Below are 144,179 nucleotides of genomic sequence, written 5' to 3'. Positions count from 1 at the left end.
AAACTCCACTTGAGTGGTAAACCAAACAATGGGACAGATTCTTTAACGTCATCTATCAACATGGTGGAGCTATGGAAAAGTTGATTCTAATTCCTTAGATATTTTCTTTTTGTACTGGGGACTGAACTCAGGAGCCCTCAACTACTGAGCCACATCCCCAGCCCTATTTTGTATTTTATTTAGAGACAGGGTCTCACTTAGTTGCTTAGTGCCTCACCATTGCTGAGGCTGGCCTCAAACTTGTGACCTTCCTGCCTCAGCCTCCTGAGCCTCTGGGATTACAGGTGTGCACCACCATGCCCGGCTTCCAGGTATTTTCTTAATCTGTCAAACGGGGACCATGCCTTTGCTGGTCTACTTCAAAAGACAGCTATGCAGAATAAAATTAGGGGAATGGCAGGTATGAAAAAGCCAACAAATCATATGGATATTCTTCAGATGAGCATTTTCTTTGTTCAGAAAAGGGATTTATATGATCTACAGGCTACATAAGGCCAATTCTTTGCTTAAAAAAAAAAACTGGTTCTCCTTCAAAGACGCCCATGTCAGCCTGTATCTCTACTCATATCTCTGCCAACACCTACACTTGGTTTTGACTTAGGTCTCTGTCTCAATCACTACCCACGCCCCAACCTCCCATGGCTCGCTCCCACTCTCTGTTCTCACTGGGCCTCCAGTGTGCCTGCTCCTCAGGTCGTGTGGTTAACCACAAACCACTCGACCTTCCAGGAGGTCCATCTGTGAGCTCTTCCTCTTGGAATTTGCACCTGTTTCTCCTTCAGCCTGGAGTGTGTGTGGATTCTGGTATTGAAGGCCCTCTAAGGGCCTTGTGGCTGGGCCTTTGGGTGCTGCCTTAACAAGCAGGTGCAATAGAACTGGAGATTGAGGTGAGGAGCCCTGGCATGTCCCACTGTTGCCAAAAGCTTGCCCAGCCCAAGGGGTGGAGTCACAGGGAGTGGGCAGTTGACAACACTCTCTATGCTCCTTCAGAGGCCTCATATTTGCTGGGTCACGAATGTTCTGACAATAGGAAGCACAGTTACTATGAACACATTGCCCCTTCTCTCAATTTTTAAAAAAGAAGTAATATAAACTCAATGTGAAAAATTTGAAAATATTGATGAGCCTCATGAAAATAAAATCCACCTGTGATCACTTTACCCAGAGATAAACACTATTAAACATTTTAGAATATATCCTTTAAAAAAAAAAAAAGAATATATCCTTTGAGTCATTTTATATTTTTCTAAACATATAGCACCACACTGCAGTGCTATTTGGTCACCTGTTGTGTTTTTATTTAATGCATCATGAGCACATTCTCATGGCAGTAATTTTGAAATGTATGATTTTTTTTATTGCTGTTATGGGTTTCATAATAGATGTGGAATATGTCTACATAGTGTCCCATATTTAATAAAAACTGGTTTTTGGATATTTAGTTTGTTTCTGTTTTTTCATACTAAGACGAACATCCTTGAATATAAATGCTTTTATGCGTATCTTTCTGTTTCCTTAGGATATATTTTTAGAAGTGAAATTAATTAGGTCAAAGGCTTTGCACATTTTTTTAAAGGTCAGATTGCCTCAAGAGATGATCCAGTTTTGTTTCTACCGATAGTGCAAAAAAGTCCCTGTTGCCCAACCCTTACCAACGTATTATTAGATATTTAATAACTCTTAATTTGATTGGTAAAACATTAGTGTTTGAAAGCTGGTGAGGCTAAATTTTTCTACGTGTTTTTAACCATTTGTATTTCTTTTGTGCTTTACCCTTTGTGAACATGAATAGTTTCTGGCTCATTTCTTCCTCAGATGTATTCACTAAGTAGCTTTTAGGTTCAAGTTAGAGCCAAGTTTCTTGAGAAGGGTTCTTAGGAGAGTCATGTGTGTGGTATGAGGCCAGGGTGGCAGACAGGAAGTGAAAGGGGCAGCTAAGGTGACCCAAGCCCAAAGAGATGTGTGCTAGAGGCCAGAGGAGTAAGGCTGAAAAGGGTGGATGCTGCAACACATGGGAAGGTGGGGAGAAGAACCAGATTTCCAGGCATCAAGAAGACAGACACCACCATGAAGCACCGAGGAACCCTACACACCCATGTGTGTCCACTCCAGTGTTCCCACCTGGGTAGCAGTTGTGGCAGGCATCTTGTGCTCACAGAACCACTTTCAAGTAGGGAGAAAAAATATCTTTTCTCTTAGACCTCTCTTTCTCTCCTTCTTTTTTTTTTTTATTTTTGGTACCAGGGGTTGAACCCAGGAGCACTTAACCACAAGTTGTTGGGATTATAGGAGTGCACACCACACCCAGCTCTAGACCTCTCTCTTAACAGAGGAAGAACTTTCCCAGAAGTCTTGGGCAGATTTCTCTCTACTTCTCATTGGCCCAAAGTGAGTCACATACCTATTGCTAGACCAGTCACTCATAGAGGGGAATAGAATTATCCTGACTGGCTTAGACCAATCACCATTAAACCCCAAGGGCCAGCCTGTGGTCACTTAAAACCTACTTCTGTTAGCAAGGCAGAAGAGATGAATGGCTATGGGGTGGGCAGTTGCCAGTTTCTGCTACAGATCTGTTTTCCCTCCTTGCTTGATGCAGTGGATTGAGAGCTGATAAAGGGAGGAACAAGGACACCGATAGAGTTATAAAGTAAGTGAAGCACACAGCCCCTTCAGGAAACTTATACCAGGGAATATGAGACCAAAAAGGAAACATACATGAGGATATAGAATGAGAAGAATAGGAAAGCAAACACAAGAAATAGAGGAAGGCAGTGGAGTGTAATAGACTGAGTGTAGGCTGTGAGTTTGAATACTTTATGTTTTTATTTTTGCAGTGTTGGGAATTGAACCCAGGGCCTTGCACATGCTAGACAAGCAAGTGCTCTATCAGTGAGCTAAATCCCATCCCTTGAGAACCTAACTTGAGGGGCTGGGGATGTGGCTCAAGCGGTAGCACGCTGGCCTGGCATGCGTGGGGTGCTGGGTTCGATCCTCAGCACCACATAAAATAAAATAAAGATGTTGTGTCCACCAAAAACTAAAAAAAAGAAAAGAAAAAAAAAGAGAACCTAATTTGATATGTGCTTTCAGCAAGTATGTTAATCTTGGAGTCCATCTTATCCTATGGAATGAGACTATAAGAATCACCATTAGAAATTAATAGGAAAGATAGATACAGTGGTGCAGAAGTTCAAGGGCAGTCTCAGCAACTTAGTGAGGTCCTAATCAACTTAGTGAAACCCTGTCTCAAAGTAAAAAAGGAAAAGGGCTGGGGATGTGATTCAGTGGTAATACACCCCTGGACTAAATCCCCAGTACCAAACAAACAGACAAACAAACAAAAGAAAGAAATTAATGGAAAAATAGTTTAGCAGTTCCTGAAATGGTTACATAGAGAGTTACCATATAATCCAACAATTCCACCCGTAGGTATCTACCCATGATAAATTAAAATATATGTCCACATAAATCTTGCATACAAATGCCCATAGCAGTGTTTTTCATAATAGCTCCCAAATGGGAACAATTCAAAGTCCATCAACTGATGAATGGATGAATAAAATGTTGTATCCACACCATGAATTCTTATTTGTCAATAAAATAAACACAATACTGTTATATGCAATAATGTGAATGAACCTTGAAAATTTAATGCTAAATGAAAGAAGAAAGTCAAAAAGGACTGCATATTGTATGATTCCATTCATGCAAAATATCCAGAATAGGCAAGTGGTTGGCTAGGGCTGGAAGAAACAGGGAAAGAGGGAGATGATGGTTAAAGGATGGAGGGCATCTTTTTGGAGTGCTGAAAATGTTCTAAAATTGATTGTGGTGGTAGTTGCACAATCCAGAATATATTAGAAATCATTGACTTGCACACTTCAGATGAATACATTCTGTGGAACGTGACTCACTATAAATCTATCAGAAAAGAAAAATAAGTGCATGTTGGAGCAAAACAGAGTAAGAGGGTGTTTGGCCAGGACACCTGAGTCTATCTATGAGCTGGACATTTGTCATACTTTGGCAATGGTTCAGCATTTGAGGAGTGTCCCACACATCTTTGAGGATTCTTTTCCCATGAGAGAAGGTGGATACTTGTTTTCCCAGCCTCCCTTGCTACCAGGGAGCCTGCATGACACAGGCTCAGTCAGACACACCTTCCAGGCTCTGGAGTTGGTTCCATAGGGAGTAGGCACCATGTGAGTCCATGTAACTGGGAATGGCATCAGCCATGTTCACGTTCTTAGTCAGTGGGGATGAGGCTCATGGGAGCATCCAGTTCCCCACACTGGGCTGATGATGGGGTGAGCTGGAGCATCTGAATCTAGTAGTGGTGGACCAGCTGTCTCTACGGGGCCATATTTGTGGTGTGATTTGAGGTGTTATTCTTACTACCTCACCTCTATGTCTGTTTCTCTGGCCCTCCCAGAGATTCTGTTAACTACCTACATTCTTGAATAAATCTCTCCTCTACTTAAATGAGCCAGATTGGGCTTCTCCGGTCCAACTAAGAACCATGGCTGATAGAACTGGACCGTTTCTGCCTTGAGTCGCCTCTCCCTGTGAAAATAAGAAAGGGGAGTGACCAGGCTGTTTCCCAGGGAGACCAAGCTTCAGGCCAAGACTGATTTCTTTTTGCAGATTTCTTGACACAAGCGAGCCCCATCGTGGTGGGGTGGGGAAAGATGGAGAAGGAAGAGAACAGGAGCCAATTTGGACTCAAGAAAGAAACAGAAAAAAAAAAAAAAAAACAAAAAACCAACAGCACATATTCTGAGATTTTCAACTGGGTAGAGTGACTACACCGATGGCACAGTAGCCATTTAACACTCTCCAGAGAGCAGAGCTCCCCATGGGGCAGAGAGTGGCCTGCTTTATTCCTGAGGGGACACTCAGGCTCCCTCAGAGGCCAACATTAACTTTCATGGGTGGCTTGGAGGGTGTCCTCCATGCAAGGAATTGGCATTGATTTAAAAATATCTTGATTTGATACTTACTAGGTGCCACACACTCTTCTGGGTGCTGAGACACAGCCTGGTCTGGTGGAAGGATATGGTAAACATACAAATATAAAATAAATTATGTCAAAGGTGATCTCTGGAGAAAAATAAAGCAGGGTCAGGAGATGGGAGTCCTGGGATGGGTGGCCACAGTATACTTTCCAAGAAGGCCTTTCTGAGAAGGTAGGTACAGAGAAGATGAGGGACTTGGTAAAGGGGTTGGTCATCATCACAGAGATGTTTTCTATGGCTGTTCTTTCCAACCCTCCTCCTCCTCCTCCTTCCCACTGAAAACACTTGTCAAACACAAACATGATTGTGGGGACAACAGGGGAAATATTTGGAGGGAAACTCTGGATCATGTGGTTGTCTCACATTCTGGTGAGTGGGGATTAAGAGCTCCCTGGGTGACCTGGGCCAGTAAACTCGATGGGGCCAGCTGGGCAGGGCTACCCAGAGGAAGGAACTCTTAAAGACGGGTAGAGTGACCAGCCGGCCATGCTCACTGAGCAGGCAAAACGTCCTTTACAGCCTTAGGGACTTACTGAAGGCAGACACCCTCCTGGGTGTGAGAGGAAGTCTCATCGCTGTGTCTGAGTCTTCCCCTCCCCTGCAGTAAGTCTGCAGATGGCACTGAGGACTTTTTCCTGGTCTCAGTGCTCTGTTAAAACAAACACAGACAAATCCCCACTCTGGCTTCTCTGTCTGGGATCCTGATTCCCTCAGAGCCATTATGAGCCAGGCTGGCCCTTTGTTTCCTTTTCAGGCCAACTCTGCTTTTAAATCCAGCCAGTCTGGACTCCAGCATCTACCACCTGCTGCCCCGCGCTCTCATTATCCCCATGACTCCTAAGAGATCCGAAGAGAGACGCATGGGAGACATCCCCTGGAATGCTGATGAAAGCCGGAAAAGACGACGCCTGGGTTATTTGCAGATTTTTATTACTGAGGGACTCTGTGCCTTTGAAACACTATATTATATGGTTTTATTGTTATCAGGAGCAATGCCTTGTACACACCACTGTACCTGGGGACATGATCTGACCCATAGTATAACTGAATCCAAAGTACCCAGTAGTGACTTGTAACCAGATTTTAATATATCTTCTCTCATTATCCAAGAGGAACCTTCCATCTGAGGGCTTGTTCAAGTCAGAAAGAAATTCAGGGGAAGGATGTCCCTTTGGAGTAGGTCTTTTACTCCATCCCAGAGACTCATTTAAGATCTTCCCAGCTAATGTCTTAATTTCTTTGCCTTACACATGGTTATTGCTGGGGGACTCTGTCACTTGAAGGCCTTTTGAGAGGAACAGGAATTGAGAGGCAAATTGGTGTGATGTATCTTTTTTGCTTTGCAAAATTCTCATATGCAATCTAACTCAGTCATGCAAAATAGCAAGATCTAAAGGCTTTGGATTTAATATCTCAAGAGGACCAGGTGTCAGGTAAGGGAAAATGTTAGTAAATATTCAATTCCTGTCTACCAGCCTTGGACTAAATACCCATCAACATCAGAACTCATATTCAACTAATCAGCTGAAAAAATATCCATGCTTCCATCTACTGATATTTATTGACTATATATTATGTAGAAAGGCTGCTGACCTTGCTTTTTATTTTTTTTATTTTTTATTTTTTGCTTTTGTTTTTGTTTTGGTACCAGATTGAACTCAGAGGGGATTTACCACTGACATCCCCAGCCCATTTTTATTTTTTATTTTGAGATAGGGTCTTGTTAAGTTGTTGAGGCTAGCCTCAAACTTGTGATACTCCTGCCTCCACCTCCTGAGTTGATAAGTTTCCAGGTGTGCACCACCATGCCCAGCTTCCTTGGGATCTTAATCCACGTCCTCAGTGAGTTTTACATTTTGGCAAGAGAAGCAGGCAGACAACCAAGAAATAATGAAGTAAATACTAAACAAAGAGGAAAGAGATGGGATTTCAATGGGTTGAATTGCTGCCTTCCCAGTCTTCCTGGTCAATAGAGAATTGCTGTCAAAGAGATGTGACCCACCTCCCACTCCAGACCAACAACACATTGGTGGACAATTTGTTGAGCACTGATTATGGACCACACATTGTGCTACACATAATCATCTCTCTAATTTAATCAACATGTCAGTTTTACAAATAGGTACTATTATTAACTTCATTTTACAGATGAGGAAACTGAGACTTAGAAAAATTACTTGCTCAAGATCACATTGCAAGTAGTTGCAGAAGTGGGATTTATATCAAAGTTCAATACCAAGTTCTTAGGATTAGTATTCCATGGCCTAGCTCTTCACTACTGCAAACCCAATTCCAGTAAAGAGCAGTGCAGAACAAGTGTAATTTGTACACTTCTTCTGGATGACTATTGTTGGTCTCTGGAACTGAGTAGAACTCTTCCCCATGCCAGGGGGCCAGGGACTGAGGACCTGAGAAATAGTAACAATTTTAAAGAGAATGAAAATGTTTATTTGCTATCCTTGCTCTGAATATAAGACTCCGTAAGACTGATGTTTGCTCCAACATTTCTGTGCTCCCATGTGGAGAGGGAAGGTGAGCTGTTTTGCAATAATTCTTTCATGTCTTTTGACTCTGACAACATGAGAAAAATATAAAGAAGCAGGACCACACCTTCCCCCTACCGAGCTCAGCAGAAGATGAGCTCAGCAGCCTGCATTATTTTCTTAAAGGTACAGCTGCAGGATAGCCTCAGCTGCATTGGTTTAGAAACCCTGAAATGTGGGTCAAGACTCTCGGGCTGGTTTTGGCACAGTTGTTATTCCTGATCCCCTTCCACAGGGAGAAGGCAGGTTGTAAAGACTGCAGGTGCAGGCTTTGGAGAGATAAGTACAATAACAGAGGATGGCACTGCCAAATTGCAGGCAGAATGCATGGGTGGCTCAGCTTCCTTGCTGCCTGTGTTCTCCTTTTGTACACCTCCCTCTCCCAGGCTCAGGAGGTGCCAGGAGGAAAGCTGCAACAGAGTTTTTAGCTCAGCTGTCATTGGGGCAACACCCAGAAGGTCAATTGCGGTGAAGGCAGGAAGTGAGACTGGATAATGTGAGGATGTAGACATCTTGAGAGCTTTCAATAAACCCTATCTCTAAGGGCCAATGTCATACTTTATGGTCAATCTTCCACTGCCAGCAGAGAAAAGGACCATGGGGCTTGCTGTTTCCTGTCTCTGGTCTTGCTGGTTTTATATTCTCAATGCCTAGCAAGGTGCCAGGCACATAATGGGTGCTTACTTAGTGCTTGCCAAATCTACTGAGGAGGAGGTACTTAGTGGAAGTTTTGAGGCCATTTGGATAATGGCCTTTTTGTTTTAAGGATTATGCTCTAGCAAAGGGAGGAGTTTCTAGATAGACTTGGGATCTACCACAAACCCTAGTCTGGGCCAGGTGTGGTGGTACATGTCCATAATCACAGTGGCTCCAAAAGCTAAGGCAGGAGGATTGCAAGTTCAGAGCCAGCCTCAGTGACTTAGCAAGGCCTTAAGTAACTTAGTGAGACCCTGTCTTAAAATTTAAAGAGAATTTTTAAAAATGGCTAGGGATGTGGCTCAGTGGTGAAGTGCCTCTGGGTTCAATCCCTGGTACCAAAAGAAAGAAACCCCAAAACACTACTCTGGGTACTATCTCCATGGGAGATTTTAGATGAATACAGAATGTGCTGGGGCTTGAATCTGTAAGGACTTTGTGTCAAGATATGGAAATTCTACAGTGAGATCTGGATGGAGGAAAGACTATCCTTATCAAACCCTAGTACCATCTGGAGACTCAGTGATGTTTTCCCCTGAAAACTCAAATGATCTATATTGAGGCTCCAGTCCATTCATTCTGCCAGTCAAACTTAAGGACTAAAGCACAAAGAGCTGGCCTTAAAGAATAGAATCAGAGCAGGAAGGCTGTTGGAGAAAAAATTCTGGAGGCTTCCCAGCCTTGTTCTGGAGAGAACACATCTGCCCAGCTGAGCAGCAGGTGTTATAAAAACACTCCAGATGCTGAGGTTGTGTTCTCCCTTCTGTGTGACTTCTTTTAAGCTTGCCGACAGCATGATTTCTTTGTATCCTTTCTTCACAAGTACCTTAAAGGTGCAAGCTGAGTCTCCACCCCAGAATTCTAGGTGATTTAAGACAGGTCTCCCAGGAAGAGTAGCTTTCTTGTTTGAAGATTCCTATCAGGCCTCTGACAGTCCTGAAGTCTGATCTTGCCAGAGAGACAACTGGGTGAGCCCAACCTGTGCTGCCTTGCACCACCTTGCACATGCCTTGGAGAGGACTGGCCTGGAACTTGCAGTGGAGCTGAGGCCTCTGAAGGAACTTCACTGTGGGGTTGTGCTGTTCAGTTTCCTGGAGAGAAATGCAGCCTGTTTGGAAGGTGCTCACTGTACTGCTTCCAGCAGAGCACCTGGTAAAATTCTGACATGCATCTGTGTTCAGGAAGGGCTTCTTCCTTCCTTCTTCTTTCTTATTCTCTCCACCTGTCTCCTGCCCTTCTCTTAGCCCCAAGTACACCTAGCTTTAACTTTGAACAGCATAACTGCCCCAGGGAAAGAAGAAAGTGCAGAGTAATCGCTCCAGGGACAGGTATCCCATTTAGTTTCACGCTTCTGACTTCAAGCAGATTCTGACTGATTCCAGGTCTTGCTTTTAGTTGTCTCGTTTAGACTTAAGATCTGGACTTCTCCTAAGTTCTTCCTGGCAGGGGAGCCAGTCTTGAGATCTAAATGTTTCCCTTTAATAGTACCTGAAGTTCCTAGGAATCTTGCAGCATTTTGAAAGGATAAAATCCTGGGAGGATTAAGACCACAATCACTAGTATATTAACTCATCTGAATCTTACCCAAGGTTCTCAAAGGAAGAGGGGCTCTGGAGGATACTAGTTACCTGAGAGAGGGCCTAGCCCTAGGGAGAATTGCTCAGATGACAGTGACAAGCCTCCTTTTTCCTGGAAAGGTAGGCTCATTTCTACCTTTCACTCCCTGTCCTGCTTAAAGGCTCCTCTGAGAGAATGCCCCAGAAGCAGGCTGGTCCAGATTGCTTGGGTGTGGTTCCTCAGTATAATATTCTACCCTTGTGCTGGTGAGGGTGGTGTTGGACAGTTGAATCTGAGGTGCTCTGATGTAGAGGAGAGACTGCAGCATCCTGTAAGCATTGCCATCGTCATTATGACACATTTCCCTGGAATTCATGGATTTGGCCTTCAGCATTCATTCATTCAACGGATCTTTTAAAAATCAAATATCTCTTCTGTGCATTATTTTAGGATAGGAGACAGAATAAGACAATGCCTCAATCTTTGAAAATATCTTGGAAGACTAAAATGGCCCCTTGTGGTTACTGTCTTAATCCCTGCAGGATTTTACCCTTCTAAAGGGCTGGAGGATTAATGGAAATTTCAAAAGGGCTTACCTACAAGGGTGGGGGACATCTATAAAGCAATACTGACCACATAGGACAATTCTCTAAATTCTGACAGAGAAATCCAAAAGTGTTCTAGGACTATAGATCCAAGCTCTATAGGTACCAAGGACATTTTCCCAGAGCAGAGTTTTCAAAACTCATCAGAGTTTTGAAAGAATAATAGTTTCCCCAAAGATGAAAAGGAAGACTATTCTCAGGAAGTGGGATGCCTCCTACTCTTGAGAATATGGAGTTTGAATTGGTTGAACTTTACACTTTCCTTCATTTAAAAAATCCTATTTTTAAAGGAAGTAGGGAGTTATTCAGAGTATGTGAAGGGGAGGAGGGAGAAATGAGGTTGAAACCAGACCTTCCCACCCTTTGGCCTGTCAGCCATGTTGTCTATTAATCCAACCTGCCAAATTCAATGACTCAGTGGCAGGTGTCAGAATTTGGGACTTATATCCTCTGCTGTCAGTCCTTGTTGCTACCTGCCTGGCTCCTTCAGCCCAGCTCCTCATCTCTTTGCCCCCGTTTTGTCTTTCTTTGCTTTTTTTTTTTTTTTGGTACTAGGGATTTAACCCAGGGGTACTTTACCACTGAGCCACATCCTCAGCCCTTTTTATTTTTTATTTTGAGACAGGGTTTCTCTAAGTTGCTCAGAGCCTCCCTTAGTTGCTGAGGCTGGCTTTGAACTTATGATCTTCGTGCCTTAGCTTTCCGAGATTCTGGGATTACGGATGTGTACACCATACCTGGCTTTGCCCCCCCCTTTCAACTAACCTCTCTGCCTTTGGCTTCTTCCCTGTCCAGTTCATTATTCATACCATTATTATTAACTTAGAAAAATAAATTTCTTTATTTTAAATTTTAAAATTTAAAAATAAATTTCCTAAATTACAGATCTTGTTTTCTCATCTTTCTGTATAGTGTATCCTAGTGGATTACCATTCAAGATAACCCTTAGAATGGCTTCTATAAAAGGTCCTTTGTGATCCTGCCCTTGCCTACCTCCTGAGTAGCCACCATTCCCACCTGCACCTGCTTTGGACAAACCAAACTACAATGTATCATGTTGTGCCCTGCCTTCAACTCTTTGGCTGTTCCCTCTCCCTGGAACACCTTTCTGCATCTTGTCCTCTCAGGAAATTCCTGTTCATCTTTTAAACATGGACTCAAATATCACCTCCCTCCACCTTTCCATAAAGTCAATCATTGCCATTATTTATTTATGTTTCTATTGTTACTCCAGCTCCGCACGTTATGTTCTTCTGCAGATTCTGAGCAGCTTTAGGGCAAGAAGCAAGCTGATTCATTTTCACAACTCCAGCCCTAGCACAGGGCTGGGCTCATTATGGAGCTAAATGGAACAGAGTGAGTTTTGCTTTGCAGGGTGCAGGCTCCCAGGCCTGCTGCACATGACAATCACCAGAGGAGCTGTAAAAACACCCCAGACCAGTTCAACTGGAATGTCAGGAAGTCAGGCTGGATATAGGTCATTTTTTGGAAGCTCCCCCAAGAGATCCTAATGGGAAGCCAAGATTGAGACTTGTTGGGCATGTAAAGCAGATGGGAGTGAAGATTGAAAGACTTGAAGGCTAAACACTGTCCCTGATTATTTTCACCATGTTGAGCAAATCAGTTATTTTTTTTGGTCTCATTTTCTAATCTGTAAATTACAAGTTCTGAACCAGAAGATTTCTAAGGCCCATTTCACATCACCAAGCCTTCTCCAAGCATCATTAAATGTTCCTGGGTCAGAAGAGAGTAGTGAGTGCCTCCACCAAGGTTTGATTCTAATCTTTACCTCTTCCTGGATGGATGGCTCAACCCTTCCTGCTTTACCCTGGGCTCCTTCTTCTCTCTTCCTTTCCCACAGGTCTGGGGATTTTCTGTAAGCCAATCTTGCCAGGAGCTGGGAGCAGTTCTGGCAGAAGACGACCTCTGAATGATGGTTGGCTCAGGATTTTGCACTGACAAACTGGAAAGGGATCACTGAGGGTCACCAGGTGGATCTCTTTCAGGACCCCGGAGCTGATGCCTTTCAGGAATGAATAGACTGTACCTATTGCGTTTTCTTTTCAAAATGTCATGATGCATTTTTGAGAGCACATGTGGGAGTATATAATTAAAGTGTTAGCAGTAAAAAAATAAATACAAATGGTGCTTCCCTTGGACTTTGTGGTCTTATCTGTAGGAGCAGGATGCTGGTGGGAAACTCTACCGCTGTGAGATCCAGGCTTCCTGGCTGGGCATACGGAGATTCTCCAACACTTAGTCACAGCGAACAGGAGTGGCCTCTTTCAGCCCCTGCAAACAGTTTCTGTCACCCGCCATCCAATCTGTCCTAGTCCTGGGCAAGACTCTGTCTTATGGTAATGAGCAAAGACAGAGCCCATGATGCCTCCATTTCCATTTGTAATAAATCATATCAGCCTGTCCCTGCAGTCAGTAGGAATTTGGTGCTTTGCAAATAAAAGCAGCTCTAACTTGAGCAGACACAATCCGTTATCCTGCCATCTGTTGTCCTGGTTTCCATATAGAGATGATGAAAAGATAGGGTTTTCTTGAAAGCTTGGCACTTTGGGAACAGAAGAAAACACCCTGCTTTGAAAGATATCAAACTGGCTGTCTCAGCTTAAATGCCACAATCTAGCCGTCTGTCCTTAGAGTCCCCACGTTGCTGAGCTTCCCATTTCTGCTATGTTGTGTTCTGCATGATGATTAGGGAAAAGCCACAAATTCCCCTTTGTCCCCTCAATTACCTGCCATTTTTGAGAGTATCCATTCCTCACTCTGATTGCACATTAGAATTCCTGGAAGAGCTTTGAAAATATGCTAGTTCCAGGATTGTTCCTCCTTTCAAGATTCTGATTTTATTGGTGCAGGGTGGGCTCCAAGCTCCTTCACCTTGTAAAGCTGCCTAGGTGATTCTAATGTGCCGCCAGGGTTGAGAAGTACGGGACCCAGCATTGTACGTGTCCTTATTTTACGAAAATTATTCGTTGAAGTTGAATATACTCTTGTGCATCTTCCAGACTCAACATTTATTGCACTTATGTGGACAGACATTATGTGAGATATGAGATGAACATAGCCAAATCCTTGACTTCCAGAAATGTTAATTTAAAATTGGTTTTGTGTCATAATTTGTATATTACTAGCATTGATGTTTGTTCCTTAAAAATACAAATAAGTTGGGATGGGGATGTGGCTCAAGTGGTAGCACGTTCGCCTAGCATGCGTGAAGCACTGGGTTCGATTCTCAGCACCACATAAAAATAAAATAAAGATATTGTGTCCACCTAAAACTAAAAAATAAATATTTTTTAAAAACTCAATAAATAAATAAATAAATATTTAAAAACCCAACCTAAAAAGACTCTACCAAACCAAATAGAAAACAACAGTAACCAAAACCAAACCAAAACAAAACAAAATGAACAGCTCCCTGTGGTTATTTGGCAAAATTGCCTTAAGCATTTGCTATAGTGTGGATCTTACATACTCCCCAAAGGCCCATGTGTTAAAGGCTTGGTTCTTACTTAGCATTTTTGGAAGGTGGTAGAAACTTTAAGAGACAGGGTCTAGTGGGAAGTCCTCAGGTCATTGAGGGCATACTCTAAAATTGGTTATTGGGACCCAGACTCTTCCTCTCTCCTCCTCCTCCTCCACCTCCTCCTACTTCTTGTGGTTGGGCACAATACATTTATTTATTTATTTATTTATTTATTTATTTATTTTTATGTAGTGCTGAAGATCTAACTCAGGGCCTTGCATGTGCTAGGTGAGCGCTCCACCACTGAGCCACAAACCCAGCCCCTCTCTTTTACTTTTTGGCGGTGATATTGAGCAGGGTTTTTCTGTCACGTGCTCCCACCCTGATGTGCTATCCCTCCTCCCAGACCTAAAAGCCATAGATCTGTCCAATCATGTACTGGAAACTCCAAAATGGAGCCAAAATAAATCTTTTTCTTCAGAAGTCAATTATCACAGGTTTTGTTACAGTAGTGGAAAGCTGACTAACAGTATTAAAATGGGCACACTTTCTACTCAAGAAATTCCTCTTTAGGAACTTATACTGAAAACAATAGAAAAGGTGTACATAATGAGGATGGTCATCAGAACATTGTCCTCCTTGAATCCTCCAGGGAAAATGTTGGAAACTAGTAAAATGGTGAGATATTCATATCTTCTAGAACACTGTGTATTTCTTAAAAATATAACGCAAAAGATTTTTAATAGATTTTGGGGGAAGTTCACAGTATACTAAATGGAGAAAATCAGATTCTAACACAATATGTACAGTATCATCCTATTGAAATAAAAGAACCATCATATATTTATAGAGGGGAAAAACACTGAAATTGGAAGTATACCAAAGAGTTAACAGGAAGTATCTTTGCACTGTGAGGCCACAGGTGATTTGACTGGTTTTCTTTTTTCTTTTCGTTCTTTCTTTTTCTTTTCTTTCTTTTTTTTTTTTTTTTAGAAAGATACTATAAAAGTAGACCTTGGAGAACTAATGAAGGCTGGCCAACTTTAGGAGTCCGAGGATTCTCTGAAGAGTGTCAAATTGTCAAATTCCTAAGTGTTGATGTACCACAGTGTGGGAGACCTGGGCTCTTACTCTGAATTTCAACTTTGTTCTTGGAGATGGCTAGTCCCATGTCCCTGCAGTGCCAATGTGCAATCCTGGTCTGGCTTGAAACATGAGGAATGGTTACTTCAAACGGGTGGCTTCAGGATTTCTTCACCGAAGGACTTAAGGATGGAGGGAGGGGCTGGCAGTCTTGGAGGCCTTATCTTGGGACTGAAAACTCCCCATTCCTTAGATTGCATTCTTTAAATAGGCAGAATCTCTTTTTACAGGTGTCCTCATTCACATTTTATGTAAGACCATGAAAATATCAATTTTTTATGTTAAAGATTGTTCCCATTATTACCATAATGTGGATTCCTGGGGAGAATGAAGAGATTGTGTTGGTTAGAGTCCAATCAGCAAATCAGAAATCACTCAGAGCATTTTATTTTATTTTTATATTTTGGATTAAGCCCAGGGATGCTTAACCACTAAGTCACATTACCAGCCCCCCCCCCCTTTTTCCCCCCCACCGGCTGAAGATTGAACCCAGGGGTGTTTAACCACATCCCCAGTCCTATTTTATATTTTATTTAGAGACAGGGACTTGCTGAGTTGCTAAGTGCCCCATTATAGGTATGCACCACCACTTCTGGTATTCATAGCATTTTAAATAGAGGGAATGTAATCTAACAAGTGTTAGATGAGATGGAGAAACCAACCAGAGGACAAAGAGACAACTAAAAGATTAGCAACATCTGGATGCTACTACCATCCTAAGCCTGGAGGGACAATGGAAGGGAGGAGGTGGGTTCCCAAAGCCCAGGGCCAGGAGTTACCTTCAATACAATATCTTTATTTATTTTTATGTGGTGCTGAGTATCAAACCCAGTGCCTCACACATTCGAGGCAGGCACTCTACCACTGAGCTACAGCCCCAGCCCCAAAGAGTTACCTTAAATACAAAGGTGGCCCTGCTGTAAGTGTAGCCCAAGGCAGAGGCAGATAAAAGAGTGGAAAGCACCCCAGCTGCCTTTCTCCTGCCTTCCAATTTTGTGCTAATCTCTCCCATTGTCCACATGACTGTTAGTGAGTGGCACAGGAGTCTTCCTACCAAAGGAGCAGAGAATGGGGAAGGGGGAAGGATGAAGCTGGGGTCACTTAGGCTGGGACTGTGTTACATAATTAGCCCAGGATGGTGTCTGTGAATTGGCCCTTGGGGTTTATTTCTTCACTGCAGGTTGAGACCCTTTGGCACATAAGGGGTGCCAAATTAAAATTTTTACACATACAATTATTTTAAAAATAGCTCAAACAATTTTTAAAGCAATTTAGAGCCTACTTGTTTTGTATGACCTATGAGAGTTCACCTAACATCTGTTAGCCATTGATAAGATAGATATCTATGGTTATATGGCTCTAAGGAGCTATAGCCCTTAAGAGCTCTCTGAGCCAGTGATACCCTGTCCCCAAGCAACTGGACATGTCACCTCCCTGTCTAATGATCCTTTTTCCTGGGAGTTCCTTCTCCTCCTCTGTAAACCTCTGGGAAACAGATTTACCCTCTTGCACAACTCTAAGAGCTGCTCAGTAAAGTTTGTGTGTTGCTGCTTCTGGTAGTTTCCTTGATCAGTGCCCAATCCCTTGAACTCCCTATAGATTGTCATGGAGGCTAAGGAAGAAGAGCTAATGCCCTTGTAGTCTCTCTTTGGAGCCCCCATTATTTGTGAAGAATTAGTGGCATATGACCTCATGATACTACATAGGTAGAATCTAAATGGTGAGGAAAGAGCTTTTATTGATTTCTTTAAATTGAACTGTATGAATTCCCATTCCTATTTGCCAATACAAAAATGGCAATTTCATATGGGTTTATCCAATGGTCTAAAGTTGACCTCCCTTTCCATCCCATGAGTCTTGAGAACTTGATTATATTCCTGTCATTCATTTACACATTCTATGGGTACATATTGTATACTTGCTTTGTGTGACAGGGTCTTTGCTTGCGTGCTTCTTTACTGTATCTCCTCTTCAGCACAGGCCCTGTGATTCCTGTGCCCAGATGATTACAATCTCCCTTTCCTTTCTGCTACCAGAATCCAACTGTTTGCAAACTCTACTGTGCTCCTTAATTACCAAAGAGAGATTAGTTAAAATGCAAATTCTTAGATCTTCCTACTTCATTCAAATTCTATAGGACCAGAGTGAAGTTAAAACATGCTTCTTCATTGTAATAAGCATGAAGGGTGTTCTGATACAGGTGGGATGTTCACTACCCTGCAAGAAAGGCCATTCTGGCTTGTCGTTCCAAGAGCTGCCAGAATGATCTTTCTAGACTGTGTTTCCGTATCACTGTCCAGCTTAGAGTCCCATGATGGTTCCTCATTGACTACAAGATGAAGCCCAAATTCCTCAGCTAACAGAAAAAACCTTCCATGATCAATCCTTGGCCCACTTTCCGGGCTCTCCTCCTGCCACCCCACTTCTCCAAGAATACTTGTTGCTATTCTGTCAAATGCTTCCCTAAGTCACTCTGTGACTTGAAATTTTTATGTTCTGGGCCTGTGATTTTTAAGCCAGACCCACACACAGTGGCTGCTTCTGATAAACTTGAGCCTGTGTCCTCTAGTTCTCCTCTTTGCACCTGTTCTGCCAGCTTCTGACCTGGATTTTGTCCCTATTGACCTCTCAGCTCTCTAAAGATTTGGCTGGTTCCTCTCTGGCTCTCCCCAATCCAGTTTTGCTTGCCTTTGAAGTTCCTGACCAGCTTGCCTGGCACATGCCCTGGAGGGGCCCACTCTGCCTCCTGGTGAGCTCTTGCTTTTCTCTTTCACCTGGAATGCCCTTTCCTCGCTGCTCAGCCAGGGGAGCTTCTCAAGATTTAGCTTAAGAGCCACATCCTCAAAGATATCCTTTCCAATGTCCCCAGGGAGAATTAGCTGCTGCTTTCTCTGGGCTCTCCTGGTCCTCTGTGCACATCTGCAAGGTAACCCTTAGCACATTATTGGTTTACAGATTTGCCTTCCTCTTGGGGACCAGAAACTTATCTTAGGTATTCAGTGAATGCTTCCTAAATGTTCATGCAATGAAGAAAGGATTTCTAATTTCCATCTGCTTCAGATTTACATTCTGGTTTTCGTATGCTGGTTAGCTAGAGGATGCTAACCACCAATTGTACCATTAGTAGCAGAACAAAATTTAGAAATGTGCAAAGCCTAATGAGGTCATGTTTCCCTCTTTCTAGGATAGGTTGTTCAAATGTGTTACAGGTATTTTTTGACCTTGTTGCTAATGGTTGCCTTGTTATTCTATATACTGCCTGCTTTGACATTCCTGTTTGACGTCACCTGACCCTAGGAATTAGTCAACCTTCCTAGAACTATATACTGAGTGGTATTCCCAGAGGATAATTACTAGTCTCTCTGCAACTTGTTAATAATTATAAATAGGAGGAAGCTTAACAATGTTTAGTATATGAATCCTTAAAATCTAATAGATGATCCTTACAGATGAATGATATGGTTCTTATTCTCACAGTTAGTTTTGACTTTTCCTATTTATCATTCACCTTACTAAAGGCTGACCTGTGAAAGCATGGGAATCTGTGTGGTCAGGTTAGATCTTTTTTAAGGCTTGTTTTTTTGCTGGCTGTGCCCGGAAGAGCTCATTATAGGAGTTTTGCCTGTGACCTGGTCCCACAGCATGGCCTCCAAGGACAGTGCTGGGCCACAGTTGGGCTCCAGTGAATACTCCACAAAGTCACAAGGGGCAAAAAATGCATACAAAAGACCCAAGTCCTCATATAAGTTACAATACCCAAATGCCACAAAAATAGAAATCATGACCAGCATTATCTTTTTTTTTTTTTTTTGCGGGGAGAGGGTGTACTAGGGTACCCATGGTACTCTGCCATTGAGCTAGATCCCTAGCCTTTTTAATTTTGAGATAGGGGCTCACTAAGTTACTGAGCCTGTCCTTGAACTTGTGGTCCTCTTGCCTTAGCCTCTTGAGTCTTTTGGGGATTATAGGTGTGGGCCACTGCACCTGGCCAGCATTATTGTTGTTGTTGTTGTTATTATTATTATTTTGGTACCAGGGATTGAACTCAGGGGCATTCGACCATTGAGCCACATCCCCACCCCTATTTTGAATTTTATTTAGAGACAGGCTCTCACTGAGTTGCTTAGCACCTCACTTTTGCTGAGGCTGGCTTTGAAAGTACGATGTTCCTGCCTCAGCCTCCCGAGCCACTAGGATTACAAGCATATGTCACCATGCCCTGCATGTTTTAACAGTGATTTGATATTCAGAAACTAGGACTAACTTTGGCTTAGAGATCAGGATATTGGCTATCTTCTCTCACCAGTAACCATGATGCCCACAAAAGAATTTCAATGATACTTCACATTTTATAGGCATTATTATAAACTCTGTTCATAGGCAAGGAGAACAAGATTAAACATTTTAACCAAGATCACAAGAAGGAACGACTTTGCAGGTAGGCACCCAGATTTAAAATCCAATATTTTATATGAAATGTTAGATTCTGTTTCTTGGGGTACTGGTTGGATTTTTGTGGACAACGTCATGTGTTGTATGCACAACTGATTCACTTAGACATAAGGAGAAAGGCTGTGTCCTTTCGCCCCCACCAGTACACATGGTTTTATCAATGCATGTCATTGGGGTTTTAGGCAATTCAACTTTATTGTAAACATTTCCTATGTTACCAACTTTGTGCTTGGAGCTGGAAATGTAGTCTTGCCCTCAATCAACTCAGAATGTAATAGTAAAATCAAAAACATAAAAATACTGTGATAAGGACTTTGATAGAGGCACACCTGGGCATGAATGGAGCCATATCTCAGAATGGGGGTTGGGGACCAGCAAAAGTTTTCAGGCATCTCCTGATCATACAAGTCTTAACAAGTATTTAGTTAGGGTAATTGGAACTAGCCAGGGGGAAGCACTCTCCAGGAAAAGGAAGGAGGATGTGCAGACACACACTGTGGTAAAAGAGCATGTGATCCAGCATGGGAAGATTTCAGAGAGGTCAGTGAGAGGCAGGAGGGGCAGGCAGAGTCCAAACTGAGAAGGGGTGTGGGACCCACACTGGAGTTCCACTTTATCTTTATAAATTTAATAAGCCATGAAGGACTTTAAATTGGAGTGGGGGTATATGTTTTATAAAGCTCCTTACCTATTCTGATCAATTGCAGCAGTTCCTTCTTTGGGGGGCTGTGCCAGGCTGCACCTCCTCCCACTTCAAGGGGCTGTAGTGGGAGCAACCCTATGACAAAGTGGACCAAGATGCTGCTCCTGAGGATTTAGGAGACCAGAAGAGAGTGGAGGGGAGGTCCTCTTTCCAGTGGATGAAATAGAAACTGCTGGTGGCCAGGGTTGCTGCCACTGGGAGAAAGCTGGACTTCAGGGAAGTAGGAACTTGAGCTCTTGTAGGGAGAAGCAGAGAGTGGCAGAGACGAGGCTCCTAGTTTTAGTTGTTTGTGAGGCTCAAATGAATCCCAGCCTGGCTTAAGACTGGATTCTCTGATTTTTCCTTGAATCCTACAAATGTCACTGGTGTCCATATAGGACAAATCTTTTGTTTGCTTAAGCTAGTTTGAGTTTAGTCCCAATTCATCAATTCCATCATGAATCCTCTAAAGAGTAATTGGCTCCTAGTTACAAAAATAGAATGACTTGGGAGAGATAAAAGGTAGCTACTGGGTGCTAAGCCCACCTCAGTATAAACAACTACACGTAAGGAATCAACAAGAGAAAATGTTTGTGCCAGGTCTGTTTGAGACTGTTTTCCAAAAGGTTTATCTTAGATGACTCATTGGTCTATGTAAACTGATTGGTAAAATGGGTTGACCGCTTCTGGCTCTCTGTGTTGTAGTTAGGTTATTTGGATGAAGTGGAACTTCAGAGAGGGCTTGGTAACCACTCTTTCTTGTTATAACATTGATTTATCTTCTATTTTCATCCAACCCTCCATGTGGGAAATTAGAACTTGTTCATTAGAGGTTGGGGGTTGAGTCTTGCTGGTGCCCTGATATTAGAGTGTGGTCACAAGGCAGCTCCAGAGATAGTACAAGCTCAGTAATGACAGCCATATGTGACAAGGGCCCAGGAACAAGATGCAAAGCCCCAAGAGTCTCAAGCAGACAACAAAAAGGAGCGAGGGATCAGAGCCAGGTAGAAAACAAAGGTATGCTACCTAAAAACATGGCTGCTTATGGGACTGGCAAGCCACTTTTTAAGGCAGCATTGTATTTGTCTGTGACAGGTGAGCATAGATGAGTCTATTTAGATGAAAACATGGGTTACAGGTGGACAATTCCAGCCACCACTCAAAAATTTGGTTACTAAATATTCACTGAACCATGGCCTTGGTACTGGACCTGGTCCATGAAGGCACAGAGGAAGGCAAATAGATCTTTCCACAAATCCCCACTCCCAGGATGTCCTTTCCTTCCCTTTTTTTCTTGGCCGTGGGAGTCACATAGCCATGAAGTAGAATACAACCCATAAGCTTTCCACTTCATGTCAATTTGTGTTAAAGCAACAGACAGGGAATTTCATACAACATCTTTATTTATCCAAACATTTTGGTGAGTGTGGGTAAAGATAACAAGCATTATCTGGGCTCTCTGTGGAGGCTCACCATAACATAAATAGACATAGTTGCCCAAAAGCATGATTTTTGTTCTAATAGCTGTCTGGAACTCATCAGTCAAAGCAGTTGAACAAAGTGCTTCTCTCTGATACTATCAGGCATAGTGTCTGCATGTCTGTCTCTTCCCACAAAGAGCTTTTTCTTTTCTTTTTTCCTAGTGCAGAATTTTCCCCCTGTTTCTTGGCACTATGGAATTGAATCCTCGTCCTCACACATGCTAAACAGATGCGCTCCCATAGAGGTACACCCCTAACCCTCTAGAAATGGTAGTTGAATCAACAAGCCCAGGGGCTCTGCGGTGCTTTCCTATGGAGAACTGAATAGAGAAGGAAGCAGAAAGTGACCCAAACAGTGGTGGGAACCATGCTGGGCTTTGGGAGAAGTGGCCATCAAAGGAAGGTCAAAGCGAGCTGGCCGGAGGTGGAGGAAGAACTCACCCAGTGAGCCCTCACTTCCTATTTGGGAAGCAGACCCCTGCAGTTCAAAGCTTAGCTCCTTTTGTGTTTCCCTTTGCTGTAGACATAGCTATTTTATAAGTTGAATTAGGAGAAGGTTAGATCCTATTTGGAAGACAAGATTTTTGTACTGTCTGTAAATTGAGAAGCATCCCTTTGTTTTATGGGTGTGAACAGTGCAAAGTGCAATAGAGTCCGTGGACAACTCCATCCCTGTCAGCTATGGGAAAAAAGTGGGTATCTGGGGATTCAACAGAAACCTAATACTTTCTTCCCAAAGCAGGATGTGGTAGAGGTGGTGAGGAAAGATTTTTGATCTTTTGAAGGTCACTACTTACCTGGCAACAACGCCACATGAGTATTGCACAGATCCTTCCTCCGTTAGAACACATCTTCTCTGGGGCTCCTCATTTGCTATAAGACAAGGTCTGGGGCTGTGGATGTGGCTCAAGAGGTAGCGCGCTCGCCTAGCATGCGTGCTGCCCGGGGTTCGATCCTCAGCAGCACCACATACCAACAAAGATGTTGTGTCCGCCGAGAACTAAGAAAAAATGAATAAATGTTAAAATTCTCTCTCTCTCTCTCTCTCTCTCTCTCTCTCTCTCTCTCTCTGTCCCTCTCACTCTCTCTTTAAAAAAAAAAAAAAAAGACAAGGTCTATACTTCTAGATGATACTTGCTGCTCTCCCCAGGAAAATACAAAAGGAGCCATCTGCCCTTCCAACTTTGGATTCCAGGTCCAGTGGTAGACAATTCCCAGATCACAGAAGGCTCTTCCCCCACATACTTGAGTGCGAGCTGTCTCCCATAGCTGGGTTGCTTCTTGGTCCACTTGATGGAGATCCATTCATCCTTGTCAGTCTGTTTCTGTGGCTATAACTGAGTGATATAAAGAATAAAGGTTTATACAGCTCATGGTTTTGGAGACTGAGAATGTCTAAGGTCCAACAACCACATCTACTGAGAATCTTTTTTGCTGGGACTCTGTAGAGTTCTGAAGTGGCATAGGACAACATGTGGGTCTTTCTTTTTCTTCTTATTAAGCTACTAATGCAATCATGGGGATCCCATTCTCATGATCTCATTTTCTGATACACCATTATATATCTGTGGGTTTGTCTTTCCTACTAGAATGTGTGCTCCATGAGGGCAGGAACTGGCTTTCAATTAATTTTTTTATATCCCTGAAAGAGCAGTATCAGTAATTGGTAGGTAAGTGGATGAAATGGATGAGTTCCACTCAACAATGACATTAGCTTTGAAAGACACCAGCAAGTGATTTCTGAAGACATGCCAGACCTCTGTGTCTTGGTCCCCTTTCCACCTCCTCCCTGTCAGCTCTGAGACTTCTTGCCCTGGCTCCCTCCTAACCCAGCTCACCACCTCCTTCCACGGGCCAGGAAGGGCTTAGCCCAGTGTTCTGCACCTTTGGCTGCCCATGAGAACCCCTGGGGAGTGTTAAAACATACTAAGGCCTAGACCTCACTCCAGACCAAATCGACCCTGTGTGTGCAGCTAGGGTTGTGAGCCTCCACCCCCAGGCCACAGAAAGCTCCACATCACATACTCTGAGGCAACAGGGTTTTGTGGAAAAGTCCAGAGGAGAGTAATAAAAAGCAGGGAGGGAGTGAAACCTATCTTCACATCCAGGATAAGCGCTGCCCTGTTGTAATACACTGGGCAACTGTATTGGGAATATCTACTGTGAGGTACTAGATGTGCTTCTGCCCTGGGACCTCGGTCTTAAAATCAACTGTTGCCCAATCTCCCATGGACATTTCACCCACATCACTGTCACAGCACTCAGCATGTGACCAGCCTGCCTAGGCTCTACCGGCTCGTGCACTACAATCTACTATTGACTTACAGTTCAATGAAGCCCGGGCTGGCTACCATCCTTGTCAAACCCTGGCGACCTCTAGTTTAATTGGCATTGGCCTTCTCCCAGGAGGTCAAGCTGAGGTTGTGGGCTGATTACCCAAGGGCCTGTACCCACTCCAGAGGTCAGCCGGATAACTGCATAATTGCTGGGACCAATCCATCATGCCCTGAGGCTGGGCCTCTGGCTTCTGAGCACACTGAGCAACCCAATTTTGACTTTTCTGAGGCTGTGAGGATCTGGAGCAATTTCTATTTGAAAATTTACTCATTAGCCCTGTCTTCATTGGCTGTCTTTTCTCCAACTTCCCCTCTGCTAGAAGGCAAGAGACTTCATTAAAGACCCCTTAACCTTCCTTTAAACTTTTGGTCATTTTAATGGAAACACTTGAATTGGGTTCTTCCAGGAGAAACCAAGTCATAAAAGCAGGAACTTTTTATTTCTCAGGATCACAGAGTGTGAAAGAGGGAGTCAGATTTCAGCTATCATAGAGAGTCTTATGCCTAGCAATCTATTAGAAACACATGCAGAAATTTAAAAAGAGCTGATGGCCAGGTGGACTTATTGAGGCCCATCTCAGAGGTGGGCCTCAGATACTGGCATTTTAAAATCCCCCTTGTGAGGCTAATAGTGGTCAGGGTTATGAACCATTTGTTAGTTAAAATTCCTTTATTTTTATGTGAGAAAATTAAGACTGGAGTGTTTGGGATGAATTCTGAGCCATTAGCCAAGCTTGGATATCCAGGTTATCTGAGGAACCAGAACAGTAAATAGTGACAATAATGTTCTGCTCTTTTCTGCTCATCATATCTCTCTGGACTACTTGCATGTTCTCTTACCTTCCTCCCACTCCCTAATTTTCCATTTCTAGGTAAAATCTCAGAGGTTCTAGAATCTTCTTTTCTTTCTAAACCTCTGATTTAACTTTCACTGATTCGTAGATAAGCTAGAGTACAGGACACCTTGCCCTGGGTTACCCAGCAAGTAACTGCGTTCCATTTTTGGTCCATAGTGGCACAGTGGGCTCTCACCAAGAGGCTTCCAGAAGGATTGTTCATATTCAATTCTTTTTCAAAGATGGATGTTGGCTCATAAAAATGTACCAAGTGTAACTGGGGGGAAAGCAGACATTTTGGGATTATCTTGGCTCCTAAACAATTTGCAGGTATTAAATTATTATGATAACATGAGGGTGGAGTGGTGAAGGAGGAACAGGTAATCAGGCCAGGACTTGAGTGAGGCAAGCAATAGATGGAGGTGCCAACATTAAGGAGGCAGGTGCTCACTCTCAAGGTTGTGCAAGAGCCTCCTTCCACACTGCGGTCCTTGGCTTTCACATGCCTCACCCTAAACCTCTCTCTGAGGCAGGAAGAAGTGGGGGAGAGAAAGTGGAAAAATTCTACTTCAGCTGAAAAGTTAAATCTAGAATTTATTCCAAGTTAAATAGAGTTGGAATGCAAGTACACTAGCTTTAACCTTCCTTGGGCAGCAAGTCCTGTGGAGACCAGAGGCCTTACAAAGCAGAGAAAGCCACAACTGGGAGCCGCTTCCCCCCCCCCCCCCCCCCCCCCCGCCCCAGGGTGCCAAGGAAGTCCTGTGGAAACTTCAGTTTTTCTTCTTCCTTGCTGGGACCTGTCTGCTTTACCAGTCTCATGGAGACTGCAGGTGAAGGAGGCCCCTAGAGAAGCAAAGAATAGGCATCCTCATAAGATGAGTTTAAATAGTTAATTTATTTCATTCCTCTTGCTTGAAAATTTGTTTCAGAAATAAGCCAGAGTCCTGAGGCTTTAGGATCGTTCCCACAATGCAGACCTAGTAGTGTGACTCAGGGAAAGGGAGAGGCTGTCTTCTTAAGCATGGAAACTAAACCTACGGGTCTTCTCATACCCAAGAGTCCAAAGTTAGAGCTTTACACCTTTATTTAATGTAAACTGCAAATTCCTAGAGTTAGCACACAAATCAGTCATTCCTGAGAGCTGGAGGGTGCACCCCACCCACACCCCAGCCTGCCAGGAGCTAGCAAGGCACCCCTCCAGGGCCAGCTCAGGTCCCATTCCTTCTGAGATGATGTGCACCTCGGCCTCTGACCCAAGAGGATGCTCTTTTCACTGTCTGAATCTGACAATTCACTGTCCTTGACATCTTCTCTGTTGACATGAAAATCTATGAATGTGGCTTGGAAGGTGGGCTCCTGGCATAAAGAACATTACTGGAAAAATTGGTCAGAAGTCTGAATGGAGTCTGAAGTTTAGTTATTAGTATTCTACCAATGTTAATTTTTCTTGGTTTGGACAAACGTACCCTGGTTGAGTAAGATGTTAACATTAGGAAAAGCTGGTGGGGGGTCTTTTTGGACTTTTCTCTAAGTCCAAAATTATTCCAAAAAACATTTTTTTTAAATGCTTTCATGTTTTGTTCTGTAGTGAAGTTGAAAGACTGAGCTTTAGAGCAAGAATCTTGGCCCAACCACTTACTAGTTGAGAGCTGTTGGGAAAATAAGTGAACACAAGTCAAGTTTATTTGGCTATGAAGGGGCGATAATGCCTATGTGATCAGGACTGGTACTTGTCCACTAAATATTGGTCCTCCCCACCTATCAGTCATAGAACATGGTTGCCCATCTGGGCTATTATGACTATTTTGGTCTGGTGACTCTCTGGAAGCTGGGATGGAGCTGACAAATACTATATATATCACTCTAGACTGGAGAACTCACATCTGTCCAGGTGTGATAGAGTTTGGATTACAGCAGTGGTTCTTTAATCCGTTTTTACTTCATATTAAATTGGCTGCAGAGCTTTAAGAAAATGTAGACCACACCCCTGGTACTAATCAATTAGTATTTATGAAGGTAGGACCCTGGTATAGATTTTTCTTTTCCCAAGTTCCCCAGGTGACTCCACTGTATAGTAGACTGAGAACTAGTGGATTAGATGGTCTTTAAAATTCCTTCCACTCTCAAGCTTCCGGATATTGCAAAATCCATGTTTTGGCCTTGGGAATGGGTTTCTGTGTCAATTAGCAATGGGTGGATTTGGGAATTCAAAACACTGTGCAAAGTCAGAAGGCACATTCTGAAGGACTGATTTAGGAGGATTAGGAAGTTATGTTTCCTCTTTGTGATCCCCTTCCAGCCCTATCTGTCTCTTCTGAGTGGGTGAAGTTAGCATGAATTTTCAAATGAAGAGAATCACCATGCTACAGAACCATCTTGTTCCCAGATTAGGGAAGTAATTAAGTAGACTCCGAGTAATTTAAGGCTATAAAGAGAAAAGAATTAATAGGGTCAAGAAAAATTTGCCAAAACAAATGTGATTAGAAAAGTACACCTGCTAGTTGTAAGCATTTGGTAAATATAGAAAAAAAAAAAAGCAAAGAATAAAACCACTCATTATATGACTTTCAGAGACAGAGATTATTAACATTTTAGTATATTTAGTTCCCTTCTCTTATTTTCATAAAAGTGGGTTGATGGTGGTTTTAGTCAGCTTTTTATCATTGTGGAGAAAATAACTGACAAGAACAACTTAAAGTAGAAAAGTTTTATTTTGGCTTATGATGTCAGAGGTTTTAGTCCACAGTGGCTGGCTCCATTGCTTTGGGCCTGGGTTAGGGCAAAACATCGTGGAGAAGAACATGGTAAAGAGGAGATGCTTGTAACCGTCAAGAGGCAGAGGGAGGGAGGTAGAGAGTGAAAGAGAGCAGGGGGAAGGTGCTTGGGACAAAATATATTCCCCAAGGGCATGCTCCCAAAGATTCACTCTCTGATCCCACCTCCCACAGCCTCCACCACCTCCCATTAGTCCATTCAGTGTTCAATGGATTAATCCACCTAAAAGGCCAGAGCCTACCTGATCCAACCACTTCTCAAAGCCCCACCTGTGAATACTGCTGTATTGGGGAACAAGTGTTCAACCCATGAGCCTGTGGGGGATACTCTAAAGTCAAACCATAGCAATGGTGAATATAAAGTTTTTTATCCTGCTTTACCACTTATTATTAGTTTTACACTAAATATTGTTGAAACTCTGATTTTAATAGCTACATACCATTTTATCACATGATTATTTCATACTTTGATTTTTTTGGATCATTAAATGTTTTTCCTTTTTCAATTCACTTTAACTAATGGATATTTTTGACTCAAATGTTTTTTGTGGTGTGTGCGTGCCCACAAGTATACCTGTCCTTCAGATAACCGAGGGCTTGTTTTCATATGAAGTAAAAATCTGCTCATGCATATTGTTCGGGAAAGTCTTGTTTATTTTCTTAAGGAGGTCTGGAGGCCCTAACAAATACCTATGGCTTCCTTCTATTCATTTCATGTATTTTGTTCCAAAGATTTCATAATTCCATCTCCACCCCTGTTATTCCCTAGGGTTATGAGAGAATAAGAAAAATATTTTTCATAGACCAGGAATTGTATTCTTTTCTTGGCATGTCCCCTCCCACAAAGCACCTTAAGTCTCTATATGAATAAATGACACAAATAAAGATCTTGTCGGGGCAGGGAGCCTGCCTATTGCTTTTCTGAGGCCCAACGCAACAGTGTTGTTCATATGTTTATGAATGGAGGCTGGTTTGTGCTATGAAATAGGACCAAGTAGAGATGTAAACACATGACATACTGATTTTCACACATAACCCTTTCAGGGAATTTGAGGAAGAAACTGAAGAAAGATGAAAGGGAAAAGGACAAATAGTAGATGAGGTAACAAGGGCCCTGAAAAAAACTAGAGCTCTATCTGATGCTCATTTAATTTCCAGCAGATCCTGTCCACATTCAGATTCAAATTCAGTGGGTCTGCAGGAAGGACCTGAGATTCTGCTTTTCTGAAAAGTCTGCTTGTTGGCAATGCTGCTGCTCCACAGACCTCACTTGAGAAGCAAGGGCCTAGCATGGGTTGCACCATTTTAGCAACAGTGCAAAGGCACACCCCCTCATTGCTGCCATTATTTATTTATTTGTTCTGATTCTCTGACACCTGTTAATGCCTGGTTCATTGGTGATGCTTTTTGTGTGTGTGTTCATGTAAACAATGAGGATGCTTTTACAAAACGTCTCTCAATATTGCACAGGACTCATCTTTTCTCCCAAGTTCCCTCCAGTAGCTTCTCCTTCCCTCTACCATGTTTTTGATTTCTTGAGCTCACTTCCAGGCTTTTCTTGTCTTAGATGACTCATTCAATCAATTTTTCTGTCCTTTCTTTACACAAACTGGTTTTATTTTTCTAGAGATTGCAATGCACAATCCTTGCACCAAAACAGCCTTCCACCTTTTCTTTCTGGTTCCACCTAAGAATAAAATTACAAATGAGATCTCCCAACAGTGGATGAGTTTCAACTAGACTCAACTTAATACTTATAATCAGCTCCAAGATTACTTTCTCATGAAAATGGTTCACCACAATATATGGTTTCCAGACAGACTGGAAGGAGCACTGATGTTTTTCCTAGAATGCAATTTCTATGACACTGTGGTAAACAGGAATTTTCAGACTTGCAGTCAATGATGTCTTTCAAATTCTGTTTGGATGAGACTAATCCCCATGGCTGCCCAACCGCTGTATAACTAAGGATCTGTAGCCCAAATGGTTGGTTCTCTGATCTAAAAGCAATGATTTGGGTGTGAATCACTGACCACAAATTGTAATGCCTGACATCATCCCTCCAAACCCACTCAGGTCAGTAAACAGTGATTAAGCCAACAGAGCTGCAACAAACCTTTCTAGCTTATAAACTAAGTATCCATTTAACTCATGCAAACTTTAAGCTATTTTGGTGACAGTCTCATTAGGTTATTCTGTAGTGCACAATTCAAAAATGACACAAAGTGGAAGACTGTTTGCCCAGCATGTACCAGGCCCTGGATTCCATCTCTAGCACCACACACACAGGAAGAAATTCACAAGCGATGTATCTTTAAGAAACTATTTACGTGCCATTCTATTGAATGAAACTTTCTATTAACTGGCATCTGCACAGATTGGTGTGACCGTGAAAGATGATCAGTCACAATGAGCCTGAAGCACCATTCTAGTACCTTCTAAATCATTAAAGACAGCTGTGACTTTCGTTTAATGCTTTTTGGTGTTAGATCTATTTGAAGTTCATTCTTGGGAAACTGATCTTCTGTGCCTTATAATAATTTATATTGGCAGACTGTTTTCTGGATTATCCAGCATTTTCAACAAGAAAACGTTATAATCTACATCTTAAAGCTGAAGTAATTAAGGCTAAATGATTCACCGGAAGTCCACAGGAGGTAGTGAGTAGAAAAGCCAGGACAAGAATCCAAGTCTTGGGCTGAGGTTGTGGCTCAGTGGTAGAGTGCTTGCCTAGCACGTGTGCGGCCCTAGGTTTGATCCTCAGCACACATAAACAAAGTAAATAAATATTGTGTCCATCTAAATTAAAAAATTAAATATTCAAAAAAAAAAAAGAATCCAAGTCTCCTATTTGGCTCACTATGGCTGTTTTATGATAGTTTGTTATTTGATAATTAAAACAATTATGTTACTTCTCTAACAACCAGTGAAGAACAAGGTTGACCCGATGTTATCCTGGGTCTAAAGTATGACTTGTAAACTAAAGAGATAAGCTTGGTACAGCACATAGAGGTATGCACTGATAGAGTCTGCATGTCCAAAATTCACATGGAAGTTCTTCTTTAATTTATCTGGGGATACTAAGCATTATAACTCCATTTTTTTTCAGATATTTTGATGAGTCAACCAAGAAAAAGAAAATGGCTTGCTACCTTAGAATCATAGCCAATTTCAATTCTATTTGATTCAACAAACATTGGTTAAGTATCCTTATGTGCTTGCATACTGCTGGGCACTGGAAATAGAAAGGCTGACAGGACACAGTCATTTATCCTTGGAGAGGTTCACAGACTTATTAAATGGTTACTGAGACTATTGGAGCAGCCCAAGAAGAAAATGGTCAGCTGGAGGAAGCAAGTTGGAGGGGGGTTGTGGGGCAACAGTTGATTCTTAAGGATGAGAATGCAATTCCCAGGCCTATGGCAGGCAGGTATTATTCCAGAGTCAGGAATGCTGAGGAGTAGTCAAGTAGGCCAGCAATCTGGATGCCTGAAGGTGAGAATTGGAGGTCATGTCAAGAGACAGGGTTGAGTCAAACACGGTTTTTCACAATAATGAACAATACTAATTGGAGTTTACCCATTAATAAGTGGAAACCAAAGAAGAATTTTATGTAGGAGAGTAACTGTGGGTATATGTAGCAACTCCAGTTTTTGACCCACACAAGGGTCCTTCTTTCTCTTCTCTTGCTAGTTACCCTTGTCCTCGATGAGAGTACTTTCTGCTTTTTCAAGTTAATAACCAGACAGCTTCAGCAAAGACTCCAAGACCCATCCCAGTCAGGGGCCTCACATGCTCCCACCTCATAGATGGCATGGTTTGGAGTCCTAAATCATATTATGCTTGACGACCTACTTTATTTACATAAATGGTCACTCACATTACTTAATAGTCAAGATAAAGAAAGTGAGGACTTCCCATGAATCAGAACAAAGTGTGAATCTCTGCTACAGGTGGTTAGATAGTCTAAGTTTTGGGCTGTGCTCTTCTAGGTGCTCTAAGAAGAGTGAATTTTAGAGATCAGTAGATGGAATTAAGATTCCAAAAGAAAATCCTTACTTGCTTTCTGATCAGCAAGTAGACCAGCATTAAAAACAGAAATGTCTTCAGTTTCCTCTGCCCGTGGGGTTCTGGTCTTCTTGAATAAGCTCCTAGTGGGGAAGAAACATGGAGTTCCACTTAATGCCTAAATGGCTCCCTTCCTGGTTATGCAAGGCCATAGAGCCTTTATTAAAAGCAACTCCAGGACAATTTCCCATCTCTGTTCCCACATCTGTCTTCCTTCTTGGCTTCCCAAGTGTCCAATCCAAGCCCCTGAAACTGCTGCCCACCACCTGCTACTCCATTTACAATTATCCTAGTTTAGTGCTCGCTTCGGCAGCACATATACAATTATCCTAGTTTGGCATGTGTGTCCCCTCCACCCTGAGCACAATGCATTCAGACAAGGGACACCCCACCTTCCCTCAGACTCTCACAGTCAGCTCCTGCCTGGCACAGCAGGAAAACAATCATGGCATAATTTGCAAACTGTGAGAAAAGTAACAAAAGCATTCTCACTCTGGCTCAATTGCTTAATATTTGCTTTGTGCTTATTTGAGGATAACTCAGTATATTAGTCAGGATTCTTCTAATAAACAGAACCAATAGGGTGCGTGTATTTGTGTGTGTGTGTCTAACAGAGAAAGAGAGAGAGAGAGAGAGAGAGAGAGAGAGAGAGAGAGAGAGAGAGAGAGAGAGACTGATTAAAGGAATTGGCTCAAATGATTATGGAGCCTGACAAGTGCCAAGATCTGAAGGGTGATTCAGCAAGCTGATGACCCAGAAGAGTGGATGGTATAGTTCCAGTTCAGGTCTAAAGGACTGAGAGCCAGGGGAACTGACGGGGTGGTTCAAGTTAAAAGGGTGGTAGGCTTGAGACCCAAGAAGAACCCAAGTTCCCGGTTTCCATTTGAAGGCAGCCAGGCAGGAGGAATTCTCTCTTGCTTGAAGAAGGGCCAGTCTTTTATTCTCTTTAGTCCTTCAACTAATTGGTCGATTCCCACCCACTGTAGGTAGGGACATCTGCTTTATTCAGTCTACCAATTTAAAAGTTAATCTAATACCAAATACTCTTATAGCAATAACCAAAGTAATGGTAGATCTAATACTTTATTATTTAAGGACTGGACTCTATGGTCTAGTCAAATTGACACATAAAATTAACTATACACCCAAAATATCAATAAAGTTTATATACTGTGAAGTCATCCATGATTTGCGCAGTACGTAGAAAGTAGATTTATTTTACATGCACTCAGGATTATGTAAACTTTATCATTTCTATAAGTTAAGTTTGTCAAGTAGACAGGTTTTTTTTTTTTGAGACAGCACGTTTATTTATAATTTAACTAGTATGCAAATACAACTTTTATCTACCAGTACCTTCACTAATATTTTAATTATCTTTGATTCTTTCTTTGAAGGATGAAAATTTTAAAAGTACATGCTTCATATTTCTTTTGAGCCTTTTATCTTATACCTTTCTTGACTTTGTAGATATTTTTAGAGAAATATATTAAAAACTGTCATTCTCAGTTCTAGTGGCTCTTAATGGAAAGGAGGGAGCTAGTTGCAACTGATACTGAATTAGAGGTGGAAGAGAGATAGCTAGAGAGGAATGGCTACAGACCATTCCTCCCCTAGGGAGGAGGGAGACCGTGGTCCAAACCACTAAGCTGGAATAGAGCAGAGTTTGATCCAGGCTGGCCTGGGCTGTGGGGAATTCTATCCAAACTGAACAGGCAGGGCACAAGATGAAATTTCTAAGAAGAGTTCAGATGCCATATTTGTGTTCAACATATTTATTCAAGAACCTATCTGTCTTATGGATAAGATTAGAACAAATGGGGCTCTAGTCAATGTCTCAGAGTTTATGGATAGGCCCTAGATTCAACAGGCAGACGGAAAGGGAACAAAATCAGAAGCCATGGAGAACAGTAAGACAGAGGCCATATTCTGTGGCTTGTGATAGGGGGCTATAGTTCTATGGTCCTATCAGCCAGGTTAATTTTTACCAAGAACACCTGACACTGGGCATGGGGCTTTTCCGGGTTGCCCTCAGCAGGAGAGAAGGCTCCATATACACCATAAGCTTGGCTTCACATCTGCTCAAGAACCAGGAAGAATGAGTATGAGCTTGGAGTTCCTCTCCATAAGCCGTAACTACCCACAGATATTATTGTCTTATATTTACTTTACAGTTTATGTAAGGGAAGTTTCATACATACTGCCTCAAACTGAATCTGATTCTATGCCAAGAAACATGAATAGATGGGGAACTACTGGAGATGAGGAAATGAGGGTCAAGTAACTTGGACCAAGATTACCTACAGTTAATACTGGTATTTTGCTTCCCACTCAAGTGCCACCTTTCCATATTTGGAGATCAGGTCCAAGGCATCTACAGGAAGCTTCTGGATTTAAAAAAAAAAATAAAAATTGATGGTTCTGGATAAAGACACACCTGTAGTTCTGCTCAGGTTTGCACTGGGCCCTGGGAGCCTTATGCAGACAGGTTCCATGGGCCTCTGCTTCTTTGGCTCCCAGTCACCTAACTAGGCTTGCTCCAGATACTGTGATGTGTCTGTCTCCGCTCATCAGACCTACCTGCTCTCCTCCCTTTCCTTGAATGACACGTCTAGATGTCTAGATTGGACTTAGATCCTCACAGTTTACCTGCAAAATCCTTACCTCACTCTTTATGGAAGGAAATGGTGAATTAGTTATCTCAAGATCCCTTAGGGTGAAGGTCTTGGAGAGCAGATACTTATGAAATTCCTCATGAAAGGGAATAAAATGTAGTTCAGGAAGGAAATATGTATTTCCTTCCTGGAAATACGTAATACGTATTTAATAATAAGTATTATTATTAAATAAGTAATAAGTATTTATTAATAAGTATTTTCTTATTCATAAATAATAAGTATTTCCTTCCTGCACTACATTTTATTCCCTTTCATGAGGAATTTCTTGTGTGCCCTTTAGATGATGTAAGAATTATGTCTCTTGTGTGGATGGTGGTCTTGCCCTTACAATGATCCTTGTCAGAAAGTCGTTGCTGTTTGTAAAATGGGGAAGTAAATCTCCACACCTATGCATGGAAGTGCTAAAAGGCGATGATTAATTTATTTAAAGCCATGAACCTAGTTAGAGGCAAGATAGGACAGGGCTCTCAATCTCTTTGCTCTGGGTTTCTCTAAATGACAGGCAACACTGCAAAGCATGGATTCCTCTTCTATTCAACCCGCACAAAGAACTAGTTATAAATCTCCTGTAGGTAGAAAGTGACAAGAAAATGATCAAAAGAGACATGATGGTATTCTTCATTCTTTCCTCATCCTTTGGCATCTTTCTTAACATCCAAAGCAAAATATTTTGAGACAACACAAAGGTGATTGGTTACTGTGTGGGTTTTTATAAAATAGCCAACAATCTCCTCTTTAAACCTTCCAAGTGCCTTACACTTATTCCAAAGATACATATGATTCTTATGTAGTGTGTATTTTTGTAGTGCTGGGGTTCAAATGCAGGGCCTTGCATGTGCTAAGCATGCTCTCTACCATTGCGCTACACCCGCCACCAACTCCACTTATAATCCTTAATCTGTAGACTTTGTCTGGGGCTCAGGATGAGTCTCAGACCAGGTTGCTGGTCATAGGATAAATATACACATCTCTGTAATAGCCTAAGTGTTGGCTTCAGTGGGTCTTGGAGACTCATAACTTTCTGAGTGTCAAAGTGGACCAGACAGGCTTTGGTATAGGAAATAAATGGCACTTTTCTGATAACTCTGTGTCTTAGCTTGGGCACCCTAAAATCTGAGTCCTAGATGGACTCAGATGCACTTCAGAGAGTGAAGCAGGATATGACAGGAAAAGGAATTAAGCAAGGATGTGATCTCAGGTGGAATCTAACTTTGGTATGATCCCAAAGAAGAAGGAATTGTACCACTGAGCTGGTCCCACCTTTTGGAAGGGGTGCAGCTTTTTGTATAGGGGACCACTCCCCATCAATCAGGCAATGTGGACTGTCTTGGAAGAGGGTGGTGTTGTAAACTTCAGAACCAAGGGCTTCTGTGCAGTAAAGGCAACTCTCTAAAGAAGGAGTCAACTGTGAGCCCTTCACAGCCACTCAGGAGGGACACAGACAGGGTCCATCTACAATATGGGCTAAATATCAACACAGGCCATTGGCAAAGCCAAGACAATAGAGACGCCTGTGAAATTCTGGGAAGAAAATGGCTTCCTGGAATTAAGCAGAGCAGGTATTACTAGGAGATAAATCCAGGTTTTCAGGGTCCTAAAGCTTGTTAAAAATTGAGAAACTCTTTCTAAAGAGAAGAACACAGCCTGTGCACATGACGTCCTGAAGCTGAAGCTTGTCAGCTTCATCCATCTGTAGGTATTTTAGTTTCCAACACAGAACAGAAAACTGGGTTCAGAGTTTAAGTGAAATTGACCAAGGACATCAATCAATGAAGTGGCTCTGTTTCTGGCTCATAGTCCAGCATCTGCTTTGTGATAACAGTAGCCATACCCACTGCAGCAGACTTCTGGGAAAGCCAGGAGATAACAAACATGCTTTGTAAGCCCTCCCTGAAATGCCATGTAGCTGTAAGGCATTAGTATTAAATGGACAATTGATCTGTGAGGTGAAATGTTGCCAACTTGAATAATTTGGTCAAAGGGGTTATGTGTGTGTGTGTGTGTGTGTGTGTGTGTGTATTCCCCCCACCCCTCCTGAGTTTGATGCAGTTCTTCCTAGATTTGTGCAATGCTTTTTTTTTCCCCCAGCATCCCTGGCTTGATTCAAAGTTGCAAGTTTCCGAAGTTGGCATAAGTTATACACTGATAAATCTTCCAGGCTCAAGGTTATTTGCCTGAGCATGGAAACAGAGAATGGAGGCTTTATTATAGAAAACAAGAACACACTGCCTCATCATCCTACTGGAATATATAGTTGATGAACATTCAACAGTTCTTAAGAGGCAAGGTTGAGGAGCTGAGAGAAGAAATGGAGGTCTCTTGAATTCTGATAGAGCAATAAATTCCTGAAAACAATTCTTGATTCAAAAACTGTGGCTAATTGGCACAGCTGACTCTAAGTCCTGGATATTACAATTTGTGCCCAATGAGTTTTCCCTCATCCAAATTTTCATCATTGATAGGTTGGAGGGGTCTCTCATCCCCTGAAGGTAAGTGGGAGTCATTTAGTTCACCTTCTTTTCTGTAGATGGAGCAGCTCTGTTGAATTGTGGGACAGGAGCCCACTGAAAGAACTGAACAGCTCTGTTGAAAATAAATAAATAAATAAAAACTTTCTTTTAGAAAGCTCTTATTCTTTCTCTTGAAGATAGGATTTAAGAATGCAGGAGTACAGAATTGGAACTGGCAGAGAGTGCTATGCGGGAAGCTTCTGTGGAATGTTTCTGGCAGGTGGTCAGCCAGCCTCCAATCAAACGGTTCTTGTAACAATGGGGACTCACTTTCTGATGACTCTTGCCTCAAACTGGGAGTTCAAGATGGCTCTTCTTACTCCACCCAGTAATCTGACTTCCTTTTACTTCAAGCCGCTGATATTTTACCCCTCATTCTGTAACCTCAGGAAATAAGACCCCTGACTTTGTCTTGCCTCCTTTCTGTACCTTGCAAGGATTTGTTTCAGATCTGTCTTTCTTGCTACACTGTGCAGACACATTTGACTTTTCTAACACCTATCTCAGTGTCTGGCACATGGTTGGTGTGTGGGATATATTTGTTGGATAAATTAAAGAGTGAATGAATGAAATCCATTTCTTCTACATTATAGATTTTAAAATATTAAAAGATGGTTATTAGGCTGTTCCTCTTGTTTCCTATCTTGTCCTTTTTTTCTAACAGGCTAATTATTCTTCAATAGTTTTTTGCAATTTCAGAACCACCTGGCCTGTCTCCTTCCCTTTCCTTTAATATTCCTATTAAATTGTGGCTTTTACAGGTATTTGGAACACCACAGAAAAAGCCTTAGTAGCGTGCAGTAAAGTGGGATCATCTTGTGGGCACGATGATACTTTATCTGAAAGAAGACTCCATGAGTTCTTTTCAGAGATAATGAGATAGGAGGAGATTCTGTCCCCTAACTCCTACTTAAGCAAAGGAGTATATCTCATTTACAGGATTGGAGTCAGACATATGTAAGTTTGTGCTGGAATTCTACCATTTGCAAATGAATATTCCCCTGGGGTAAATTACTTTTCTATACTTTAGGTTCAACATTATACTGTGTTGAACACTGGAGATAATTGTATAAGTTGTGGAGATAAAATGAAATTATGTATGTAAAGTTCCTGACTCATTTTCTGATCCATATACCGTAGACAAGACATGAGAGCTATAATTATTTTTCATAATCTCTGATTAGGATAATATCATGGGAGTTAGATATAGGCCAGATTTATATTTAATTAGACTACATGGTAGTTAAAGTATGATAATAAGCAGAGACTCTCAGAACTTTGGGTACAAAAAATAAGCAATAACATATTTTTCATTCAAAAAGCAATGTGTATAGCAATTATAAGATCACTTAAAGGCAATATGACAGTAACCTGAAATTTTATATAATCTATGAAGTCCAGGTAAGCATGGATTCATCCAAAGGGACACATGGCAGGATAATATATAAGGTAATGTATACCTACTAGGTTTTTCTACTCCTATGAGCTACGGATGAGATTATAATACTGTCTAATGTAGTTTCAAGTTGACGGGAAGCTCAGGATGCAGCACCAATATCAGAGTCATTGAAAGAACAGACATTATGAACCCTTGGAGAATGCAGAAGTGTGTTTCCTGGAACTGATCTTTTCCTTTACAATTGAACATAGACCCAAATTCATGCTCAGAGAGCTCTGCTGAGTACTTGCAGAGGATACCTAGCCTTGGCACCCTGACCTTTGCTTTTGGAGCACATGGAACAGAAAGAATTGCTCCAAGTTTCAGCAAGACAGTGGATGTTTTTAACTACTCAGATCCTCTGCTCCAAAGTACCTAAACTCAGCCAGCTGAGAGAGGCTAGCTCTTGGTTGGTCTGTTTGATAACAGAGGACATTCTATGTTTACCTCATTTGTCCTGTAAGATAAGTAGAGAAAAAGGGCACAAGGATTTGGAAATCAGTCCTCTTCTATTTATGTCACAGACATTACCATTTTGCATGAATGGAAATTACAATTGGCATGCTATCTATTCATCATCTCTTACCCCTTCTTGGTTTTCATACTGCCTGGCCTTGGAGAAGGCTATTTAGGGCCAGGAGGGGTTGGGAAGGATGAAGAAATGGCTATGAATGTGGGTTCATGGTATGACGAAGCACAGAAGGAGAGAAGAATGCATTTTCACGATCCTGGGATTTTAGAATCTTGTTGGCTTAAAATATGGCTTTCATTGCCATATTTGATCCCTTGAAACAAAAGTGGGTCAGGCACTGAGGCTGAGACATGAACCAAAGAGGGAACCCACTTCTTTGGAGCCTTCCCAACTTTCCTTCTTTTTTGTACATTCCAGGATTCTAGGTCAAGGCCTGCAGTTGACAACCACTTAGATGTTATATTTAATGAGGCACCACACTAAGAATTTTAGAGAATAACCACAAAACTGTTTGCAAGAAATTCCAAGAATAGAATAGTGTTGTTCAGACCTTTGTCCATGGCAGAGGACACTGCTTACTATAGCCAAAAAAATAATAAAGAAAAGCAAATAGATTTTATTATTCTTTTGAAACAATAGAACAATAAAGGATAAGAATTAAAAGGCTTGGAGTTTCTGTCTGTGCCAACTCTCTAACTTTGGCCAAAATACAAACCACTCGTATCAGTAAAATTGAAAGAATAACGAGAGTTACCTTTTCACCTAAATCCGGGGCGAATGTGGGGATTGTGATTAGAACTTACTGAGATGGAAAAGAAAAAAAAAAAAAGGCTACTTAGATTTTTTTTTCCCTATTGGAAACATTAGGATTTGAGGTGATGCACTTAGGCATGGCCTCTAGGGATTGGGAACATTTCTTCTCCCCATATCAACATTTTGAACACTGATCCTATGGAAACAGGGTGAGTAGGGCAAAATTCCCAAACCAAGAGCCCTTCTCCTTGAATAATAATAGAAGTAGCAAGAATCAGTGTTTATTGAGCATGTGCTGTGAGCAGACACCATGGTAAGAGCTTTCTCAGTATTATTGCTTGCTTCTCACTTTAAGCATCTGGGTTATCATAATTTTTTAGACAAGGAAAATGAGATTTGGGTTCTCACAGAGCTAATAGAAACGGAATTTTTTCATTTTCTCTAAAGTCTTATTTCCTCTGATTCATATCTGCAATATTTATGTGTATGTGTATATATATGCAAACATAAATATATACATATATAACATATAATATACAATATATTATTTTACATAGAATTCTACAAATATATCTTATAAATTTATTTATATCACACACACACACACACACACACACACACACATTTTTTGCAGTGCTAAGAATTGAACCCAGGGCCTCACACATGCTAGGCACATACTCTACCACTGAGCTACATCCCCAGAGCTTTATGTTTAATTTTCAAATTGCGCATAATTATATGTATTTATGGAGTACCGTGCAAATTCAATACTTGCATATAGCATGTAATGATCCGATCAGTATAATTGGCATATCCATTACCTCAAACACTTATCATTTCTTGAAAGTGGAGACATTCAAAATCCTCTCTACTAGCTATTTTGAAATATACAATTGTTGTCAAACATAGTTATCCTACTAATGAAATTTCAACTTTAGCTAGCTGCTAATTTCACTAGCATATGTACAAGTTCAAGTGCATACAGTGGGATAAATCCTACTATGTTGCAAACTCTGTTAAGAATGAGGATTTTTTTTTTTTAAAAATTAGCTTACACATACACCAGAAGAAAAAAAAAAGAATGAGGATTTTTACTTGTCGTGCTTACAGCTGTATCTTCCATTGTAATAGGAATTTTATATGTATATGTCATATGAAAGATTTATTATTGAATATGTGATAGGTCCAGAGAAACTCAAATCTAGGGATATGTTTTTGGGCTGGAATCAGGCCTCCCGAAGCTCTAAAGTCTGAGTGGGCCGTCCATGGGAAGTGTCCTTTGGAACTTGGTGGAATGGACAGGCAGTTACCCCCAGGTCAGACCTAATGGACTACAGATGCAGTATCCATCTAGAATAGGTGGCTGGGTTCTGAAGACTAGCAAGAATGCATGAAATCTCCAAGATAGCATAATCGTTCAAGAGAAGTATGTGTACCCTGGATATTAGGACCAGAATAAAACTTTTCCTGAGGCTTCTCATACACACTCTTGCATAATGAATACACTGTATCTTGAATACATCTGTAAGAGAGATTTTATGCTTTTCTGTGGCTGCTCTCAGTAAAGGTGGATGGCAGTTTCTGGACTGCAGTGACATTATCAGGCCCACCCTGGGATGTCACTGAAGAGAGAGCTCCTCCCTGTTTTAACCATTCCTTCTCTTCCATGACTCATTGTATGGGATGCACTTCTGGAGCAGGTGGGCACCGTGGAGACACTTCATTCTTGGATTGGTCCAGAAGCAGCACTAGGAATTTAAACACATCCTCTGCTTATTCACACACACTCTGCGCTTTCTCTGTGGCCCATTACTCACTCCAAAAGACACTAGATTTAAAAGACCATTTCACTTGGAGAAAACTCAAAGGCATGAAAAAGGTTATTTTCTAAATAAGATGATGGAAAAAATGCAAAACAACCCAGCAACAGCCACCCAGTTTGATGCTGGTGCCCTCTATTTCAATGCAAATTTAAGACATCCACAGCCTAACAAAGAGAAAGGGTCCACACAGGACCTGATCCCCCCATCCCCATGCAAAATTTCATTCTCTCTGCCATGTACCACTGGTGTGGCAGAGCATTGAAAAAGCCAGTTACCCAAAACGAGCACTTCTAAAACTTTTGAGCCCACAGGGAGTCTTATAATTTTCTTCAGAGCCACAAAATAAATTTCAGACACATCATTTTGTCACTGAAAGTCACCAAATCTAGGGCCAGAATGATTAGGAATGCTGGCAGAGTTGCAGGAAAAAGCCCTCTCTCCCAAGGCTTTGTTCTGTTGCAGGGAGCCTGCCAGTTCTGCCTGCTGTCCAAGGCCAACAAGAGATTGTGTAATCCCGACGCCCCGGGAGCCTAACAACCCTGAAGGAGCCTGCCTCCTCCTTCAGCCTGGCCGGGCAAGACCTGAAAACAAAGAACCACTTCTTGTCCATAGAACCAGCTTGGACCTCCGTATGCTGGATTTAAAGCTCTAATCTATCACCTACCTGGCACAGGTGACGAAGAAGTAGCCTTTGACTCATCTAAGTCAGGATTTCTGAGTGGTGTTTGGGTTTTCTGTTTTCCATCCCCTTCATTGATAACAAAAGAGAAGACATAAAGGGTATAGAATCATGAGAAATGTAGGCTACATTAAATTAGGAAGAGTCCCTCGCCTGGGCAAGTGGCAGACACTAGAAATGAACGCTGCTCCCTGAGACTGGCATAAGGGAGTGGGGAAGCTCCGATTTCCCCTTTAGGCCACGTCCAGTAGACTGAACTCCCTCAAAGTTAGGATCTCAAGGGGATCAGCCAGATCCTGTCCCCAAGTCTTTATCTTTTATATATTTCCACAGTTTCTATTTTGTTTGTTATTGAAAGCTGTTGGGTCTTAAAGAGTATATTGTTAAAATGTATTTACCTTGTGGGGAGTTTTGCCTGAAGTGTGACCAGTTTTCTAGTAGGGACAATGACTAGCAAGGAAGGAAAAGCTCTGAGGAGGACCACTGTGAGGGTCAAAGCTTAGGTTGGGTGAGGGGAAGAGAGGCTTGAAAGAGAAGGAAATCTTTTGTCTCCAGATGGTCCTGCCCCTAAGGGCTCTAGCAAGACAAAAACCGTAACTGTGCCCCCAGGGTGCTGAGGACACACAGGAGGTTCTGGGAAGGAAAAAGAAAGAAGAGAGAAGAAAGGGGGACATAAAAAGACTTCAAGCACCCGGAGGGCGGGTTTAGCCTCAGCAAGTTGGTTGGAAGGGCCATGCCCACTTGCCCCAGCAAAGGGCTGCTGACCACTGGCTCATGGATGTGTCTTGGGCACAGACAGAGTGGTGAGGTGGAAGCTGCACTGGCCTGGACTGCAGAGGTTTAAGTCCTTGTCCTGTAGCAACTGGCTGTTTGACCTCTGGAGTTTCTTCTTATCTATCACAGAGGGGGTTGGCTCTATGGTCTCAAAGGTTGCTTCCAACTAGTACAGTCCTGGCATTGTGAAATGGTGTGGATTTTGGAAGAGCTCATGGAAGGGAGCCACACCTTACCCAGAGGACATTCCTAATTAACCCAAGGGAGCAGTTCACTCTGGAGGCCTGTTCCCCCTGTTTTCCAGGGCTGTGTCTCCTTGTTGGTACAAAGTTTATAGGAAAAGCTCTTGGAAAGTGCTGCTTTTCTTGATTCCTTTCTTTGCCCTTGAGATAAGAACCCTTTTGTTTGGGTCTCAAGCATGTGAGTTATGTAACTCACTTTTATTAAAACTCTCCCTGACTGCTTTATATTCAGCTTCTTAGCTGCCCTGGTTTTCGGCTTTAATTAAATAGGTGGCCTTGTATTTATGCTAATTTTTTGTCTTTTTCAGATCTTGACAGGATAATCGCATTGGTTTGTTTAGTAAACACTGAGACCAGCTTCTCCATCCAGGGCCTGACAAATGGCCTGTGACTGCTCTGGGAAAGCTTTGCTCCTGATCCAGGAAACATTTTCAAAGGAACAAGCCCCCAACCAACCCAGATCTGCCTCCTTTACAAACCTATTCTCCTTGGAGAGCCAGACAACTACTTTTTTTTTTTTTTGAACCCTAGGGACAAGAGTAAATCATCCATTCTTCAGAGTGGTTGTCTCTGATGTCCTATCTATCCAAAGTAGTTCTCTTCCCCTACCTGTTGTCCTTTTCAACTTGTCTTCATAACACATGCTATTATTTGGAACCAGCTCATTTACTTACTTTTGTCTATAATGACCATTGTGTTCTACTTGCCACCAGAGCATGAGCTCCCCCTGCCCCTGTCTCCAAGAGCAGGGAGCTAACAATGGCCATACCCATGTCTTGCATAGGGTCAGTACATGATCAAGTAGCCGAGGATGACATGTACAGTACTGACCTAGGCATTGGGCTTGCTGGGACAAATGAATCTATAAAACCAAAATGTGTTATATGTTTGGAGTTGTATTGCCAAATCAGAATTTCCTCAAATCCTCATAGTTTCTCCTGCTGAGTAATGGGAGGTCCCCACCCACTGATTCCCACTTGGTGTTGTGCAAGGTGCTGGGGGAAGGGTGAGAAAAGGCAGGGCATCAATGAGTCGGGCTTTTGAGGAATTCACAGATCTGGAGTGGAATGAGCTGCGGGAGGAAGGCGGGCATGTAAGTGAGTAACTGTGAGGTGATGGGATTAGAGCCTATAAAAGGGATGGAACCAACATTAAGGAGCAGTGACCAAAGGGACAGAATGAGAGACTTCACTTTTCAGAGCCCAAGGGTTCAAGAAGAGTTTGACAGGGGAAAACAGGAAGAGCTTGACAGGGGAAAACAGGAAGAGCACTGAAGGCACCAGGAACAGTGTGTGCAAATATGAGAGGATTCGTGCGTTGCCAGAATAAGGGTGCAGGGAGGGCCCTGGAGGTGGAAGAGGGACATGGTGGGGAATGGGGCTGGGAAGGTCAGCTAAGGGGGACTGTGGAAAGTGTGTCTTGATGAGGAAAAGGAAAGTGAGAAGGGCGGCCCATGAAATGCTGATGTCAGACTTCCTGGCTGGGTGGGAGGACTCTGGCTCCTGACTTGCTCAAACATCGATACCTGAAATCTGCGATGTCATTTGGGTACATTGAGAGGTAGGGTCAGGCTTGATTCAAGAGTGCTGGGGTGCCTTCTAGGGTCTCTTACTGGGAGGCTTTATGAAGTTAGTACTTCATTAGCTTTGCAGTGAAGCCACCTCTGGAGGCAGGGTATGGCCTTTGTTAAAAATATTCCAAGTCTGATATAAGATCTGATTTTATGAACTCACAATGATTTCCCTGGGAGAAAAGTCTTTTTCTTGCCAATTCTTCCTTTACTATAAACAGTCTGAGTTTTGTGCCCTCTTTTTCTGTCTATACCCTCCTTCCAGGTGACCCAGCTGCCTAGATGGTTGCAAGCATCCTTTGCAGTCCTGCCTCTGCCTGTCTTTCTGACCATCCTTCTCACCACTCTTTTTCTGCTCCCTCCACACCAGCTTCTGCCTGGTGCTCGGGAGCTTGAACTCTCTCGTATCTCAGCACCTTTGCTTTGGTGGTTCCTTTACCTGGATCTCTCTCTCCCCCAAAATTTCATCCTCACCTTCAGGAAGCAGCTCAAATGCCACCTTCTCAGAGGTTCTCAGAGACCTTCTGTAGTCATTCAACCCAAGGACATCTACTAGTCACTTTCTAGTAGTCTCTTTGCTCTGTTCAATTTTCTCCGTAGTACTTTCCTCTATCCAAAGTCATCTTTGTGTGTGTTTGCCTTCTTACTCTGTCCGCTCCTATCAGACAGCTGTTTGACAGAGGAACTTTGTCCTGTTCCCTTTGCTAGATCCTCCCCACCTGGAATGGTTCACAAGGGCATTCATTTGTAAAGGAACCTATCAGAGCCTACTGACAGCATTCTTGCATAATTATAAAATTTTGCATTTCTACTTTTTCCCCTTCTAGTTTCCAAGACAATTTTACAGACATAATCTCACTTCCACTTCAAAACAACCCAAGGAAGCAATCAGGAGAGGGGCTGTTATGTCCATTTTAAAGATGAGTATATTGTGATGGAGAGATGGAACGACTCTTCTAAATTTTTTCAGCCAATAAATGACAGCATCAGGTTTGCCATCCAGACCAAGCCTTTCCCAATTCTATCTCATATTCTTCAGTCTTGTGATTTCCTCTAGCAACCCAGAAAGAATCCACCCATGTGAGGAATAAGAAATCACTGTGTCTCATTCCTCTAAGAGGAAAGGAAAAGAGAACTTGGCTTTTTTTTTTTTTTGCAAGGTCAGAGTGGAAAATTAGAAGTTTATTAAAGGACAGCAGGAAAGTCTTCTCTCGGAGGAAGAAGGGGACCCAAGAGGTGGAATCCAAGAACTTGGCTTCTACATGAAGATTTATTTCAGTTAGCCCAAACTTCACCTGTGGGTTCCCAGAGCCTTGAGCTAATTTTTACATAATGATAATTAAGTTCAGGACAACAACAATACATTCATTCCCTCAGGGCAGAAGAGTTTTGTAACTTATCAGACAATGGTGAAGGCCTTGAACTTTTATTTTGATTTAATGTCTAAAGTACCTGCCACTTTGCAGGTTCACATATTTCACTTACTTAAAGGCAAATCAGTTTGATTGGGAAAGAAGAGTGAGAGTCAACCTTGCTGTTTTAAAGAGGTTGATAGACCAATGTTTTTCTAAGCTTGCCTAAAGAGTTAGTAACAAAATAGATCAGAGAATTTAGAAGCCTGAAATTTCTGGTTCTATTCAAAGACAGTCAAAAATCAGCTTCTACAATCTCCTGAGCTTCAAATCTCCACTAAAATCTTTAGGAAATTTATAGGACTCAAATGTGACTTGTATCAATTTTTTATTGACAGATAGCATACATAAAAAAGCATGCAAATCTTTTTTTTTAAGAGAGAGTGAGAGAGGAGAAAGAGAGAGAGAGAGAGAGAGAGAATTTTTAATATTTATTTTTTAGTTCTCGGCGGACATAACATCTTTGTTGGTATGTGGTGCTGAGGATCGAACCCAGGCCGCACGCATGCCAGGCGAGCGCGCTACCGCTTGAGCCACATCCCCAGCCCCCCCCCCCCAAAAAAAGCATGCAAATCTTATGGGATCCAATGAATTTTCACAAAGTGAACTTGTAAGGGTCTGGCGAAGCGTCGGAGGAAGAGACCATCAAGAGACTGACTCATGCAATTGCAGAAGGGGATTTATTGGGGATCCATTCCAGCACACTGGGGCTCCGTGCTCACTCAAGAAGGGAGAGCAGCCCAGAGCCCCAGGGAGGGGTCAAGCAGAGCAGTGCTTAAGTACACTTTTGGGGGGGGGCTCTGCATACATCAGAACAAATCAGCATGAGGCGCGGGGAAAATTGAACAACAACTCTCATATATGATTAGCACATTCATTGGCGGGAACAGGTCGGTCGGGGGTGATTGGTCACTCCTAAGCAGGGGGGGGTGTACACATTCAAACTGATTGGTTCGGGCCCTGCATGCCTATGTGACAAGCTGCACAGGGCCCCAGGCTAAATGGCCAGTAAGGCGTTGTCTTAACTGCCTCAGGAATTTCAGGTTCTGGGTGTAGCAGAGGAACTTAACAATACCTGGTCCTTCACTTTTTAACTCAGGCCTTGCAGCTTAGAAAATTTACAATGCCCGGTCTTTTACATTTTAACTCAGGCTTTGCAGCTTAGAAACTTTACCCTTTCAAACTCATTCGTGTAATCAGCTTGGATGCTCAGAGGTAAAATGATTATGAGAGTTGTAACCCCATCAGTTGATTAATCCTTCTGATGATTTAATAATTTAATAATTTGAATTGACTACTGGGTGGTAACTGTAGCCAGGTTGGGTGTGGCTCCTGGAGGAAGTAGTGTTATGCTTGAATTCAGGACCCTCAAAAGACCACCAGAGACCAAGATCGATGTAAGCCCCAAAGAGGTGTTTATTTCGAGCTAGCTTGGTCCTCTGTGTGCACATAGCAACTGGTGACACTGAGAGGCCCCCAAGCCCAGGGTTTGCAGCAGTTTTATACACTCTTTGGGGAAGGCAGGGACTTCACATACATCATAGCATCTCTCAGCAAATCATCACACACCACGGGAAAATCATAAAACAAGTCTAAAACATGATTAGCACATTCACTGGCGGGAACAAGTTGGGTAGGGGTGATTGGTTAGTACAAGAGGGGGATTCGTTTGAACTGATTGGTTTAGGCCACGAGGGGAGTATGTGCTGAACTACATGGTTTCCCAACATGTTATCAACCACCATAAACTACTGGGAGGGTCATCTGGCATCCCAGGTATTTTCCCTGTCTCATGCTGATTGGTGGTTGCTAGGGGGTTGCTATGGGTCCCCACCTAGCCTGACTGAGTCAGGGACACCTGGCTCTGCAGATCTCTCCTGTTATTTGTAGATAAACAACTCAGCAGGGTGGGTATGTGCCCAGGAGTGCTCTGTGGGTCTTTCCAAGGACAAGGGTCACGTCCCTTTCCTTGGACAGACTTTGCTCTGAGGTAGAGGCTGGTTTCTCAGTAGGACTCTTGGGGGGGGGGTATGGCCTTGGACTGTATTTTGTCCATGGTAACTCTTTTTCCCTATCTCTCTGCTTCCTGGCTACCATGACCTGAGTAGCTTCCCTCTACCACACTCTCCTGCCATGATGTTCTACATTACCACAGTCCCAAAGCGATAGAGTCTGCTCATCATAGATCTGAAGCTTTGAAAGCCATGAGCTCCAAATAAACTTTTCCCTCCTCTTAGTTGTTCTTGTCAATTATTTTGATCACTGCAATGAAAAAATAACACAGATAGTTTCAACCCATTCAACAAGATGGCAAAGTTCTTAAGGTTAAGAGTTTTGTTCTATGCATCTTTTATAGTTGATATACCCTTAGTGCAGTGCTGGGCACATAGTGAGTGTCCAGTAATTTCTGATTTAATTGGGCTGAACTAAATGATGGAGGTGAACTGGCCAAAGTCAATGGAATATCTCAATGATCACAGTTCCCTGCCTAATCACTTCCCTTTCAGGTTCTTCTTATGGTGATAAAAGGATCAGGAATGAGGTTTTCTACAAAATGTTCAGTTCCTCTGTGTTCCTCCAGAGCCCACGTCACAAGCTCATTAGGTAGAACGAGCTCTTCTATTTTCACCTGGATTTTCCTGAAGCATGTTCCTTACGCCACCGGAAAGTGGAACAACCAGCAGAGTGTCTTGCTTTAGGTGGCAAGAGAGCATTGTTTGTGTCCTTCCATGGTGTGTGTGTGTGGGGGGTGCTTTGGACTCAAAATGTCTGATCTTATTACACTAACCTGATTTCCCTATTGCTGAGTCCAGTTTGATAGACATTTCTCTAAAGGCCACAAGAATCTTCTAGGATACTAAGTTCTCCATTTTGTTGATTTGAAGCAAATCTGACCTAATTTTTAAATACTATTTCTGTCATCTCATAAGCTAAAGGATCTGTACTCAATTGCCCATTTCAACATGCAGTGAGAAACCAGCCTCTGCCTCAGAGCAAAGCCTGTCCAAGGAAGGGGGCATGACCCTTGTCCTTGGAAAGACCCATAGAGCACTCCTAGGCTCATACCCACCCTGCTGAGTTGTTTATCTACAAATAACAGGAGAGATCTTCAGAACCAGGTGTCCCTGACTCAGGCTAGGTGAGGACCCATAGCAACCTCCTAGCAACCACCTATTAGCATGAGACAGGGAAAATACCTGGGATGCCAGATGACCCTCCCAGTTGTTTATGGTGGTTGATAACATGTTGGGAAACTATGTAGTTCAGCACATACTCCCCTCGTGGCCTAAACCAATCAGTTCAAACGAATCCCCCTCTTGTACTAACCAATCACCCTTACCCAACTTGTTCCCGCCAGTGAATGTGCTAATCATGTTTTAGACTTGTTTTATGATTTTCCCGTGGTATGTGATGATTTGCTGAGAGATGCTATGATGTATGTGAAGTCCCTGCCTTCCCCAAAGAGTGTATAAAACTGGTGCAAACCCTGGGCTCAGGGCCTCTCAGCGTCACTAGTTACTGTGGGCTTGTGGAGGACCAAGCTAGCAATAAACACCTCTTTGCTGCTTAACATCGATCTTGGTCTCTGGTGGTCTTTTAGGGGGTCCCGAATTTGAGCATAACAGCAGCATTGTGTCACATTAAGCACATTTTGCTCATTTTGAATATTGGCTATATATGAATTGAGATCCTGAGATGTTAAGTAAGTACATTTTAGTAGTTTTGATTTTCTTTGGAATTAGACACTAGATGAATCTAATTGGTAGAAATCTCTCTCTTGGCCTTTTCCTGTTTTTCTGTGACACTCAGTAAGAAAGGTGGCTTTTAATGGGCAGAATCATAAACAGGGAATTTAAAAAGGAAGAAAATATTAACTTTGAGAAACATGTAGAAAGTTGATAAAACTAAGTCTATCTGAGGGAGTTTTCAAACTCCAAGTGGGCCACTTGCCATCAAGCTTATCAAATAGGATGAGTGCGTTTGCAAGAAGGGGATGGTAGAATTAAAAAAAAAAATTCCTAAAAAGAAAAATTGTGGTAAGATCCTGAAAGCATATCAGATAGTAATTGTACACTGTCACTAATGGGAACAGGCTTGTTTTGCAAGTAGAAATCATGATCATCAGGTAATCAGATCTAGTGTCCTGGGTCTCTCATGACACAGTGATTGTTGTAGGCTAGACCAAGAAACAATGGGATGATTTATTCTTTCCTATTAGGGTTGGCCAGCTTCCCAAGATTTGTGAGAGGGAGGAGGGCTGTGAGATCCACAATGTTTTTCCTTTGGGAATGGGCCTCAAGTCTCAGATCTTCTGATAGTTTTCTCTCTTCATCTATGTATTTGCTTTTCAATATCAGATTGAACTGGCTATGTTTATTGAGTTTATTAAACTCAGGTCCATTAGGAAACTCTATGGGTATTTTTGATTAGGTGCCAGGTGAGCTTCTAAAATTATGAGATGAAATAAACCTTTTCTCTTTTTAAGTTGATTATCTCAGTTGTTATAGTAACAGAAAGCTGACAAACACAGGTGGCATGTTTTGATATAAGCTACCTATGACTCATATTCATTTCTCTGACAATTGCAGAATTTTTGGTTGTGTCTCAGAGCTTCTTGTGGTAAAAGGATCTTCATTACTTCACACGGGGTGGGGGTGTGTTTTTTGTCATGGCAAGTGGATTACTGGAGTGGAAAAGGAGGAGCTAATAAGTCAAGGGGTGTTTGGAAATTGTGCCCATTGTTCTTATCAATGATAGACCCTGTGGACTACCTCTCCATCAACATTCCTCTCCTCTTTCTTACTGACAATATCTCAGGTATTCAGGTATCAGGCAACTTACATGCTTTTCTAGTGGTGAGTGGATTCACACTGGAGACTGATTATAATACATCCAATTTCTTCTCTTTTGTTGATTCCTGAATTATTATTGCCTAATTTCTCTGTCCTCCCTCTTGACTCACAGTGGGCACTGTTTTTTCTTCCATTGATCTTTTGTCACCTTCCCAATTCCAATATCTTCTTAGTCCCTCTTTTCCATACTCAACTACTCACAGTTATCTCCTTTATCTCATAATATAATATCCCTTTTCCTGTCTTTCCACCAGAGTCCTCCTCAGAGCATCTGGATCTGCAGGGGTTTCCTGGAGCTCTCCCATATTAATTTTAGGAAATAGCCATGTATCAGTTTTTGGCATATAATGCTAAATCTCCTCCATTTCCAACTCCCCATGGGATGGTTACCAGCTCCAAGGTTCTCATATAAACATGATGAAAGATATTAAAGTCACTTGGAGCTGGGCATGGTGGTGCATGCCTATAATCTCAGTGACTTTGGAGGCTGAGGCAAGTGGATCACAAGTTCAAGGCCAGCCTGGATGATTAAGCATGGCCCTGTCACAAAACAAATAATAATAATAATAATAATAATAATAATAATAATAATTTTTTTTTAAAGGCTGAGGATATAGCTCAGTAGTAGAGTGCCTCTGGTTTAATTCCCAGTACCACAATATATTAAAATCACTAGGGAACCTAGGAACTTTGGGCAAAGGGGAGGGAAAAAAGGGGAGGGGGCATGGGGGCAGGAAAGATGGTGGAATGAGATGGATATCATTACCCTAGGTACACGTATGACTGCACATGTGGTACGACTCTACATTATGTACAACCAGAGAAATGAAAAGTTGTACTCCATTTGTATATAATGAATCGAAATGCATTCTGCTATCATAGATAACTAATTAGAACAAATAAAAAAGTCATGTGGGAATAGGTTTCCTTGTCAAAGTATTAGACTGAAAGAATTTGGGTTTTTAAAACTACAGCAAATTTTATGGTGAGAAGTAACCTGCTTCTCTGATGAAGAACAACTACCCTACCTACACTCACAGTGGGTTTCCCATAGCTTTTCTTCATTGACCGAGTCTCAGTCAACTAAGGATGGAATAAAAGAAAACACAAATAATGTATATGAGGAGAGAGCCCCCAAGATGAGATAGAGGGTTTTAATCTTGACCTTTGGATTTAAATCTGTCCACGAATGAGAAGCTAAAAATGCTGATTTCATATGTGGACATGCACATGTTTGATTCTACATACTTAAAATAAGAATAGGAGGGAAATATTTAATCCATATTGAAATTCCTAAGTCTGATTATCTTAGACATTTATTATGGGGAGACTTGGAACTACTGAGTTGGGACCAAAATATATTTAGATGGGACAATATTTATCACTTTTGGCCCCTGCTCCCTCCTCCCGGTATCTATTTGTACCCATTCTGTCACTAATGTACATGGTTTTGTGCTGGTTGATACAATATCCAATGCCCTTGGGAGGAGAGGTAGCATTTATTGAGAGCAGGACCCAAAGGAAAATGGGGAAGGAGGCACAGCCTCTGTTCCTTGTATATCCTCTTGGAAGGGGTTGGAGACTCCTAGTTAGAGGAGAGAGGACATCAACAGAGGAATTGGCTTCTTGAGACTTTGAGGCATTCTCAGCCAGGGAATGAGAGTAATAAACTGCAAAAATATTCATGAGTATGGGAATCCTTTGGCACAAACAGAACTACCTATGAAAAAAGTGTGGCCCTGCAATTCTTCTCAGTGGTGGTACCCAGAGGACCTGAGACACTCAGATCATCAGCATTCTACCCAGTTGGCCCAGACCCAGGCTTTTTCCTGGGGAACTGTCAACATGAGCAAGGATATAACTGTCCTCAAAAGCTCTGAAAAAAATAGATGCTAATGGGAGAAAGGTATTGGAGGGAATAGCAAGACTGGGTAGAGAAGGACATTTAACATCAACACTTGTCAAGAAAAGAAATATAGATAGATCTGACGCTCCTACATAAAAGAGACCTGATAGAGGTTTTCCCAACTTTGGCAATAATCTCAAAAATTTATATGACATTCACAATAAAATGTTATGCACCAACCAGCCTATAAATGATTGCAGTATATTGCACTCCTGTTAGTTTTGCAAAAATAAAAGAATAGAAATGTTAAATATAGTTCAAAGAGTTTATGCACAAATCTGGAAGTGGAATCTGAAGATCTTACTGCTCCAGTTTCTGGATTCTTCATACCAAGTGTGGTTATTTCTAAGGATGACTTTCCATGGATTACAATATGCAACACAGAGTTGTGCTCAGAGTGAACATGCCTTTGAGAGGCTTCTCAATTGGAGCAGGGGATGGGTACAAGGTGGAGGGAATAATTTGGCTGTTTTCAACACAGTCCCAACGTGGTATCCACAGAAGAGTGACAGTAGATGTAAATGCTTCTCCAGTAACAATGTCCTTCCCTTAAGCATTTTGGGCTCTGGTTTGAGAAGCAGACTATACTGAAAACATTGTAGCAGCACTTTATCTCTGAGATCTACCACTGATGTCACAAAAAAGCCCAAAGGTTAATTAGAACAAACAGTGGAAACACTATGGTATTCAACCATGGCCTTGGACTCAAGAGTGGAGAGAATACAGCCCTTAACTTTGGATCTTTTGTTCATCCCGGAAAGGCACAAAACCCTACTGAAGGAAGAGTCTTTTATTGGGGAATGATCTGGCCAACCCATAGAGCTGTTGGTATCATATTCCAGAGTTCTTCAGGTTGCTACAGGCAACAGAACTTAGTAGTTTGAGCGCAAACTCCAAAGTTCTATCTGTGGGGTCAAAGTCCTGGTCCACTATTTTATAAGCTAGGTGACCTTGGGAAAATTATTAAATGTATATTTGCTTCAGTTTTCTCAGTGTAAAATGTAAGAGTACCTTTGTTTTAGAGCTATTGTGAGGCATAATTGAAAAAAAGTACTATATTATTATGGCAATACAAATTGCCTGGCATTTGTAAGTATCTAATAAATATTAGATGCTATTATAAGTATTCCTGGAGGATTTCAGGGAGTTTCCTCTATGACTTGAGAATCTAATTCCAGTATCTTAGCTCCTAGAACAGTACCTAAAGGAACAGGGTTGCAGACAGTTGCAGTGAAGCAGGCCTTGGATGCATGTCTAGATCCCAGTGCTCTTTTGTGGGGCCTCACTGGGCTCTCCTATGAGATTCTTACCTTGCATCTTGCACTCGAGTCTGTGGAGTTAGTTGGAATTGGCTGTCCTGTGCTTTGTTCTTTGACTTGTCCAAGACGTGGTGCTCCTTTCTGCTAAGGTCATATTGATGTAGCATACCCATCTGAATCTCACCTACGACCTCCATCTGATTCCTGGGTTAGATTGGATGACCTATATCACTGCCCTTAAGCCTGGTTCTTTATTCAACTAGCTTTCTAGTCCTCTATGGTATGTGTGGTGACCTCTGGGCAGGCCCCAGCTAAGGGAGGCTCAGAAGGGAAAACTGAGGCCCATTTTAATTTCTATCTAACCATTATGCACCATCATTTTTAATATGCTGCACTATTTCTTAATGGAGTAAGGCTATCCTGTGGAGCATGGGTTTCATTAAGAGTTCTACATGGAGAAGAGGAACATGAAATCCCTCTGCTTTCTGTTTTTGGTCAATCCCTTTAGTACTAACTTCCAGGATGTAACTTCTACAAGGGAAAACCAGGATACACGTGTCCTTGTCTATTTCTATGTTCTTGGGTTCAAAGATGATAGGAAGACGTGTAAGTTCAGAGTCTAAAAGTATTCAACAGGGCTGGGAATGTGGCTCAAGCGGTAGCGCACTCGCCTGGCATGCGTGCGGCCCGGGTTCGATCCTCAGCACCACATACAAACAAAGATGCTATATCCTCTGAAAACTAAAAAAATAAAAATATTAAAAACTCTCTCTCTAAAAAAAAAAAAAAGTATTTAACAGTTCCCAGAACCAGTATATGTATGTGGGGGAAAAAAGACAATATTAAAAAATGTCTGAAGCCAGAAACTAGTCTATGGAAACAATTTTTCCAAAACTGGTTGGGTTTAATTGTAAAAAGAGGATTTTGTCTTCATTAATGATAATTAAAAATGAAATTTCCTCTCATGTTACAAATACAATTATAAAGGCTCCATACATTTTCAAATCAAAGATTATTTGAGGTTGTCATGAAAAGAAAATTTGATATGCCCTGGAACCTGAAGTGCCTACATGAAAAACACTAGATTGAGGTTTTCCCAACAGTTGACAACATTTTCAAAAATTTATATGACAATAACAGTAAAATGTTACGAAGTTGAGAGAGACAGAGAGAGTTTTCTATGAGATCAACAATAAGTACTTTACTGACTATGCCACAGAATGAAATAAATTGTCTTTTAAACCTCTTTTCAGAAAATGATCTCCCCAAATTGGTATAGTGTAAAGAGTCAACCAAAAATTCAACAGTTAAAAAGTCAGAAAAAGTGTTTTAAGAAGATGTAATCAATAAAGAAATTTTTTGTCTGTGAGTTTGTGGTATGTTAGCCTTACAAACTTGATTTTAAGGGGATTCCTTTTTTCTTTTATCCCTAATAAACATTTCATTTCATAATTTATTTTCATATAGAAGCTCCCCCAAATTTGTAGCTAGTTTAGTGTTGTAAAAATCTGGATCTTTTCTTGACAGGATCTATATGGTCCATAATCTAATTTACAATGACCATCAATGGATATTTGGGTATGCCTATGGGAACATGTTCTGTAGGTGAGAGCTACATATAATTTGTATTAGTCAAACAAAACAAATTAAGAATCACTTATTGACAGCAAAAACAAATAGGTAACTTTACCAAAGAGCAATCACCAAGTGTTTATTATTGTTATGTATTTACTTATATGTTTATTACATATATATTTATGTATGGGTATTTCACCATATGTATGTGTTCTGATTATCTATTTTTGTATGAAAAAAATTATACCAAAAAGTACGATGTTAAAACAATAACTACTTCATTATACTTTACTCTATCTCACTTGGAGGGTAATTGGGAAAAGCTTGAAAGATAAATATTTGCCAAGCAGATTAGGTGGCAGTGTCATTACATACCTATATTTTAGCTGGAACAAAGAACTATTATGGGAAATGGAAAGAAGGAACTGATAGTCTGAGTAATTATAATTGAAGACAGACCCAAGAATCTTGGGGAAAGGAAGAAATGGCATGATACTGAGATGAAGTGTCAGAGAGAACTGAGATTCAACTACCAAAATATAATGATGAAACTATTCTAGTGGCAATGAATCCAAGTATGAAAAATAGGTTATAACAAGGACATTGGATTCAAAGTATATTGTCCAGGTGGAGTGTTTCTGTCAACCAGCCAGTGTTTTTAGGAGTTTGGAATCAGGGTTGGGTTGTGAGATGGAAAGAAAGATTTGGCTGTTCTTCAGTTAGAAAAAAGTATGTTGATTGTAATAAGGCCAATGTAGATGTTGTCTTAATCTTAACAGAAGCCAAGATATGCAGTTTCTTCTGTGAAGTCTGGATTTCCCACTGACTTCAAAGGCATTCCTGGGGGCAGGCAAGCCATGGGAAACATGTTAGGTGTTGTCTGGATAGCGGCCTGAGGTGGATACCATTCACTACTCTGTTCCCAGAGGAGTCTAAAGCACATGGCAAGGGTTGCTTCAAGTTACAACCACATTTTCTGTGTCATGGTAGCTACCTTTGCCCCACCTCCAGAATTATTTTTGAAAAAATGCAATAGAATATGATATAGTTCCTAGAGAGATCCTACAAGCATTTTTTTTCTTTTTTTGTATGATGGTTGTACTTTTTTTTTTTTTTTTTTTTTTTTTTTGCAGTGCTTCGGATTGAACCCAGGGTTTTTGCACATGCCAAGCAAGCACTCTATCCCTTCAAAAATAGCCTCTACCTATTCTTCCAAAGGTATTTGAGCTGGTCTAGTTAATAACTTTGGATTTTTATTGATCCTATAACTAAACTATTTTAGTGACTACATGACACCAATGAACTCTACAGGAGTTGTTTGATAAGTAGGTGATCCTACCACGTATCCAGGATAGTGCTCCCCTGGTGCCCAGGGATGCTCTTTTTTTTTTTTTTTTGTGGGGCTGGGAATTGAACCCAGGGCCTTGTGCATGCAAGGTAAGCACTCTACCAACTGAGCTGTATCTCCAGCTCCCCTAGGGGTGCTCTTATCCTTAACCTTGTTAATACCAGCCGTCTGAAACAGTCTATACATCTGGAGTGATGTTTCTAGCTACTTAGTGGCCAGGATAAATGGTTCTGGCATAGAATTTTCAGTGCCTAGCCATAAGGACAGTGAGCTATCTGGAAATACATGCTTAAGAACATGGGCAATTCAGGCAGACAGAACTGGGTTGAAATTTTGGCTCCTCAACTTACTAGCCATGTGGCCTTGAACAAATATGTAATCTTTTAAGCCTCAGTTTCTTCATTTGTAAAAGGCTATTGATGTAGGGACAGATGAAGCAAGACACCAAAGATAGCAGGAAACAGTTATTTGGCTGTAGCCAGGTTCAGAGGGCACAGCTTTTGCTGTAATCAATTAATCCCCTAAACCTCAAGCTCAGGTAGTTTTAGAATTTTATACCAAGCATGTCAGGGGAGGGGCTCAGAAGTTCACATAAAAGCAGCTTTTTCTTTCACTGTTCTGGGCAAGTTAACCCTCCAAGGACAACACCTGAGAAGGGGAGAGCTTCTTTTTCCCTTTCTTTTCTCCCCCTGCCAGCAGTTACCATGGAGCCCAATTGGTAACTTCTCTTATCTTAAAAATGTAGACTTCTCTGTGAAGCTCCAGCTCAAGGCCAGAGGCCTTGTTAAAGGATTTTTTAAAATCATATTTTGCATTTGGAAACACACTTCTACAAACTACTATACGGGATACATGTTTGTGAAAAACAAGTAAAGGGGTGTTCTGCACCTGGAGTGCTGATTTCTTCCCAGCCAGTGGCCAAGTAAAATAGAGCAACAGGAAAATAGGAAGTTTAACTACATTGAACTTTTTTAAAAAAAAAATCTTTATTCTGTTTGTTTATTTATTTTTTTATGTGGTGCTGAGGATCCAACCCAGTGCCTTACATGTGTGAGGCAAGTGCTCTGCCACTGAGCTACAATCCCAGCCCTACATTGAACTTTTTTTATAGATTGTTTTGCTTATAGCTCTAAAATCAATTATGGTGAAGATTTCTGGAGAAGCTTAGTTAAGATGTTTTTTTGGAGGAGGGGGTGCCACTACACTCACAGAGTTATTTTGTAGGTTAGATGAAATTATGAATAGGTATCTTTATTAATTATGCTCCTGCTCTTCAAAGGGAAGATCTTAGACTTGATAGATCTGCTTCATTGGAGCAATAATCATGATGTCTATTATTTATTGACATGTGCCTGTCACTGGGCAAAATATTTACATTCACTGTGATCCTAAGAGAAGAGAATTTTACTTCAAAGCAGAAGAGATCAAGGGTCAGGGAGGGTAATCATCTTTCTCAATGTCATAAAACCAAGTGAAAGAGCTGGTGTGTGAATTCCAAAGCTGGTGTTCTTTTTACCAGCTTGAACTGATGCTCATGTGTAAAGTCATTGTGTCTGAGGTTGAATGTAGATGGGGGAATCATGAGTTTCCTCTTACATTCATGAGACAGTGGGCCCTTGCTGTAGAGAAAAATGGACCCCTAATATTAACCAGCAAGGCCAGATGGAAATCTATGGAAAAACTGCTTTCAAGATGGCCGTGATTCTCAACCAGAGACAAACAGGGTTATGCCAGGGAGGCATGCACCTGTGCTCAGGCTCCTACAATAAGTTTTAGACTCAAGAAAACCTAAATGTTCTTGATTTTATTTATCTTAGTATAAACCAATAACCCTGGCTCACCAGTTTCCTATAAATACAATCTTCCTGCACATCAATAACTGCTATAGTTTGGATCTTAAGTATCTCCCAAAGGTCTATGTGTTATAAGCTTGATTCCCGGGGTAGTGCTTTTGGTAGGTGCTTAGGTCCCTGGGCGCATGCTCTTGAAGAGCAAGTTCAACCCCAGCCCTCCCCTCCCTTCTTTCCTCCTTGGCTTGTTATAAGATCTGTGGTTTTGCTCCACCATATGCTCCCTACCGTTGCCACCATGTACCACCACTGGAGGCCTAAAAGCAATGGGTCCACTGGATCACAGACTGGAATCTCCAAAACTGTGAGCCAAAATAAACTTTTTCTCTTTATAGATTGATTTTTTTAGGTATTTGTTATAATAACAGAAAGTTGACTCACACAATAACCCAGAGACCTTTTTTTTAAATTCACATTTACTCCAGCAGGAACTTTGATTTCCCTCTGTCCCTGCAAAAATTTCCTGCCTGGCTTCTCCAAGATGTTTAATTCCAAAGAAGTCTCTATATAGCAAATCAGTTTATTTACTGTAGCCGTTGTGCAACTTCTGGGTTTAATCAACAGCCACTGGCCCCTGAGGTCAGGGGAAGTTGCCTGAAGAGTCTGTCCTGAGTATGACAGTGACGGGGCCAAATTCACTGCTTTCTGTGCTGTCAGTGTTGTCAGTCCTCAAGGCCAATTCCCCAGCAGTCCCTGCATTTGTTTCCTGGACCTTGGAGCAACAGTGTCCAGATTCCCTCCCCCACCCCACAGTTCAGGCAAACACTTGCTCATCTTAATTAGTCACTTTTGCACATTCTTGCACACATCTTCAGGAACAACAATTTGCAAGAACAGTGTAGCTGAAACAGTACTTTCAGAAAACACATCACTGAAATGATAATACAGCTCTACATGGAAGGCAGTTTACCCTCAACATAAGCATCTCTTCATTGCCAGAGTGTTATGCTCGAATTCGGGACCCCCCAAAAGACCACCAGAGACCAAGATCGATGTAAGCAGCAAAGAGGTGTTTATTGCGAGCTAGCTCGGTCCTCCGCACGCACCCAGCAACTGGTGACCCTGAGAGGCCCCGAGCCCAGGGTTTTTGCAGCAGTTTTATACACTCTTTGGGGAAGGCAGGGACTTCACATACATCATAGCATCTCTCAGCAAATCATCACACACCGCGGGAAAATCAAACAACAACTCTAAAACTTGATTAGCACATTCACTGGCGGCAACAAGTTGGGTAGGGGTGATTGGTTAGTACAAGAGGGGGATTCCTTTAAACTGATTGGTTTTAAGCCAAGAGGGGTGTTTGTGCTGAACTACAAGGTTTTCCAACACGTTATCAACCACCATAAATTACTGGGAGGGTCATTTGGCATCCCAGGTATTTTCCCTGTCCCATGCTGATTGGTGGCTGCTAGGGTGTTGCTATGGGTCCCCACCTAGCCTAATTGAGTCAAGGACAGCAGATCTCTCCTGTTATTTGTAGATAAACAACTCAGCAGGGTGGGTATGTGCCTAGGAGTGCTCTGTGGGTCTTTCCAAGGACAAGGGTCATGCCCCCTTCCTTGGACAGGATTTGTTCTGAGGTAGAGGCTGGTTTTTCAAGAGCAAGCAGTTTATTTCATTTGCGCCACAGTAATTTCTCACACTTTTTCTATTGTGGTCACCACTTCATATTTATTTGTCTACCTGTTTCCCCAGCTTAACCCTGCCTCATCTAGGTGATATACTCCAAATCAAGGGAATGGTTTCCATGAATGGAGATCCAGTTTTCTGCATGTTATAGGGAAGACCATTCCTTCTTTCTTACACCATCTTGGCAGAGGTTAACAAGATGACAGGGTGAGTTCCAGTCAGTTCTCGGACTCTCTATGCCCTATGCTTTCCTTCCCCATAGAAGGCTTGTTAAGAAAATATGTGTCTGACAAATGGCAGTGAAATGTTTTCTTTAACATTCACTGCACCCTTTTCTTTTTTTGGACAGCCAATTTTTTTTTTTTTTTAAATAAGAGTTTGACCTTATCTTGACTCAGGTGTAGTAACCACAGACTGGGGAGAGAGTGGGTTTGGGCTCTAGGATGGGCAGAACACCTAAAGAGAAAAGCACAAAAGAGAAAAAAGATTTGATTGATATCTATGCAGGGATAGTAGGCTAGATAAATAGATTTGGATTCCTTCAAGGCGGAGGGAAGAAAACCATAAAGGGTGCTATTCCACACCAGATGACTGCATCTTCCTCAAGAATGCTTATGCTAAACTGCAGAGGCTTGGATGAATGTTACAAGCCAGCAAGTTTGTTACCTTGGGTATCAAGCCTATAACACATAGACCTTTGGAGGATACTTAAGATCAGATCCAAACTATAGCAGTTATTGAAGATTTTATTTATAGCCCACTGGTGAGGGTCTCATTGAGTTGCTTAGCGCCTTGCTTTTGCTGAGGCTGGCTTTGAACTTGCGATCCTCCTGTCTCAGCCTCCCAAGCTGCTGGATTTACAGGAGTGCGCCACGATGCCCCGCTTGGTCTATGCTTTTTTACATTAGAAATGGTTTCTTAAATATTTTAATTTCTAAACATCTCATTTGTGAACCATTTATTTTTTCTATGTATCTCTGCATTTTTGGTGAGTAAATGACAGAGTATACATCTTTGAAAAATCATCTTTTTAAAGTTTTTTTCTTTCTTTGGTCTTCTCATTTAAAAAAGAAAACACTATGTTCTTGGGGCCAATAACAACACAGAAAATGTCCACACAAAGTAAGCTCTCCAAATTGTACAATCACAAACATACAAGAAGAATGCTGCTTCACAAGTTAACAAAGAGCCTACCAATTCTATGAAGGAGAGGGAAGTGTAATTGTTCTTGGGATGATGGTGGTGATTTAGGTCCCAGATTTAGAACATGAGTTATCATAATATTGTTAAGAACATGCATATGTTAGAAGAACATGCATATGTTAGAAGGCCCAGGTTGTTGTCATCTCCTCCTTCTCCTTCTCCTTCCTCTTTTTTTTTTTGGCAGTGGAGAGTGAATCCAGGAGTGCTCTACCACTGAGTTAAATCCTCAACACTTTTTGTTTTATTTTGAGACAGGGTCTCACTAAGTTGCCCAGTTGGCTTCAAACTTGCAAAACTCCTGCCTTAGCTGAGATTATACACATTTACACATTTTTATGGGATTGAAGCTTTTTCCTCTTTGATATTATGAGTATTTCCTCTATTGACAAATTGTTAATGAAAGTGATTTTTAATAACTGTATTAATGTGTGAAATGTAAGTTTTTACTGATCTTTGATCAAAGGCATTTTGTTTGTAAAAGAAATAATTATTTTATTTTTACATTTTTTTTTGATTGAGAAACCCAAACCTTTCTTGGAAATAATTTCAAATTAAAAAAAAAATTCAAGCATAATACATAGAACATCTGGATAATTATTTATTATCTAGATTCATGCATTATTAATATTTTGCTTAATTTGCTTTATCATTTGTTTTCTCTGTTTCCCCTTCTCTTTCTTTCTCTATATACATTTATATTTTCTGAGTGATTTGAGAAGAAGTGGCATACGTCATAACCTTTACTCCAAATTGTCCCAGATTTGGCCAGTGGGAGCCCCTTCAAGTTAGCTTGTGTTTTGGTGGCATATCTCACTAAATTGTTGAGCAACTGCTTAAATTCTGTCACAGAAACACCAAACCTGACACAGTTCTGGGATCAGCCCTTTCTCCAAGGACTCTTGGCTCCTTTAGAAAATGGCACTAAGGACCAAGACTGGGCACTGTGTGATAATTGCTACTTTTTTGGGGGGGTGTGCTGGGGACTGAACTCAGGGTCACTCGATCACTGAGCCACATCCCCAGCCCCAGCCCTATTTAGTATTTTATTTAGAGACAGGGTCTCACTGAGTTGCTTAGAACCCCACTTTTGCTGAGGCTAGCTTTGAACTCATGATCCTCCTGCCTCAGCTTCTCAAGCCATTGGGATTTCAGGAGTGTGTACCCAGCTCATTGCTACTTTTGAAGTCTTTGCTAATAGGCCTAGGTGAGTTGAGAAATATATATTTCTCATATATATGTACACATGTATATACACACATGTGCGTACACAAATATACAACTGTATGTGTGCACATATTTACATATTTAAACTTTCATATACCTATTATTTACTTTAGAAATCTTGAGTCCATGTCAATACCTGCAACTTAATTCATCCCATTGTGTTCATCTTGCTTTTTTCTTTCATTATCCATATGTCCCATCTTCCCCATTGAGAACACTGGCTCTCAACAGTATCAAGATAGTCACTAATTTGCTCAATACCATAGTACATCTAAAATAAGTTCAGAACTACTTCGCCTGTTATCTCTATGAAAACAAGCCTACTAAAAAGGGGCCTGATTTTTTTTTTCTGTTCTCTCCTGATTCTGCACAAGAGTGAGACATATTTATGATTTAATAGTATATTTTCAAATTACTTGGATTGGTTGTCTTTCTTTTTTCCCCCTCTTTGGAATAGTATGTTATGTCTTTTTGTATAGATAAGTAAATATATGTATACTTTGTTATTTCTTCTCTTCACAAAAATGGTAGCATACCAATATGCCCTTTTGCTTTTTCCACTTAAGAAATTTCATGGAAATTACTTGATATCAATTCATAAAGATCTTCCTTTTTTCCCCTTTATAACAGCTGCAAAGTGGTCCATCATGAGTATTTATCATAGAGTATTTTAAACAACCACTTATGCTTGAACATTTACATAGTTTGCAATGTTTTGCAACAGCAAATAATGTGGCAATGAATAACCTTGTGTAAATGTATTTTTTGGTACTGTTGGATTGTATCTACAGGGTAAATGCTCAGAAGTGAGATTAGTGGGTTGAAGTAAAAGCAAAATAGCTTTGTTGGTTATTGCAAATTCCTTTCTATAGGAGACATATCATTTAGCATTCTCAGTGTATGAGAGTAACTTTTTCCCACACCTTGTCCAACACACTGTAATCATAAGCTTTTGAGTTTTTGCCAAATGGATGAGTGGATTCTTAGTGTTGTTTTTGCGCTACTCTTTTTATGAGAGGAAGTAAACATTTTTTATTTGTTTAAGGACCATTTTAAAAACTTTTCATTGAATTGTCTGTGGATGTCTTCTGCTGATTTTCCCCCTCATGGGATTTTACATATATATATATATTTAATTAATTAATTTACATTAACTGAAGGCAGAAAACCAGAGTCCCTGGTGTGGTTAAGCAATGGATTCTGCTCTCCAGACACTCATAGTTTGTAAACACTATCACAGTGGGAATGAGCACAAGTTCTGTAATCAGATTGCCTGTCTTTGAATGCCACACCTGCCACTTAAGCAGGTTATTTGATCTCCGATGCCTCTGTTTCTCTATCTATGAGACTAGTAATAGAATTTACCCCTTAGGATTATTATAAAGGTTAAATGATAACATATATAAACTATTTTGAACGGTACCTGGAAGAGTGAACATTCCATAAATGTTAGCTGTTTATAGTCAAGAAATGTTCTCAATCAAGAAAATGCTCTCAATCCATTGTTTGATTTGATCCCATAAAAATGCTGTTTATTAGGCTGGGGTTGTAGCTTAGTGGTACAGCACTTGTCTAGCATGTATGAGGCACTGGATTCAATTTTTAGCACCACATAAAATTAAAATAAAGGTACACTGACAACTAAAAAAAATATTTTTTTTAAAAATGCTATTAATTGTAAAAAAAAAAAGGTGGGGATTTTAGAAGTTTAGAAGCATCAGGTCAATCAGTGGTAGAATCATTCATTTATTTACTCATTTGTTCATTCCACGGGTTTTGATTTAGACTCTACTATATACCAGGCATTGTCTATGCACCGGAGATAACCCTGAGCAAGACCAAACTTTGAGCTTCCGAGTTACTCTCTTATCATGGAGGGCTCCGTGTGGGGTTTGGAAAGAGACAAAACCCAAGGAAACCCATTTTGTCTTGTTCATTATTTGTCTCTTCAGAACCTACAACAGAGTCAAGATTTATTTGTTAAATTAACACATGAAAAAATGAATGGTGAAGAAGGAGGCTCAATATATGGTAGAGGCTGAATCAAAAGACTTTGCCAACTATTCTATTTTTTCATCTTTATTTTTATTTTTTTTAGCTACACATGATATTGCAATGATCTTGGCAATTCATACATTTGAATCATTGGGGTATAATTTCTCATTTTTCTAATTGTACAGATTGCAGAATCACATTGGTCATAGAGTCACCTATATACATACAGCAATCATAATGTCTATTCTATTCTACTGCCCTTCCTATCCCCCCTACTCCTCCCCTCCCCTCCCATCATTTCTCTCTATCCCATCTAATGTGACACACTTTTTTTTCTTTTTCTCATCACAACATCATACATATATTCTGTATAATGATGAGGTTCTCCTTCCATCTTCCGTGCAACTCCCCTTCTCCCTCTTTTTCCCTCCCACCTCTCTTCCCTATTTAGTGGTAGTCTTCTTCTCATGCTCTTCCTCCCTATCCCATTTTGAGTCACTCCCCATATATCAGAGAAGACATTCGGCATTTGTTTTTTAGGGATTGGCTGCCAACTATTCTGAAGAACTTGATTTAATTTGCAGCAGATAGACCACATGATCAAATCTGCATGTAAGAAAACTCAAACTGGAGGCTGTGTGGAGGACCCAAAGGAGGACAACCAGTTTTTACAGTATGTCTAGTGGGAGCTGATGAATCAAGAAGGAGATTCAGGGGATAGAGGAGGTGAGCAAAGGAGAAATTCAGAAGTCAGAATTGACTTCACATGGGACTTTTGGGTGTAGAAGAAAGGAGAAAAGGGCTGGGGATGTGGCTCAAGTGGTATTGCGCTGGCCTGGCATGCGTGCGGCCCGGGGTTCGATCCTCAGCACCACATACAAACAAAGATGTTGTGTCTGCTGAAAACTAAAAAATAAATATTAAAAAAGTTCTCTCTCTCTCTCTCTTTTAAAAAAAAAGAAAGGAGAGAAGTCTGGAATAATGTTGAGGTTTCACTGTGATAAGAAATCGAGGAGAGATGACTAATGTGGGAAAAATGGAAGAAAACTCTTAAAACATGAACTTGAGGTGTTGGTGGGACCAATGATCATTCTCTTGCCTGCTTGCATTTGGCTTTTTGGAGTTAGGAGCTGTGAATTTGTTGGGGCACTTAGTAGCAACCTATGAGACTAACAGTGTCTAATAGCAGAGAGGACACTAGTTAGGTGACCAACTGGCCAGCCGTGCAACCTTGGGAGTCACCCTAACTTTCCCAGGATCGTTGATGGGGTATGCTCAGTGCTACGTTAACTGCTAATAGTGAATGGAAGGTAAAAATATTATCTTTGCATCTTCTCTTATGCCCAAGATGATGCCTTGCACAAAGCAGACTGGACAATATTAAATAGATATCACATAGGAGATGGATGAAAGAAAACACTTCATCAGACAAGTAGCTGCTTAGACTTCTCCAGGAATCAGAAGGAGCTCTCAATCTCTTCCCTTAGTGGTAAAGACAGAAAGATGACTAAACAATCCCCAACAGCCCAAGAAAAGTCCCTCTAGAATGGTCCCCTGCAAGCTTCTATGATACCAATGTTTTTCTAAAGATCATGCAGGATGAAAGGCTGTGAGCTTCAGATTATGAGAAGACCTGAACAAGGCATTTATTTGAATACGTGGACACCTATTTTTACCCAGAGAAAAGGAGTTTCTAATGAAGCTGGGGATGTGGTAAAAATCCAAGAGAATAGAGACCATGTTTCGCAGACGCTACCACAGGTTGACAATTATTTCAAAAAGTCACCTGAACTTTCTATAAGATGTCACTGGATCCCCACAAGAAGGTTCATCACAGTTCAGAAAGAACCTACTACAATTCATTATCTGATCAGAGTGCTTTCTGGTTTGCCCCTGCAGAGTGCCAAGAACAGGAGGGTAAGGTTATGGTACGCGCAGTTAAGAAGACAGAGGAGAATCTCCTAAGTAATGGGGAGATGGGAAGCTAGTGCAAACAAACTGTATGATGGTGGTGGGAGAGAAAATAACAGTACGGACTGGCACGGGTGACGAAAAGATAAAAAGAAGAGCACAAGCAACAATTTGCTGGGTGGAGAGGGCGACAAGGGGAACAGCTGCGGAGGCGGTCGTGGGAATGGAAAGGCGAGAAGGAAAGGGGTGTGAACGCAACCTCACGTGCAGAGCACGAACCAACACTAGAGATGTAAATAGAATTGGGGAACTGAATTGGGAAGGAAGAACTTAGTCCTCAGAGATGCCTTATCGGTTTACACAATCCAGCCCAGAGCTAAGGGGGTGTGGTAGGTAGCTCAGAAAGGTGGGCGTGTTAGACCGCGGCGAGGGAGGTGGCGCGCCCCCATTCCTGCCAGAAACGCTGGGCGGAGAAATCCCCGTCGCACGTCTGCGGGGCGGAGGCGGAGTGAGGGAGCGGATGGGCGGGACGGGGGCGGGGGCAGCACAGGGAGGCGCGGGCTGAGGGCGGCGCTAGGACCCGCTGGCCGCCCCGCCGGCTCCCGGGAGGTTGATAAAGCGGCGGCGGCGTTTGACGTCAGTGGGGAGTTAATTTTAAATCGGTACAAGATGGCGGAGAGGGACGAGGCAGCGCGAAGGCAGCAGCCGCACCAGGGGCTGAGGCGCCGGCGGCGGACCAGCGACCCTAGCGCAGGGGTTAACCACGTCTCGTCCACGACCTCCCTAGGTACGGCCCGGCAGGACAGAGCCCGCAGGGCTCGTGTAGAGGGAGGCAGCCGGCTGCTCGGGCTCGCGGGCACCGGCCGCAGGCGGCGGGGTCGGAGTCCTGGGCAGGCTCCGCTCTCCTCCCGCCGCCGCGTCTGCCCGCCGGGCCTAGCCCCAGCCGCGCCCCGTGCTCTGCCGCGCGCGGCCTGAGAGAGCGGCGCGCGGTTCTCGCAGCTCTTGCAGCTGTCGGGTGAACTGGCGGCGCGCGCGTCTGAACCGGGCCCGGCCCCCTGCCCGCTCGCCCGCCGCGTGGCTGCGGCCGTGTCCGCCCCGGCCCGAGGGGGCGGCCTTGAGCCAGGGTTGCGGGCTGGGACTCGGGGAGGTCGGCGGCGCCGCCGCGCAGTCCTTCGATCTCGGGCGCGGCGAGACGACCCGTCATCTGGAGGGCACTCTCTGCCCTCTGTGCTTCGCGCGGACAGAGAACGAGGGGCGGCCGGGGCGTGATGGGCCCCTTCGGGGAGAAGGACGTGGGGAGAGCGGACACCTTGCTGCCAGGTCGGAAGGCTCTCCCGACACTCTTCTGAAGTGAACCGCAGTCTGCAGGCCGGGGTTGTGCTTGGGGCTCGCGTTCCGGGGGGAGGGGGCCCTCAGTCCCTGACCCATTTGAGCGAGTTGTCCTTTGCAAGGGTCCCAAGTCTAGATTTAGGTGTCAAACTGGTGTTTTGAGCCTAGGGTTCCTAGTCACTCGGATCAGACTGAAAGTGTGGTGTTAAGCCACCTGATCCTTCGTTCCCCGGTTTTGCTGAATGTGAGCTCCTACTGTACGTGTAAAGGCGCCCCTGCCCCCTCGAAGGCGCAGTTGCGTTGGCAGCATGGTGTTGTGTGTTTCTCTCACTCATAGCACCCCTATTTTTAGGAGTTTAGCATTTGATCTTTCACTGTGGTGTGAATTAAACGTTTGGAATCCTGATTGAGAATTTTGATGTTACTTAAAGGCATAAAGTTTCTCAAAGGCTTATAAATAGTAAAAGCCTAGAGTTAAGTACGTCGAGCTAAGGTAAGAGTATATTAAATATACTGAATGTGAGCACGTGTTTTCTGATTTTTTTCACAATCTGATAAAAGTTTTACTGGATGAAATTTAAAACATTTGAATTAAATATTAAACACAGGTATTCACTTTATTTTGTTATTTTTGTGGTATTGAGAATTGTACTCTGGGGCACTCTACCTTTGAGGGCTATCTGCGACCCCTCCACACCTCTCTGTCTTGATTTTTAAGTTTTGAGACAGGGTCCCATCAATTTGCCCAACTTGGCCTGGAACTTGCGATCTTCCTGCCCCAGCTTTCTGTGCTACCGGTCTGGTAAGGATTCACTTTAATAAAAAAGTTTATTTAGAATAAATATACTTGATCATTCATGGTAGTCCTTGGACATATATAAGGTGATGACAAACTAGAATTTTCCTAAGTGAAAAAGAAAAGGAAATGAAGCTTATTGAGTTATTGTTTGCCAACTACAGCACTTGACTGAACTGTTTATAGTTTATAGAAAGAAATACTTCTGGAGAGGCTTTGCCTTCGATCTGCGGGTTATATATCTCAAGTAATTAGCTGCCTGAAATATGAATGGATTAATTTAGTTCTTTTGGGCCCTAGGAGAGGGGGATGTATGTGCTCCGCACTACCCCAAACTCTTTTAGATATAGTTTCAAAGTATTTTATCTACTATTTTATCTACTTGCCTTTTTAGGAGAAGCATACATTTTGACTCAGTTATGGTTGTGAACATTGTTTTTGTGTTGCTTATTGAAAAGGGAAAAGACTCAGGAGACTGTTGATAAATGGGGCCTACCACTTACTAAAAGCTCTTGACTGCTACTTAGAGATTTTGTCTTTCTTCTGGTGGTGGTGGTGGTGAGAGAGTGGAAGAAATTAAATTGATAGCCATTCCTATCAAATGACTGCCTAAAAGAACCCCTGCACCTTCTAATTTGTTCAGAGTCACCCATTACTGCATTAAAAACCAAATAAACTTGTTAGGATTTGAGTTGAAGATAAGAACAAACAAGTTGTGAATTATTAGGGACTCATCTTTTTTTGATCATGTTGTATAAACTCTTTTTTCCCCCTCTGCTTTCTGGAGAAGTAAAGTTGAAGAGTTGAGTTGGGGTGAGTCAGGTGTCACTTTAGTAGTTAGGAAGATGCTGTGTCTCTCTTAAGAGAAATGTTTACTCTTTTAGGAATGTAGGATCTTTAGAAAGCAAATAAGCACCTCAGTACATAAGCATTATTGACTTTACAGGTTGATAGGATTCTGTAGATGTGATTAAATCTACTTAGTAAAGTGTTTTGAAATTCTGTGAAATTTTTCTTTTGTGGGGAGAAGAGCTACCTTACATTAAAGAGACATTTGTTACAGGGAAAATAAACTATGGTCAAAAATTAAGATTCTGGCCTTAAGTTTAGTGCACATAGTCATGCAGTATTTCAGAATATTGTGTGTGTGTGTGTGTGTGTGTGTGCGCGCGCGCGAGAGAGAGAGAGAGAGAGAGAGAGAGAGAGAGAGAGAGAGAGAGAGAGAGAGAGAGAGAGAGACACACAGACTGTATTGTAACTTTGTGATAAAGTTTTTGTTTTTTGCTGTAACAACCCCCCTCCCCCACCTCCCCACAGCAGGGTATCAAACCCAGGGTCTTGTACATGGTTAGGCAAATGCTCTACTACTGGGCTACATTCCTAGCCACAGTGAAATTTAATTGTGGCTAATATTAAAATTTAATATTCGCAAATAAAAACTTTCTTGAAATTGTTAGAAAATTGTTAGACCTTTTCCAAAATTAGGCAACTACTTGTACTTGGAACACTGTCAACTAGTATGATGATGCTGAACTACAAGATATATTTTTTAAATTGTGGGACTTAGTAGCAAGACTCATTTAAACATCCTCTTCCCCCCCCCCCCCCAAAGAGATAATGTGCACTTTTGACTGACTTGGATTTGGTCTTCTGACTAGTTCATGTAGAATCCAGAGGATTTCCTTGCCAACCTACCTGCTTAGTAAAACTTAGTTATAACTTGTGTTTCTATGGTTGACATATGAACAATCAGTGATTAGTTGAATACACTGCCAGTTAGTAACTCTAATAACTATTGGAGAAATATGTAACTGATGAAAGATGCATAGTAGACTCTTTCTAATACCTTTTACCTTTATTGCAAAATATGGCAAGATGTGTTTAAAAAATTGTTTTTGCTCAGTTAGAAGGCTTGCTTGACATGCAGCTGTTTGGCAGGCTCTCAATGCCAAAAATGGAAAGGGAGTAGAAGTTAATACTTTTTTTTTTTTTCTTTTTTCCTTTAATGGTGATTTATAGCTCTGTAAGAAAGGGGGCTATCTCTGGGTTGCAGACAAAGAACAACTTCTCCCCCCCCCCCCCTTTTTAAGTGTGGTGGTATTCTGATTTTGTAGCCATTTTGAGATTTTAAAAGCCAGGTGTGTTATTTACTTTCTAGAAAATTTGTCATTGATAGATGTGAACATAGAATAACTGAACTTGATCCTACAATAAATCCATTACTCAACTAAGTTTTTTCCACCCTAACTATCCTTTGCCATTCACCATACAGAAGAACACTTGAGGGCTTTCTCTATAGTTTTAAAAGTGTTTAGCCAGAAGGAAATGCCAACCAGAAAATACAGTGGCAATAGGGTAATTTTTGGGACTTTATAAAACACTTTAAAATCTTGTCTTGATTTCATTTCTTAAAACCTTTCTGTGAAGGAATTCTGTTATTCTCATTGAAGAGAGTGAATGTGATTTCTCCACAGTCTCAGAAACTACTGAGGCACTCTTAACAGACTTGGAGGAGGCTAGGGGTCCCACATACATTGGACATTATCACATATAACTAGGAATGACCAGGCTTTGTTGAATAAACAAAATTTGAAAGCATAAACTAATGAAGGAGAGAGAAGATCGGGCCATTTAAAAAGGAATGAGAAGGCAAGTCACCAAGTGGACTAGGAAATTTTAAGGTAGAAAGAGAAAAGGTAGATATGAAAGAGTAGAACAATTGGTGAAGAAAGTATAACAGTTCTGCTCATTATTGAGTAGCATGAAATGGCTGGAAGTGCAAAGCCAAAGTAACCATTTTGCAAATGATTTCTTAAGTTATTGGTAAATATATCTTTATGTGTTTTGGTGTACACACATATTGTGGATAGAATTGTAACACTGCACGTCAGCAGCCATCTTCACTACTTTGGGAAAAAATGGCTATACAGTAACTATATGGGCAGATGATAGCTATTAGAAACAATACTGAAGTCATGAAAGACTCATTTAAACATCCTCTGTTTTCCCAAAGAGAAACTGTGCTCTTCAGACTTACTTGGATTTGGTCTTCTGGTCAGTATAGATACAATCTAGGTAATTCCCTTGCTAAACTACTAGCTTAATAAAACTTATTCATACAACTTGTGTCTCTATGATTGACATCAGTTAGTGATTAGCTGGATATCCTGTTAGCTAGTAATTCTAATAACTAGTTGGAGAAATATGTAATTGATGAAAGATGCATAGCTTGGGTCTCTAGTACATTTCATCTTTCCCTGCAAAATGCTGATATGGGAGCAATGTTTCTTTAATCATAGAGAAGAAAATGTGGTGGAAGAAGAACAAGGAGTCATAAGCTGAGTGACTTAAGCTCTCTAAGCTTTGAAGCCCTCATATATAGTAGTGATGATAATTTCATAACAAGGCTATTGTGGGAAGCAGATGATAGGGTACAAGTGTTTGTAATACTTTACAGTTTGTAAAGCTGTGTATAAGACATAGTAACATGTAAGAATGTGCCAGTTTGACTACTTGTTCTATTATGTGTAAAGTACATTTGCAATCAAAAGTTACAATTTTCTTTTTTAATGTGTAAGGAGGTTTAGTTTGGACAAGAGTGGGGGAAAGTTTTTAACTTTATCTGTGAAATGTGGATAATACGTTCATTATAGGGTTATTTTGAGTATTAAATGTGGCAAAACTGCTTAAACCTGTGCCAAATATTCTGTTGGAAGTAGTTATAATGTTTGATTATTTGAGACTTTGAACTTAAATTAATTTTTAAAATAGATGATTTGTGACTTGGAAGGCCTTTTCAGTTTTAAAAATAAAATATAAGTATACATATTTCTTAACTCTTCATTTCAGTAAGCATGCGTTTTAGAGACTCAATCATGTGACAAGGTCACCTTCTGGGAATTATTTCAATTACAGAATTCAGTATGAGTTCATTTCTTAGCTTAAGGTCATGGCAGTTTCCAAATATTGGCTTTTTAAACAGTGATCTGCAAAATCGACTTCAGCCTGTCATATACAAGGAATGCCTAAAAATGATTGATTTAAAACCACATAAACAGTGACATCCAATTCATCTAATCCTTTTTGGTAGAGTCATGGACAGCAATTAGAACTGTATCCTTAACATTTAAAAAAACTTTTTTGGGGGGTTACTGGGGATTGAATCCATGGATACTCTACCACTGAGTTATATCCCAGCCCTTTTCCTTTTATTTGAGACAGTGTCTTGCTTTATTTCCTAGACTGACCTTGATTTTGTGATCCTTCTGCCTTAGCCTCCAGATTCATTGGGTTTAGGGATGTGTACACATCACCATACCCAGCAAGACTTGAATTTTAATTTTAGGATTATAGTGTTTATCTGTAACATTTGTGCCTTCCTGATGGTTAATATCTACCCTATTAAATTTATAGGTCTTTCCTTTTCTTTCCTTTTTTGGGGATGTTGGGGGGAGGCTCTGGAGATTGAGCCCAGGGGTGCTTTACCATTGGGCTACATCCTCAACTCTTTTTATTTTTTTGAGAAAGGGTCTCACTAAGTTGCCTATGCTGACTTTGAACTTGTGATCCTCCTGCCTCAGCCTCCAGAGTTGCTGGGGTTACAGGTCTGTACCACTCTACAGACTGCTTCTCCTCCCCTGACTCCCTCCTGTCCTCTTTTCCCTTTCTTGTCTCTTCCCTCCTCTTTTTTCTTCATCAAGGAGGTAATACCTATTTAGGCACTTTAGAAACTCTAAAGCATTCTATATAGAAATTCTTGAAAGAGGAAAAATTTGCACATAAGCTGTGCAAATTTTCACCATTCTAATACACAGATCAATGAGAAAAAAAGTTGGATTAAATTCACTTTTATAAAAATGGGAGGGCTTTATTTTGAATGACAAGTTGGAGAGAAGTTTTTTTTTTGCAGAAAATCACCCTTGTTCTTAGATTTTTTTTGAAGACAGTTATTGATAAAAATTTCAGAAATTGCTTTTGTATTTTCATCAGCCTTTTAATTTCTTAATAGATATGACAGTGTGGACTGGCTATGTGGAACTTTTTGTATAGAATTGAGAGGCTTTTACTGCAGAAAAATGGCAGGGTACTTGGCTGTTGTTTATCAAAAAGTAGCTAAACTTTGAAGTATGATAGAAATTGACAAGGTTGAATGATATGGCTGGTGCTAAATGTTTTTTACAAGTGGATATTATGATAGAAATTTGTCATGTTTAAGTTGTAGCAAAACATGTTACTGAACAGGATGATCATAGATTTTTAAGCTTACTGTGTGTAAAATGGTAGCTCATGGTCCTAGCTTTTAACTTTTTAAAATTTTAAAAACAGTAAATCTTGCTGGTGTGATGGTGCACACTTGTAATCCCAGTGACTCAATTAGGAGGCAGAGGTAAAAGGATTGATTACAAGTTCAAAGCCAGCCTCAGCAACCTAGTGAGACTCTGTCTCAAAATAAAAAATAAAAAAAGAGGTGGGCATGTGGCTCATGATAGGGTAAAGTGCCCCTGGATTCAATCCCTGGTATTAAAAAATAAATGAATGAATCTTGGAAAACATTTTGAAAAAAATAAAGAAAAAGAAGAAAATAAAAATACCTGTTAACAGTAACTAACCACTGCTAGTATTTTAGTGAATATGTTTTAGTTTCTGTTCTTTTAAAAGGAATAATTTAATTTTTCCTAAATTGAGACCTCATTGTAATTGTTGTAATCTGCTTTTTTGTTTCATATTTTCCCATATGATTAAATAATCCCTACAATATGATTTTTTTTTAAATGGTGATGTAGTACTACTTAGCTAATTCTCTTTTTGGAGATGGGGTTATTTCTTGTGAATAATGTTGGCTAAATGTCTTTGCAGATAAATCACGGCCTTTAGGTTAGATTCTTAAAAGTAGATGACTGGGTCAAATGGCATGTACACTTTTAAGATTGAAGCTATCCTTGGCCAAATCCATTCACAAAGGTTACACCTTTTTTTCCAGTAGGGTAAGGTTTGTGTTTGTTTACAAATGTCTTTGTTCACACTGGGTGTTAGTTAAAAATAAATGCCTGTAATTCTAGGTACTCTGAGGCTGAGGCAGGAGGGTCTCAAGTTCCAGGCCAGCCTCAATGACTTAGTGGGAACTTCTGCAATTTAATTAACTAACCTTGTCTAAAAATAAAAAGGGCTGGGTAAGTAGCTCAGTGGTAAATTGACTCCAGTTCAATCTCCAGTACCAAGAAAGGGGGGAAAATAGGCCAACACATAAGTAAAAATGAGCATTTTACTGTTTTAATTTGTAATATGTACATATATATTTTTGGTGGTACTGGGAATTGAACCCAGGGTCTTATGCATGCTTGGTAAACATTCTAGCACTGAGTTACATACCCAGCCCTTTTTATTTTTTATTTTGAATAGAGTCTCCCTAAGTTGCTCAGGCTGTCCTTATACTTGTGAGACTTCTGCTTCAGCTTCTGGAGTTGCTTGAATTACAGCTGTGTGCCACAGTGCCTGACTAATTTGTATTTCTTTTTGCAATTGATGTTGAAATATTGATATCACAATTGAAATGTGAATTCTTTTTATTAATTGCTTCTTTGACCATCTCTCAGTTTCTTTTATTTTAAAATCCCTTTTGTATGTAATAAATTATTTTTTATAATTGCCTTTTAATTTTATATTTTTTTTGGTAAGGATAGTATATTTTTAAAAAATTAAAATAATTTCTTTCACATGAATATATTAACTGGCAATTTTTGAACATACTGACTTTAGTGCCAACCTCCTCTTTAGGTATGTTGTTGGAGTGCTTTGTTTTTTTACTGTTCTAAATTCTTTGTGAAATATTGATTACTTGTGCCTGTCTCTTAATTGCTAGACTATGGGCATCTGCTTTAGTGCCCAGAATTGTGGTAGAAGAAAATAGTAGATAGGTTCAGCTCTCTTTAACCATCAAGCTTCAGTTTTTTTTTTTTCTCCCCAATGTCATTTTAAACATTTATTTTCTTAAAATTTGTTATTAGTTATACATGATAGAAGAATGCATTTTGACACATAGTACACAAATGAAGCACAATTTCTCATTCCTCTGGCTGTACATGGTGCAGAGTCATACCAATAGAGTAAGCTTCAATTTTGTAACTTAAAAAAACTTACTTTAGAAGTTTAAGATTAAAATATAATGTCTTAAAAACATTTGGCGTGTACTGAGTGTTTTTGTGGATAAGGGGGAACATGAAGGGAATGGGATTAGTTTTCTTTTGGGATAGAGAAGGGGTGGGTTGGGGCAGGCAAATTGAAGACCATACTTGGGCAGAACTTTTTTTTTTTTCCTTTTATGCTGTTATTTGAGGTTTCATATCTACCTTATAAGTAAGGCTTATAGGTTGCTTGTGAATACCAGCATAGAAAAGTATAGAGATCCCTGCTCCAAGCTTTCATGTAAATGGGAGATTAGGGAGATCTTAGCATAATTGTGAGTTAAGTTTATAATTTCAGAAGTAGAATTACTGCTAGTGTTGGTGAAGGAAATTCATGGAGAAGAATTATTCGATAAAAAGTATGTTGGTAACCTTACAAATTAATTTAAGCACTTGTTCCTGATTTTAAAGAATTTTCAGTCTAAAAAGGATGCTTAACAAGTATTTAAAAACATAATTAGAGGTAACTGGAAGAACAAATAGTATTAGAACATGTTTAATTAAAAAAAAGGAATATGGGGCTGTTTTTCTGTAGCCAAATAGAGCAAAGAATTGATTTAAATGACTGGATAGTTCCTGGAAAAGCTGTCTGAGTAGCCCAAAATGTGACTTAAAACAGCAGAGTTGTGTTCCCCTTTCCCTCTGTTTTTGAGCTTATGTGTTTATTTACCACAAAGAATTCTAACACATGTACCCTAAAATTGTCTAGCTAGAGAAGGGACAAAAGGAGAGTGTAGTGGGAAACTCTCACTTTCCTATTCCTTTGTTTTTTCAAATTAGTCACATTTTATCTGGTTGGAGGGATGTTTATTTGTTTTTGGCACCATTCCCTTCTTTTTACAGCTGCTCTTGTAGTAGGAATTTTGCCTATTTTGAGACAAGTCTGGAATTTGAATACTTTCTTTTTTTAAACTGCTGCTATAACAGTTTTCTGAGGTAGAGAGATGTATCGAAATGGAATTTAGTGTCTTATTTCCATGGTCTTGGCAAATGCCTGTATGAAATTTGTCATGATAACCCTGTTCTAAATTTGTGTATATGTGTGTGTGTGTGTGTGAGAGAGGGGGGGGGCAAAAAGGGGGAAATTCTCTTGGTTGTCACAATTTTCCTCTTACCTGTCTGCTTTAACTTCTACAAAGCTAATTTTAGAGCCAAAATGGGAATGATTAAACTATTTGCCTGTGTTGAGGAAACCTACTCTGGTTTTGATGGATTCCTGATCTGTGTGTGACAAAACCTTGGATTCACTGTGTGAAAAATACTTTTGGAAATGGAAATGGAGTACATTGGGGCTGGGGATGTGGCTTAAGTGGTAGCGCGCTTGCCTGGCATGTGTGCGGCCCGGGTTCGATCCTCAGCACCACATGCAAACAGAGATGTTGTGTCTGCCGAAAACTAAAAAAATAAATAAATATTTTAAAAAATTCTATAGTATGGCTTTTGTTTTACTCAATTAGATTTTCTTTCTACTATCCTTTTATACATCTTTGTGTTAGAACCTCTAGAGTAAGGGTATTATTGGTGAATTGTGCTTCTAGTATCTAGTATGATTCTGTGTTTTCTAATTATTAGTCTGAAGTAGGTAGGGTGGGGGGCCTTCTGCAGTAATAGTTGTACTGAATATGAAACAATGAGTTGTAAAATATATGCAGATATTGCCAAGGGCAAATATGCTTTTATTGCATCTTAAAGATCTGCAATTTAAAACTTGCCCTTCTAGAAAATTTATGAAGAAAAAACTTGTGTTCCCTAAATGTTGGAACTTGTATAAATGATTTGTTGGCTATATAAATGATTGAGTTTAGACATGGAAGTTTTGGAAAAAATAGCTGTGTGCCAAAAATTTGTTATAAAAATGAGAGCATCCTTTTTATGTAAACATATTTAATTTTTGGTAATCTTTTTATTTTTCCAGGTTTCTAGAAATCCTAACCACATAAGAATTCAGATCTGATTGTAATCATCAGATATGCTCCTTTAATAATGCAGGTAGACATTGACCGAGTTTATTCAACTGATATTCTCTTTTAGTAATAAAGGTGGAATTTGGCATAGTTGGAAGATGATAGATTTGATAATCACAAAGACCTGGCTGAGCATCCTTACTTGACTACATACAAAATTTGTATTCTTGCAGATTGTTAAATTTGAGCCTCACTCAGTGTCCTCCTTTATGAAAACAAGGAAACTTGTAACTACCCCACAAAGTGATTTTGAAGATTAAAAAGATAATACATGGTATAAGCACAAAGTAGACACTCTTAAGTGTTTTCCTCTCTTCTGTAGTAAAAAATATACCACCTAAAATTATTTCCCGCTGGGCACAGTGGCACAGCCTGTAATCCCAGTGGCTGAGACAGGAAGATCGTCTGTGACTTCAAAGCCAGCCTCAGCAAAAGTGAGGTGCTAAGCAACTCAGTGAGTCTCTGTCTCTAAATAAAATACAAAATAGGGTTGGGATGTGGTTCAGTGCCCCTGAGTTCACTCCCTAGTACTCCCCCCACAAAAAAAATAATAATTCACATGGTAAATTATTTTGAGTGATGAGAAAGAAATTAATAATGTTTTCCTTTCTTCTCCCAGATGTGTACCTCATTCACTTTTTCCGCTCAAATGTTTCCTTATTGGAGAAGGTATTGCTGATTACTCTTAGAAAATAGCAATACCCTGTTCTGTTTCCCTTAACCCATTTGTATTTCTCTGTGCTACTTAACACTAGCAGGCATTGTGTGTGTGTTCTGTTTCTCCATCTTTAGAATGCAAGTACCTAAGAGCAAGATTTTTATTTTTATTTTTTGCTAGTGAATCTTCAGTTCCTAGAACCATGTTGTAGGTGTTCAGTGACTGCTTATAGAAGGAATAAAGGCTTATGTTCCTCCAAAACTAATTCTTTCATCCTGCACATCAGAATTACTTTGGCAGTTGTTACTGGATGCTTGTTAAAAGTGTAGATTGGGCCCCATGTCTGATGAGCAGAACCAAATTCTGAAGGTGAGGTATATATTCTATATTCTGAGCAAGCCCTTGGATGGTTCTTAAACTTTAGTATGCATGGCACTCATTGTTTTACCCTGTGGTTATGGCTAATTAAATACTGATACTATAACTCAGTTGTAGACCATTTATAACTAAATTACAATGGGTTGAAAATTCTGGAGCAAGAAGACCTCCACTGTTAATGAAGGGTTATGTGTATCTGTAGTTCTGATTATTTTGATTACTCTAGTTATTGTCCAATAGTCCAGTTTTATCTGGAATGTTAGGGATCTAGAAATCTCAAATACTAGAAGTTAGTTAACTCACTTTTTCCAAACAAAAACAAACCCTTTATTCCTATTTATTTTCGGTACTTGTCAATTTTTACTCATAGTAGATGAGCTAGTATTAGGATTCATTTTAAATGTTGTGTCATTAAAAAATGTGGTCTGAAAGTGGAAGTATTAGGGAACAAAATTAACCAAAGTTTATTGTTATATTATGTGCATGTACAAATATGTCACAATGAATCTTACTATTTTGTATAACTATAAGGCACCATTAAAAAAATATTTGGAGGGGGGAAAAGCAGCTCCCAACCAAGAGAATAAAAAAAACGTGGGGACTTGTAGGGACTCATTTGACTGTTTTGAGCCTCCTTACTTTATCTGTTTATGCCACTGGGGAACAATGAGTGATATTTATATGAATTATCCTTTAATATTTTTTTAAATGAATCAAATAAGTGCCTTTTATTTTTATTTATTTTTAGAGAGAGAGAGAGAGAGAGAGAATTATTTATTTATTTTAGTTTTCAGTGGACACAACATCTTTGTATGTGGTGCTGAGGATTCATCTCCCGGCCAAGGCATGCCAGGTGAGCGTGCTACCGCTTGAGCCACATCCCTAGCCCCTATCCTTTAATATTGAATAACATGAAAAGGCAGTTTGAAAATAGCATTGTGGGTTTAATATAAAGTAGAAATCTTGATGTATGTACTACATTTTAGCTGTAGAATTTTGAAGAATTTTTAAAAAAAACTTTTTTGAATCTATACATTTCCTCCATCTGAAATTGGGATGTTAGCTAGGTCACAGGGTTGTTGAGAGGATTACACTCACAGGGTGAAAGTCATTGAGTCTGTGACTGTAAGTTCCCTCTTTGCGGAAGTAAATTCTGAGACAGTATGTTTCATTAAAAACAATTGTAATATGCTTCAAATTTACAAACGTGACAGATAAAGATACAGTAGAGCTCAGGTTCCTGTTGCATACAACTTATTACATATTTGCCATATCAGTTTTGAATCCTTTTTTGAGGGGAGTGGGTACCAGAGATTGAACACAGGGGCATTCAACCATTGAGTCTCATCCCCAGCCCTACTTTGTATTTTATTTAGAGACAGGGTCTCCCTGAGTTGCTTAGTGCCTCACTTGTGCTGAGGCTGGCTTTGAACTTGCCATCCTCCTGTCTCAGCCTCCAGAACTGCTGGTATTACAGGCATGTGCCACTGTGCGTGGCTTGAATCCCTTTTAAGAGAGAAATAGGACAGTTAAGGAATTCACGCAATACCTTTTTACATACATACCTATCCTGAACATGGCATATATTTCTGGTTTTTAAATAGTTTTATGATGTGTATGTGTGTTTCATAAATAATAGATATAAAAATTTTTGTGTTTAAAAAATCATAGTAAGTGGCTGAAATCATGTATTCTTTTGTGGCTTGATTTGTTTTTTCATAAATATTGATTTATATCAGTATTTAGATTTTATTTATTAATTTCAATTTTCTGACTTACGGTTTATCCATGGGTATTTAGGTTGTGCTGTTTTATTTCTTTCTTCCTTTTTAAAGGTTTTAATCTAGCCCTTTTTTTAAGATTTTTTTTTTTTTGGTTGTTGATAGACTTTTGTTTTATTTATTTATATGTATGTAGTGCTGAGAATTGAACCCAGTACCTCACACATGCCAGGCAAGTGCTCTACTGCTGAGCCCCAGCCGCAGCCCTCTTCCTTTTTTTTTTTTTTTTTTTAATACTTCAGTGAACAAGAAATCATGTTTCTCTTACATATTTGTGCAGGAATTCCTCTTAACTTCCTTAAAAATATTAAACTAAAAAGTTCCATTGTTTTACTCTCACTTTGGGCAACAGAATAAAATTATATTACTTTCCCACTTCCCCCAAAATACCTGAGAGCAGATGTAGGACCCTTTTTTATTTCTTGAGATTTTCTGTAAGACTTCTCTTTGGAAGAAAAAGGAGAACTACTTTAGTGAGAGGATTTGGAGAACCTAAATAGAACGTTGTTGAATTTTTGTGCTGTTGCCTAGAGTCCTCTGAACCATCACTTATTCTAGCATCTCTTAAATAGTCAACAGAGTTGAGTTCATGAACTGCAACCTTATTTCATATCTTTTAAATTAACTTTTGTATTTTCTTTGAAGTACACTTATATTCACGTGTGTGCTTTAAAGAACTGGTTAATATTTGATGGCAAGCTTTGGGAAAATTGCTTTTGAGCTTACATATTTATAATCTATTTTACATTTTTCTTTATCTATTTAGATAAATACATAAAAGCATTTTTTATGCGTAGTGTTCTTTAAGTTGGAACAGCAAAAATTGTGAGACATCAGTGCTGGTTACTATGGAAACGTTAGATTTCAAGTATAAAATAATATATGAATCTTACAGGAAAAACAACTCTTTTTTTTTTTTTCCTGATTTGATAGTAATGGAGGAAAGAGATGAACTATATTATAGCCTCTTGAGAGCATTTTTAAAAGCATGGGTGTTTTAGGACAACCTGTTGTTGGCCAAAGAGGCAAGACTAGTGGGGAAAAGTATGATAACTGACATTGTTAATAGGTTCATCTCTGGAGTCTTAAGAGTTTTTGTTTTTGCAGGTTGTTATTTTATAGGCCCAGTTTTGTATGAGAGAAAGTTAACTTGATAAATTCCTACTGACATTATTTTATAAGAGAATTATGAATTAAAACTTTCTTATAGTTCCTGATTGGCTAATAGCTGCTTCTGTCTTACTGAAGTACATGTTATGTTTTGTCAGTATTTCTGTTCCAAGCTGCATTATCCTGGGAGGCAAGGCCCAGTATTGCCATAAAAGCTCACCCATGTGACTAATGATCACTTTTGACCTTTAGTTTTCAACCCTAGTTGTGTATCATGTTAACATTTTATAACATTTTCTCCATCTATTTTTAAAAAATATTTATTTATTTTTAGTTGTAGTTGGGTACAATACCTTTATTTATTCATTTTTATGTGGTGAATCGATCCCAGGGCCTCGCACATGCTAGGCAAGCGCTGTACCGCTGAGCCATAATCCCAGCCCCATCTATTGTTTTTTAAGTAGTGATAGTTTTATGTACCCTGTCTCTTGCACAAGAATCCCCAATAGGTAGTATGAAATGTTAGTTGTATCAAGAGAGAGAGAGAGTGTGTGTGTGTACGCACATCTTAGGATGGATAGAATGTTATAATTTAGCCTGATTTTTTTTCCTTTCTGAACACTTTGCTTTAGCATCATTAGGCTACATGAAATAAAACTAAATGTATGGCATTTACACACTAAATAACCTGTAAAATATTGTGACCCTTGTTATTGTATACATGTTCTGAGGACCAGGAGTGTAGTGTTGGCATCATTTTGGAGTTAGCTAGAAATGCAGTTTCAAGCTGTACCCCAGATTTAAGGAGTCCAAATATACAGTTTTCAGAAGATCTTCAGTTGATTCATATTTATATTAAAAATTTTGATAAGCACTGCTGTAACAGGAATAGCATCTAAATCCTGGCCCAGCTCCTCCTCCCTACCCCCTGTAGTGGTCGAGTTGTGTTTACTTTAGAATGAGTGAATAGGGCTGCATGATCTCTAAAATCTCTGTGAGTGATATATTTAATTTTAACTATCGAGGCTAATTTTTGAGCATTTGTACTAGAACTTGAATGTATGCCTTGTGCATCTTGATATGGTGTATATTCTAGGGAGCATTCTTACATTCTATTGATGCATAAAACACTTATAGAACTTAGAAAATGCCCTTTGTCCCCATTATGAAAAAATATCTCCAGAGTTTTTTAAGAAATTAAGTTATTAGTAATTCATAATCACTTTTTGTTTTTTTACCAAAATATCTAGGCATGTTCAGGTACTGTATTCACAGTAATTCATCCAGGAAAAAAAGGATTTGTCAGCATTGGAGACATTGAAATTGTTTTCAAGTCCCTATATTCAGGTTATGAAAAAATATTTTAAATTTAATTTAGTGAAAGAATTGGAAAATAGCTTCAGTTTTTAATTACATTGGTATAACTTTCATGGGCAATTATCCTAGAAGCAGACAATACACCTGTAAAATATTGTTACCCTTAGAATGTTTTTGTTCTTGAAGGTGATTGATAAATTGGTTGTATTGCTTTGATTCTTGTGTTTGATAAATGAAAGAGGTAAGAAGAATAGATCACATCTGATTTTTAAAAAATCTGTCTGTTGAGATGTAATTTATATAAAACTCACTGATTTGGGAGCACAATTTGAATTTTGACATATTTGTAGTTTGACCTTTTCTACAGTTGTGATACAGAATATTTCCAGTACCTCAAAACACTCTGTAATGTCCTTTCATAGTCAATTTTTTCTTTACCCTTTGCTCCTGATAACTACTGATCTGTTTTCTGTCAGTATAGTCTATACTTTCTCTAGAGTTCGACATAAATGGAATCATACAGTACAATACTATGTGTGTGCGTGCGCGAGTGTGTGTCTGTAAGGCTTCTTTCACTTAGCATGTGACTTTTAGATTTACCTGTTGTTGTGGGCATATACACACGTATAAAATTCTTTTCATTTCTATTATAGATTTAACACATTTATTCATTTTCTAGTAAATGAACAAATGTTTGGGTTGTTGCCAGTTTTGGACTCTGACAAATAAATCAGCTATAAGCATTTGTGTTCAAGTCTTTTGTTGTCATATGTTCCAAGTGTGATTACTGGTTGTTTTTCAGGCGAGCACGCTACCGCTTGAGCCCCATACTGGTTGTTTTTCAAATGTTTAATTTTTAGAAGGTTTTGCCAAAAAGTTTTTTTTTTAAATTTTACATATAGTATTTTATTTTATTTTTTTAAATTTTTTTTTTAATTTTTAATTTTTTTAAATTTTTATTTATTTTTTTATTGTTGGTTGTTCAAAACATTACATAGTTCTTGATATATCATATTTCACATTTTGATTCAAGCGGGTTATGAACTCCCATTTTACCCCGTATACAGCTTGCAGAATCACATCAGTTACACTTCCATTGCTTTACATATTGATATACTCATGTCTGTTGTATTCTGCTGCCTTTCCTATCCTCTACTATCCCCCCTCCCCTCCCCTCCCCTCCCCTCTTCTCTCTCTACCCCCACTACTGTAATTCATTCCTCCCCCTTGTATTGTTTTTCCCTTTCCCCTCACTTCCTCTTGTATGTAATTTTGTATAACCCTGAGGGTCTCCTTCCATTTCCATGCAATTTCCCTTCTCTCTCCCTTTCCCTCCCACCTCTCATCCTTGTTTAATGTTGGTCTTCTTCTCGTGCTCTTCTTCCCTAGTCTGTTCTTAGTTACTCTCCTTATATCAAAGAAGACATTTGGCATTTGTTTTTTAGGGCTTGGCTAGCTTCGCTTAGCATAATCTGCTCTAATGCCATCCATTTCCCACCAAATTCTATGATTTTGTCATTTTTTAATGCAGAGTAATACTCCATTGTGTATAAATGCCACATTTTTTTTATCCATTCGTCTATTGAAGGGCATCTAGGTTGGTTCCACAGTCTTGCTATTGTGAATTGTGCTGCTATGAACATCGATGTAGCAGTGTCCCTGTAGCATGCTCTTTTTAGGTCTTTAGGGAATAGACCGAGAAGGGGAATAGCTGGGTCAAATGGTGGTTCCATTCCCAGCTTTCCAAGAAATCTCCATACTGCTTTCCAAATTGGCTGCACCAATTTGCAGTCCCACCAACAATGTACAAGTGTACCCTTTTCCCCACAACCTCGCCAGCACTTATTGTTGTTTGACTTCATAATGGCTGCCAATCTTACTGGAGTGAGATGGTATCTTAGGGTGGTTTTGATTTGCATTTCTCTGACTGCTAGAGATGGTGAGCATTTTTTCATGTACTTATTGATTGATTGTATGTCCTCCTCTGAGAAGTGTCTATTCAAGTCCTTGGCCCATTTGTTGATTGGGTTATTTGTTATCTTATTGTCTAATTTTCTGAGTTCTTTATATATTCTGGATATTAGGGCTCTATCTGAAGTGTGAGGAGTAAAGATTTGTTCCCATGATGTAGGCTCCCTATTTACCTCTCTTATTGTTTCTTTTGCTGAGAAAAAACTTTTTAGTTTGAGTAAGTCCCATTTGTTGATTCTAGATGTTAACTCTTGTGCTATGGGTGTCCTATTAAGGAATTTGGAGCCCGACCCCACAGCATGTAGGTCGTAGCCAACTTTTTCTTCTATCAGATGCCGTGTCTCTGATTTGATATCAAGCTCCTTGATCCATTTTGAGTTAACTTTTGTGCTTGGCGAGAGAAAGGGATTCAGTTTCATTTTGTTGCATATGGATTTCCAGTTTTCCCAGCACCATTTGTTGAAGATGCTATCCTTCCTCCATTGCATGCTTTTAGCCCCTTTATCAAATATAAGAAAGTTGTAGTTTTGTGGGTTGATTTCTGTGTCCTCTATTCTGTACCATTGGTCCACCCGCCTGTTTTGGTACCAGTACCATGCTGTTTTTGTTACTATTGCTCTGTAGTATAGTTTGAAATCTGGAATCGCTATACCACCTGATTCAGACTTCCTGCTTAGTATTGTTTTTGCTATTCTGGGTCTTTTATTCTTCCATATGAATTTCATGATTGCTTTCTCTATTTCTACAGGAAATGCCGTTGGGATTTTGATTGGCATTGCATTAAACCTATAGAGAACTTTTGGTAATATCGCCATTTTGATGATGTTAGTTCTGCCTATCCATGAACAGGGTATATTTTTCCATCTTCTAAGGTCTTCTTCAATTTCTCTTTTTAGGGTTCTGTAGTTTTCATTGTATAAGTCTTTCACCTCTTTTATTAGGTTGATTCCCAAGTATTTTATTCTTTTTGAGGATATTGTGAATGGAGTGGTTATCCTCGTTTCCATTTCAGAGGATTTGTCACTGATATACAGGAATGCCTTTGATTTATGCGTGTTGATTTTATAACCTGCCACTTTGCTGAATTCATTTATTAGCTCTAATAGTTTCTTTATAGACCCTTTTGGGTCTGCTAGGTATAGAATCATGTCATCTGCAAATAGTGATAATTTAAGTTCTTCTTTTCCTATTTTTATGCCTTTAATTTCTTTCATCTGTCTAATTGCTCTGGCCAGTGTTTCGAGAACTATGTTGAACAGAAGTGGTGAAAGAGGGCATCCCTGTCTTGTTCCAGATCTTAGAGGGAATGCCTTCAATTTTTCTCCATTCAGAATGATGCTAGCCTGAGGCTTAGCATAAATTGCTTTTACAATGTTGAGGTATGTTCCTGTTATCCCTAGTTTTTCGAGAGTTTTGAACATAAAGGGATGCTGTACTTTGTCGAATGCTTTTTCCGCATCTATCGAGATGATCATATGGTTCTTATTTTTAAGTCTATTGAGGTGGTGAATAACATTTATTGATTTCCGTATATTGAACCAGCCTTGCATACCAGGGATGAATCCTACTTGATCATGGTGCACAATTTTTTTGATATGTTTTTGTATCCGATTCGCCAGAATTTTATTGAGGATTTTTGCATCTCGGTTCATTAGAGATATTGGTCTGTAGTTTTCTTTCTTTGAAGTGTCTTTGTCTGGTTTCGGAATCAGGGTGATGTTAGCCTCGTAGAATGAATTTGGTAGTTCTCCCTCTTTTTCTATTTCCTGAAATAGCTTGAAAAGTATTGGTATTAGTTCCTCTTTAAAGGTTTTGTAAAACTCTGCTGTATACCCATCTGGTCCTGGGCTTTTCTTAGATGGTAATCTTTTGATGGTTTCTTCTATTTCCTCAATTGATATTGGTCTGTTTAGGTTGTCTATATCCCCCTGACTCAATCTGGGCAGATTATATGACTTAAGAAATTTATCGATGCCTTCACTATCTTCTATTTTATTGGAGTATAAGGATTCAAAATAATTTCTGATTATCTTCTGTATTTCTGAAGTGTCTGTTGTGATATTGCCTCTTTCATCCCGTATGCTAGTAATTTGAGTTCTCTCTCTTCTTCTCTTCGTTAGCATGGCTAAGGGTCTGTCAATTTTATTTATTTTTTCAAAGAACCAACTTTTAGTTTTGTCAATTTTTTCAATTGTTTCTTTTGTTTCGATTTCATTAATTTCAGCTCTGATTTTAATTATTTCTTGCCTTCTACTTCTTTTGCTGTTGTTTTTCTCTTCTTTTTCTAGGATTTTGAGATGAAGTATGAGATCATTTATTTGTTGGTTTTTTCTTTTTTTAAGGAATGCACTCCAAGCAATGAATTTTCCTCTTAGAACTGCTTTCAATGTGTCCCATAGATTCCGATATGTTGTGTCTGTGTTTTCATTTAACTCTAAGAATTTTTTAATTTCCTCCTTGATGTCTTCTAAAACCCATTGATCATTCAGTAACCTATTGTTCATTCTCCAAGTGATGCATGATTTTTCCTTCCTTCTTTTATCGTTGATTTTCAGTTTCATCCCATTATGATCAGATAAGATGCATGGTATTATCTCTACTCCTTTATATTGTCTAAGAGTTGCCCTGTGACATAATATATGATCTATTTTTGAGAAGGATCCATGTGCTGCTGAGAAAAAAGTGTAGCTGCTTGATGTTGGGTGGTATATTCTATATATGTCAATTAAGTCTAGGTTGTTAATTGTATTATTGAGTTCTATAGTTTCCTTATTCAACTTTTGTTTGGAAGATCTGTCCAGTGGTGAGAGAGGTGTGTTGAAGTCTCCCATGATTATTGTATGGTGGTCTATTAGACTCTTGTACTTGAGAAGAGTTTGCTTGATGAACATAGCAGCCCCGTTGTTTGGGGCATATATATTTATGATTGTTATGTCTTGTTGGTGTATGGTTCCCTTCCTTTGTTTGATTAACTTTGGCTTGAAATCTATTTTATTTGATATGAGTATGGACACTCCTGCTTGTTTCCGCAGTCCATATGAGTGATATGATTTTTCCCAACCTTTCACCTTCAGTCTATGTATGTCTTTTCCTATCAAATGCGTCTCCTGCAGGCAGCATATTGTTGGGTCTTGTTTTGTGATCCATTCAATTAGCCTGTGTCTTTTAATTGGTGAGTTTAAGCCATTAACATTTAGGGTTATTATTGAGATATGGTTTGTTCTTCCAGCCATAATTTGTTTATTAATGCTATTAAACCTGATTTGTTTTCCTCTTTGATTATTTTCCCCCCTTTACTGTCCTACCTCCCACTGTTGGTTTTCATTGTTGTTTTCCATTTCCTCTTCCTGTAGTGTTTTGCCAAGGATTTTTTGAAGAGATGTTTTTCTAGCTGCAAATTCTTTTAACTTTTGTTTGTCGTGGAATGTTTTAATTTCATCTTCCATCCTGAAGCTTAATTTCGCCGGATACACGATTCTTGGTTGAAACCCATTTTCTTTTAGCGTTTGAAATATGTTATTCCAGGATCTTCTAGCTTTTAGAGTCTGTGTCGAGAGATCAGCTATTATCCTGATTGGTTTACCCCTAAATGTAATCTGCTTCCTTTCTCTTGTAGCTTTTAAAATTCTCTCCTTATTCTGTATGTTGGACATCTTTATTATAATGTGTCTAGGTGTGGATCTCTTATGATTTTGCACATTCGGCGTCCTGTAGGCTTCTAGGATTTGGGATTCTGTCTCATTCTTCAAGTCTGGGAAGTTTTCTCGTATTATTTCACTGAATAGATTGTTTATTCCTTTGGTTTGGAGCTCTGTGCCTTCCTGTATCAAAAAGTTTTTTTGAAATTAACTGTATCATTTTACACTTCTGCCAGAAATATATATGATGGCCATGTTTTCTTGCAATCTCTCTTACTCCATTCTTTTGTTGGTCTTGTGTATTTTAGCTATTTTAGAGGGTGTGTAGTAGTAATATCTTACTGTGGTAATAATTTATATTTCCCTAGCATCTAATGGTGTTGAGTATATTTTCATGTGCATGTTTGCTATTGATATATTTTCTTTGAAATGTCTGTTAAAAATCCCTTGCGTATTTAAAAATGGAATGGTTCTTATTTAATTCTAATAGTTCTTTATATATCCTGAATACTAGATTTTTGAAAAAAAATTTATTTGTAGATGGACACAATACCTTTATTTTATTTATTTATAGGTGGTGCTGAGGATTGAACCCAGTGCCTCATATGTGCTAGGCAAGCCCTGTACCACTGAGCTATAACCCTAACCCCCTGAATACTAGATTTTGATTAAGGGCTTCATTATGTGTTCATGAGGGGTATTGATTTATAGTTTTGTTTTCTTGCAATGTCTACCTGTGGTTTTGGTATTAGTAATAATAGTGACTTATAAAGTGAATTGTGAAATATTCTCCTTTTTTTCTATAAGGCTTTGTAGAATTGGTATCATTCTAACTTAAGTGTTTGATAGAATACACTAATGAAAGTCATCTGAGCTTAGAGTTTTCATTGTAGGGTGTCAAGTGGATTTGATTTTGAAGCTGATTCTTTTCAGTCTTCCATACTAATAAATGAGTATCTTCTTTTAATCAGTCACCTAATAATGAATCTCTTAGGGTAGAGGTCCTCCTTCCAGAATATAGGAGAAAGTAATTACCTTGTGTTTAGAACTATATTTTCAAGTAATATGTTAAGGGGTATGGTGGAGTAAATACAGAATTTTGTAATCACACGTCTTGTATATTTTGAAAACATATTTGGCCTTTTGTTGGTACCCTTTCCCCAACCCCTTTGCTTTTGTAATTTATTTGTTCAGGTTCGTTCAGTGGAATTACCTATATTTTGGATATTTCTGTAGGGATTTTTTTTTTTAAGAGAGAGTGAGAGAGAGAATTTTAATATTTATTTTTTAGTATTTGGCGGACACAACATCTTTGTTTGTATGTGGTGCTGAGGATCGAACCCCGGCCGCACGAATGCCAGGCGAGCGCGCAGCCGCTTGAGCCACATCCCCAGTCCTGTAGGGATGTTTAACATGTTTTTCTGCCTCCTGTATTTCCTTCCTTCTGGTTAGAGATAGAACTTTGATCAGATTTAGATTTCTTGAAAATTTTTTCCACCAATACATCTTGCTATGCTTCTTGATGCATCATATCAGGAATATGCAGTGTCTGATTTTCTGTTTGTTATGTTAGGATTGATTCAGGGGAGTTAGGTGTTGATCTTTTTTTTTTTTGAAATTAATTTCTTTAAGAGAGAGAGAATTTTTTAATATTTATTTTTTAGTTTTCCGTGGATACGACATCTTTATTTTTTTATATGGTGCTGAGGATCAAACCCAGGGCCTCATGCATGCCAGGCAAGTGCGCTACCGCTTGAGCCCCAGCCCCAACCCCAGGTGTTTTTCTTATCCCTTATAATGTACAGCCTTTTACCTTGTAGTACTAGTTGTTCATTGCTGCTTTTTTGAAGTTCCATTTCTAGGGATTGAAGAGTGAATGTTTTTTTTTTTTTTTTTTTTTTTTAAATAGAAGACCTTAGACCTTACCACTTAATTGGTTCCTGGATAATAGTGTTAAGTCAGATTATTATTTCTCTTTGGGATTCTTTTAGGGAATCTATCTTATTCTGTGTTGTACTTTATCTTAAAGATAAATGGAAAAATCAGAAAAATATTTTACATACAAATTAAGAACAAATATCAGATATTTAATATAAGCAAATCCTTATTTAATAATGATTGTGTGTACACTAATGTAACTTAAAAGAATTTTTCTTTGTTAACTAGATTGAAGCTTTTTAGATCCTCTTTTAAAGATCCTTTTCCACGGACAGTTAAAACTCAGGGTCTGTTTTCCTGATAGATTTTGCTTTAGCAACCATAGAAGGACTATATTATTCCAATTTATTCCAAGATTTTACAATTATTTCCAAAGTTGTTATCATCTGGTTATTATTTTTCTTGTTGGTGTTCTATAATTTTGAATAGTAAATACTAGGGGAAAGACATTTTTCTTCAATGATTCTTGTTTTTCCACTTGTGAAGTGCTTTGTTGATGAGATCTCTTGGGTGAGACTCTAACATTCAGCTAAGTTTGTTTTGAAACCTGCATTGCCTTTCTTGGTATTGTAGCTTGTAACATTTTTCTGAGAGCATTTGTGTTCCAAAATTTTTTTTTTTATTGATGGTGATCTCAAATCATAGTTACCTTCTTAACTTCTAGGAAACATTATTGCAAAGTTCCTCTGTACTTCTGTGATGGCACTTCCCACTGAATTTCAGTGTCTGCCTGTTCTCTTCCTAAACCTCTCATACCATTTTATGTGCTAAGAATGTATTTCTTTGATCCAATTTTAAGCATTTGATAGTGTTCTAAGAAAATTGTTGCTTTGGTTCAGAGTTTTATAGATTTTTTTCATTTACTGATATGTTTAATTTACAAAGTTTTTTTTCACATTTAACAAATTTACTGGTAATTGCACTGGCCTAGAGATATGTGCTTCCTTCAATTATGTTTCCTAGTCCTTCACAACTGTGCTTTGTTGAATGTAACTAAACCAGGATGACAATTTTCATTTTTGTTTTTAGATTTAAAATGCCATGCCATCTTTTTAGAGTGGCAATTAAAAAAAATTTCTTTAAGCAGTTTGACTTTTGGTAATTTATTTTTTCCCCCAAGATCATAGCTAAGCCAAGAAATTTCAAAAATTGAAAAAAAAATTATGAAACACAGAGCAGAATGCATACCTGTACAATTCTGCATACCTGCACAATTCCAGAATTTTAAGCTGGATTGTTAGCCACGGCAGATTACACAGTGATCCTTAGCTTATAGTTGCTAATAGTGTTTAGATTATAAACACCTTGAATCTTGATTTATAAAATTGTAAATTTATAAATTTGAGCTTTGTTTGTGGGCATTTTAATTATGGCAAAGGTCATGAAATCAGGGTAGGGCTTATTGCAGACAAATCTATGTTTGAGGCTTTGCTTATTTAAATAGAGGCTGTGATGGGGCCTTTTAGATCTTGCTGTCTGTGGTCTGTGTTTATAGCTAGTTCTAGTTTTTTATCCCTCATTCAGTTAAGAGAACCACATTTATTTTTATTTTTATTTTTTAAAAGAGAGAGTGAGAGAATTTTAATATTTATTTTTTTTTAGTTTTCGGCGGACACAACATCTTTTGTTTGTATGTGGTGCTGAGGATCGAACCCCGGGCCGCACACATGCCAGGCGATGTGGCTTGAGCCACATCCCCAGCCCAAGAGAACCACATTTAACTATGAGAAAAACAGTTTGTGTTACAAAGTTAAGTTGAAAGTTGCATTTCTGATGGAGGGTTCTGTAGGAGTCATAGATTATTGAAGCAAATAAATAGTAACTATAAACTTTTAAAATTAGTTTTCAGCATTAAATTATTTACTTGTACAAAATACCTCAGTAGGGCTCGGGATGTGGCTCGAGCAGTAGCGCATTTGGCATGCGTGCGGCCCGGGTTCGATCCTCAGCACCACATACAAACAAAGATATTGTGTCCGCTGAAAACTAAAAAATAAATATTAAAAATTCTCTCTCTCTTTAAAAAAAATACCACAGTAAACTCTTAAATTTTCATGCAGTACGTACATTCTTTTGAATTAATAAAACTATCTGTAAAATGCTATTAAAGCATTTGTTACTATAGAATTCAAGAGACTTTTGGATGATAAACTGCTTTACTTTCGTAAAGCTATCTAGATTATGAAAAATCATCATATAGGATACCAATATGTATAGAGAAATAGTCAATTAGAGCAGTGCATATTAAAGCAATATGGAGAGCATGAAGAACAGAATTTGATTTTAGTTAATTTACATTTAAAAAGTTTTGTTATGGATGCAAATAAGAGTATAATTTTTTTTTAATATTTAATTCAGTTATTTAGTAGAAAACTATGTTTGGAGCAACTTGTATATGTGAATGTACTCTTTCATTGTAAATGCTATGAAACATAAGTGATATTTCTGATACACATTTCGTGTCTGGGGGCTGGGGATGTGGCTCAAGCGGTAGCGCATTCGCCTGGCGGCCCGGGTTCGATCCTCAGCACCACATACAAACAAAGATGATGTGTCGGCCGAAAACTAAAAAATAAATATTAAAATTCTCTCTCACTTAAAAAAAACAAAACAACATTTCGTGTCTGAGTTGAGTATATTGTACATGTTAAATTCACAGATTTGAAGACAGTATGAAGGAAAGTATCAATTTTAAAAGATTTCTGTGTTGAAATGATAATATTTGTAGTATGTTGTTAGTAAATATAAAGAATTATTTATTTTTAATTTTTTTTGCTTTATAATGTGATTACCAGAAAACTGAAAATTTATGTATCTGATATTTCATATGCATTGCGCTGTCTATTCTCATTTAGTGTATTTACATTTCATGTTATTATGGATTTAGTTGAGTTTAAGTTTGCCATCTTACTTGTTTTCCCCCCATTCTGTCCCTTTGTTTTTGTTCTTATCTTTTTTTGGGTGAGTTGAGTATTTTATAGTATTCCATTTTGATTCCTTACTGCTTTTGTAGCTATACCATTTATATTTTTTAAAGTCATTGTTCTAGGGCACTTCTAAAGTGTAATTTCATTTACTCATATTTTTATAACATTTGTCTTATTTTTTTTTTACTTCTCTGTATATTATAAACCCCACTTTACAATTAATTATTTTTGCTCTAAATGACCAGTTACCTTTTAAGAAATTACTGGAAGGAATCAATTTTTTATATTTGTAACTATTGACTACTTCTGATTCAGATCTATATGAAGTAATTAAGAGACTTTCCAATAAGTAATATTATGTTTTAGCCTGAATTAACATCATTTTGCCTGTTATGTAGTATACATCTGCTGGCAAACAGATATAATTAGCTTTTGGTTATTGTGTTTATTTTGCTGCTCAACTCTCCATGCTGGGGTTCAAATCCAGGACCTCTTGCACTGACCTACACTGTTAACCCCTTGCTTTTATTTTTTAATGTTAATTTCTGGGTTTGATACTTTTTTCTTTAAGCACTCTGAAGATATCATTCCATTGTCTTCTGCTCCCCTGTTTGTTCTGTAAAGAGGCAGTTATTTGAATTATTTCCCTTTGTGTAATATGTATCATTCTTTCACTCCACCCTCTAGTTTCTTGAAAGATTTTCCCTTTATAGTTAGTTTTTAGCAATCTGACTTACCTGGTTTTCTTTATGTGTATCCTATTTGAGATTTGCTGAGCTTTTTGAGTCTGTAATCAAATTCGGTAACATTTTAACTATTCAAGTATTTTTTCATCTCTGTTCTTTGTCCTACTTCTGGTTTACTAGCTACATGTTAGATGTTGCTGCATAGTTCTTTTGAGTCTGTTTTTCTTCATTCTTGTTTCCCCTTGTTCTTCAGATTAGAGAATTACTGTTTTCAAGTTTACTGACCTATTTTGTTTTTTAAACTATCTACAATCTACTTAAGTCTATCCAGTGACTATTTTATTTAAATTATTGTAATTCCCAGTTCTGGAATTTTCTGTGTCTCTGTCTCTGTCTGTCTCTCTCTCTCTCTCTCTCTCTCTCTCTCTCTCTCTCTCTCTCTCTCTCTCTCGCAGTTACCCACTGAACCACATCCTCAGCCTGCCTATCTATCTATCTGTCTATTTATTTATTTTTGAGAGAAGCTAAGTTAATGAGGCTGCCTTTGAACTTTGAAGAGGGATCCTCCTGCCTCAGCTTTCTGAGTCCCTGGGATTATAGGCATACATAATTGCGCCTGGCTTCATTTATCTTTTAATAGTCTGTTTCTTAGATGAGATGTTCCGCTTATTCATTTATTATTAAGACCTTATTTGTTTGTTTGTTAAGTCCTTGAATATATTTACAGTATCTATTTATTGAATATATTTACAGTATCTACTTAAAAGCTTTTCTCTGCTGAGTTCCCAGTCTAGGTCATTTCAGGATTAGTTTTTATTTGCTGTTTTTCCTTCTTGACTATGGACTACATTTTCTTCTTTGTATGTCTAGTAATTTCTGATCATGTATATTACATGTTATGCATTGTGAGATTCTGTTATGGAGATTTTGTTGTTGCAAGCAGTTCAGTTACTGGTAGATATTGACCTTGTGTAGGCTTGGCTCTATATTTCATTACTGAGGATCTGTGGAAAGTTTAGAAGACCTTTCCCCATCCTCCCAAGTTGTCTATACTAAATCTTCAAACTGTGTGTCATGCAGATCATTCCAAGTCTTGATTTTAGGCTTTGCTTTGGATGGTCTTTCAAAAGGCTTCATTCTAGAACATGGTCCTTAGTTCTAAGATGTGGCCTTTCTAGTGTCCCAGCTTGATGCCACCTGAATTGTAAGATAACTCTACTCTGGGTCAGAACTCCACAGTTTCTCAGAATTGTTTGACTTCCTGTGGCTTTTTCTCTCCTAATCCTGTAGTAGCTGTCCCCTTGGTGTTATTTCCCATGCTGAAGACTCTGGGCACACATCTGCACAACTCCTTTTCCTCCTGCACCCTGCCTTACAGATTCCTAATATGTTAGTAATCCTGGGATCTTTATTTGCTGTGTTCTAGTACATCATGCTGTGGAGGGAATTGTTCCTGTCCAAAGAACTGGGGGAACAATTCACCTTGTGTTGCCTTAGGGGTTACTGTTTTATATTGCTTGAATAAGGGTTTGAAAATAATGCCTTAATTTGTTATGTCTAATTTTATTGCTGCTTGTGGTAGAGAATTCTGGTACCAGTTGCTATAATGACTTGAAGTCTCCAATCTTCTCATGCTCCATTTACCTATATTTTTATAGGTTCAAAGCAAAACTGGGGATAATCTATATTTGTAATTTGCCTTTTTCCTACTAATTAAAAAAAAAAAACACTCCCTATTTCTTAAGAGTGTTTTTAAAGCTGTGTAATATGGCTCAAAGTTCAGCCGTTTTCCATTTTTGAGGCACTCAGCATTAATCTTAGCTACCAGAAATAACACTGGTAAACTTGTACATCTTTGTTAGTATCTTTGTTTATTCCTTTAAAATAAATTCTTAGAAATAGGTGTACCTAGGGCTGGGGTTGTGGCTCAGTAGTAGAGTGCTTGCCTAGAACGTGTGAGGCACTGGGTTTGATCTTCAGCACCACATAAAAATGAAATACTACAACTAAAATATAAATATTAAAAAAAGGTGTACCTTGATGTAACCTCTTTAAGGCTTTTAAAAATATGTGCTAGAATGAACTATTGAATGCTTAGCTACTATTTTCATTTGAATATATGTTATAAAAGTTTAGGTCTTAGTACTGGACTCTAAAACATTACTTTGCTTTCTTTCAGATAATTGGTTTTATAAATGGACTAAGTAGACAGAATTAAGGTTACTTTCCATAAAAATTTGAGATTTCTGTTTGAAATATGAATAATAACCTAAAATACACTTTAATTGCTTCTGAAAAGCAAATTAATTTTTACTTTGTTCTCTTCTTGTAAGTTTAGTTTTGAGTTGATGTAATCTAATATTAGTAACAGTTTATTGTAATGCAGATTTTTAGCACCATTTTATTGTCTTATCTAAAAATTATGCTTGAGGTTTGCTGACAGATCTAGGTCAGCTCTAAAGTGTAAATTTTGCTGTTGGAATCCATGTTGAATGTATGAATTTGACAGATTTAAGATGAAGTATGATTAAACAGTAAAAAGACAGGTGTCTTTTTTTTTTAAGTAGATTTTATTTTATTAGAGCAATTTTAGATTCATAGCAAAATTGAGCAGAAAGTACTGTTCCCACATTCCTCCTCCTTCCTCTAAGACTACCAGCATCCTGCATGAGAGTAGTTCATTTGTTAAAATTGATTAATCTTCCCTGACACATTATTATTATCTAAGTCCATAGTTCACATTAGGGTTCACTCTTTTTTTTTTTTTTTTTTTTAGGGAGAATTTTTAACATTTATTTTTTAGTTTTTGGCGGACACAACATCTTTGTATGTGGTGCTGAGGATCAAACCCAGGCCGCACGCATGCCAGGCGAGTGCGCTACCGCTTGAGCCACATCCCCAGCCCCCTAGGGTTCACTCTTGAGGTTGCATATTCAGTGGGTTTTTGGAAAATGTATAACATCAGGTATCCACCATTATAGTATCATAGAGAGTTTATTTCTGTGCCCTAAAAAAAAATTGTAATTCATCTTTCCCTCTCCCTTAATCCTGGCAACCATGGGTCTTTTTAAAGATAGGTGCCTTTTTGTAGGACTTGTGATGAATAGATTATTAGATACTCTTAGTGCTAAGGTAAGGAGAGAGATTTGAGAAACTGGCAATCATCTAGTTGTCTTTTAGCTTTAACCTTGGCGCTGAGTAGGGAGAAATGACTTGGAACTGAATCAGGAAAAATACTGTAGGACTGAAATCTACTCGTTCCGGTACTTTGGCATATAAGAATGGAAATATAATAAGTATTCTATACACAAGACTTAATTGACATTTAAAGTATTAGGTTAATACTAAATTCAGAGACTTGTAATTGTAGGTAATCACCAGATGCTGATATTTACAGGTATTCTAATGAAATTTACCCATAGTTCTCTTTTATTCAGTTGCCTTTATCAGTGTTTGATGAGATATTTTATGTTTATTTATGCCAAATATGGTGGAGATGTCATCATGGAGTTAAGGTAGGTGAATCACATCATTGTGTTTTTCATTATACCTTTGAAACATTTTTGCCACACTTGCATTTTAAAAAGTCTTTAGTCTCTGTATGTTTATCTGAGGTGCATATCTTTATTCATGCCTATGAAAAAAACTTAGCCACAAGGTAACTATAGCTAACTAATCCAGGTAAAATTTTATGTTAATAAAGGCTTTCTTCCTAGGGTTTTCCCCCCTGTCTTTTTCAATTAAGGAAAAAAGAAAACTAATGCTTTCTTTACAACAAGAACAAAATTGTTATTTTTTTACAAAATCACCGATCTCCACATTTGGTTGTTGTGATATTTTAGTACTTACTAATTTTAAGTTCCTTTTAAGTCAAAGTGTTTTACTTTGTGGAACCATCAGTTTTCATTATAATTTTGTGGTCAATACCCTTAACTACTCTTGACTTGCTTTGATTTCCCCAAACTAATTAATTATTACATTTGCTTCTAAAATAGATAATGGTAGATGTAAGACTTCTGAGTGAAATGCTTAAATATATTCTTTCAAAAAGTATTAAGCATCTTCTAGGCTAAGTGTTAAGCATTGGTTAAGGTACTGGAAGATAGAATGAGTGATCAACAAGATGATTAGTGTTGAACACATTGTATGGTGGGGGAACTAGAAGATACAAATGTAAATAAATGTAAAAGGGTTATTTTAGATATTGAAAAGGACTATTAAAAAAAACCCTTTAAAGTGTTAGGGATGGGGTCACTAATTAGATTGTATGGTCAGGGAAGACCACACAGAGGAGATAACATTTGAACTGAGGTCTGGGGGGTTGGGGGCGGTAAGATACCACGTGAATTTTTAGGGACAGAGCATTCCATTCAGAGGTAAAAGTTTTGGGCAAAGATTCTAAGGTGGGAAATGGGTTTATCCTGTTAAAAGAACAAGAAGAAGTCCAGTGGCCCAGGGCTTTGGGAATGAACAGGGGTGTGTAATAAGAAATAAGAGGGGAGGCAGGAGTCAGATCACATGGTACTGTGGAGGTTGTGGTAAGAAACTTAGAGGGTGGGTTTTTTTTCTTTTTTGGCTTGTTTTTCTTAATACTCTGGTTATAGTGGGACGATAATAATTGAGTTTCAAGCAGTGGTTTGGCACAATAGAAGGAGAGACATAATAAATATGTACTTACACAAATATTAAAATATTGTATTAATATAGAAGGACTAAATTTGGTTAGGAGTCTCAGGGAAGATTATTGTTCTTGGAAAATGACATTTAAACTGAGAATTAATGAATAAATATGAATTGATTAGGGGAACACCATGGGAAAGAGTATTCCAGGCAGAGAAATGCCACAAGTCTGAGCCTAGAGAGAACTTAATGGCATAAGTATCTTAAAAAAAAAAAAAAAAAGACAGGTTTCGTTTAAAGAGGGGAAAAGCACCAGTGCAGCCAGAGATTGGTAGCATGTACAGGATCTTGTAAGGCGTGTATAGGATTTTAATCATTAGTCTTCTGTAACAGTGATTTTAAGAAAGAGAGTAACAATCAAATTTACATTTGACTACATTATTTATTTCCTACTCTGGAGGTTGAATTGGTTTAGGGGAAGGGAGCAAGTGACTTAATGACAGAGAGCAGTTGGGTACTACAGTCTAAGTGGGTCAAAGTAGTGGTGATGGGAATAGAGATGCTATCAACAGAAATTGTGACATGAAGGTGAAGTTAAGAATGTGGCTATTGATTAAATTTTGGAGTAATGGAAAGGAGAGATGTTTTAAGGACAGCTCTCAGATTTGTGCCTGAGCAAATGGGTATGTGGTGGTGTAGTACATAGCTACGAGGCAGATGAAAATTACTGTAGTGTTTTGGCATTTCAAGGTGTAAATTAAAGCCTCTCCTGTTGGATTGGTTATTTTAAAACTACTGTTATAGGGCTGGGGATATGGCTCAAGTGGTAGCGCACTCGCCTGGCATGCATCTGGCCCGGGTTCGATCCTCAGCACCACATACAAACAAAGATGTTGTGTCCGCCGATAACCAAAAAATAAATATTAAAATCCCCCCCTCTCTTAAAAAAAACTACTGTTATATAAACTTATTATGTACCATGTATGTTTCAACTCATGTAATCCTGATGACAACTTTGTGAGGGAGATGCTGTTATGATCCCCATTTTACAGATGAGAAAACAGAGAAGCTGTGACATTCCCTGAGGCAGTTTTGCCCTCTGGCTTGTGGTCTTAACCATTGACTAAGATTGGAAGCTTTTAATCACAATTTGCATACTGTTTTATTGTTTATCTGGACTTTCCTAATGATATATTAACTTGGAATTTAACTGTATTGTGTCTTTCCTGGAAAGTCAACTTTTTATGCATTTATTTATTTATTTGATTTTTTTTAAGTTGTAGATGAACACAATACCTTTATTTTATTAGTTTATTTATTTTTTTAGATGTGGTTAGGGTAATAAACCCAGCACCTCACGAATGCTAAGAAAGCACTCTACCACTGAGCCACCTCCCCAACCCCAACTTTTTGTGCATTTAAATAACATGTCTGGCTATAGTGGTATGACAATGAAACAGTGATAATATCTTCTTTAATTAAATATTGATTTCTTTCAAAATTTTGCTTCTCAAGTTTCTTTCTCTCTATAATGCATTGTTGCTGTTTGTGGCACATTTTGAAATAGTGTTGTTGACTTCCTTTATAAAGAATTTAATAATGGCTATACTACTAGGTTACTTTTTTTTTTTTTGTATTGGGGGTTGAGCCCAGAGCCTCATGAATGCTAGGCAAGTGTTTTACCACTGAGCTATATCATACTCAGCCATATTAGATTACTCTTACAAAATTAGGGACTTAGCTTTATGGTGGCATTTTTGGAAGCTTCTTAGAACCTTAACTTTGCCCTTTCAATTCCAGAATGAATTCATATATTCAAAATTCCAACATTCAAAATTCATATATATGTTTTAGTCTTTGTAATGTGGAATAATTTTCCAGGGAAAATTGGAATCTGAAGTATCAGGAAAAATTGATTCTATTCCCTGTCAGTTTGTATTTTCTTGGTGCATACAGTAGCAAAAAGCCTTTACAGAAGGATGCAGTGCTCAAGGGGTAAATGTGACCAGCATTCTTTGTCCTATTACAGAAGGAGCGGGAAGTCCAAAAGTACTTGACTGTCTCTTTATTAAATTATTCTCAGATGAGAACGGGTGGTGGGGGGTGCATTTGAACTTTGGCTGTAGATGTGGTTCTTAATGAAAAGTTTTGTAATACAGGGATTAAAGTAATTTGTTTCTTTCTTTTTAAAATTCTAGGGGAGGATTATGAAGATGATGACCTAGTAAACTCTGATGAGGTTATGAAGAAACCATGTCCAGTACAGATTGTCCTTGCTCATGAAGATGACCATAACTTTGAGCTTGATGAAGAAGCTTTGGAGCAGATACTGCTACAGGAGCACATACGAGATCTTAACATAGTTGTGGTATCTGTGGCAGGAGCTTTTCGTAAAGGGAAATCATTTCTGCTGGACTTCATGCTTAGATATATGTATAACAAGGTGAATAGTGTCTTTTAAGTTGAACCTTATCAAAACAAATAACTGCCAACCAGTTATTGAAAAAAATATATATATACATATAAAACAAGTATTGTGTTGTTTCTTAAATTTTACAGAAATATAGTTCTTTAATTACACTTCTCTATTAAGACAGTAATATAAGTTTGAGCTCTTGATTCTTCTTTATCTCTGTTGTTCCTTTTGGGACATAATACATATTGATGCATATGCTTGAACCTCTATATTCTAGGCAGTGTAGTACTAGTCCAACATGTTTGAGTGTATCCTGAAAATATTGGAAGTACTACTTATCTTGTCTCCCTTTTTATTATTTCTTCACTTTCATCTTCCTAGATACTTTTACTGTTAGTGAAGTTTTCTGATAGAGACCTTTGCAAAAGTATACTTATGTTTCTCAAATAAGTCACTTTTAGTGAATAAAGTCCAATTCCTTAGAGTAGCTTCTATGGCCTTCCATGGTATCTGAGCCTTACTGCTTGCATCCTTACATCAAGTATGCTGTAGTGTTTGCTCTTCTCCTAGTAGGTCATATTATTCTCAAATATCCTATTCTTTGCTAATCTTTTCATAGTAGGCCTTTCTTGATGTCTGAGTTTGTTAATTCTCTTCCCAGCTCTCATGGCACGTTTTATTAATATTACTTTAGTTTTCTGGCTGGTTTACCTTTTTGTTAGTGGTGGGACTTACATTGATTATCCTGTCTCCAGTACTTAGTGCTACTGTGTGTTGTTGATGTCTTTTTGACGGATGAATCTCCCTCCCTCTACACACTTTTGCTTTTAGATATTTACTATGTTCTCCCTGACTTTGACTTTCAAAGTCAAACACAAAACAAAAAATAAAAACCACTTGACTTAGTGTTTTTCTAAAAGCTGGAGTCAAGTGGGAGGGATTAAGTTTGATAGGGACCAAGAAGAAGGATTTGAAAATTTTGGAGTGGAGCACTTAGGGCAGATGGCTTTACAGGAATTTTTGACATAAGCCACTAGAAATAAAACTTTTAACAGAATTATGTAATTATCTGAGTGTTCATCTCTTTAAGTTCTGTGTAAATCTGAGTTTGCCTTGAAATAAGGTAAACTTTCCCAGTTGGTTTCCCAATAAGCTTTTTACTAAATTCTTTTTAAAGGTATCTCTTTAGACCTTTTCAGGTATGCCTGGGTATCAAGAAGGTAGTTCATATTAATGAATGACATTTTATGTGTTTAGGAAATTAGGAATGGAATGTTAATGATTTTTCATTTAGACATATTTTCTGGAGCTTAATATCTGAAATAGAAAATGTATAAATAGTGGCATATTTTTTAAAAAATCTATAATTTGGAAGATATAAAAGAATTTTGATGTTTTTTAACTCCTTAACTTCTTGTGTATTTCATATTTATCTGTTTCTGAGCTGTGCACTGTAAATGTATTTGATTCCAAGTAGGTCACAGATAGTAAGTAGAATGTTAGAAGGGGAAAGAAGCTTAGATTGCTTGTCTAGGAATGACAGATAAGTTTCACCTCAGGTAGCATTTCTGATTCCATCTCTGGTCAAATTAGTGACTGTTAGAGGAGGAGTAGCAGCCTACATTTGTCATATATTCACAATCGTGGAACTAACAGAACTCCCCCTTTCTGGAGGAGGCACTGAAGCCGTGTAAAGGTTCTGATGACCTCAGTAAGGTTATATACCTCGTTACTGGCTTCTGTGGTGAAATTATCTTTATGCATTTTAACTTATAGAGTTTTCATATAGAATTCCTGATATAAGTCACCTTATTCTGTTAATCAGAAATTATATTACATAGTGTCTGATTTGGGGGATCACATACTGATTTGGTGGTTAATCATTCTTTTCCCATGAGATGTAAGTAAAGAAGGAAAACTAATGGGATAGATTTGAATACTTTTCCTCAACCTATACACCTGCAAAGATGATATGCTAGCTGAGAGAAGTAGAAGAACAGCAGTTTTTATCATCTTTTAGTGTCTTTTCTACTGACATGAGTCAGTTTATGTAAGTGTGTGTTCACTAAAGGAGCTAAATGTGTAAACCTTTTACTTTATAGTTTAGAAATAGATGAGTATTTTTATTTTGAGTAATTAGAAGAGGAATACTAACATAAGGCTGAATGTGAGCTTTTTGTTAGAAAAAAGCAAAAACTTCAGTAGCAAGCTTTTAAAATCTAAGATTATTTTGAGATTTCTATCTTAAATCTCTAAATATAGGGGAAATTCTGATTTTTAGGTCTCATTTTCTTGTGAAGTTAATAGCTTTTTTTATGGTTTCTTTTTGAGCTACTACTTGATATTCATATTCCCACCACCCAGATGAAGATATAGAGCATCCCTCTTTGTTCTCTCACTCAGTTAATTTTTATCCCCTCAAGTAACTATTATTCTGAACCTCTTATCATAAATTCTTTTTTCCCAGTTTTGAACTTCTCATGAATAAAATCATGCTGTAGATATTCTATATATGGCTTATTTTGTTACAGTTCTTACTGTAAAATGTACACATCTCACAGTTCATTATTTTTGTTGCTTTAATATTCTGTTTGATTATATTGTGCTTTATTTAACCATTAATCTGTTGACGATCTAATTATTTTTAGTTAGCTGATTTTTGTGACACGTTTTCAAAGTGAAATAGATTACTCTAGTATCAATAGGAATTGTTAGAAAAAAGCTGATCAACTTGTCACATGGCTACCATAAAAGTACTTTCAATTCCTGGAATCAGTTTATAGAAATCAAAAATTCATGTATTGAATTAAATTATGTAATGTATGTGATACTTAACACCGTGCTTAATATATTGACACTGTAAATGATAGCTGTTGTTGAACTTATCTAGTGATTTTAATTCTATGCAGAGTTGCTTCTACTTTATCATTTCTTATTTTTTCTTTTAAAAACTATTATAAAGAATTTTAGGGCTGGGGATGTGGCTCAAGCGGTAGCGTGCTCGCCTGGCATGCGTGTAGCCCGGGTTCGATCCTTAGCACCACATACAAACAAAGATGTTGTGTCCGCCAAAAACTAAAAAATAAATATTAAAAATTCTCTCTCTCTCTCTCTCTCTCTCTCTCAAAAAAAAAAAAAAGTTTCCTTAAAAGAGAAAAGAATTTTAAACACATGTCAGATTAGACAATCATATAATGAATGCCCACATTCTTATTTTTAGAAATCATGAACTCTTATCAATCTCATTTCATCTGTAGTCCAGCTGACTCCATACCTGAATGTGTTGTTTTGAAGTAAATCCCAAGCATTTAATTTCATTTGTAGATATTTCAGTATCTCTTAAAGAAAAGGACATTATAATAATGTCATCATACAGAAAAGTAGTAATAATTTTTGAATATTGTGAAATGTTTACAACCTTTACTTGCTACAGATGATTTTTATGTTTTAACAGTTTGAATCCAACCAGATGAGATCTACATTATGACTTGATGTTTTTAAATTGTTTTAAGCCCTGTTTCTATTTTTCTTGGCAAGTTATTTGTTGAAAAGACCAATTGTGTTATAGAGCTGCACATTTCTGGATTTGCTAATTTTATCCCGATGGTGTTGATTCTATAGACTTGATCAGAATCAGATTTTATTCATTTTCGGCAAGAAGATTTCAGTAGATGAAGATATATTCTTCCTCAGTATCTTTTCATATAACAGTATTTGAGTATTCATTGAATTCTAGGTACTGTGATTATTAAGCACTTAACAGGTATTATTTTACTGAGTATTCATAATAATTCTACATAGTAATATTAGTATTTTCAACTTGCTTAGTTTAAGAAATGAGGTTCAAACTAAGTGGCAAGGCCAATTTCATTATTTCCCCACATATTTCCAGTATGTAGAGGTTCCATATAGGATGTTCCCACACTATATTCCTTGCTCTTTTATAAATGTTTGCTTTTCACTGTTTACTTCAGAAGGTGAAATAGACTTGACAGAAGAACATGTGCTAGTGCAAATGTAGTAACGTTTCTTGCCTTCCACTAGTTTCCAAGCAAAATGAATGAAGGATCTTTGCTTTGTTTGGTACATAAGAGTTTTGACTTATCCATAGCATATTTACAGAAGGTATTTTAAAGAAACTGTCCTTTATGTAGTTTTTATTCTTTACTATTTAAGGACTTGCTTCTAGAATGCTGCCAGAGAGCAGGAATAAAAACTATATTTAAGCATCATATGCAATACATATAACTCACCTGAAACATGTATGAATCAGCCCAGCCCTATGGATGTTGAATTTAATTTCACTTTCCTCTCCAAGGCTAACAGTGTCTGAGTTGTAAGACTTATGGGAAATGTGTGAATACATGATGAAAAACTTGTTTCATGTTCTTTTTCCAAGAAAGAAATGTACTTGGAGGAAGAAAATATCTTAAAAAGCCTCTTCTTGGTCATTTTATTTTTTTATTGTGTTATAACTTAAATGCAATAAATGCATAAACCTTAGTATAGCCAGTTAATTTTTAAATAAGTATGTTTTTTAACCACCACTTCAAATCAAGACAGAACACTTTCTGCATTTTAAAAGACTCACTTATTTCTCCTCCCAGTTATTACTATTCCGGCTCTCAAAGGCCACTATGCTGACTTTTATTACCTTAGATTATTTTTGTCTATTTTGGAAGTGACATGAATTGTAAAAGTATATATATTTTGTGTCTGATTTCTTTTATTTAACATTAAGTCTAAGAGATTTATCTGTGTTGTTAAATGCATCAGAAATGTCTTTTTGTTGCTAAGTGATATTTCATTGGAGGAATATATCACAATTTAATTACCTCATCCTCTATTGATATACATGTAAGTTGTTTCCAGTTTTTGTTTCTTCTAAATAAAATTGTTGTGAATATTCTTATACAAGCCTTGGGAATATACACAATTCTGTTAGGTTTATATCTAGGAGTAGAAATTTGGGTCATATGACAAAATACCTTTTTAGCTCTACTAATGGCTGCCAAATATTTTTGCAAAGAGGTTTCACCAATTGCACTAGGCAATATAGGAGACTTATATTTGTTGTATTCCTTGTAAATGTCATCTTTTAAATTTTAGCCATTCTGATAGGTGTGGATTTTGTTTATTTTAAAGCATCATTGTACTTTATACTGGTTCATTAGTTCATTGAACTATCTTCCAGATTTAATCTAGAGGTTTAGCTTATTCATTTAACCATTTTAATTGAATTTACTTTGGAATATTTCACTTGTTTTAAGTGAAGCATTGTAACTCTTATGTGATAATCTGAAATTTTGAATTTTCTATCATTTTTACCAATGTGAGAAACACAGAATTTGATCAGAATTTTAAGTCCATAAGGAAAATAAAAATTGTAGGCTTGTTAGAGGGTGTTGGAGTTGGCTAGATAGCAGTTTAATAACTGGTGGTGTCTCCCCTTTCTGTTTTGGTACCTCTCAAGGCCACCTTTTTGTTTTTAATTTGTGGTAAGATAGGCAAAACAAAAATTCACCACATTAGCCATTTATAAGTGTACAGTTCAAAGGCATTAAATTTATTTATTAATTGGTACAGCTATCACCAATCACCTTTCATCTTGAGGACTTTATTTTCAAAAACTAAAGCTGTGTTACTATTTAAATGCTAAATCCATTTTCCTCTCCTCTCAGCCCCTGGCAATCACCCTTCTACTTTCTGTCTGCATGCTTGACTACTCTAAGCAACTCATATGACTGAAAAACATACATTTCTTTTTGTGTCTGATTTATTTCACTTAGCATAATGTCTTCATGGTCAAAGATGCATTTAAGCAAAACTTAAATTATTAAATTTCTCCTTAGCAAATCTGTACGTTCTTAGAAATGTTCTTTGCTTGACTTTGTGACCCAGGTCAGTTGTAATGCCAACTATTTGTCAGGCCCCGGAAAGAGGAGTTGGACATGAGGCAGGGATGGGATCAGTAAAATTAGACACATTTTAATTATTTCAGAATTAATGTTCCATATTTTTTTTTTTTCTGGGACTTGAGTTTTCTCACATTCAACTGAAAATACTAAGCTACAATCAATGGTTAGAATGTATATACTAGTTCTCTCCACCAGTTTGGGTATTGAGTGATAATAACCTGTCTCCTGAATAGGTACTTATTTTATACAGGTTAGGATTTTCATTTGTGGGGCTTTTAACTAGGGATGATCTCCTTCTTTATTGTAATGCTAATTGGGTCTTAGTTTTATACTTTTTTGTCTTTTACTCCAATCCAAGCTGAGTTGTTATGGCTTCTGGATGGACTTTTATTTTTTTAGCCTGGCTGTTGTGGAAGGAGTCAGCAAATGGGAAACTGGTGTGTTCTGATGCTTGTGGGCTTGTCTGGGCTACCAAACTCTGGGTCTAAAGCTTATATAGCTGTTGTTTCATTTTGTTACTACAGACAATTACTGTTCCTTTGGTGAAATATGAATTTGTTTTTTACTATTTAGAGTTTATTTATTGCTGGTAAGTTACAAAGACAAGTCTTTTTTGGCATGTGCTGTGTTTATTCCACTATTTGACTACATTTGAAGTTCAGATGACTTCAGATTGCCTTTTGCAATTGAGAGTTATTCTATAAGATCTCCTCTTTTCCTACTATTTTAAATTGGAAGAATAAGGTAGCTTTTGGAAATCTGTGAGTTTTGAGGTTTTTTTTTTTTTTCTCTGTAGTAGCGAATGGAATCAGATTAGTGTTTTTCAAGTTCCAAGGTTTGCTTTTTGAGAGCACATGGGGTCTGTAACTTTTGAGACATAATCATTGAGACTGTCTCTAGAACCTACTAAAATGTTCTTGGAGAAGAAAAATTTTGTTGTTCATTGCTCTATCTCTAGAATCTAGAACAGTGACTGGCAATTGGTAGAGGTTCAGTAGATTTGTTGAATGAGTGAATGAATGGATGAATGAATGAATGTATTTTATGAAAGCTTTAATGTTCAGTATGTTAGAGAAATAACAGATTTCAAAATTTTGAAAATCTGATTAACTTGGTTTTCTGATTTACCTTTTCTTTTATCTTTTTATTAACTAATCCATTGAACATTTTACAATATTCCCATTTACTAAGAAGCAATGATACATAGTAGATTTTTATGAGACACTAATTTTTAAAATTTTTTTGAAGGGGGGTTAATAAGCACATTAGCCTATGACTTTAGTCATCCATAGTTCAAAAATTTTATTTTTACTGCTTTGTCTACATAATTATATTGTTTCTAGAATAATAAAGAAGCTCATATTTCTTCTGCATCTATTACCCATGCTCAAAAGGGAGCACAAAACTTTAATGTTTTGAATACCTAACTACAAACCAGGCACTATTTGACATGCTGGGAATTCATGAGAATGAAATAAAACTGCTGTCATGGAAAGTAATTTTGTTTAGAGAAGTAGTTTTGTTAGAGAAGATAGAGAAGCAAGATAAATAAGATGACTAAAAGTAGACTTCTCTAAGAGGATAGTGTCTTTTAACTTATTTGTGTAGGTTACACCTTTTAAAAATGGTTCATTCAATACCAGATTTCTTTGACATTGCGAGAGAATGAGTAGGTTCTCACATGTGGCATCTGATTCCCCCACCATGACAAAAAATCTGAGTCTAGGCAGAGAAAGGTGTTGATGGCTGAACAGTATATGCATTTGGGAAATGGTGATTTTTTTTTTCTTCTTTTTTTTGGTGGAGGGATATGGTAGAAACTGGATATGTAAGTACTAGTTGGGAATATCAGAAACAGAGAGAGAAAAAATAGATTAAAGGGGCATTGTTATGAAACAGGTCTCTGGATGGATGGTCTTATAGGTAATGGGGAAGCCATAGGTGGAGTTTTAGAAAGACAATGACATGATTACATTTCTTGTGAAAATTAGCTGTGACAAGAATTGGGGTAGAGTACAGCAAGGAGGTACAAGAACAATTTGGAGCATCTAAAATATAGGCCAGGGGCAGGACTACCAGTTGTGGTCGTCTATCCTCAGGAAGGGTACTTTGAAATATGGTTCTATTGTATGTACTATGAATGGAGTTGTACCATGTGGCAGTCTGTAACCAGCAGAGGTGAGGGCCTTTAGTTGAAGTTATTGAAACCTGAAGAAAACAAATAGAGAATTTTATGACTTATAAGACTGGTAACCTACTCGAGATGAGAGTTTTGTGAAATGATGATTATAGATTGTTTAAAATTTAAGGCTGTATCGTCATATTACATTATAGTCTGGATGACTTATTTTTGCCACTTTATACATGCTCTTCCTAAATTGTTTCATCCTTCATCAATCCTGCTTTAAAACATAATCTTCCTACCAGTAATTTGAACTTTATAATCTATTTTGGGTTAGATATTCAAGCTTACCAGAAGTATTTCTGAAACCAAATTTTTCCTTGGAGATATGTTGAGTAACGGACTTTTAAGTATACTAAAATAGTCATCTTGACATCTGTCAAAGGTATTCATTTATGTCCCACATTTAATTTTCTAGATAAACTACCTTATGATTTATTAACTGTTATATTATTTCTTATTTATTTATGGTGCTGGGGATTGAATCCAGTGCCTGTACATATTAGGTGAACACTCTACTAGTGAGCTATACCTCCAGCCCCATCATATTTAATTATAGTAGTACAGCCTATAGTTTTAATTAAAACATTATATTATAGAAAATTTAAAAATATACCCCAAAATAAAGAGGATAGCATTATGAATGCCAGCATTATATACATCAACATTTTGCTGGTCTTCTTTCATCTGTTTTCTGTATGTGTATATGTGCCTTTTGAAATATTAAATGCCAGGCATATCCCTTTACCACAAATACTTGAGTATCTAACATACAAGTATTCTTTTAGCTATTTCTTAATGCAATCATGACGTCATTCATATCAGACAATCATATTTATCCCAACTGATAATGCAGTCTGGGTTCAGATTCTGTTCATTCAAGTAAGGCTTTTCTATACTTGGATCATTTGAATCAGGTTGCAAACAAGACTTGGTTTGTTTGTTTGTTTGTTGGTGGTGGTGCTGGGGATTGAATCCAGGGCCTTATGCATGCAAGGCAAGCACTCTACCAGCTGAGCTGTATCCCCAGCCTAAGATTTGGTCATTTTTAAAGTTGATTATGTTTTAAAGGTAACCAGGCATCATAAAAAACATTTAATATAAGCTCTTTTAAGAGAGTGATACTCTTTTTTGACAGTCATTCTTTCTGAAACTTAGTTTTACTTTTCTGTATAAGAAGATATAGCTGGTGTCTGATTTTTGTTTTAAACATTATAGGAAATCTTTGCTGAAGAGGGAAAAATGGGTGTGACCCCACTCACCTAAAAGCCCACAGAGTGGAAATTTGAACTGACTTGAGAAGGTTCAGGTTTGAAGGAAACTGCATCCCTATAGAAAACCACATAGAATTTAGGACTGCTTTTGTAACTACTTGGATGATGTTACATAGTGTATTTTATCTTTGAACTTAACCTTCCTCATCTGTAAAATATGGAATGGGTGATTTTTAAAGTTTTTTTTTTCTTTTGATTTTTGTGTGTTTTATTTTACATTTATCTTTGACTTTAACAGGATTCTCAAAGTTGGATTGGTGGAAACAATGAACCATTGACCGGCTTTACATGGCGAGGTGGTTGTGAAAGAGAAACAACAGGCATACAAGTTTGGAATGAAGTATTTGTGATTGACAGACCTAATGGAACAAAAGTAAAATTTCACTTATACTTTTCTATTTTTAATCTTCTATATTTTTTCTTGAGCTACTTTCTATGTTAAAAATCAAAGGAACAGGCTGGGGATATAACTCATTTGGTAGAGTGCTTGCCTTGCATGCACAAAGCTCTGATTTCAATCCCCAGCAACCCCCCCCCTCCAAAAAAAAAAAAAATTCAAAGCAACACAGAACTTAATGTGTGGCAAGTTTAATGTATAAAGATTATTATGCTAAAATGTGTAGAGATGAGTGTTCTTGATTTAATTATTGCTTTTGAAATTTACCATTTAATATATGATTTTTATATTTGTTTTTTGTGACTGTTTACTAAGTATGATAAACTTTTGAATTCCTAGGTGGCTGTGCTGCTAATGGATACCCAGGGTGCCTTTGATAGCCAGTCAACTATTAAAGACTGTGCAACCGTATTTGCTCTGAGCACTATGACCAGCTCTGTGCAGGTAAGATAGGGATTAGGTGATGACATCAGTTCATATGATCCTGGTACCTTCAGCTGCTCCTCAAAAATGCCTTTTGATTGAAGAAAAATTTTAATATGATTAAAATTAAAGAGCACATTGACATTTCTTATTGACATTTCTTATTTCCATGCCTACTGTTCTGGCTTATAATGTGAAATTTTGTATTTTGGATAGTTACAAAGGAAGCAATATACCAGAAACCAGTTCCTTTGAATTTTTTGTAGAATCTAGGCTTTCAGCCTTACAGGGCTGAGGATAATGGCTACTACTCACTAAGTGATACTATCCGGGACTCTCAGAAATCTCTTTTTCCCTTCTTATTTTTTTTTTCTCTGCTTTTGCAAAATGGCACAGTTGCGATAGTATAGAAGCCATCTCTTCATATTTGCCTTATCATAGTGTAGCCCCTCAAGTAAGCTGGCAGTAGACCTTGCCTTAAATTATAATGAGGGAGTTCTGTGTCTTAATATTTATTATTGGGGTTCAAACTTGGGGTTCTCTTGTTTATTCAACTTTTTTTAAAAAAGAGAGATAGAGAAAGAGAGAGAATTTTTTAATATTTATTTTCCAGTTCTCGGCGGACATAACATCTTTGTTTGTATGTGGTGCTGAGGATCGAACCTGGGCCGCACGCATGCCAGGCGAGAGCGTGCTAATGCTTGAGCCACATCCTCAGCCCTATTCAACTTTTTAAAGAACTGTCTTTGGACAGTAACTTAAAAACTATATAGGCACTTTCTTATCTGCAAAATGAGGGTTTTACCCATTTTGCCTACCTCATGTGTGACTGTTGTTAAAGAAGAGATCTAAATAAGATAATGCATAAAGTGCTTTGTAGACTCTAAAAAATCCAAGAAGATTAGATATCTATTATTGCTTTCTTCCTGACCTTGGAGGTTAGTTTTCTTTCCTTAAATAAGTTCTAGCTGATAAATCAGTAACAAATTGACCTTGTCATTTATTCTTTCAACAAATTGTTAGCACCTATTATATCCAGGGTTATTAGCACCTATTATATCCAGGGTAGTATTCTAAGTACTAATGATCTAAGATAAACAAGTCTCTTTCTCTCTTTACTATTTGCCTGGCCCTGACAATGAAAAGATCTGGACCTGTTTTCTAAAAGCTAAGGTCCACTGGATGGATAAGAATAGATTAGTCATACTGTCAGGTTTTACTTTAAATCTGAAGTTTAATTACCTCAGTCATTAATTACTTTTAAAAATACTCTTTAGAATTAATTATGACTTGAGACTATCATTTTAGGTTTGCTGAACATCAAGTATATTCTTGACCTCCAAGTTATCTGTATTTCTCCCTTTGGAGTACCCTTATTTTCTTAGATACAAGTTATTTCTTAACAGTAGGTGCCCATTCTTCTCCAATTATAGCCCGAGTTCTCTTCTGAAGGTCTTGAAAGGACTGAACCTAACTAATCTTTTCTCCAATTTCTCTTTTCCTGAGTTTGTACTTTAGAGCCTCTATTATAGCTCTGGTCCATTTTGTCTTTGGAAGTCTTCAGAAAATTCTGGACAGGATAAGAGTGCCACCTACTGTTACTTTTATTAGTTTCCAGAGGCTGCTAAAATTTTTCTGTTAAAATTGTTTAGACTGATGAGTTTTAAGTAAAAAGAGAACTATAGTAGAGTCAATGTTAGATGAGATTCCCACTGATCAGTTATATACTTTTGCCCCTCACATTAACCAGCTTGAAAAAGTGGTATATAAACAACCTTTACTTTTTAGTTTTCTTTCTTAAGTTATCGTGACATGAAACTTTGAGGAGAAAAAGAACCTATTATACAATATAATTTTTAATTTTTGTTTTACTTTTTAAAATTTTGTTCTAATTACATGTGATACTAGAATGCATTTTGACACATCATACATAAATGGAGTATAACTTCTCATTCTTCTGGTTGTACATGATGTAAGATCACACCAGTCATGCAATCATATATGTACATGGGGTAATAATGTCTGATTCATTCTACTGTACCTCCTCCTCCAATACCCCCTCTCCTCCCTTTATTCTCCTTTGCCTAATGTAAAGTACCTCTGTTTTTCCCTAGCCACCCCCCTTATTGTGAATTAGCATCAACATATCAGAGAAAACATTTGGCCTTTGGTTTTTGGGGACTTGCTTATTTCACTTAGCATGATATTCTCTAGCTTCAACCATTTACTGACAAATGCCATAATTTCATTCTTCTTTAAGGCTGAATAATATTCCATTGTGTTTGCATACCTCATTTTCTTTATCCCTTCATCTTTTGAAGGGCATCTAGGTTGGTTCCATAGTTTGGCTATTGCAGTACACTTTTTTTTTTTTTCAAGTATCTGCCAAATTTAGGCAGTGAATATGCATTTATTCGTGATTTTCACATATTTTACCACCACTCCTTCCTCCTTAATATTTTATCACTTGACTATTATGAAAAAAGAGAAAGTCCTTTTTGTATGCCACTGATTAAGATAGTGGCTGAGTGATTATTTTGTGGTAAAGCATAAAATAGTCTTAATTTTCACAAGGAAAATTATACACAAGCTGTGTATTCAAAGTAAGACACTAATAAAAACAATGAATTTTGTTTTAATAGGTATATAATTTATCTCAGAATATTCAAGAAGATGATCTTCAACACTTACAAGTATGTATGTCTTAGAATATATGCTAAAGTTTTAAAATTGAATTGTCATGTTATTGTGAATTTATACTTAGAAGCCTATGATGTAATAACAAAGTTGAATATTATATGGTTTAAAACTGACCTGTGATTTCATTTTTTTTCTTTTAGTAAGGGTCACTCAACCACTAAGCCACATCCCCAGTCCTATTTTGCATTTTATTTAGAAATAGTGTCTCACTGAGATGCTTAGTGCCTTGATTTTGCTGAGGTTGGCTTTGAACTTGTGATCCTCCTGCCTCAGCTTCTTGAGTCACTGGGATTATAGGTGTGCACCACTATGCCAGGCCTGTGATTTCAATATATACCCTGTGTGTTAGAAAATTAAATACTTAGCTTTCAGATGATATTAAAAGTTCTGATAGCTTGTCCTCTGATATAGAACAGTTTTATAAAAGTCTCTGTCAATTTCCCTGGGGACATTAGTTTAAATAACTTGATTTTATAGTTATTTACAGAGTATGGAAGACTTGCAATGGAAGAAATCTATCAGAAACCATTTCAGGTAAGTAAGTGTTTTATCATTTTATAAGATAGACTTATGAGAAGCTCACCTCAGCTTTTAACTTTGGAGATACAGGGTATTATGACAAACTCATTTGTAGCAATCAATTAAGTGGAGTTGAATCTAAATATTGGTGATGTTGTCACCAACTTAATACCAGTTTGAGGCCAACAAAATAGGAAACAGAACAAACAAATCTAGTTTGATTAAGGGGGTAATGGTTCTTTTAGATGTTACTTAATTCCAAAACTTAAGACAGTGAGAAATTGAATAAGACAGTCATATCACATTTCTTTTATATGTGATACACTACTAGAAAATGTTGTAGGTCTATTTTTAACTTAATTTTATTTTGCAAAGATATACACATTTATTTTAGCAATTCAAACAATATGGTATTATGTAGAGTAAAAAGTGAAATTCTCTTAAAATGACTCCCTCACATTAACCAGCTTGGAAAAATGGTATATAAACAACCTTTATTTTTTATTTTTCTCTCTAAAATTATCATGACATTAAACTTTGAGGGGAAAAGAACCTTATTATATAATAATAGTGGGCCCTTAATATAACCATGAGTAATGTAACTTTTCTTTCCAAAAATAAGGGTCAGTTTCTTTTTTGTGGTATGTTATAAGTCGAAGTTAGTCCTGTTACTCTTTATTTTGGTTTAATATGAAAAAGTTCCAGGTAGTTTTTTTTTTTTTTTTTTGTGGTACTGGGGATTGAACTCAGGGGTACTTAGCTACTGAGCCAGATTCTCAGCCCTATCTTGTATTTTATTTAGAGACAGGGTCTCCCTGAGTTGTTTAGCACCTTGCTTTTGTTGAGGCTGGCTTTGAACTTGTGATCTTCCTGCCTCAGCCTCCCAAGCTGCTAGGAATATAAGCGTGTGCCACCACACCCAGCTACTTTATTTTTTGAAGCAAGTACAATTTGCAGGTTGCTATTAGTACTATTTGGTTAGTTGCAGTTAGGGTGGGGGAGAATAGGAAATAGAACAAAGAAATCTAGATTGATTGCCCATCAGTGTGTGAAGTCCTTCCTCTGATAGCATTGCTAGTGATTATTAGTGGGTTTACATCAATTGTGTCTCATTCTTGTCTGCTGTTCTGGTTAAAGCAATCACTTTTATGAAATGATTGGGCAGGTTTATGGCTTCCTTTTATGTATATGAATAAATATATTATCTGTGAGTTTTTCTGAACTAGGGTAATTTTGCCACCCAGTAGACATTTGCCCATGTCTGGAGACATTTTTTGTTGTCACAGTTTTGGGGAGGTTAATGCTACTGGTGTGTAGTGCATAAAAGCCAGAGATATTAATATCCTGTAATGCACAGGACAGCCATGCATAATTAAAGATCATTTGGCCCAAAATGTCAGTAGTGCTGAGGTGGAGAAACTTAAGTGTATGAATTAAAAATCATTCTGTGAAATTAGTGCTATTGACACCAAATCTATAATTCGTGTAGAATTAGCCATCTTGATTTGGTTGGTCTTGTAATTATACAACCTTGATTTAAAATTATGATCTAATGCCCTGCTCTGCCTTTTGTTCCTTTTTAAAATCATATTATTGCTTGGGTGACTTTTTTCCTTATATGTAGTGAAATTCAAGTGGAGGTGATTACTTGGTATGGGGGTTGAGTATGTTGTTGGTTTAGGTGAGCCTTTAATAATAGCCATGTACTCACTTTTAGTAAGAATTGTTTAAGGGAGAAAGGAGGTGTTAACTATTAAAGTTATGTTTTTTTTTCTTAAGATTTTATAAGAAGTGTTTTGTATTTTTTCTGTGTGTAGACATTAATGTTTTTGATTCGAGATTGGAGTTATCCTTATGAACATTCATATGGTTTGGAAGGTGGAATACAATTCCTTGAAAAGAGATTGCAGGTAAGCCCTGTGTCCTGGAGAGGAGAGCATAAGCACCACAGCAGGCAAAAGGCTGGGCTGCCTGGACTGTGCTTACACTGTCAGTTACTAACTCTACATAAGTGGTTACATGTGTTTTCTCTCCTGAACAAACTGTCCCTCAGTAAATATTCAAAGGATCAACCTTCCCACCTTCCCTCCTTCCCCGCCTTCCTTTCTCTTCCTTTCCCTTTCCTTCCTCCTTCCTCTCCTTCCTTCCCCTCCCTCTCCCTTCTCCTCCTTCCTCCTACCCCTTACCCCATTTCTTCCATCCCTTCCTTCCTTTCATTCATTCTGGGGATTCCACCCCTAGCATGCCTGGCAAGTGCTCTATTACTAAGGTATTTTTCGAGCCTTATTTTGATTTTTTTTTTGAGACAGGATCTCACTAAATTGCCCAGGCTGGCCTCAAGAATTTTGGTATCTTCTTACCTTAGCCTCCTGAGGATCAATATTTTTTAAGGAGATTTTGGTCCACTTAGAATATTCACAAGTCTCTTTTTGGTCAGCTCAGCTTCTCAACGTTTAGGACAGGCTGGTTAATGTTTACGTATTGAACATAGATGATATGAGAACCTCTCATATCTCTGATAGAGTGACAACATATAGAGCTAGAAAAGGGATTTTAAACATATCCCTAACCTTAACCCTAACCCTGAACATATCTAGTTCATCCTTTTTTTTCTTCATATTTTTAAGTTATAGTTGGACACAATACCTTTATTTTATTTATTTGTTTTTATGTGGTGCTGAGGATCGAACCCAGGGCCTTGCATGTGCTAGGTGAGTGCGCTACCACTGAGCCACAACCCCAGCCCCTCCTTCATATTTTTTATTGGAGAGTTATAATTATTCACAATGGTAGGATTTGCTGTTACATATTTGTGCATGCACACAAATTCTCTAGTACTTCTTTTCCTCTTCTCCTTTCTTTCTTTGGTCCCTTTTCTTTGCTCTACTGATTTCCCTTCAGTTTTCATGAGACACATGTTCAATACCTTCTTTTTTTCTTTTTCCTTTCTAGCTTCCACAGATGAGAGAAAACAAACAACCCTTCTAAGTTTGGCTTATTTTGCTTAATGTAATATTCTCAAGTTTGATCCATTTTTTTTCAGTGCAAATGACATCATTCCATTCTTTATGGCTGAATAAAATGTCATTGTGTATATATACCACATTTTCTTTATCCATTCATCCTTTGATGGATTCCTAGGCTAGTTTCATAGTTTGTCAGCCTTTTTTTCTTGTACATTGTTTTAGTCAGCTTTTTTGCTACATGTGACTAAAGGACCTGATCAGAACAATTGTAGAGAAGGAAGAGTTTATTTGTGGGCTCCTGGTTTCAGAGGTCTTAGTCCAGAGAAGGCTGGTTCTCTTATTCCTTGGCTTGAGGTGATACTGAACATCATGGCTGGAGAGTGTGGTGGAGGGAAGCTGCTCACATCATGGTGATCAAGAAGCACAGAGAGACTCTATTCTCCAAATATAAAATATATACCCCATAGCCATGCCCCAATTCTTTTACTCTCCAGACACACCCTACCACTTCAGTTAATCCCATTAGGGATTAATTCACTGATTAGGTTAGGATGTAACCCAATCATTTCTCTTCCAAACCTTTCTGCATTGTCTTGCATGTGAACTTCCAGGGGATACCACATCTAAACCATAACATACACAGTGAAACTGGAGCCTGGAAAAGTTACTTGCTTATGGTCACTTAACTAATTATTGATAACTGGGTATAGGATTCAAGTACTGTCACTCCTTTATGATATGCCACATGAAGCCATTCCTGGAAAATAACCTCACCAACAAGATCATCATCTTTTATCCTTAAAGTACCTTCCTGTGAAAATACTTAGGAAATCTGCAGGTCAGATAATTACAGATTACCATCTACTAACATATCCAATATATATAACATCTCTATGTGTAGAGATCCCTTTATTAATGCAGTAGGTTAATAAGATTTTATTGTCTGTGGAATGATGCACTTGGTTTCTCAATCACATTCTAAGACTTGTGGTGGAATAGTATGATTTTCTTATTCCTAAAATGAGATTAAGACCAATTCTTTACTCTTGGATTTTCAGCACCTTCAGATAAGTGCAATTATCACAGCTTTTTTTTTTTTTCTGGTTTGTTTATAAGAAATTAACAGACTATAGAACTAGATACCTCAAAGCAAGAAGGATTTTAAACTTCTTATCGATGCCATGCATGTGTTCATAAGATTGCTCAGGTCATAATGTGTAGCTTGGTAACTTTGTAGAAAATAAAATGAATATAGCCATAACCTACACCCAGAAGCACCACCTCCAGGTACTTACTTACCCCCACCCAATCCTTACCATTATCCTTTTAACAGGCTTTGTTTTTGTACTTTTTATGAATACAAGCACTTACACATATGTTCTTTTGTATTTAGCTTTTTTGCCCAATATTTTGTTTCTGAGACTAAAACATGTTGTTGCATGTAGTTTAGTTCATTTATTTTCATTGCTATTTAGAATTTCACTAATCGAATAGACAACTGTTTTTCCATTCTGTTGCTGAAGATTTAGGTGGTTTCCAGGTTTTAATTATGAATAGCACATGTTTTGTTACAATGGCCATTGAGAAGAACCTTTTAAAGAGTGTGTAAATTATCTATCTCTAAATGAGTTAATAATTATTCAAAATATTTCTAAGATTTTCTTCCAGAAAATAAATATCAGTATCTCAGTATCTCTTTTCTAAGCTCTGATAACTAGCATAAATTAAAGATAATCACATAAAGAGAGTCCTAAAATACCATTTCTAAGGTAGTTGGGACTACACTGGAGCTTTTTGACCTGGCTCTTATTCTTATCAGGTGCTAACCCTTTTATTTGAAGGCATATGAGTATTTTGTTTGTTTGTTTCATTTTGTTTTGTTTTATTATGACATTATAAATACTTTAAAGGTAAATCTTATTTATAAGTCACAGCCACAACTTGTTATTCAGACATTAGATACTATAATTGATTATTATTTCATTTATTTATTTTTTTGGTATCTCAGGCAGCTTACTTAGGAAGAAACATCTTTTCTGGTTTTAAGAAAATGTGAGGTCTTATCAAAGTGTTCAGAAATGGGCCTTTAGAACCATCTGAGTTGAATGTATATACATGCAAGTATACATGTAAATTTCCTTTTTTAACATTAATTTTTTTTTTCTCTTTGCACCATTATCCCGTCTCTTTCTGCCCTCAGGTAAAACAAAATCAACATGAAGAGTTACAGAATGTAAGGAAGCACATTCACAATTGTTTCTCAAATCTGGGTTGCTTCCTTTTGCCACATCCTGGTCTTAAAGTTGCAACTAATCCTAGTTTTGATGGGAGATTGAAAGGTGGGAATTCCCATTCTTGCTAAAATCAAACATTTTTAAGAGACTGAAAGTTTTTTCAAATACATGATTCCTTAAATTTCCTGTCTTATTGATAAAGGATATCATGATGTATTAATACTAATGTGCTTAGAATGCTCTCAGTGTTCTTTCTAGCATTTATTGGTTTGTTTGCAACCATCTATTAGTTTGTTTGCAACCTATTTTATAATGTGTTCCTTTGCTCTGGACTGAAGTCTTGAGAATTTGGAAGGCTGAAAACATTTTAATATTTTATCTGCTAAAAAGCTCTAACCATTTTATTGTATTGCTGCAATTAGACTTAAATTTCTCTGTTTCATAGTTGATAGCATAATTTTTTGTGGTTTTAGAATTAATCTAAGTGTGATAGCAAAAGGCTTGAGAATTAACAAAAGTTACAGTATGGTTAGAAAAACAAAATATAGTATTAAAATTTAATTTAATCTCTTAAATTGTTTGCCTCTTGAAAAGGATGCTTTAGTTTTAATACTTGATGAAGATATTGTTTTGGTAGTCCAAATTTGAACTGAAAGAATTATGGGGGTGTGGGAAAATGGTGTACTAGGGTAGTGGGGATTTTTGTTTTTTTCCTAAGAGATATGGCATTTTTGGATGAACTTTTTTAAAAAATGATTGTATTTAAGTGATTATTTGTCCTCTTACAAAGTTATAAACTAGACCTTATAAGTTATAAAATAGAACTTTAAGAATTCTTATCAATGAGGACTTATTTTTTTTTATTTTGTTGGACTAAATGTTGACTAATTTTATGTTCACCAGATATTGATGAAGACTTTAAACGAGAGCTTCAAAATCTGGTTCCATTGCTGCTTGCCCCTGAAAATTTGGTGGAAAAAGAGATAAGTGGATCTAAAGTCACTTGTAGAGATCTTGTAGAGTATTTTAAGGTAGGCAAACTCTTAAATTGAATGACTCTCTAGGATAGAAATGTAGCCAACTTAGTACTCATCTGTATATATAAGAAGTTTCTTAACCTTTACTTTAAAACAACAACAAAAACAACCCATATTTGGGCCTCTGGGTGTATCGACATTTAAATAAGAGATTGTAACAGACTACTTGTATCTTCTAGAAAATGATTTTGTTTGTTCACAGAATTATTCTACTTTTCCTCCGTCTGACATGGAGAGAAGAGCCATTTATTATACTGAAATACTGCTTTGTCATTTGGGAGTCATAATAGGGATTGGAAACATAATTCTGTATTCTGAATTCTTCAAAAAAGCATTCTCTCAGAATTCTGAGGACTCAAGAAGAGCAGCTGAAAGTATCTATTATGATTTTTGAGTTCAAATGAATTTTCATTGGTTTTCCCTCTCCCTCAGTTATTCTTTAGCTCTTATAGTTTGCTTGCCAGGACAAGACCATTGTAGAGGGTCGTATTATTATTGGTCATTATAGGTAGGTGGAAAGGAATAGTTAACTAAGAATGTATTCTTGTTCACTTATTGAATGCCTGATCATTTTCATACTGTATTTGTTTAGTTATAGATTAATATTGAGTCAGTAGAAAGTTGAGATGAAAGACACCTGTATGGACATCAGAACATTTTTTCTTATTAAATTACAAATTAGGTTTTTTTTTCTTCTTAAGCTGAGATAAAATTTAAGTTAGTCAAATACTGGGTTAAAATATTTTCTGACATTTTTATTTGAAAAATTGACAGTAGGACTGGGGATATAGCTCAGTTGGTAGAGTGCTTGCCTTCCATGCACAAGGCCATGGGTTCAATCCCTAGCACTACCAAAAAAAAAAAAAAAAGATTGACAGGGAGAATTATGGATTTTTTTTTTCATTAAGCGATGGCATTTTATATATAAAACTTAAATATGAGATACAACGTATACATGTTCAAAGTACAGGTAGCAACATTTCTTCTAGGTGTTATTTAGCTGCATGTATATAAATAGTTTTGAGAATGTGATTAATCTTGTTGAAATGAGAGTATATTTCCTTTTAATGATGCAAATTATTTTTATATTTAATGATTTTTCTTTGGAGATGTCAAATCAAATTGTGTAACCTACAATATGAATCTTATGTCTTTTTAGGCTTACATTAAAATTTATCAAGGAGAGGAACTTCCACATCCAAAGTCCATGCTTCAGGTAGAGAGAGATTAAGACACTGTGTGTGTATGTATAAGGCATTGGGGGAAGGGGCAGGAGGTTATATATATCCTTATTTATGAGAACAAAAGTCTTTGCTTTAAAGAGAAATTCTGGGAATGGCAATGTGAGGAATGTTCTTTTTTGCATGGAAATACATTTTATATATTTAAGGCAGTATGTGTCATGAATTCTAAAGTCTTTATATGATTTTTTTTGTAACTGCAGATTGCAGACCTTGAGCCATGTGTAGGCCAATAGAAATAAAGCCCTTTATACCTTCTCTTCAGATACTTAGTGTAGGAACATTTCTATTGTAGATGGTTTAATGTGGGCCTTTCTGAACTAAGCTACTTCTGTTCTTTGAGTCTTTGACAAAGATTGTTGTTTGCAAAAAAGCTTATTTTCATTTGCTATTGATTTAGAGCTGCTTGTAGTGAATAGGCTCCCCCCCACACTTTAAATTATGTTCTTTTATTATGAATTAGTATTGTTTAATTCAGATTCTGTTTTTTTAAGACTTACTACTTTGGGCAGCTTCTCAGTTTTATAGTGGATTAAATAGTATTTTCTAGTAAAATTAATGTAGTAAGCAGTTTTATAGTTTGAAAATATGTCTTGTGTGAATCTGATTATGAAAGAACTGAAAGAACTATATGTAAGGAAGGAAATCTAGCGCATTTTAAGATTATATCTGTATCTGTCCATTTCATAACACATGGTACTTTCTGAAAACCTCTTTAAGTATGAATCTAAGCAAAATAAACGTAAGCAACTATCCTTTTAAAAATCTATATCATAAACTACTGATATACTCTCCTAAAGGAAAGGAAAACTTTAAGTTGATATTTTTTATGGTTCAATTTAGACTTGTTCACTGTATATAATTTATTATGTTAATCAGATTTTGTAGAGTCATAGGGTATTTTTTTGAACAATAATTGTGCATTTAATTTTATTTTTTAGGCAACAGCTGAAGCTAATAATCTTGCTGCTGTAGCAGGAGCAAGAGATCTCTATTGCAAAAGCATGGAACAGGTTTGTAACTAAAATTTAAATTTGATACTAGAGGGATAGGAGACTTTTATATTTAAAATAATGGAGCCAATTAGTGTTTCTTACACATTGTTATATTGTTTCACAATCCCCCTTTATAATCTATGTTGGAAATAAACTAAGAGAATAATTCACATGATTAGAATTCAGGTGGTAAGGTGTTGCATAACCTCTACTAAAATGTTTTCTGACTTGTGATTCAGAGCACTGTTCTTAATAGCCTGTGATAGAAGTTAACATTGGCTTAAGGCTAGTAGCAACTTCTGCCCTAAGCTGTTCTATGTCAGTATGTAATCTTTTATCCACTCTTGTCAGCCACCTGATGTATTAGTGGGTCAGGTGAAGTCAGGTATAAAGTGTAGTGTAAAGTTTTTTTACTTCAGTTTTAGTAGTATTATTCATATTTGGAAAATTACTTGAGTCATTTAAACCTGTAAGAAACAATAGGTTATATTAATCTGCAAAGTATTACATACAAATTTAAAAGTAAATCATGTAAGTGGTTTGGTTAAAACTATGAGCAGGGAACTTCTTTCAAGTGGTAATTATTTCTGGCATGTAATCTCTCCTACTGTAATTCTGTCTGTACAGGTATGTGGTGGTGACAAGCCTTACATTGCACCTTCAGATCTGGAGCGAAAACACTTGGATCTCAAGGAAGTAGCACTTAAACAATTTCGTTCTGTGAAAAAAATGGGTGGAGATGAGTTCTGCCGTCGTTATCAGGACCAGCTTGAAGCTGAAATTGAAGAAACCTATGCAAATTTTATAAAGCACAATGATGGCAAAAATATCTTCTATGCTGCTCGTACTCCTGCCACACTGTTTGCGGTCATGTTTGCTATGTATATAATCTCAGGACTGACTGGCTTCATTGGCCTGAACTCTATAGCTGTCTTGTGTAACCTTGTCATGGGGTTAGCACTGACATCCCTTTGTACTTGGGCATATGTTAAATACTCTGGGGAGTTCAGAGAAATTGGAACAATGATTGATCAGATTGCTGAAACACTATGGGAACAGGTTGGTATCTATCTTTTGGTTTTTCATTTTCCCCATGACTCCCTTTATTCCCCACCCCTCCCCTGCAGTGTTTACATATCAACACAACTACTTTCCGTTACATGAAGAATGATAAAAATATATTTTATGTTTTGTTTGGATACAGAATGTACTAATGAAAAATTTCTTTTTCTTTAAAGTCATAATGTATTTTGGTTAGCTTAAATCTGTAATATTCTCAGGATAGATTCTTAGTTATAGGCCTGATTTTGCCATCAGTGGGTAGGACCAGGATCTCTAATAATATTTTTTTTTTGTTTGAGAAAATAAAATATAATCAATGAATAGTTTTAAAGGTGAGGAAAAGAAGTTTGGAAGTATAGTCATGCTTTTGGAAAGAAAAAGAAGTTTCTTACACCAGCAAGAAGCAGTGCAGGAAAAACATTGGATGACAGACTCCTGTCATTGCCTTCCATGAAGAAAGTGGTGATTTATTGATGTACTACAAGAAGCAATCCCACAGAGAGTTTTTTCCAAAGAAACTTTGACTTCTGTACCATGGAAATACTAAAGGACAAAGTAAAGCAACCATGAGCTGAGAAACCAACTTCAGTCATAATCTTTTACCTCAAATTACAATTCAAAGTCAGGCTGTGAACTCTTGTCCAGCAAGTATCTACTAAGGAGTGCGTTTTTATATATCTGCCACCTGTATGTTGGATTTGCCTGTGTAAAGATAATTCTCCTTAAGGATATTATTAAAATGATCATCATGAGATACCTGAACATCATGCTGAGGTTATTATCATGATGTGAAGGAGCATTTTCATGCTCCTTCTGGGCCAGTAAGGTGTTGAACCTATTTAAAGATTTAGGATTTGCAGGTGCATGTTTGTTTTTGGCTTTAAAGACTGAAGAAGCAGACCATTTTTTGAAGAAAGTTGATTAGATGTTGACTTTTCTTGTAATAGTGTGTTAATTTGAGTTTTGCCTTTTCTCTTTAGGAAAGTATTCTATTTGTGTTTGGATGTTTGTTAAATTTTAGAATTTTATTTCTTTATAAATCTTACTATTTCATGGTCCTTTGATAATTGTTAATAGAAGATGGATTAAAAGCTATCACCACCTCACTTTTTATAAGAGTGTGATCTACTTATCATTTTGAATCATTACTGATTTTCTGCAACATGAATTTCAGTAATTTCACGTTGTCTTTTAAAAAATGCTTATCTGTCTAGCGTTGATTATAGGATTTTACAGGTGCCATATTACAAAACAATTAAATGATGTGCAAAAATTATTTTCAGTATAGTATTGTTGAGGTAAGGTGCTCACTAGTCAGAGAAGATCTGTGTTATGTCAACAAACCTTGTCTAAAATGTATTGCATTTCTCTTTTCTTTTGCTTCAGAGGAGTCCCAGGAAGGTGAGAAACCTACAGTCTCAAATTCTTGTAGTCTTAAACTCTTTAGCATCAAGGCACTCTTGAGTCATTCTCCTAACAAATCACTCCATGTTTTAGGTGTTTTCCAAACTGTTTGAAGTTACTAGACGTCGAATGGTTCATCGTGCTCTTTCATCAGCACAGCGACAGAGACTGTCATCCAACAATAACAAGAAGAAAAATTAGACAGTATTTTTAACTCTTTTCTCTATCTGAAGTGTTCACACTCACACATGTAGGACAATAAGCAGGACCGTCTGGGCCGGTCTGCATAAATGCTGTATACATACCAGATTTGATGCTGCATATAGGGTATGGAATTGCACATCCATCTCATAGGATTTGTAAATGGTTTGAATAAGAGGAAAGTAATTTTTGTTGCATTATAAAATGTCTAAATGCTTTACTTGTATCATCATAACTTTTTTTTTGGGAGAAACATCTTTTTATTTCTCACATTCCTGGTTATTTTTGTCATTGCTTTGAATTGAATTTTTATATCTATTTTTATATGTAACTCTTTTTTTACCTCATGTTTTGTTTGTTTTGCACATTTCTCATACCACAGGTATTGAAGCCCCTGGGTGATAATTTGATGGAGGAAAACATAAGGCAGTCTGTAACAAACTCTATCAAAGCAGGCCTGACTGACCAGGTGTCTCATCATGCCAGATTAAAGACAGACTGACAGTTCATCTCCTCATGGACTCCACTCCCTTTTTTCATGCTTGCTGTACAATGAGAACTCAAATAAAAATAAACCAAAGTTTACAATCAACTGTAGAAGTAGTTTAGTATAACTGGCTTCACAGATGGCTGCCACAGAGTGTGAAAATTGTTTGTTGGTTTTAAGCATTCATTTAAAAGCTCCTAAGACCTGGAGATTGGGTGAGGAGCATTATTATATCATGCACATTTGTGCCATGTTTAATTCTTTTTTTTTCTTCTTTTTACTTAATCTAATGTTAGTGAAATTTGTCTTATGTAAAAGGATATTTCAGGGAAATATTTTAAGAAATCTATTTAGAGTCTCTTTAACACAGTGTCCCATTGAAATTTTAATTTTTAAAGAATTTATGAATCACTGTATCAAGAATCAGATCGGAATGACAATGAAGCCTTTATTGAGCCACTACATTAAAAGTATATATTGCTTTACTGCCTTCAATACCAGTATTACATAAATGCATGTATCGGAAATTTCACAAAAATTACATGGCAACTCTTGTAGCTAAGAAAGTTATTCTGAGGTGTACATTTGTCTTGCCTTTTTTAAATTTATAAACCTGCCCTAAAAGGAGATGCATATCTGGGAAACTGAACTGTCTTTTTGCAGTTTAGCCTTCATGTACATAAAATATGCCATTAATTTTATTGGGGGAGAAATTCCATCCAAAAATGTTGCCTACAGCTATGAGTTAAGAGTGTCTGTACAGTGTGTAGCTTTTATTTTCTAAAATCACAGATAGGGCATGTATATGAATTATAAATATATAAATACGATTTTGTATTAAAAGTTTTGTAGTTTATGGCAAAATCTGGTTCTGTGGTAGGCTAATAAGTACAGTTTCTGTGAAAGGAATGTTTGTGGCTCACGTCAGTGTGTGAATGCATAGACAATTTGAAGTTTTTGATATATTTGTGATATTTATCTTCCTTGAGCACTGCAATTCTCACCCCACCCCCCACCCCAGGGAATTCAATGGGAATGTTTATTGTGACTTGTCCTCTGTTGCATTTTAAAGTTATTTCCTGTAATTTATTTTCAGTACATAATTAAAAATTTGTTGTATATATAAAATGAAACTTGTGATTCTTTTTTAAGGAATTCTTCAAGTATATGTTCCACCACACACACCATATTTGTTTATACTGAAAAGAGCATGAGCAGGAAACACTCAAGTGAGAAATCTAAGGTATTGTACCTTGAAGCAAAGCTTGTAAAGTTGTTTTTCTGTGTCTGTCTATGTAAGAGAAAACTTGTGAGTAGCTTAGGTGTAGCTGAGGCTTATTAATTTCTCCTCTCCCTTTCTCTCTTTATTTTTTTGGTACGTGTTAGTGTAGTATATGCAAGGCTGACCTTTTAAAAATACTTCTGTAGCTTTCTTTACAGTAAAACACCTACTAAAGCACTTAGTTTGGTTTTTAAGTAAAGGAAATTCAGATGTTGAGTTGCATGCATGAAAGTTCTATATTTACTTTGGCTGGTATATCTTCTCTCCCACCTCCATTCAAATCTTGTTTTTATATGGATTGTATTTGTTTTCCATCTGTATTAAATTACTGCCTACTCACCTGTTCTTAAAGGTAAAGAATCCACCTAAAAAGTGTGTCTCTTAATTTCTTCTACCACCATGTTTTATGAATGCCGTGGACTGTTTTTATGAATGAAAAAAATAAAAATTTGTTATAATAGCAATTGTTCTGAAATATAAGACTTAGCTTACCTTTAAAAATCTTGTGAAATCTAGACCATTTGATTTCTTAGTATTTCTTGTTAGAGTGTTTTCTCCAAAGATGGTATAATTCTATACAGAATTCCAAGAAAACCCTTCAGTTTCAGCTGAAGGACTCCGATTGTTAACCAATAAGCAATAAAAGGGATTAAAGAGACTCAAAATTATTGACTGAAATAACCCTTTTGGTGTTAGTATTTCTGTGGTATAATTTTTAGTAATCAATATTGCAACTTAGGTTTTTTGAAAAGATGAAGATTTTTCTGAATGATAAATATTTCTCTTCCTAATTAAGACACAGTTTACTTTTATGAGAGGGGCAATCATTTGTGACCCTGCTGTTGAGTATGCCTTGTATGTATATTTCTCATGAAAATAAATGGCTAGTTATTTTTGCCTCAGTGAAAATATCCTGTTTTTAAAATTGAATACCAGTATTTCACTTTTGAGGGTTATTTTCAGCAAACTTCAAGATGAAGTTTATTTTACTTTCAGAATTGAGCTGGTCTAGAATTGGGTGGTCTAGAAACCTTACTCCTGATGTAGGCATGAGTGCTATTAGTTTTAGTTGGGATTGCTTCATTATTATGGATTTTTTTTAAAAAAGTTTGGGTATTAATTTGGTTAAGAACCATTAAAATATTCCATCAAATTTCCGAAAACACAGATATCACTGTTAAAGGTTTGCTGTGTAAATATCCAAAATGGCCTTTTGGAAAGCAGTTCTTAAGTTGTTGATTTCCTGGTCAAATAAAGCCAATTTGGGAATTCCCCAAATAGCGTGGAATCACCACCCTCTCTACCCAAGTCTTATATTATATTCCAGGAACTTCTCTTCTCAGATTTGCATTTTTTTGGAATTTAGGCTGTGGAATTGAGCTGTTCCTAACATTCTGCAGTAAAATACAACTTTTATGTTCTTTAAATTTGTGACTTTTTATAACTCCTTGCCTGACCAAAAATACCTAAAGACTTAAGGAAGGGGATCTCACCTGTTGCATATTTTAGTAAAATATTTCCACATATATATTTGTATTTTTCACATTCATGACAGATTTATAGAAAATCACATCATCAAAAACAAAGTCTTAGGTATATCAGGCTTGCAAACCTAGGACTCAGATCCATGCATACCTCTAGATGTTTGAATCAGTATGAAGCTTCAGACACAGGTGAGTAACATCCCTAACTCAAGATGCAAGATGCCAACTCTTTCTTGGCTGCATTCTAAAAAGCACTAAAAAGTAGAATATGATTTTACTGAAACAAGGTGAAAATAACCCATAATATTACCATGTAAAAAAATAAAGAAGTCAAAAATCTCCCTGTCCATTTGATTTGAATGGATACCTCAGAGCTAACCATTATTTACCTTGCTATATGTACTATTGAAATCTGTGCTTATTGACATGTCTGAATGTGCATAAAACATACTCTTGGTGTTATTTTACACAATGGGATTATCCTATATATTTTTATATAACATGGACATTTTCCTAAATTTTTAATTATTTAATATTCAAATGGTTGCTTTGAGAGGGTAGATAAAATTTTTTAAAAAAATTGGTTTTTTTGTTTGTTTGTTTTTGAGTTGCTGTCTCATACATGTTGCCCAGGCCGACCTCAAACTTCAAACGAACCTCCTGCCTCAGCCTCCTGATCAATAATTATAATTAAGTGCCACCATGCCCGGCTGGTAATTGGAGTTTTGAGGAGAGAACATCAGGTCTTGTATTACTGCTAAGAGTTTTTTTTTTTTTTAAATGATAGTTTTCCCACTGCCACAGGCTTGAGACAGAATCAAATAGTAATATGTGAAGGGTGCTTGGCAAGCAGGTTCAGGAACAGAAAACTGCACTCTCAATTTTGCTTGTGTTAAGGTTCCATCTGTTGACTTCATTTGGCCCTCTGTACTTCCTGACGCTTGTTCATAACTTACTTTCCCCCCACTTTGTCATTCAGGCTGTTAAAAGATTTTTATTTTATGACAGAGACGAGCATAAAAATGTGTAACCTAGAGTAGAGGAATACTTAAATTGCAATTCTAGGAAAGGAAAATGGACCTTAGAGTTAAACCTCAGGTTTAGTTCCCAGCACAACCACTTCTAAGCTTTGGGAACTTGAACAGAGGCAAATGTAACAGGTGAGCCTCAGCTGCTTTGTCTATAAAATTGGGAATAATACCTGTCTCGCAGATCTCAGGAGAATGTAATGAAAATGTATCAAAACTGATGTTACTGGGCTGGGGATGTGGCTCAAGTGGTAGCGTGCTTGCCTAGCATGTGTGAGGAACTGGGTTCGATTCTCAGCACCACATAAAAATAAAGATTGTGTCCAGATCCCTGGCACAGTCGGCCCTGCGGAACACGGTCGCCCTAGCCGCCCTAGCCTGCCGTGGCTGCGGGCTGAGGCTGTTGGCGGGAACCCCAATGAGTCCACTTCAGGCGGGGTCTCAGACTGGACGCGGGGCCCCTGGCGACGTGTGACCCGCCCCCGGCCGGCCGCAGCACCAGCGTTTCTTTGAGCCCCTGAGCAGTCCAGATGGCCCAGTTGTCATCCAGAACCTTCGTATCACTGGTACCATTACTGCCCGAGAGCACAGTGGCACTGGATTTCACCCGTATACACTCTACACTGTAAAGTATGAGACAGCTTTTAACAGTGAGAACAGCAGTGCCCTGCAGCAGCTGGCCTACCACACTGTGAACCACCGATACTGGGAATTCTTGAACCTGCAGACCCGCCTGGAGGAGAAACCAGATCTACGAAAGTTCATCAAAAGTTAGGAATTGCCCAGTCCCTGACTGGCTGCTTGCTTTTCACATCTAGCCACCCTAAACTGAATGATTGGTAGCCTATGGGTTTGTGGAGAGGATAACACAGCATTGATGTTCTTCCCCAAATTTGCTTTGAAAGTTTGAGGGTTTTGTGCTAGACAGCTCTGATTACATTCTTTCTGAGGTAGTCCTTTGCTGCTAAATGCATTCAAATTTCTATCTGTGCCCATAAGATAGAGTGAGACATTATAACTTTTCCAGAAAAATAGATTATTCACTTTTAAATATTAAAATATTACACAGAAATTCATGTCACTTCCTTTCCTTTAACAACCAGGCCTTTTGTGTGCTGTTTGACACTTCCAAGGCCCAGGGAAAATAAGAAAATGTAATAAAACTCAACTATAAATATGAGCTAGTCACTGGTTACTTTGTTTTTTAAAAAAATGCTGATTCTGGTCCAAATAAATATATTAATAACTATGGGGAAAAAAAAAGATTGTGTCCACCTAAAAACTGAAAAATAAATATTTTTTAAAAAACTGATGTTTCTTTAAATCCTTTGTGTGGGGATGATATTTGTTAAAAAATGCATCTGTCTTCCAAATTATACCTATTTTTAACTTTGTACCTCCTGCTTTCTAAAGAGAATAAATAAGATGAAGTTTGGATGATAGCGGCCATTGCTGTTTTGTCTATGGAAGAAAGCATTTATCAGTATTTTCCTCAACTGGATTAAGCTTCTTGGAAAGAAGAATTATACTGTATGTGTAGTTTTATGAAGTGTCTACATAGTAAATGCATGAAGTGTTTAAAAATGTGCTAGAATAGTAAACTTCATCCTCTCTACCCACCTGCCTGCCTCCCTCACACACATAACATCTGTGGATGAGTTAGCTGGTTGTCCGGCAACCCGTTTTCTAAATATCAGTGGTTGGGTTTTCTCCTTTTGGCATCAAAATACTAAGCAACATGATTATTAACTAAAATTTGTGGTAATATAACTTTAGAATTTCAGTATAGCATTTTGTTTTAATGTAGCTTCTTAAGCATCTACTCCTAAATTCTCCCCCAGTCGGGCTTACAGCTTATCTGTTGAGAAGATAAAATCCTTATTGTGGGTTATTGTGTATCTGTAAGAAGTTCATATTATTTTGGACAGGCTACTCCTCTTTTTGGGCGAAGAGTGAATGTTTTATAGGGGGAAGAAATCAAACACATTTACTATCCAAATGCTACCCGTTCCAGTGCAATAGCTAAGAGTGAGTATTTTCATCTCTGTTTCTTATAGAAAAATTATCTGAGGCTCAGAGTTTGGTCACTTGGAGTGGGAAGCCAGGCCTATAATGGTGTAGGGTGACTGGAGGGCAGAGATGGATGTAGCAGTGGAAATGAAGTTATATAGACGTGGGCCAGATGGTGAAGGGTCTTATGGACAATATAAGGGAATTGATGTTTAGGTTAAAGATACATTGATGGTTCTTAGGAAAGCAGAGGAGTTAAGCAGTAATTCTAATACTCTAGGATAGTTTCTTAAAGTATGGGTTTGCTTTTCTTTTTAATCAGAATCACCAGAAGTACCTGTTACAGGTGCATATTCCTGGGTTTCATCCACACTGTATGAATTTGAATGTTTCTATTAGTCTTCAGATCATTCTGATACATATTGAAGTATAAGATGCAGTATTTGAGAAGTTTCATAATGGGAAGTAGGCTTATGGATTTTTCCTGCTGTTTTCTGCTTTTCTGATTAGGGAAGGTTTAATTGTTGTATTCTCTCTTTTCCTGAGAGAGAGAGAGGTGGGGCCTCTGCTGGGAAAAACAGATACTTCTTGGGCTGGAGTTGTAGCTCAGTGGTAGACAGCTTGCCTAGAACCACTATGAGGCACTGGATTCGATCCTTCGCATAAATAAATAAATAAGTTATTATGTCTATGTATATTTAAAATACTAAAAATAAAAAAATTAAAAACGTTTACTCTTGTGCATTAAAATAGATCACAGATCCCCCTCCCTGTCTCCCTCCCTCCTTCCCTCCTTCCTTCCTTCCTAATGATATTGAGCACCTTCATATATCTGTTCACCATTTTTATGTTGTCTTTGGAGAAATGTCTATGGAGGTTCTATACCCAATTTTTAATTGGGTTATTTGCTTTTTACTATTCAGTTGTGAGTTTCTTATATATTTTGGATATTAACCCCTTTTCAGATTCATGGTTTTTGCATTATTTTCTCCAATATGTAAGCTGTCCTATTATTACATGTTAACATTTTTATGATAATTTTTAAATAAATATTTTGATAAAAATGACATTGTTTTATACTTTTGCAAATGAACAAATGATAGGCTTATCAGAAAACAGCTGGATTCTCATATCAGCTTCTATATTCATGTTGTAATATATTGGTTTGGTTGAAGTATATGAAGAAAATCTGACCTCACAGGTAATATAGTTAGAAATGAGGAAATTACGGAATCCCAAAAAGTGTCTTAGGGGCTCCCAGAGGTCCCTGAACTATACTTTAACAACCACTGCCCTATATTAAGAAGTATCTTTGGCAGGCAATGCTAAACAAGGACTCTAAATGACTTTGAAAGGATGTAGTGTCTTATGATTTATTTCCAAGTTTTGGGTAATTTTTCTTGATACTTCAAAAATCCTGTCATGGTTCTGTTGCCAAAGACAGATTGGTTCAGACAAGTTCCACTTGTAAACACTAGGGATCGGGACTGTATTATAAACCCTGTTCTTTAAAATTCCCCTTTTTTTCTTCAGTATAAAATGTGTGTTATACCAGAAAATTTTAAAAGTATAAAAGAAGGTGGTTCCAAGGTCTGGGGAATGATTGTAGGTATTATTCAAAAGGGGTAGAAAGTAGGCAGGTATGATGGGGAATTCCAGGACAAGGGGTAGAACAGTAAGAGATGAGGTCAGCCAGGTGGAAAGGAGGCCAGGTCATGTAGGTCCTGTCAGCTGTTTAAAGAAAATTTTAATAGGAGGAAAACTAGGTACCATTAGGGCATTTTGAGCAGAAGATATCTTGACTGGATTGTTTTCTCTATTGTGATGAAAATATATTTGGGAGAGGAGGGGACAGGGTCTTGAAAGTTCATTTAGGAAGTGACTGAAATAATCCAGGTGAAACAAAATGATGACCTGGATTAGTTGGAGAGAAGTAGATTTGGTATATTTTAATGAAATAAGTCATGATTTGACTATTTCCTAGGCAATAGATACATTTGCCTATGTAATTGTGATAAATGATCACAATTATTTCAAATCTTTACAACAGTGCTTGTAAATTTTCAAAGATGAGGAAACAGGCAAGACCAATTGACTCTCGGCTATTAAACTTTTCTAGCAGGCTTTTTAGTTTGTTTTCTGTTTTCTTTGGTGTCCCTAGGGGTGCTCTACTATTGAGCTACATCCCCAGTCCTTTTTTTTTTCTTTTTTTGGGTACCAGGGATTGAATTTAGGGTTACTCAACCACTGAATCACATCCCCAGCCCTATTTTGTATTTTATTTAGAGGCAGGGTCTCACTGAGTTTCCTAGAGCCTCGCTTTTGCTGAGGCTGGCTTTGAATTCATGATACTCTTGTCTTAACCTCCCGAGCCACTGGGATTACAGGCATGCACCACCATGCCTGGCTCTCAGTCCTTTTCTTTTTTAAGGGTTTCCTTAAGTTACTCAGGCTGGCTTCGAACTTGTGACTATCCTGCATCAGCCTCCCTAGTTGCTGGGATTTCTTGAGTGTGCACTCTGATGCCTCAGGCCAGCCTTCTTAGTTCCAGCAACAGAATCCACTTGAGATAATTTAAGTAGGAAGAGAACCACAAAGGCTAGAAACTGGTGGAATTTTTAAAGAAGTTGGGCATGCCTTTTTGGAATAGCACCAAGTGGAGGGGAATTGTGGCATGACATGGTCTCTGCTGTATGGATGGTGAAGATAGCCGTCATCACCACTGACCATTACCATGCTGCCTTGGCTGCCTGGGTCTTACTGCTTTTTCCAGAAAAACTCACTTCCAAAACAAGTTGTGCACCTGGAGATCTTGTTGATAGAAACTAACACACCTGTTGATATACTAATTTCCAAATTTTAATGTGCTCTATAAAAAATTCTGTCTGAGGAAGGTAGGATTCATACTTGGAGAATTATCAAATTGAGGAGAGTATTTTGGAAGACTTGTGGTAGCTCTAAGTGACACACTTCCCTGTAGCTCACCCTCTGGGCGTTCAGCATCGATGCACATTTTTTTTCCATCTTCGAATCTCTTACCTGTATAATACAATGGAACTGTCCCTTGTACGAAACTTGCTTTCTTCCTAACAAGGCGAATCCCCAAATCCCAATTAGGATTTGGTTTGATGTTCATTCTCCTAAGCACAATAGCTTAATTCTGTGAACTGTGGATGAATTACAAAATGAATCAACAGCCAATCTAAAATAATCAGGAAGGTAGAGGGTATTAAAAATAATTAATTCATGTACTTATGTATATAACTCACAAAGGAAAGAGAAAAATAAGTCTGCAGTTGATATTTTCCCATTTTATGTTCCCTTTGTATTTAGAATTTAGCCTTTATCTGGCAGAGTGACCAAACTCGGTGACCAAATCGTTAATTCCTGAGGGATTTGAGTCTCTGGTGGTCCTTTATTCTCTAGGGTTGCTCTAGTCTGTTAACTTTCATTATTAAACAAGACAATAGAAGGATATTCCCTCAAAGGGTGTCCTAGTTTCCAAATGTCCCCCATCTCATGTAGCATCAATCCTTCCCTTGATAACCAGTATCAATGGCCTCTGTTAAAATAGTAAACATCCCCCCCACCTGGCCTTTCACTTGCTTATTTAGTAATGTGGTGTAAGGAACCTCAAGTGGCCATAAACACCCTGTGGGAACATTTTCTCTTGTACATCAATAATTCTAAACCAGCAGTCTAAAATCATCAGAATGGCAAGTGACAATTTGTAAGTGAATCAAAACGTTAAAGGGGGAAGTTATCACACCTGCTTTTATTGATCAATTCCCAGAGAAATACTATCATATTACTGTTAAAGCATATCCTACACTTGGTAGGACAACACCCAGTTCTATATAGTGTTGACTCTTGGCTGGTACTGGAGATTTCAGAAGACCATTTCTCCATCCCATAAGGTCACCTGCTTCACAGTGAAAGCTTTCACTAGTCTTCCCACATATCCTGGAGCATCAGCTTATTGCATTATTACTTTTCTTTGCAGTGGAGGGGGAGGATACTGGTACTGGGGGTTGAACTTAGGGGCACTTGGACACTGAGCCATATCCCCAATCCTATTTTGTATTTTATTTAGAGACAGGGTCTCACTGAGTTCCTTAGGGCCTTGCTGTTGCTGAGGCTGGCTTTGAACTCGTGATCCTCTTGCCTCAGCCTCTGGAGCCACTGGGATTACAGATGTGCACCACTGCACCCGACTGCATTATTACTTTCGTTGTCAAGTGAGTTCCTTCATAAAAAACACCTTTTTGGGGGAATATGACCACAATTCAGGTATTTAGTATGCCCAACAAAGAACAGCATGCAGAGAAGACAAATCCAGAGCCAGAGTGAGTGTGTGTCCCAGCGAAGACAAACGTAGTGTGTGATGAAAGGGGTCCTATCCAGATGGTAAATTGGTCTCCCTTCAACCCCCGACCCAACTGGAGGCTCAGAGTTGGTTGCTCCAGTTGACAGGTGAGGCCCTCAGCCATGCATATCAGACTTGGTGGGAAGTCTGTTTCTTAAGCCCAGACATAATCTCTGTTCTTTTTTTCATGGCTACTGAGTTCATTAAATTATTGAGCGAACACTGAAGTGGCTTAGAAGTAGTCTTTCACATTATACTACAGAATTTCTGGCATCCCTACTGTATTTAATGGAGGCCACTCAGAGTCCAGATTTCAGGACACAGATAAGCAAACAATTAGAACCTTTTCCCAGTTTGCTTATTTACATTTAGAATCTCTGCCAAAGAAATCCTTGTCAAAAGTTTAGCTCCGTCTACATTGACCTAGTGTCTCCGAATCTATTCTCATGAATGTTATATGGATAAATAAACAAAACTTGAAATTTTCGTTTGTTTTGATAGGTATTCTCTCCGGAGTTTGATTTTTGTAGCTGGTCCCATGCAATAAGTGGATGTCACTGTAAAAATAACAGGAAGAAAACTGGTGTTTTATTGACATTAACTGTCAGAGTATGCTAGATTGGATACGTTTCATGAAAAAAAAAATGTCTTGCTTCTCGAGAGTGGCTCAGGGACATGCTCAGTCTGTGTCTTTACTCGGCCACTTGCCCCAGTCTGAAATGCCATTTCCACTTTTTTAGGTTTATTTGATTCATGCATGTGTTCCCTAAAGCTCAGCTTCTTGGAGAAATCAGGCCCCTACCATAACTCATTTCACATTTAATAAGTGTACAGTAACAAGATGGTGTCTGTATTTTCCCCATTCTTGCAAGACCTGTGGATAATCACTGGAGGTCTGGCAGCTGCAAAAGTCCCCTGGAGCAAGGGATGGAAGATGACGGGGAACTTTATATGATCTCTAAACAAGTTCTGCCTTATTGGAGACAAGTCTATGGTTTTCTTCCCTTGTGTATTTTAGATCCCAAGCTTTCAAAGAATTATTTCTTGGCAGTCATATTTAAAAAATCTGCCTGTATCTTTAAGTGTTAATATTTTAATTTAGCTAGTTTGTAGTCTAGTGGAATTCTTCAAGGGTTCCAGGTTTGGGATTGTTGGGAACGCATGTCCAGTGGGCACCACATTATTTTCAAATGCTTATGAACACTGCATTGCAAAACATTTGCATTTTTTTCCTTGGACTGGTAAATTTTGGTATTACACCTACTCAGGAGTCTGTAAACATACCTTCCTTACCTGTATATTCATTTACCTAGCACATTTATTAAGTGTGTATTGTATGCAACATGCTGGGGACACAGTGGTGAACCACATGCCCTATTTCTGCTACTACCATAGTCTTTACATAACTGCCAGGAAAGTTACTACCTGTCAAGTAATCTACCTCTGGATGCTAAATTAGGAAGTCCTGTCATTCACCTAGAGTACAGCAGGGGGCAGATGAAGTCCATTTTACAAAAGTGTTCATGGTAGTCCAGCATTTCCAACGCAGATTGTTAACTCAGTTCAGCTTTTGAAGGAAACTAGCATCTGATTTTGCATTTATGTTTATTGCTTACCTGACTTTCGGTGTCCCTGTTGTCAAAATCTGGAAAAAGAAAACCTACATGTACATTTCTTCTTTCAGAGTAAATATTTTTTGGGGGATAGTTACATTTCGGATGTTTGTGAAAGCCATCGTAATAGCAACATCCCCTTTTTGTAAATAGGAAGAAAACCAATCTAGAGATGATCATTTCAATTCTTTGATTCAAGCTTCTTCCAGAAGCCAGAGAACTTTCAACACTGGCAAATCAAATTGATGATTCTGTCTCCAGAAGAAAATCAATAATTGCTCTCTGAGGCAGACAAATTACAGGAACCACAAGTTCCACTCTGTTTCGTAATCTCATGACAAACACCATCTGAGTTACTTACAGTTCTTGGGTGGGAACCTTTTCTTACTAGGATCCCATTGACCATACCCAAAGCTGGCTATGTCTCCTCTCCTAGTTTTGTCACTTTGCTCAAATGACTTGTTTGCATTCTGGCCTGTTGTGATCCTCATCTCGTGGTTTGGTGAATTGCCCAGTCCTCCAGCACCAGCCAATTTCCACGGAGGGTCCTGGGAAGCTTCTTGGACTGGCCACTAATTGTTGGCCCTCAGCTCTAGCAATAATGTGCTAGGCTGAAGGCTTATTTCGTTGGAAAATTTTCCTCGTTTTGGCTCCACCTGTTCTGCTCACCCCAGCTGAGAAGTGTCCTTGTGTATCGGGAGTACCACTGCCATCATCAGCTCTGGAATTCAATTTGCCCTGAGCTAGAGAAGTGCCCCTGTGTCTACTGCCTCAGAAGAGTGTCTGTGCCTCCACCCTTATAGGTGGCTTTCCTTTCTCCTGTGGGTAAATTTGTACCTGTTACGAAGAGTCTGTGACTTGTTTCTCAGCGTCTTTATGAAGGTTATTTGGTTGTAAGGGAAAGATGTTCTGACGCCCGCCCAATTTTGTACAATGTCAAGGGAAATTCAGAGAGCCAAGGACAAGACTGAGTTCAGCCACTTGGAAACGCCACTGGAATGTTGGGAACTGAGTTGTTCTATTTAGTTCCAAGACCCACATCTCTCTCTCTCTCTCATGTCTTTCTCTCTGTCTCCTTTTTCTTTGGTGGCTTCTGGTGCTTGAAATGCAACAATATGGCTGTCCCAGCTTTATTCCACATAATATTTCAGTTCAGTCACTTTCGTCTCATGATTTATTATCTCTGTGACAGTTCAAATACCGAAAGAGTCTGGTGCTTTGTCAGCCAATTGATTGACAGATATTTTTTAAAAATTTATTATTCTTTTTAGATATACACGACAGTGTATTTTGATATATTATACATTCATGGAGTATAACTTATTTTAATTAGGATCCCATTGTGATTGTACATGATGTAGAGTTACAGTGGTTTTATATTCATATATGAACATAGGAAAGTTATGTCTGATTAATTCAACTATCCTTCCTGTTCCCTTCCCCCTCCCTTTCTTCATTCCCCTTTGTCTAATCCAATGGACTTCTATTCTTCCCTCCCTCCCCCTTTATTGTGTGTTAGCATCTGCATATCAGAGAGAACGTTGGGCCTTTGGTTTTGGGGAATGACTTATTTCATTTAGCATGATAGTCTTCAGCTCTATCCATTTACTGGCAGAAGTCATGAAGTCCATTATTTTTTATGGTTGAGTAATATTCCATTGTGTATATATACCACATTTTCTTTTTCCTTTCATCTATTGAAGGGCATCTAGATTGGTTCTATACCTTAGTTGTTGTAAATTGAGCTGCTATAAAATAAACATCGATGTGGCTGCATTCTTGTAATATGATGATTTTAAGTCATTTGGGAATATACCAAGGAGTGGGATAGCTGGGTCAAATGGTTCTATTCCAAGTTTTTGAGGAATCTTCACACTTTCTACAGTGATTGCATCAATTTGAAGTCCCACCCTCAATGTATGAGTGTAAATTTTCTCCCACATCCTCACCAACATTTATTGTTATTTGTATTCTTGATAATTGCCATTCTGACTAAAGCAAGATGGAATCTCAGTGCAGTTTTAATTTCTAGAGTTGCTGAACATTTTTTCATATATTTGTTGACTGATCATATTTCTTCTTCTGTGAAGTATCTGTTCAGTTCTTTTGCCCGTTTATTGATTTGGTTATTTATTTTTTTAGTCTTAAGATTTTTGAGTTCTTTATATAGTCTGGAAATTAATGCCTCTATGTCAGGTACAGGTGGCAAAAGATTTTCTCCCATTGTATGCTGTCTCTTCATGTTCTTGATTGTTTCCTTTGCAAAAAAGAGCTTTTTAGTTTGATATCATTGCATTTATTGGTTCTTGATTTTACTTCTTGGATTTTAGGAGTCTTGCTGAGGAATTCACTTCCTAAACTGATATGATGGAAAGTTGGGCCTATATTTTCTCTAGTAGGTACAGGGTCTCTGCTCTGATGCTAGGTCCTTGATCCACTTTGAATTGAGTTTTGTACAGGGTGAGAGATAGAGGTTCAATTTCATTTTGCTACATATGGATTTCCAGTTATCCCAGCACCATTTGTTGAAGAAGCTGTCTTTTCTACAATATATATTTATGCCACCTTTGTCTAGTATGAGATAAACTATTTTTGTGGGTTTGTCTCTGTATCTTTTATTTTGTTCCATGGGTCTTCAGGTCTGTTTTGGTGCTGATTGATGAACTGAATCAGAAGTCAACCTCTGTTGTAATCAACTTTGGCCAGAGAGTAGGTCCATGTGATAGGCATTGGCTAAGGTCAGTTACCCAGGAACTATCTAGATCACATTCCTAGGCCTTCATGTGTACATAAAGCCCAATAGTTCACAAAGTACTTTTTTTTTTTAATATTTTTTTTTTATTTTTATTTTTTTTAGTTCTCGGCGGACACAACATCTTTGTTGGTATGTGGTGCTGAGGATCGAACCCGGGCCGCCCGCATGCCAGGCGAGCGCGCTACCGCTGAGCCACATCTCCAGCCCCACAAAGTACTTTTAAACACACTATTTTTTTTCTTTTTTAAAATTCTAATTTTTTATATATTATAGCAGAATGCAATTCATATTACACACAGAGCACAATTTTTCATGACTCTGGTTGTATACAAAGTATATTCACACCATTCGTGTCTTCATACATGTACTTTGGATAATAATGACCATTACATTCCACCATCATTTCTAACCCCATGCCCCCTCCCTTCCATTACCACTCCTTGCCCTATCTAGAGTTCATCTAGAGGATCTCCCTATCTAGAGGATTCTCCCTTGCTTCCCCTCTAAACCATACTATGAATCAGCCTCCTTATATCAGAGAAAACATTTGGCATTTGGTTTTCTGGGATTGGCTAACTTCACTTAGCATTATCTTCTCCAATGCCATCCATTTACCTGCAAATGCCATGATTTTATTCTCTTTTATTGTGAGTAATATTCCATTGTGTGTGTGTATGTATGTATGTGTGTGCGTGTGTGTGTGTGTGTGTGTGTGTGTGTGTATCACATTTTCTTCATCCATTCATCTACTGCAGGGCATCTAGGTTGGTTCCACAGTTTAGCTATTGTGAATTGTGCTACAATAAACATTGATGTGGCTGTGTCCCTGTAGTATGCTATTTTTAAGTCCTTAGGGTATACGCTAAAGAGTGGGATAGCTGGGTCAAAAGGTGGTTTCACTCCCAGTTTTCCAAGGAATCTCTATATTGCTTTCCATATTGGCTGCACCAATTTGCAGTCCCATCAGTAATATATGAGTGTGCCTTTTCCCCCACATCCTCGACAACACTTATTGTTGTTTGCATTCTTAATAGCTGCCATTCTCACTGGAGTGAGATGAAATCTTAGAGTTAGTTTTTATTTGCATTTCTCTAATTGCTAGAGTTGTTGAACATTTTTTCATATATTTGTTGACTGATTGTATATCTTCTTCTGAAAAGTAAACACACTATTTAATTTGCTTACTTCTTGAATTCATTTGTTCATTGAGCATTTATTGAGCATGCCCTATACCAAGTACTGAAGAAGGTATCCCTTACTTGGCTCCATGGTCAGATAGGAGTGTGTCCTTCTAAAGACAGTTGTATCAGGAGGGGTTCAGGTTTAACAAAAATGCAGGAATGTGATATAAGTGCAGTGGCAGAGAAAGTTAGTGTGCTCTGGACAGATGGAGAAGAATATAAATGGGGCTAGTGGTAAGGCAGGCAGCTTACTGTATGACTTAATGATATTTACACAGCATAGTAATCAGGAACTTGGCAAGACAAGTAAAAACATCACCTGACTTGATTGATGAGATTACAGGCTCAAAGGGGTTAGATGATTTGCCTGGTATCATACAGCACTGAAACCAGGACCAGGGTCCAGAAGTCCCACCCTAAGTCTGCCTTTTGGATGCATTGGTAGGACCCCTCAGTGAGGTGCTTGGAGACTTGCTTTGGTCATCTTCTCAACATGTGCTGGTTACAGTCTATGCAGAACCTAGCATTTTTAAGGGTAGCGTATCAGGAGAGGGTGGGGAAGGGGAAAAGGAGTTGTGGAGGTTGTCATCACTTGTCTTGGGAGGAGGCGATTGGAGGTCAGAATTCTGCCTCAGAATTGTGACAGGGGTTGTCTGATTCCTATGGCCATAGGGTTAGCCTGGTATGGTGGCACATGCCTATAATTCCAGCTACTTGGGGAGCTGAGGCAGGAGGATCACTTGAGCACAGGAATTTGAGGTTAGCCCAGGCAACAGAGCAAAACAAAACAAAAAACTGAAACACACACGGTGGGGGTGGGTGGGGAGGAGAAGAAATCAGATCTCCCGTGCCTCTCACAGGTTCTGAGATGGAATTGGCAATATTGGAATTTGCCCAGGGCAGGTCCAGCTACATAGACCTCACTGGCTGGCTGTGTCCCAGTAGGTGACAGAGCTATCCCTGGTAGTGACATGAATTTGGCTGAGGAAGTGTTTTGGTGGAAGTCAGGGCAAGAGGAGGTTTCCTGTCCTTTCCCTTTAGCCACTTCCCTCGCAATTGGCTTGCCTCTTGAGCCACATCCTTTTTTCTGTTGCCAAGTAAGAGGTGAGGACCGTGTCATGTGGACCACAGTCACAGAATCACATGCAGTTGTTAGAATGTGCATTCGCCCTATTTCCTGCCATTAGGAAAAATGCAATTTCCTTGAGACTCAACTCATCCCATTTCTTGTTCTTTTTTTCTTTGCTCTTTTTTCTTGAAGCATGAGATCATCTGGGCCTGTTTTTGTTAAGAAAGAAATAGGATAGAAATATAGAAAATGCCTCTTTACTGGAAATAAATCAATGTCATGGGCATGATCCATTGCTACGGATGCTGAGCCTTTGTGCTAAGGAGGCCACAGGTGGCCACAAAAAAAGCAAACTGGTTCTCAGTGCCAGGGAGAATCTGGGGTCACTGGCTCTATTTTTTAAAGAGATGCTAGAAATCTGAATTGAAAAATAAAATCAGTATAAAATTGGCGCACACTTTCTTAAAAATATAAAATGGAACAAAATAGAAGAGGATTTGGCTTAAAGGCAAGTTGGTTTGTAACTTGGGAGCTACTTCTTTTCCAAAAAGAAATCCTTCCCAGGCACTTCCCTCCTGGATATTCTTCCTGAAAACCCATAATCCTCATGGAACCATGAGACATTATTATACAAACCCAAATGGAGAGACATCCTACAAAATATCAGAACAGTACCCTTCGCAATGATGAAGGTCACAACAAAGGAGGAAAGGCTGAAAAAACGTTGCAGATCCAAGGAGACTAAGGAAACATGAGGACTAAATGCAGCGTGGGATCCTGAGCCGGGTCCTGAACATCAGTGGAAAACCTGATGAAGTCGGAATAACCGTCTGGAGTTTGGTTAATGGCGTCTATTTCTTCATTT

At 38.4% G+C, this 144,179-nt stretch overlaps 1 protein-coding gene across 3 annotated transcripts; it reads left to right on the top strand.

Moving 5' to 3' along the window:
• The first annotated feature begins 67,429 nt into the window (after positions 1-67,429).
• On the top strand, positions 67,430-128,473 carry Atl2 (atlastin GTPase 2). Of its 3 annotated transcripts, XM_026405848.2 has the most exons (14): positions 67,430-67,563; positions 101,269-101,513; positions 111,099-111,233; positions 111,597-111,701; positions 114,323-114,373; positions 114,858-114,914; positions 116,717-116,809; positions 120,066-120,204; positions 121,003-121,130; positions 122,296-122,352; positions 123,319-123,390; positions 124,000-124,431; positions 125,821-125,835; positions 125,932-126,385. In XM_026405848.2, exons 1-14 carry the CDS (start codon positions 67,446-67,448, stop codon positions 126,037-126,039), a joined length of 1,755 nt encoding a protein of 584 aa, XP_026261633.1. In that variant the 5' UTR covers positions 67,430-67,445; the 3' UTR covers positions 126,040-126,385. The 3 variants fall into 3 exon arrangements, with proteins under 3 accessions (XP_026261633.1, XP_026261631.1, XP_026261632.2); XM_026405846.2 differs by lacking the exons at positions 125,821-125,835; positions 125,932-126,385 and adding an exon at positions 126,422-128,473; XM_026405847.2 differs by lacking the exons at positions 67,430-67,563; positions 125,821-125,835; positions 125,932-126,385 and adding exons at positions 67,997-68,096; positions 126,422-128,473.
• Positions 128,474-144,179: the final 15,706 nt, after the last annotated feature.

Source organism: Urocitellus parryii, chromosome 12, assembly GCF_045843805.1.
Source record: "Urocitellus parryii isolate mUroPar1 chromosome 12, mUroPar1.hap1, whole genome shotgun sequence".
Classification (NCBI taxonomy): Eukaryota; Metazoa; Chordata; class Mammalia; order Rodentia; family Sciuridae; genus Urocitellus; species Urocitellus parryii.
This window is presented reverse-complemented; position numbering and strand designations above follow the sequence as displayed.

Bases quoted from the DNA above. Each gene is read 5' to 3' on its own strand.
- Atl2 (XM_026405848.2), top strand. From the start codon at position 67,446: ATGGCGGAGAGGGACGAGGCAGCGCGAAGGCAGCAGCCGCACCAGGGG. The intron at 111,234-111,596 runs GTAAAATTTCAC...TTGAATTCCTAG, and splicing joins ACAGACCTAATGGAACAAAA to GTGGCTGTGCTGCTAATGGA. The intron at 121,131-122,295 runs GTAGGCAAACTC...ATGTCTTTTTAG, and splicing joins ATCTTGTAGAGTATTTTAAG to GCTTACATTAAAATTTATCA.